Below are 141,828 nucleotides of genomic sequence, written 5' to 3' on the forward strand. Positions count from 1 at the left end.
AACATTAAGATTTACAAGATTTTAGACCTCAATTCATTAGCACATTGGCAACTTGGACAGCGATGACAAAGACGCCGACTGCATCTGTCTTATTGAGGTTCTTAGTTCAAATATTATCAATATTTCTCAATTGATTTATCAAAGATTGGATGTTTTATATGAAAATTGTGATTAAACTTTGATTAAAATCACGAGTTCATAAGATAAAAGCTATTTATACATTTCAACCGAAGCAGACCCGGTCCAACAGGTAAAACAAAGAAAAATTAGCCAGTTTACATAGAAATCTACTCCACGGAAACTGTGTTACTTTACTTGTTGAACAAAGCATTCTCCCGTCGTAATCATACCCAAAATATCCATCACAGCCAACCATGATTGTAGTAATCCTAGAAGTTGAAAGAAGAAATTTACAAATTTAGGAACCTGAACTAAGGAGACCATTCACAGAGACAGCTAATGCTTCTCAACACAACTTGAGCTTAACTGTAAGGCACGCATGGTGCATGTTATAGTGAGGTAATCTCTCGAAAGCATGCCATAAAACAGGATATTAGTATGTGAATACATCCAAATACAGAGGCTGCCAACATTTCCTAATTTATCACCCACACAAAAAAAAACAGAAGTTGGCGGATACGGTGATGAAATACGACATCTCCAGAGCAGAAGCCAAACGCGTCTCCAGAGCAGGAGATCTCAATCGCGCGAGGATCTTGTTTCTTCCATGGCAGAGGGAAACACGATGAAGCCCTGAAACCAAGAAAGTGAAGGACCAACTGCAAGTCTGTCAAGTGGAGTAGTTGCTGCTGCATACTGTTTTCCCACAGAAACGAGATGCTGAAAGACGAAGCAGAGTGGATGGAGGGTGGAGATACATACCGGTGCATATGATTGCTGTTAGGGGATGCCAATAACAGGATGTTAGTTTCTTGGTAAGTTTATAAATAGGGCTGCAGAGGTAAGTATATAGGTAAGACTTTGCATATTCTGATATATATAGTTCTATAGCTTTCCCCTCATTTCCTACCATGTGTTGTTTCTTCAATCCTCACACAACAAAACTTGAATTTTATTAAAAAGAAGACTAAGATTCAAAAAATGATGCATACTTAAAATTTATGGGGAATATCCAACACTAGGATACTCATGGTCTTCTTCTCTGGGCTGTTGAAATTGGAATAGTGATCGCAAAGACGAGGATGATAGGCTGCACGCACAGGATGGCAAACCCCGTTTAAAGATCCACTGATTTTCAACTAAGCAGCATCTGATCAAAGTGCTAAACGCCTAATTGTCCGAGCAGACATATCGCTATCACAACCCGAAAACAGAGATATATAGATGATGAATCGGAATCTATTATTCGATTTTCATAGTCATAAATGTAAGACCTGTCTTCATTAGGGATACAAGTGAAAGAAAACACAGGAGGATGAGTTACATCATGTAGATTTAGTATGGCTCATTTATAATTCTCTATGATTCTCATATATTAGCAATGAAGAAAAAGGTGCACAGCACAAAGAAACAAATTTATAGAAACATCTTTGTAACCGTGAAATTTACGCAAACTGTACCTATAACAACCAAAATCATATTATATCAATATTTCTAAATTGAGTCATCTAAGATTGGTTCTATCTTAAAAATTTTACAACTCATAGGGCAATCAATAATATCTAACGTACGTAATTTAGTGAGGTGTTTCAATGCATCCACAGAGGGCAGACGCTTCAATTCAGTGTGAGTGAGATAGTCATAATAGAGATGAAGAATAGTTCTATAGCATTCTCCTCATTTCCAACACTATTTGTTGTTCCTTCAATCATAATCAACCTTCATCCCTATCTCCTCTATGTGCTAAAATAAATCAAGAAAACTATGTTGATGTCTCTTTATCACAATTGCTTGCAAATAAAATGATTAAATTCATCATGCAATATTACTCCTCCAATGTAGTCATGTGTTTGATTCCGACAGGAATTTAAAGTACTACAATTGCATATTAATTTGACAGTAAGTATTCCAATGGATCCACAAATCAAAGTAAAATAAATACTCAATATTATCAAAGTTTTATGAAAGAAAACAGTGAAGAAAAAGGTGCACAACACAAACCAGCAGAGCTGGGTAACATTAGTATTTAGTAGAAGATTTCAGACCTCAATGATACAGATGACAATGACGACCCCATCTGTCTTACTCCTGAGTTCACATAAACTATACCTATAACAACAAAAATCATATATTATCAATATTTCTCAATTGATTTGTCCATGATTCATGATTGGATAGTTTTATACTAAAATATCCAAATTTAGTAGTTTTGGAAATAAATGTAAAATCGCCGGCTATATATAAAAAATAGAGAGAGATCCATTGCTTGGGTATATTCTTTTCCTAAACATGTATGAAAAACTGATAGTACTACTTACTAGCAACAAAATTCAAACATTGATTTTCAGATGGCCATGGTGGTCGCGCCACTCTGAATCAATCTGTAGTTCCGGGCAATCTTTAATATATAGCTCTTCTAATTTGGTGAGGTGCTTCAATGCATCCACAGAGGGAAGACGCTTCAACTTGTTGCAACTAAGTAGATATAACTTTTTTAGAGATGAGAGGTTCCCCAACCATTGGGGCAATTCTTCTACTCCTATATTCTCCAACTTTAACTCAACAAGAACAGTGAGATTTTGAATTGATTGGGGCAACCACTCCCAATGATTGGGGCAACCACTCAAATATAAGTAATCAAGTGAGTTGCAGCATCCTCGCAGCATCCATTCCACAGTCTCTGCAATGCCAACACTATCCTCTCTTGACCATTCCACACTCACATCTATGCTTAAACATTTCAAGCTGCTAAGATCCCAACTCTCAACACTACCACTACCAATACTAGCAGCCATCAATTTAGGAACACCTTTGATTGTCAATTCTTCGAGGCGAAGAGATGATTTAGCGAGGCAGTCAATTAGCATTGGTAGATTCTTTAGCCTCCTTAATCCCTCCAATCGAAGAAGCTCAACTGTAGGGGCCCACGACTCTAGCATTTGACATGGAAATTCCATCAGCTCTCCGCACTCTGCAATACTCAGCCAACAGAGGATCCCCTGTGATTGTCTTGCTCCGCCACTTGGATTCCCAATCGACATCAGATTTTCACAATCCCGAATATCCAACGCCATCAGAGAATTGAGGGTGTCCAAGCCATCTGGTAATTCTCTCAACACAAGACAATTTGATATATTCAAATATTGGAGATCCTGATTTTTATAGAATATCCATTCTGGCAGACAATCCAATCGATCTAACTCTTCTATTTCGAGTGATGTTAAATGATTGAACGAAGCATTTATGAGCCTCACCTTCTTCAATCCATTCAAAGAAAGAGACTTAAGATTAGGCAAGTGCTCCAGCGTTGGGATTTCCACAATTTCCGAACACCCAAAGAGTTTTATTTCAATCAAGTTATCAAGTGGTACCCAAGATCCTTGAGGCCCATCACGTATTGCCATCTTCTCAGTCCATGTTGGAAACCTTTTGCCTTTGAATCCTGAAATCATCAACTTTTTCAGATTTGAATGAGGTTGGAGGCCTTCCAATACACTCTCATCATTTGTTTCATCTTTTCTACCATCACTCCATGTAAACGCCAAATCAAATAAGTTTGGTTTCTGAAATATATCTGCTTTCAGAGCCTCTTCCTTATCACGCACATTTTGCAGATTACTAATCAGTAGTGATCCCTTGAGATTCTTCAAACATCCGAGCTCTTCAATATGGAAGCCCTTCTCTTTGCCTACTGTGAAGTAAGGCAGTGTTTGGAGTCTAGTTAATCTCCCAATCTCTGCCGGCAACTTTGTATTATAACTGATATAAAGATGTCTTAAGTTAAACATATACTTCAACGTAGTTGGCAGATTCTCAAACACCAAGCATGCTCTTAATGTTTGCAAGTGGTGGAGTTCACCAATCCATTTCGGCAAGTTTACAATTGTTGTATCATAAATATTCAGATTTCTCAAATGCACCAACTCGCTAATTGAATAGGGAAACTCTTTATAATCACCAGAAAGAGTCAGATTATGCAGACATTCAAAGTTTGAGAATATAGTACCAGAAGTTCCACCTTCCAAGAATAATGTACGCAAATGTCTGGCAACTTTTTTTGGAATAGAAATGGATTCTTCTTTGAGAAACATGTACCGAACTATGGTACTGTCATCTGCAATATTGGATGAGACTGAAGATGCAAGATCATGCACAAGATCATGCATCACACATGTCCTAACATCTCCATAATCATCTCTCAGTAAAACTTGCAACAAAGAGTTTTGTAGAAGCACATTAAAAAACATGTTACCCATAGACTCCATGTCATCTCTTCGGGTAGGTTGAACAAACCCTTCTGCCATCCATAGTTCAATCAACTCTTCCTTATAGATTTCCAAACCTTTGGGGAAAACCGAACAAAACGTGAAGCACTTCTTGAGCGACGGTGAGGACAGGTGATCAAAGCTCAATTTCAATATATTTGAGATATTTTCACCTCCTTCAGCATCTGAAAGCCAATTTTTATTGATGGAGCGCCACTCTTCTTCGGACTTACCACGAAGCACTCCCCCGACTATATTGGCAGCTAACGGCAAACCTTGACATCTTTTTGCAATCTTTCTTCCAATCATCTCAAATCCTGATGGAACTTCACCATTTTTATGAAAGGTTTTGGCCTTGATTATGGACCAACAATCTTCATCTGTTAAGCCATTCAAATGATGAATATGAAATGGGTTAACAATAGAAGCAACTTTTTCACTCCTGGTGGTGATGATAATGCCATTTCCGTTAGTGGAAGTAACTCCCAATATGGAGTTTATAAAGCCTTCCCATTTTGAAACATCATCATTCCATACATCATCAAGAACAAGGAGATAAGTTTTACCCTTTAGAGCTTCTTGAAGCTTTTCTAGGATATTATCTCTGCTCTCAACTCCATCACTAGCCTTGTTAGTCACCTTGTAGAGTATTTTGTTGAAAAGACTAATTGCATCAAAAGTCTGAGAAACATGAACCCAAATTCGTGATCCGAATCGAGCCTTTACCCTTTCATAATTAAAGATTTTTCTAGTCAACGTAGTTTTCCCCATACCCCCCATTCCCACTAGAGCAACAATGGAGAACACCCGTTTCTCTTCCACTGGTTGGGTCTGAGTGAGCATGTCAACTAGTTTAGGAACATCATCATCTCTTCCAATAAAGATTGGATCAAGACTGAACGAATCTGTCTCGATGGAAGTATGAGCAATAGCAGGTGCATTCACAACCATGCTTTGAAGGCCAAGATCTGTTGCCCTTTTGTTCATACACTCAAAAGTAGCATTGATTTGTTTGATTGTGTGAGCCATATTACGCCGATGTGAAATACCATTAAAGGATGAGAAGCATGAGAGTACCTTATCCTTGGATGATTTCATCTTGTGTGCTTTTTTGTGGAGAAGATGATAGCTGAGTTCATCCAAGACATTGTCGGCATCGAAAGCCACAGCTTCAAGCTCCCTCAGCCAGATCTTGACAGCATCTTGGGTGATGATTTCTTCTCAGCGTCATTCAAGTAGGCTTGAATCATCCCCAGAGTCCTCTGCAGCTGCTGGGCATCTTCATCGAGACCTCGAAGTAGAGAGTACTCATCCTTAAAAACGTTGATCAGGTTTTGGATAAGAACTTCGATGGCTGCTGAAGACACTCCTTCCATGGCTTTACAAAGTGAGATCTATAAAATGATTGTAAGAATGCTTGTAAACTTGTGGATGACATACAAACACTGCTTTCTAGTCTCTTCTGCATTATGACACCAATTTTGGCTTCACAATCATATTTGGGCTCACATATAAACAACTAAGGATTCATGCTTGTTAAAATCTAACGGTTGTATGGATTTATACTCAAATTCTTTAAATTTCATTTTTCTTAAATTATCTGTTTATTAATTTGTGAGCTTGGCGCAATTCTTGATAAGCAATAATCATAAGCATTTTGGGATGATATGAAATCTATATACACAACACATATATAAGATAGGGCAATCCATCAACGGAAATGGAAAATGAAATACTACTTACTTGCTGCAGGATTCAATCGTTTAGTAATGAAATTGCTCTCTCAATCTCTCTGATCAATTTCAAATATTGAGAAGTTGAATTTGAGGTAGCAAAACTGGATTATCTCAGCAGGGCATCAATTATTGAAAAGCTAAAGCTAGTGGCTAATTTAAAATTATATTGTTGACCAGTCTTTATTTAGTTTATAAGTTGAAGAATCTTGTTCGATGACAGCCCACAGTTCTGCCAACTACTAGTAGTGGTCATTTTTTTAGAAAAATAATTGTCCAATTGTATGATAACTTGCATTTTTTAAATAATTTGGGATATTGGCATCTAATATCACAAAACTTTTAAAAAGTTGGGTTTTTTCTACGAACTTTAAAATTGGCAAATAATATCACGAACTTTATCATGTGTTTGTTTTTTCCCACGAATGAAAAAATTCATGTTATTTTAATAGATTGAAGAACAATTTTGGAGGGTGTGCTTCAAGAAAAACTATCTTCAAAAATTGAAAAACTTGAAACTTTCAAAATTGTTGTCGAAAAATTACGAAAAAAAATCGGTATCATAATATTATTTGTGGGAATTTTTTCATTCGCGGGAAAAAACAAACATGGGATAAAGTTCGTGATATTATTTGCCAATTTTAAAGTTCGTGGGAAAAATTCAACTTTTTAAAAGTTTTGTGATATTAGATGCCAATATCCCTTTTTTAATTGAAGAAATATAGGAGAATTTGATGTGCAAGATCCTCTTTTCCAACTAGTACTACATAATAATCCACCATCCACGATACAAATCATGATTGTTAATTAAGACTTATAAATTAATGATTTATGAAAACAATTGAAAATTACATAATTAAAAAGTGATGTTGGAGTTTTTGTAAATTAAAACCGAGTTTTATGTACTTCATGTCCTAATGAAGATACCCATATTATTTTTGTGTGTACCAAACAAGGTGATTTATTTCTTACTATATTTACTTTATTTCATTTTGTTCCCTCTTCTTTTAACAAATAAAACTATATAAAATTCCTTGTCATCCAAAAAATTGTCATTTTACCTGCAAAGAAGAATATATGAGAGTATTAGTTATAGCCCATGGAGCAAACTACAACGTGAAAGCATCTTGGTAAAAAAACAAGAAGAATATATGAGAGTATTTAGTTGCTATTGGACCAGAATTAATATATTAACCAGTGTTTTCATCTATTAAACAAATATAAGTAAATTAACCGTGTTTTCATCTATTAAACCAGTTTATAGTTGTTCATAGGCCACATAGATATATTCTATTAAAAAACAAAAAACGATTGAATCAGAGCTCCATTTACTGAAAAGCTAAAGCTAGTGGCTAATTAAAAATTAATGACTTGTGGTTAAAAAAAAAAGTATGACATGTAAATTAGTTATTATTTTAGCTTCTTAGGTCTGTCCGAGACGGCCAAATTCGTCCCGCTTTAGCAGTCTCATTGACTTTTTTACCCTCTTTTTGTATAAATGATAAAAAATAGTTAAAGAGGAGAAATGTTAAATTAAGAGAGAATATAATATAGAGAATATTCTTATCTACATTATTGTCTCTCTTACTTTACCATTTCTCCACTTTTTAACTATTTTTTATTATTTTTTACAAAAAGATGGCAGAAAAGTCAATGGGACTGCTAAAGCGGGAAGGAGGGAGTATAATATGCACATACCTCAAATTGTTTTATTCACAAATTTCTTAAATTCATGCATCCATGCTGCAGGCTTCACCTTATCCTACAACTTTTTGGGCCTTTTTCACTTTAGCTTGGGCCTCGAATAAGTTTGGGCCTTTTTTAAAAAAAAAAATTTGTGCAAGTTTATTGATCTCATTTTGATTTTACTAATTTGCATAACTAAAGACTACGAGTTTAGTTCATTATAAAAGCGTTTTAATTCACAACACAAATTTGATTAAACATAATGCCAAACACCTAACTGTCCAATTAAACATATCGTTATCATGACCAAAAAACAGAAATATATGTATAGATGATGAATCAGAAACTTACACTGAAAGTGGAGTTTTTGTTCTAAATGATCCTTACTGTGGCCTTTACCCACTCTCCTCAACTGTGCATTGTACTCTCCTCAACTTCGTTATAACTTATGCTTTGTCTTCAACTGTGCAAAATACTACTACTTGAAAGCATCTTTGCTATAAAACCAAGATTTGGTCGGAAAATCCAATACCTGCTCCCCCAAATACGTGCTCTCAACAAAGTCGGTCAGTTTCGAGGCTACCTGTTATTTGAAGACAAAGCATAAGTTATAACGAAGTTGTTATACATAATGATATACAAGCATTACTTCTGTTGAAAATGAAGATTTGAATTGGAATGAAGAAATCTCCATTGAAGGAGGAAGAACAAACTGTGAGGAAGAAAACGTCGACTAAAGGAGAGAAAATGAGAGAAAAGGAGATATTCATTAATGACTACATTTTGACAAAAGTTAACTACAAATTACAATGAAATGCCTTATATATAGGCTAGAACTAACTAATAAAAGGTCTAATAAAATGCTAAACTAACTAATTAATAGCTAACTAATTACATTTTATTTTTCTATTTCAACAACTTCCACCCTCAAAACCTTTGATTGAAATAACGAGTTCCTACGATAAAAGCTATTTTACTCATGTCAACTGAAATCAAAGAAAATTTACACTCACATCCCATAACTTGCCAGTTTACATAGAAATCTACTCCACGGAAATTGTGTTAATTTACTTGTTGAACAAAGCATTCTCCCGTAATCATACCCAAAAAATCCATCACAGCCAACCATGATTGTAGTAATCCTAGAAGTTGAAAGAGGAAAATTACAAATTTAGGAACCTGAACTTCAACATGCAACTTATATGATAACAATACATTATATAAAAAGACCATGATGAGAAACTAAGGAGACCATTTATAGAGATTAGAGACAGCTTATGCTTCTCAACACAACTTGAGCTTAACTGTAAGGCACGCATGGTGCATGTTATAGTGAGGTAATCTCTCGAAAGCATGCCATAAAACAGGATATTAGTATGTGAATACCTCCAAATACAGAGGCTGCCAACATTTTCTAATTTATCACTCACACCAAAAATAAACAGCACATTAGACTCAAAATATCACATCATAATCAGGAAAGAAGCATTACCATACAATGCATCTCCTTTCTCCGCATGATCAATCTCTGAAAGCAGCTTCACTTTTCCGCCTCGTCTGTTCTGGAAATTGTTCAAAATTTACTGCGAAGATTACTTCATAGTTAAGATTACAATTAAGATTATCAAACACCTGGTATTCCACCAATTCCTAATAACTGCGCGAAATTGTTTTTAAACCAAAACAAAGCCTTAGCACCTTACGTAGCCAGTCCTTTGAGACCAACACTGTCTGTCTCTGTCAAATTAGCCGAACATTGCGTAATACACATACGAAACATTGTACTCAACGCTGCAATTCACCAAAAACCACACGTATCAAAAAGAGAGCAAAAATTCCTATAATTACAAACGAAATGAAAAATTAACAGAGGAAAATCTACTCGTACTTGATGAGTTTGTTGATGGCGGCATCACAGTCATCGGAGTACTTATGGAGAGTGAGAGAGGGTTGGGGGACGCAAGGCACAAGCAAGAGTTCCTTATTCCCCTTCTTTTATAGTATTAGAAGACTTTGCATATTGTGAATAAGTATAGTTCTATAGCATTCCCCTCATTTCCTACCCTGTGTTGTTCCTTCCAATTTCAATCATCACACAACAATACTGAATTTTATTAAAAAGAAGACTAGGATTCAAAAAATGATGTGTACGTAGTACAATTTATGGGAAATATCCAACACTAGGATGTTCATGGTCTTCTTCTCTGGGCAGTTGAAATTGGAATAGTAATAGCAACGCACAGGATGGCAAGCCCCGTATAAAGATCCACACATTTTCAATTAAGCAGTATCTGATCAAAGTGATAAACACCTAATTGTCAGAGCAAACATATTGTTTTACAACCAGAAAACAGAGATATATAGATGATGAATCGGAATCTATTATTCGAGTTTCATAGCCTGCCTTGAAAGAAAGCACAAGAGGATGGGTGATTTAGCACAGCCAACGCTACTTTTCCTGTTTTTAGTATGGCTCATTTATGATTCTCATATATTAGCAAAGTTTCATGAAAGAAAACAATGAAGAAAAAGAAGGTGCACAGCACAAAGAAAACAATTTACAGAAAAATCTTTGTAACCGTTGATAAAATAGGTTTTAGGGGAAATCGTTCCTCTCATTTTCTGTTATTCAGTATACAAATTTACACGCCTCTTTATAGGCCTTGGAGAATACAATTAAGGTAAGTCTATTACCCTAAACCTAATATCCTATACAAGGTAAATAACTTGCCAGTTTACATACGAATCTACTCCACGGAAATTGTGAGATATCTTACTAGCTGATCAAAGCATTCTCCAGTAAACATACCCAAAATCCATCACAGCCTACCATGGTCGTAGTAATGTTAGAAGTTGGACGAAGAATATTAAAAATTTAAGAATCTGGACTTCAATATGCAACTTATATTACAACAGCAACTTATATGATAATATCTAAGGATGACAAGAGACCATCAAAGAGACAATTTATAGGGAGCTAATCTCATGAAAGCATGCCATAAAACAGGATATTAGTAATACCTCCAAATACAGAACTGCCAACATGTCCTAATTTATCACCCATACCAAAAATAAACAGATGGTCAGAGACGAAATTTGGTCCCTGTTTAATGATATTAACATTTGGATTGACCTCAACTACAGTACCACAAGTCATTTTACCCATACACCAATAATATCTTTACATTAGACTCATAATATCGCATCATAATCAGGAAAGAAGTGTTACCATATAATGCATCTCCTCTCTCCGAATGATCAAACCCTGAAAGCGGCATCACAATCGATTGCAGCTTTAGTTTTCAGCCTCGTCTTTTCTGGAAATCTGTCAAAATTTACTACGAAGAATGCTTCATGATTGAGCTAACTGTGATTGCGATTAGTTAAGTGCTTTGGAACGAGAAAATATGTCGTAATTATTTCTTCAAATATCTATGTATTGAGTCTTGATCAATCTCCACAATCCAATCATCAAAATACAATTCAAACATTTAAAATCAATCCCTAAAAATAGAGGGTTAATAACCAAATAAGAACTTTTACAATCGAAACTACTATCTGCCCTTGTAAGACAACATATCATTCAAACTAGATTACGCCACACCTTCTTTTATAGTAGTTGCATAACCATATCAAATAGAACACTATCTTTACCTTCCCTCCGCAAAGGTTCACTTAACATCGAAATAGTGGTGGTGCCAAGTGTGCATTCCCCTCTTACAATCATCTCTTTCAAGAGAAGAGTCACATCGTCCATCTTGTTCTTTTTGAGAAGCGCTTGAACAAAAATATTGTAAGTCAAACCGTTGGGAAAACACCCCTTTTTCACCATTTGCACCATCAAATCCTTAGCTTCTCCTATCCGCCCTGCTTCGCAAAGGGCAGAAATAAGAATTGTATATATCACAACATTAGGCAAGCAACCTTTGTTTTCCATGTTATATAACATGGAAAATGCTTCATCAATACGATGTGCAGTGCACAAACCATGTAACAAGATTCCATAAGTTGCTGTATTAGGATAAACTTGTAGAGCTTCCATCTCTATTGAACAACTTCAAGCCCTCTTCACATCGGCCATCATTAAATAAAGCCTCCAGCATTATGTTATAAGAAATCACATCGCGCTCTAACCCATTGGCGTGAATCATTGTAAAAAGACGACAAACATCATCAATTCGTCCCATTTTACAGTACCCGTTCATCAAACTACTATAGCTTGTAACATCAGGCTTGATGCCGGATTTCACCGCTAGTTGGAAAATGTATCTAGCTTTATCCATTTCTCCTAGCAAACAATATCCATTTATCAATTCATTGTATGTAACAATATTCGGTTGAACATCAATTTGCTTCATAGTGACCAACATACGCTCAGCCTCTTCCATCCTTCTCTCTCGGCAAAGAGCATCAACAAAAATATTACAAGTAATCACATTTGGGAAGACTTTATGCGATATCATCTTCCTTAACATGTCTTCAGCCTCTTTTCCTCTACTATGGTTGCATAACCCCTCAATTATTGAATTATATGTCACAACATTGGGTGAAATCCCCTTCTCACCTAAGGTGGAGAAGAGGTGGAGAGCATCATCGACCTTTCTATCTTTGCACAAACCATCAATAACTATGCTATAAGCAAAAACATCGGGTTTGCAACTTCCTTTTTCCAATCGACTAAGCAATTCGAGTGCCTCAAGAGTACCTCCAGCTTTGCATAACCCATTAATCAAAGCACCATAGGTACGTTCATCGGGATTGCACAGTTGCTCCGCAGACAACCTCCAACACAGCTTTGCTGCCTCTGGGATCCTTCCGACCAACACAAGCCCTTTGATGAGAGTGGTAAAAGTGACCACATTAGGCTTGAAGCCACGCTTGAAGAAACTGCCTAAAATCGCAAACCCAAAATCAGGTCTTTTCAGTCGGCAGAAGCAATCGATCGCAATACTCAAGGTGTAGTGATCTACAGGAGCACCCCTTTGAAGCATTACGTCGAACAGGTGAAGTGCAAGTGAGTATTGCTTCATCTTGACCACGGCACTCAGTAACTTGGTGAAATCAATAACAGAAGGCATCGGATGCGTTCTCAACATATTCTGGAATTGATCGACGGCATCATTGGGCTCACGGATACAGCTGAAATCAAATCTGGGATAAGCGGAAAAGCATCGAATTTGGTGACTAGCATTGAGAAAAGAGTGATAATTTAGGAGTTTAAACCGACAATTTGACAGAAAACTTGAGAAGATCAAGGCTGACTTCGAAGACATGATTTTGATTATCGATCTGGAATTCGTGGGTTAATTTGGGTGGTTGAAATCAACTGGATTTCAATTCTCTGTTTGGGGATTTTATGATAAATATAGTGGAGTAATTGATATTTTTATTTAAAAAAACACATTAACTATGATTCAGTATAAAATAGAGTATGTTTTATTGAATGTTGTGTTTTAAGCATACTAGTGTTACCCACGTGCGATGCACGACAAAATATTTTTTTTATCACATATTTTTAAATTGTTAATTGATTAATTAAAGTATAAAAATATAACTATATAGAATTTAAAAATAGAAAAATATACATATAATAAAAATTCAATAAATATATGCTCCTCGATGCATTTTACACTTAATAACATAAACTTAAACATATTTGAAATGGAATCAAGGTAGACACAATTATTTGGACAACGATGAAGAGACTATATCAAGTGTTAGACACATTTAAAAAATATGTTTAAAACAATCCTTCATATTTCTCAACTAAAAATAATGTATATCACACTTTTAACGAAATAATAAATCGATAACTCATAATATTCAAAATATCAAAACTATGAACATAAAAAAATTCAAATGATAAACTATACAAAAAATATTACATTAATTGGTTGAATTAACACTATTATATTATTGAATAATGATAGCCCTTCAGAATGTTGGAACATTTATCTTTATTTATTGTACTTTTAAACGTGGCTTGTTAGAATATGAAAAATCTATATTATTTTTTATGCTACTTTACAATTCTCAATGCTGCAAATTTTCTTTTTATAAAATATATTTAATATAAGTATATATTTTACTTAGTTGATCACCTATATATAAGATAATTAGAATCTCTATAGAAAATCAGTTGTATCCCGGAACAATTAAGTGTCAAATCCTAATTTCAACAATAGTATTATTAGTAAATCAAAATTTGGTTGTAAACTATTTTATTTTGTTTGAACAACTAATTGTTTGATCAACTCTATTTTGAAAGGTTTAATTATCTCATTGCAAATATACATATTATGCACCACTTATTAATTCATCATAAGTCATAAAATATTATTTTTGAGACACCATATAATATAATTACAGCACAAGTTAGAATATAAATATATAAAATAATAAATTGTATAAAGATGAAGATAAACATTATGCTTGTTTGAGTTAAGGATGTTACAATTCTTCCATCTCTAAGAATTGTAAAAAATATTAGCATAGAATTCTCGATCCATATACACGCAGTACTCTAACTATTGCAATAAAAAAAATGAAATGGAAATTACAACGAAAATTATAAAATAAACCGAACTATAAGTCTAGTTGAGAAAAACCCTCTTTCCGCACGACAAAGTACATTACGGTTAGTACTTTCGAATTGACGTATTATCCCCAAAGATGAAACGTCTTCCTCCTAACGTGTATAACTTCTCAAACCCGCTGGCACCGATGAACTTGATAGAGTTCCAAAAATTGAGCAATACTCTAAAATATACAATAAAATGTTGAGAGCTTGAGAGAGAATGGTGAATGTGTAATTCATCTACAACTCTATGCTTTTTATAGGCACAAAATTAGAATATGAGAAATCATGAAATTAAAACATCATAAATTATAAAATTAAGAGAATAGAGGTTACAAAATTTGTTAAATGCTCATTATCCTATTTAAAGATTAGTCAAAGCATTAAAATATTTAAATAAATGTTCATGAGAGTTACATATTTTATAATAATTCAAATTCATCCCATAACTTTTAAATATATCAAATTACGGCCAAAACTCGCCTTTTATATATGTATAGATTAAACTATTTTGTAAAATGTGGAAGTAAAATAATGAATCATAGTAGAAATATTAATATGCCACAAAACGTATTATTTAATTGTAGAATCTAATTAGGACATTTAACTATTAAATATTACTAGTACTAAATTTTATTCCAACCATAATTCAGTAATTGATTTAGTTTTTCTTCACTATAATGATGAAAATTTGGTTTCATATTAAAGTATCACAGGACACAACTAAACAAACAAATCCCTTAAATTAAATTTAAATAGAAATTGTAAGCTCATTGCAAATTTGGCCCAATATCCCAATAAAGCCTGAAACTCATATGGGCCTGGTCCAACAATTGAAACTCATAATTCTTGCCCAGCATCCTTTAGTCAGTATGTATTTTATTGCAAAAAAAAACTAATAACATCAAAATCAGAACATCAGTGTGTACATTCAGCTATAAAATATTAAATTTAATAAATTATATTTGAATCATAACCTTTTATTAACTTCAATTTCATTCGTATGATTAGATTGATGTATGCCTAAATTAGTTTGATGACTAAAGTCCCTTTTTTTAGCTTAATATATGGCGATTTTACGATTTTAGTTCAGAATATTATCTTTTGAATTATTCGGTCCTAACACATTTGAAAACGGGCGGCAATCAGTTCATTTTGGATGGTGCTGTGTAAAACTAACGGTCAACGGCTGTTTAGCCGATTTGACCCCAAAGTCCTCTGCCGCTGTTGAGCATCTTCATCGGAACCTCGAAGCAGAGAGTACTCATCCTTGAAAAGGTTGATCATGTTTTGGACAAGAACTTCAATGGCTGCTGAAGACACTCCTTCCATGGTTTCGCAGAGAGAGAAAATGGTTGCAAGCTTATCTTTGAAGATGAAGAATGTGTGGAAACTTGTGGAAGGTATGCTAGTAATAATCATCTCTCTCCTGCACTATGATTGTGACTCATCAAATTATCAGTTATTCACACTACTTTTGATTTCTTTCTCTCTCAACCAGAAAGCAAAGCGATATAAAGTTAAAAAAAGTAAAAGGGGAACAAGTCACGTGTGTTTTTTTCAATACATTCTTCGTTCACAGTAATCTTTGGAGGAAGAATGGTTGTGATTCTTGTAATCACACTGTTAATTGAATGTATTGGAGTTAATCTTTGGGCTCGTTCTATTGTTTGGGCCTCAATTAAACTTATCTCAAATGAAAATAAAATTAGAAATATGAATATGGATCAAAATTAAGTGGTCCGGACATATTACTACGGGCTCTGCAAAATATTTATAATTACATTAAATTCAAAATCCTATACATACGACTCTTAACCCATTCAATTAGAGGTTTAATTGCCTTCTGCAACCCAGAAATGTTTTGCACCAATTTGTCAAACCCGGGCTCAGTAATCCACCTCTTCTTTCTGTATGAAGTTCCAGGTGATAACTTCCCCATCGAAAAACTTGCTGCTCCTTTTTCCTTCTCAAAGATATATGGTGGCAATGCATGACCTGAATTTCTTTCTACTCCAGCATTTTGATTTCCTTCTTCTATATCAAGCCGACGATAAGTAGACAAGTCCTGAAGGGAATAGGAGAGTCTTAGATTACTCCTTTTCTCAGGTTTGGGGAGACCATGAGGAGAAGCAGGTATTGGCAACCCGGGTGATTTGTTAGATGCTGATAAACGAATCAGTCCGGGTGAAAATAATTCTGAAATTTTGCTGAAGACCATCTTTGCAGGAGCAGAAGTAGCAATGCAGGCAGCTGCTAGGAACTAATGCAAAATGATAAAAGAAGTCCTGCAAAATCCACATGGTAAAATTTGTCGTGTCAATCGATGAAGATGAATCATTTATGGACTAAAAAACTACAGAACATATATACCAGTTTTTCCATGACTTAGAAAAGAATCTTAGAATGTAATCTGAATAAGAAATCAAATCAAATCATGCCTCATGTTCTCAATTCCTAGAATGAAATCCTAAATTTTCTTCAAGTGACCTATTAAATTCCAATGAGAACCATGTCTCCACTATTAAACTAGTTATAACTTGAATACACACATGTTGCAGTTCACTACATGAAATTGATACAAGAAAAGTTTCAAAAAAGCTCATCATCGACCCCATTCCATCCTGGTTGCAGAACGCTGTACAATGCAATGATTCGAATAAATCAGTCCTACAAAATTGAAAGATGGAATCTTGATATTAATCAGCAGCAGCTCGACTAATTTCTGATAAGCTGTTAGACCATTGGTAAATCCACTCTTTCCACAATGCTGAACTCTTTCGCAACTCATTCACTCAGAACTAGATTAGCATATCCTTAACCCGAGCAGTTCAATTCCCCATCAAATCACTCAGAGTTAAGATTCAAGCCAATTCTGATTCACTATAAGCTCTCACACTAGCTAATCCAACCCTCTTGATCCCAACACCAGCAACAATAATCATCAATTAGACCCAAACATTTTCACACTAGCTAACCAACTCTATGAATTTATGAGTAAATAATTTTTTAGCTTGGCGCCTAATGTTTTTAATAAACTCCAAGTTATATTAAACAACAATGAGATGTCTATCCAGGATTTTGAATTTAATGTAAAGATTGTAATATGTTTTATACTCAAGACTGATTGTGCAACAACTTAGGAGTAAATATAACATAATCAGTATGACGAGAGAAGTAATTTCTTCACCTTAACAGTACCATCAGAAACAATTGTAAACAGATGATCGACCCCCTCTCCACCCAAAGCTCATTACTGAATGCTTATGGCGAAAAGACAAAGTAAAATGAAGGATTTTATAGAACAACATTCCTCAAAATTCAACCAATATCCATCAAAACAGGATGAAAGAGATAGGAGTTAAAAGAGGCACCTCACCCTAACTAAAATCATGAATCTCTTTAATCAAAAATGCAATTGCTTGCCCCTATACTTGGAAGAGGAGTATAAATTGTGAACTTCCGATTCAAAGCATACCAGTCCGAATTCGAACACGAGCTGTTGGAGGTCTGTCTCTGACATGTCAATGAGCACGCTGGTTCCAGTTTCTTTTTGCTGACTGGAGGTACGGCTGCTTTAGCGGCGGTGTCCACAGGAAACTGCAGGCGCGCAAAATTGTACGAATCGAGCCATTGAGGAGTGGCGCAATGCGGCCAGTGGCCTCATTTTTAGGTAATGGATCATAAGTGTAAGGAGTTTCTAGATTAGCCTACACCTTCTATGGTAAAAGTTTCAGAACCAAATCAAATAAAACACCATCATTATCCTCCCTTCGCAGAGGTTCACTCAACATTGAAATAGTGGTGGTGCTAAGTGTACATCCCCCTCTTGCAATCATCTCTTTCAAGAGAAGAATCACATCATCCATCTTGTTCCTTTTGAGAAGAACTTGAACATAATTATTGTAAGTCACACTATCGGGCAAGCACCCCTTGATCACCATTTGCACCATCAAATCCCTAGCCTCTCCTATCTGCACTTCTTCGCAAAGGGCAGAAATAAGAATTGTATATATCACAACATCAGGCAAGCAACCTTTGTTTTCCATGGCATATAACATGGAAAATGCTTCACCAATACGATGAGCATTGCACAAACCATGTAACAAGATTCCACAAGTTTCTGTATTCGGATAAACATGTAGAGCACCCAGCTCTTTGAAGAGCTTTAAACCCTCTTCATGTCGTCCATCATGAAATAAGGCCTCTGGCATTATGTTATAAGAAACCACATTGCGCTCTAACCCTTTGGGGCGAAACATGGTAAAAAGATGCCAGATTTCACCGCTAGTTGGAAAATGTTTCTAGCCTTATCCATTTCTCCCCGTAAACAATATCCATTAATCAATTCATTGTATGTAACAATGTTGGGTTGAACATCAATTTGCATCATCTTGACCAGCATATGCTCGGCCTCTTCCATCCTTCCCTCTTGGCAAAGAGCATCAACAAAAATATTACAAGTAACCACATTTGGGCGAACCTTATTCGTTATCATCTTCTTTAACATGTCTTCAGCCCCCTTCCCTCTACTATGGTTGCATAACCCTTCAATTATTGAATTATATGTCACAACATTGGGTGAAATCCCCTTATCACCCAAGGTAGAGAAGAGTTGGAAAGCATCGTCGACCTTTCTGTCTTTGCACAAGCCATCAATAACTATGTTATAAGCATAAACATCAGGTTTGCATCTTCCTTTTTCCAATCGACTGAGCAGAACAAGCGCCTCAAGAGTACCTCCAGCTTTGCATACCACGTTAAGCATAGTATTATACGTATATTCGTTGGGATTGCACAGTTGCTCCGCAGACAATTTGAACATCAGCTTTGCTGCCTCTGGGATCCTTCTGACCAATAAAAGCCCTTTGATGAGAGTGGTAAAAGTTACCACATCAGGCTTGAAGCCATGTTTGAAGAATCTGCCTAAAATTGCAAATCCCAAATCAGGTCTTCTCAGTCGGCAGAAGCAATCGATCGCAATACTCAGGGTGTAGTGATTTACAGGAGCGTTCCTGTGAAGCATTTTTCCACAGTTCTGTTGGTGGAAAAATGGAGGTCTGCAGGGATGGAAAGACACTGATGAGGGCAGAAAGAAGGGGCAGCTTGTACTACTTGACTGCTTTTATTTGCAGTAGAAATATGGGTGAAGTCCATGCTGTGGAAACAAACACTCTGATTCAGTGGCATTCAAGACTTGGCCACCCTGCAGCAGGCAGTATAAAGGAGCTTGTGAAGAAAGGAGTCCTACAGTGTTCAGATGCTGAGGGAACAATCTCTTGTGATGATCGTGTGTTGGGAAAAGCCAAGAAGATGCCATATACTAAAGGTACTCATACTTCTACACAACCTTTAGATTAGGCACATAGTGACTTATAGAGTCCTGCTCAAGAAAAAATTGATTGGAGGAGGGAGATATTACATGAGCATAATTGATGATTATTCTAGGAGGATATGGCTGTATGTGTTGAAAGAAAAATCTGAAAATTTAAAGAATGGTGTGCAGAGGTAGAGGCTGAAAAGAGAATGAGTTTGAAGTGCCTTATGACTGATAACGGTCTTGAGTACTTATCAAAAGAGTTTGATGACTTTTGTAAGGTGAGGGGTATTGAACAACATAGGACTGTGCCCATGAATCCCCAACAAAATGGGGTAGCAGAGAGAGCTAATAGAACCATTTTAATGGGGTAGCAGAGAGTGAGATGTATGCTCCTAGCTGCTGCTGGAATGGAGAAGAGATTCTAAGCTGAAGCAGCATCTACTGCAGTCAAACTCATCCTCAAATGTCCCTCCTCTAGCATTAATGGTGATACTCCTGATTTCAGATGGTTTGGGAGTTATGGAGGTTACTCGGAGTTGAGAACTTTTGGATGCAAGACTTTTGCTCATGTGAAGCAAGGGAAGCTAGGGGCCAAGGCATTGAAATGTGTTATGTTGGGGTACCAGCCAGGAGTGAAAAGCTATAGGCTCTGGTGTGTGGAGCTTGGAAATGAGAAGATTATCATAAGTAGAGATGCGGTTTTCTGGAAGAATGAACTTCCTTTCAAAGAGGGTGTAAATGATGCAGATACAGTCAGGCTCACATCAACAATTGAGGTGGAGCCTGAAAGATCTGATGATGGCAGCCAAGTTGATGACATTCCTCCAGTGACAACTAATGCACCTGTTCAGCAAGTTAGGGCAGAGGATGGTCTGGGGAGTTGGAAGTTGGGACAGAACAAAAAGAACTGTGAAGCCATCAACAAAATATTCATATGCGGAGTTTCTGTTCTACGCTTTGCTAGTGGCTGAGGAAGTGGAATATTCTGAACCTTGTTCATATAATGAAGCAATGCAAAGTAAGAAATGGGAAAGGTGGATGCAAGCAATGATTGAAGAGATAGAGACATTACTGAAAAAAATGGAACATGGGTTTTGGTGGATAAACTAGATGGCAGAAGGGTTGTAAGCTACAAGTGGATCTTTAGGAAGAAAATTGAAGCTTCTGAGCCTGATGGTATAAGGTTCAAAGCCAGACTAGTGGCAAAAGGCTTCATACAAGAGCAAGGTTTAGATTCTGATGAAGTTTTCAGCCCTGTGGTGAAGCATGCCTCTATCAGAATTTTATTGGCTATTGTAGCAAGGAGGGATTGGGAACTTGAACAACTTGATGTTAAGACAGCCTTCTTGCATGGGGATCTCAAAGAAACAATTTATATGATGTTGCCAGAGGGCTTCATCAAACTAGAGGATAAAGGAAAGGTGTGCCTTTTGAAAAAGAGCATTTATGGCTTGAAACAAGCAAGTAGGCAGTGGCACAGAAAATTTGATGAACACATGATCAGCAGTGGTTTCACAAGTTCACAATATGATGAATGTGTATAGATTAAACATGAAGGTGGAGCTGTTGTGGCCTATCTTTTGCTCTATGTTGATGATATGCTGTTGGCGGGTGCTTGCAAGAATGAAGTCCAAGAAAGTCAAGGATGATCTCAGAGCAATGTTTGAAATGAAAGATCTGGAGCAGCAAAAAGAATTCTGGGGATGACAATAATCAGAGACAGAAAGGAGAAGAGGATTTGGCCGACTCAGGAGCAGATTATGTTTCAAGAATGCTAAAGAAGTTTGGGTTGGACAATTTCAAGAAGGTCTCAATTCCTATGGGGCAGCACTACAAATTATCAGTTGATCAAAAATCAAAGTCTGAAGTAGAAAAGAATGAGATGCAGCGGATTCCTTATGTTTGCATAGTTGGTAGCGTTATGTATGCTATAATCAGCATGAGGCCGGATATAGCTCAAGCAGTTTCTGTTACCAGCAGATTCACGGAAAGGATCATTGGTCGGCACCGAAATGGTTGATGAAATACATGAAGGGGGCCAGTGATATTGGGATTTTGTTTGATGGAGGAAAGCAAGTTTCTGGTGATGCTTTGATGGAGGATGACACGCATAAATAGAGAAATGGTCAGATTCTGATTTTGCAGGAAATATAGACACAAGGAGGTTTCAATCAGGCTATGTATTTACTCTATATGGAGCTGCTATAAGCTGGAAGAGTAGTCAGCAAGCAGTAGTTGCTCTATCCACAACCGAGGTTGAATTCATGGCCTTGACAACCGCAGTGAAAGAAAGCGATTGGCTAAGGGGAATTTTGGGAGACTTTGGTGTGATTCAAGAATCAGTGGCTGTTGGTTGTGGCAACAACAGTGCATTATGTTTGGCTAAACACCAAGTGTACCACGAGAGGAGTAAGCACATAGACGTGCGTCTTCACTTTATTCGGGAGAAGATAGATGAAGGCGATGTGAAGATTTTCAAGGTGGATACCAATGAGAATTCGGAGTTTCAGTAGCCGTTAGATTAGATTTTATTTTGACGATTAATATGAGCCGTTGGATCAAAAGTAACCGTTTATCCTTTAGGAGTTTAAATAGAGTTTGTTTTAGTTGTTGAAACGGAATTTTCTCCAATTTCGTTTTCTCTCTGTAATCAAGCTCACATCCGATTCATTTAGTAGAATTCTTCTCACTATCACATTTCATCTTCGTCTATCAATCTTTGTCTCAGGCACTATACAATCAACTCCAATTCAAACAGAGATGATATTATTTCAATTTTGGGTAAGGTTCCATTTTTAATATTAGGATAATCCAAAAAAAAAAAGATAACGCATTTTTAATCCAAAAAAAAAGATAACGCATTTTTAATGAAACAAAGGTAATACTTCCTCTGTTCCATAGTAGTAGAGTCATTTTGCCATTTTAGTACGTTTCATAGTAGTTGAGTCATTTCATTTTTTGGTAAAAGTCTAACACATTTCTTCTTACCTACTTTACTCTCTCTACGTCTCTTACCTTTTTTTCATTTCCTACTTTATTTTTCATTTACTTAACTCACCTAACACAACTTTTTCTTAATCTCCGCGCCGAAAAGAAATGCCTCAACTACTATGGAACGGAGGGAGTAGTATCTTTTAATCATCATTGCTTCTCTAAATTGAACTCAAAATAAATTTTATAAAAATCAAAATAAATTTGATAAAAATTTGAAAGATTAAATTTAAATTAATATTTTATATTATTGTGAAAGATATACTACTCTTACTAGATTATAAAAATGAATAAAGATTGGTAACCTTCTTGTGACACCTCCATTATAAGTTAACCTACTACTCTTGCGGAGAGAGCTCAGAGCTAACGATGCACGCACTGAAACGTCTCAAATCGGCCAATCGGTTCATCAATCTGTACTCCTCCGCCGCTAATTCGAGGCGGCTGCTTCCCCCTCCGGCAGCGGCAGCGAAAATCGGTCGGATTAAACGGCGGAAGAAGGTGCGGCAGCCGCTGAAGAATGTAGTGAGGCTCACGTGCGAGTCAGCCGCGGAAGGAGGCGTATGCGATGTATATGTCATCGGATCCGTTCACGATTGTCCGGTGAGTAATGTTTTAGTCATTGAAATTGCGGCATTGTTGAGATATGACCTTTTTAGTCACTCGTTCTCAGAGATCATGGGCGGAAGTCAAGGCTGTGATACAATTCGTGAAACCAGAGGTGCTTTACTTTGTTTTTTTATTTGATGGCGTACAATTTTATGATATTATTATACTCCTAGCATTAATCTGTCTTTGTCAGGCTGTTTTTTTGGAGCTGTGCACTAGTCGCCGTCATATTCTTACGCCTGATAAAAAGGTCGGTTGGTTTTTGTTTATGTAGAATCGATTGAATTTACAAGTGGTATTTGGTTTCTGTGGGTTTGAAACTTGAGAATTAACTGAGCCGATGAAGAGAATTAATGCACAAGAGGTGTTTGATGAAATATCTCAATCTGACCATTCACACCGCTGAAGAAAGATTAACTCAATGTACTCCCTCCGTTTCTTCATAGTTGAGGCGGAACTTTTCGGTAATAGATAAAAAAGTAAGAGAGATGAAAAGGTAAAGAGAATAAAGTATAAAATGAATAAAGTAGAGAGAATAAAGTAAGAGAGAGTAAAGTAAGAAAGAGAAAAAAATTACCATATATTGAAATGACTCAACTATGAAAAAACGGAGGGAGTATTTGATAAAAGACAGACAGAGAAAATAGCAAACACAAATAAGTGTCCAAATTGTTGATTTCTTAAAAGATGATAGTACCTACTAGAGCACTCCTAATCTCTGTCACAACACTAAAATAAATCTGATAAACAAATAGAGTAATAGTATGAACTGATCTTCGCACCACGCTGACTGAGCTGACTGACGACTGTGCTCGACGGTCCTCATATCACGCGGACTATCTTGTTGGCCACTTTTGTAAACTTTGCACAAACAACCTATCCCAACTAATGATCTTAACTTCCCTCGTCTATCTTTCTAATAAGCATTGTTTGCAGATCCCGACCTTGCAAGATATGGTGCATATGTGGAAGAAAAATGAAAGTATTTATTCTATTCTATTTAAGCGGACTACTGCCAAGGTATGATTCAGTTTTTCATCTACGCACTTAACAGAGAAACATCTTTTATCATACATATCCATAATCTGTCTTTTTCTAGCGTTTTCGTGAATATAATAATGTTGTGACCGCTGGAGATTTCCGTGCGGCATATAATGAAGCAACAAAATATGGTGCCAAGGTCATACTTGGTGATAGACCTATAGAGGTGAGCTATTTCTCTTCTTTTGTTATCCCTTTCCACTGCTTATAGCTAGAAAATCATCCGCACATCACTTCTTAGTTTCTACTTTTTTCTTTTGGTGATAGATTACACATTTGAGACATTGGGCCAACACGTCTATTTGGCCAATCTTCCTGCTATATACAATAGGAACAAACGTTTTTTTGCCGGAAGATCTCTCAAAGAAGGTATTCTTATTTACCTTATGCTCCCTCCATCGCCTGAAAATAGGGACCAACCTTATTAGTTGTGTTATGTGTGATGAAAATGTTTCCGAAAATTGAAAGAAGACTAAGTGTGTGGGACGAACTAAAATGGTAAAAGGAAGCTATTTCTTCACTATGGGATGAGTAAAATATTGAAAGATACTTTATCCATCACCTAAAATTAGACTTTGGGGACGACACGAGTTGTAATGCCAAACTGGTGAAGTATGAGAGAAAAGTAGTTGATGTAGTGTTACTGGACAATGGACCCACTTTATTAGTAGTGTAGTGTGATGAATTTTTTTCCAAATCAGAAACTGAACTAATTTTGAGGGACGGACCAAATGGCAAAAAACAGGTAAAATGAACTATTTTTTGGGGTTGGAGGGAGTCATAGACTATTATCTTGTAGAGGTGATGTTACTTTCTAATGTTAAAAGGCTCACTTTTGCTTAATGTAGGCGGCGGAGGCACAAAAGACTGGGAAGTTGGATGCTGACTTGGTGAAACAATTGATTTGTGAGGCGACCAAGCAAGATCCTATCGGTTCAAAAATTATAATCGATGAGCGGGACCAGTTTGTTTTTTAAACTCTTCATCTCATTGTAATATTGCATGTTTGATCATCCTCAATATATTGTGTACACTATACAGATATATGTCCTTCACATTACTTGAAGCCGCACGCCAGCATAAGTCAGTCGTTGCTGTTGTGGGGATGGCTCACGTACCAGGAATACAAAACTACTGGAAACAACATGTTGAGGTAAAAGATTCTGTGCCATTTGCAAATTACTTGGTCGTTTCAAATTCTCTGGCCTTTTGTACGTTGCAATTTTGAACGTCTCGTCTTGACATAACTTCATGGTTTTGAATGTCACAGGTGGAGCAGCTTCTCAACGTCCCACTTCGAAAGAAAATGCTTAGAATTGCAACAAGAGTTGCACAGGTTGCCTGTCTCTATGGCACTTATCTCTACTTCGATGAGTTGAGACAAGGATGGATACAATTTGTTGAGGCTCTTCCAAAATTTCCAAAAGATCGAGTGGATTGATTCGATTTGGATTCTCCCGTTTGAGTGTCTCAATTTTGCCATTGAAGCTAAGCCCATATACATCATTTGGGCCTGAATTCTGCAGCCCATAACATTTATTGGGTCAGCCCTATTTGATGCTCTATTTTTCTCCTTTGTTATAATTGGGCCATTTGCTAAAACCATCGATTAAATGGAGGGTTTTATAATATTCGTAGCTCATTATTTTTATTAGTATTATAGACTTATTTAGTTATAGTCATTTTATTTAGACGGAACATCTTTTTTAGTTCACGAGCTTTGTCAAAGTATCATATTAGGTTCGTGAACTATGGGTTAATATCAATCGAAGTACTTTTTTTACTATTTCCAAGTTTTTTCAGACGAAAATACCCTGAACCTCAAAACCTTTAAGGGTACACATTTTTTATAAACTTATCACATACTCATATTTTTATAATAAATCTCTTTACTATATATTTTGACAATTTTTCTAAATATAATTTGCCCTTTAATATTTTCACTAATTTTGTGACATGCAAGAAAAGTTCCTTCTCTAAATTTTTATAGTTAAAGAATTTAAAAATATTTTTAAGGTATGGATACTCGTAAAAATTAATGTCAAAGTTAATAGACGACACTTGAATATTGAAAAATATCTTTACTGTGACATTAATGTACGAGTATCCATACTTCAAAAATATTTTAAAATTCTTTAATTATAAAAGTAAAGATATTTATCAATATTCAAGTATCATGTATTGACTATGACATTAACTTTTACGAGTATCCATATCTCAAAAATATTTAAAAATTCTTTAATTATAAAAAATTTGTAGAAGTAACTTTTCTTGCATATCACAAATTTAAGTGATAATATTGAAGATCATATTATATTCAGAAAATTCGTCAAAAATATATAGTAAATATATTTATAAAAAGCATGAATATGTGATAAGTTTATTAAAAATATGTACCCTAAAAAGTATGGAGGGTTTTCGTCCAAAAAAACTTGGAAATAGTAAAAAAGTACTTCGATTGATATATACCCATAGTTGACGGACCTCGAATGATATTTTCAAAGTTCACGGACCTAAAATAATACTTTGACGAAGTTCGTGGACCGAAAAAGTTGTTCTCTTTTTTTATTTAATTGAATTTGTCTGAGATCATTAGACGACAATATTTATAATTAAAAAAAAGATAATATTACTCCATAAAACAAGCTAACCATAAAATAATTTTATTTTTACTAATTTTTTATATATTCATAAAAACGTGGTAGTTATTTTGCTGAACTATTCACTAAAGTTTTAGAGAAAATATTAAGTGGTCTAGACACACCACGTACCCGTTCATCAAAGTATTGTAGCTTGTAACATCAGGCTTGATGCCGGATTTCACCGCTAGTTGGAAAATGTTTCTAGCCTTATCCATTTCTCCCTGTAAACAATATCCATTAATCAATTCATTGTATCTAACAATGTCGGGATGAACATCAATTTGCCTCATCTTGACCAGCATATGCTCGGCCTCTTCCATCCTTCCCTCTCGGCAAAGAAAATCTACAAAAATATTACAAGTAACCACATTTGGGAAGACTTTATCCGATATCATCTTCCTTAACATGTCTTCAGCCTCTTTTCCTCTACTATGCTTGCATAACCCCTCAATTATTGAATTATAGGTCACAACATCAAGTGAAATCCCCTTCTCACCCAAGGTAGAGAAGAGTCGGAGAGCATCGTCGAGCTTTCTATCTTTGCACAAGCCATCAATAACTATGTTATAAGCATAAACATTAGGTTTGCATCTTCCTTTTTCCAATCAACTAATCAATTCAAGCGCCTCAAGGGTACCTCCAGCTTTGCATAACCCATTAATCATAACATTATACGTACGTTCATTGGTATTGCACAGTTGCTCCGACAACCTCCAACACAGCTTGGCTGCCTCTGGGATCCTTCCGACCAATAAAAGCCCTTTGATGAGAGTGGTAAAAGTGACAACATTAAGCTTATACCCACGCTTGAAGAAACTGCCTAAAATCGCAAACCCAAAATCAGGTCTTTTCAGTCGGCAGAAGCTATCGATCGCAATACTCAAGGTGTGGTGATTTACAGGAGCATTCCTCTGAAGCATTATGTCGAACATATGAAGGGCAAGTGTGTACTGTTGAAGCATTTATTTGTATATTACTGTAATTAATTACTCCGTCCGACCCACGTTACTTGAGGCGTTTCTTTTTGACACGGGATTTAAGAATGCTGTGTTTAGTGAATTAAATAAAAAAGAGAATAAAGTAAATTTGATGATGTTTTGTTTTTAGCCACAAAAGAGAACTGACTCAAGGAACTTGGGACAACCCAAAATGGAATATGACTCAAGTAACTTGGGATGGAGGGAGTATGATATATTCTCACCGTCCCAAAAGAATATGCGCCTTGGGTTCCGCATGGGTATGATGCAAAATTGGTAAAATAAGAGAGGTAGAGAAAAAATGTAAATAAAGTGTTGTCAGTGAAGAATAGGTCACACTTTATTAGAGATAAAAGGATTTCCAAAATTAGAAAGTACATATTCTTGTGGGACGACCTAAAAAGGAAAAGGTGTATATTGTAAACATGCAATATTGTAAACACAAAAATACAATATATATTTGTGAAGCTGTAGATGGATTTCTGCAAATTGCATTTTTGTTATACAATATAAAATTGCAAATTGCATTTTATATTGTTAAGTTTTGCATTTTAACATAAATTGGCTACAATACAAAATAAAATATACTATATAACTGCAATACGTCTATGTATAAAATGCAAACTAAACAGTCTATATCAAAAATGCAAAACTCAACAATAAAAAATGCAATCCTTCTATAACTAAAATGCAATATGCTTAAATCTATTTATAACTTCTGCAAATGTATATTGCATTTTAGTGTTTATAATATTGCATGTTTCGTGCCACGTGGCAGCACTGATTGGATGTCCATGGTAAATTTAAAATTAGTTAGCATATTAGTATATCCCTAATTGTATATCCTTAATTTGTCATGTGCTTAGAAATTATGGGTAATGTTCAAAACGGTGTGATATTAACATAAAATCAAAAACACTCAACTTCTTAGGCCATGCTTGGTACGAATGAAATGGGGGAATGGAATGACATTCCTACCTCCATTCCATTCCTTTGCTTGGTAAATTTTTTCCTTAGGAATCACCATTCCATTAGGAATGGTCATTCCATTCCATATGGGAATACTCATTCCATCCATTTAGCTAAGGAATGGTCATTCCATTCCATTTCATTTTCCTTTCTTCTTATTTTAAAATTTAACAAAATTACATAAATATTATATTTAAATTTAATATCATTTCAATTTTAGCATAAATTAAAATTTTAAAATTTTTAATATAACACACACACACACAGAGCCAAACACACACCCACACACACATACGCACACATGCCAAAAACACACACACACACCAAAAAACACACAGCACACCAAAAACACACGCACACACAACAACACATACACCACATATGCACACACTCATTTACATGTATAGTTCAACTTAATATGATCCAAAATATTTGACAAAAATATTTTTAAATAAATATATATATTTTTATAGAATCAACATATTAATTATTCACATTTCATTTCATTTCATTCTTATATTATTCGTAGTTACCAAGCTTAGGAATGAAATTAATCAAGGAATAACAATTCCATTCCATTTATAAACCTTACATTCACCAAGCACAAGAATGGAATGGAATTGTCATTCCATTCCCACCTTCATTCCATTCCCATCTCCATTCCATTCCCTCCTCATTCCATTCCATCATACCAAGCATGGCCTTAGTCATCAATAGTAGATGTACTTTATGATCATGGCACACTCCATGTCTTTACCAATATTAATTTTAATCTCTAATTCTTAGGGTAAAACTTTTAATCTTGCCATGGAGGATTGGGAGAGGGCATGTAAGAATTCGTGCTAGGCTCGTTCAACCAAGGCCATGTTGTGGATTGGAACAATGAGAGCTACGAATTTATTCAAACATCCTTCGAGCAACAATTCGCCGCTGGGAAGATTAATATGATAAAAAATTGAACTTGAGGTGAAATATCATCAAATAATAAATTAATAAAATTGAGTAATCGATAATTGGTGTTATGTTTTTTTAATTTTTTTTATGTCGACAACAATTTATGTAATGTTATCAAAATAAATCTGAAAAAAGTTGCTTACACTTGAGAACTACTCTCGTAAGATGCTCACATAGATCAATCTCCGCAATCCAACTATCAAAATAAGTATACAATTCAAGCATTTCATATCGATATCTAAACATAGAGATTTGTCAGACAAATAAGAACTTGTACACTCTATATAGCATCAATGGGGCAGTTCGGTTCCTAAAATAATCGCACAACTTAATCATAGATTATATCTTAGGTACTATTTTATCTATAGAACTAAACACCACCTATGAAAATAAAAATGAACATCATGAAAGACAATGCTCTTGTGCATACTCTTGTGAGGCGAAGGAAGCAGTATATACTCCCTTTGTCTGCGAATAGGAATCCCCCATTTTGATCCTTCCGAAAATAGGACTTGTGCATACTCTTGTGAGACTAAGGAAGCAGTATATGTTGAGAAATAGACTCCACCGACTTTAGAGAAGAACCCCAGGCGTCCTCCGTTATAGAAAAAGATTGGAATTTTTTGACGATTCCACGTTGATTACTGAAGACGTCGAGTTGAAGACGTCGAGTGGGATATTTCCATGACCGTTGAGGAGATTCGAGGAGATGACGTCATGACAAGCTAAAGAGAAGAAAGGAAGCTGGATATTAGAAATGGGCCACTCACCCCTTAAAAGGCCTCATAAGGGGGAGGGTTATCCACACTTATATAGATTCTATATAGATTGGATCATCACCAAGTCGATGTGAGACAGAATTGAGAGAATTTAACACGCCCCTCACGTGTGGAGGGTTATCCACACTTATATAGATTCTATATAGATTGGATCATCACCAAGTCGATGTGGGACAGAATTGAGAGAATTTAACACGCCCCTCACGTGTGGAGGGTTATCCACACTTATATAGATTCTATATAGATTGGATCATCACCAAGTCGATGTGGGACAGAATTGAGAGAATTTAACACGCCCCCTCACGTGTGGGCCGGAAAGGACATCGGTCTTCCATCACGTGGGTAGGCAATGCAAGAGATAAGAGAGAACCATCATCGATGTGGGTCGGAAAGGACATCGGTCTTCCACTTGTGAGGTAGATAAGAGATAAAGAGAGATCCATCATCGACTTGGGCCCGCTCTGATACCATATTAGAAATGGGCCACTCCACCCTTAAAAGGCCTCATAAGGAGGAGGGTTATCCACACTTATATAGATTAGATTGGATCATCACCAAGTTGATGTGGGACAGAATTGAGAGAATTTAACACTGGAGCTGCTAGAAATTGAAGAGGAGACCGACGAACAAGGTGTGAAGATTTTAGAAATGGAAGGAGATAATAAAGAAGATCAAGATTCGACGAAGCTGAAGCAACTAGAAAAGATTTTGGAGACTAGAAAAGAGTCGGAGAAGCAGACTCATCTAAAGAACTGTGTCAAGGTACGCATCCTGAAGAGCTCAGTGATTCAAAGTTACGGAAGCTACAAGAGCAATTAAATATACGGATAAGAAAGTCAATGTCGAGGGGGGAGTGTTGAGAAAGAAACTGCACCGACTTTAGAGAAGAATATAGAGGAGTTGAGATTATGTTAATTAGTAGGAGTAATTAAATATGATAATGTGTTGGAGGATTCGAGAAGATCAAAAGTTGCATGGCAACTTAAATTAGTAAATTAATTAAGGACTGGCTAGAATATTCTAGCTAGGGAATGTCGGCAAGTATAACCGACATAGTTAGCTATGAATAGGCAATAGCCATGAGCCCATGATGTATTATGTGTGCACAATTAGAGAGCTAAGTGTGAGTGGAGTGTGTAGGAGAGTTAGTGTGTGAGGTGTCTCCTCGAAGAGTTAGAGGCGTGTCTTCGGATGTCTTGTGAGGTGTGTCCTCCAAGAGTGTATTTTGAGTGTGTCCTCAAAAGTATTGTAGTGTTGTAATGGTGTGTATTGGTGTTTCATACAAGGTTGTCGAGTGAATAATAAAATTCCGTTTGTGTGTGTTTTATATTTGATCCTAGAGTATATACTCCTTCTGTTCGCAAATAGGTGTCTCGTTTTTCTAAGTTAGTCCGTCCGTGAATATGAGTCTCAGTTTATAATTATTATAAATGGTAAAGCGGCCTCACATTCCACTAACTCTTTCCACTCGCGTATCATTTAAAACTAATATATACAAATGAGACCCATATTTTCCATTAACATTTCTTAAAATTCGTGACGAAACAAATGAGATTCTTATTCGCAGACGGAAGGAATAGGAGTTTAAATAATCCTAATTCAACCATTTTTAATAATAAACAATACATTAACTATTTTTATCTCCATTTTTTTACTTTTTCAATTTTATTATATTAAACTCATATCGTCCACTTCTAAGACTATTTTTGGTGGATAAAGGTAGTATGAAACTTGAATATATACCGTCTTCATATTTAATTAATATTGTTAACATCTATTCTTACTTTTTAGAACTGATTTAATATAATTCTTCTAAAAGAAGTGCAAAAAAAAGCGCCTCGTTTATGGTGGGACGGAGGGAGTTATAAATAGTACTCCCTCCGTCTCGGAGTATTAGACTCACTTCTTTTGGGCACATGATTTAAGGAATTGATATTTAAATAGTTAAAGTGGAGAGAGTAAAGTATGAGAGAGGAAAAAAGTAGGGGAGAGAAGAGAGAAAAAAGTAGGTGGAGAATAAAATAAGATAGATGCTTTTTGCTAAAAAATGAAATGAGTCTAATATGTTGGGACATCCCAAAAGAGAAAGTTGGTCTAATAACTTGGGACGGAAGGAGTACTTATCTTGTCCTATTAAAAATGAAACATTTACTATTTTAGACTCATTAAAAAATAAACGTTTTCTAAAATAGAAGCAACATCACATCTACTTTTGCATCTCCCTTACTTTATTTTCTCGTCATTAATTCATAAAACAACGCTACATAAAATTATGTATCGTAAAATAAATATTTATTTTTAATGGGACAGAAGGAGTACTAGTAAATGAGTAATTTATTATTTCAAATAGCTTCATTATAACTATTTTATTAATTTCATCAAATCATTCAAATAAGTTCAATTTTCATTTGGTCTAAAGATACGGAGTACCTTTTTCTAACAATTCCCTTTCCTCACTTTCAATTTCACCTGCCGATTAAGGAAGATGAGCAGAAGGGCTGCTGTATCTTCAATCGATCTCATTCATGGAAAAAGATTTCTCAATCGATGGTCTCATAAATCGGGTATTGTCTCTCCTCCATTCTCTCTCTTCTCTTCCAAGGCTTTTCAACCTAAGCGGCGCCCAATAGATTTCAGAAGTGTTAAAGAATTAGATGATGCTATTAAATTGTTTGGGGAAATGAAGAGTATGCGGCCTGAGCCTTCTATTCGAGTGTACAACAATCTTATGAGTGTTAGTGTAAAGATTGAGCAGTATTCATTTGCCCTCAAGGTGTTCGATGAAATGCTTCAAATGGGTTTCCCTGTTGATATGTACACTATGAGTATTGCAATTAACTGTTGCTGTCACTTGAAAGATATAAACTCTGGTTTTGCTATAATGGCCTTCTTTTTTAAGAGTGGTTTCGAACCAAATGCTGTGATAATCAGCCATCTCATTAAAGGGTTGTTTTTAGAGGGTAAGGAGGCAGAAGCTGTGAAATTATTCCAAAAGGTTCTGGATTTAAAAGTTTGCGAACCTAATTGTGTTATGATTCTGCACTTGATAGATGGGTTATGCAAAACTGGACAGGTCATTGAGGCTTATGATTGGATTCATAGATTAGAAAGTTGTGGGTGGAGACCCAACGTTTGGGCTTATAGCACATTAATTGATGGGTTTTGTAAGGGTAGAAAGATGGATGACGCATTGCAACTTCTACCTAAGATGGTCAGCAAAGGTATTTTACCCAATGTTGTCACATATAATACCATGATTAAGGGACTGTGTGACAATGGTAGGCATGCCGATGTTGGAGACTTATTGAATGAAATGGCCAATTCAAAGATATCTTTGGATGTGCATACTTTCAATATATTGATCGATGCATATTGTAAGGAAGGGAAGATGGAAGAGGCTACAAATGTACTGAAAATTATGGCGCAACAAAACATTTGTCCCAATGTGGTCACGTATGGTACACTTATTGATGGATTTTGTATGAAAGGTGAAATAGATAGAGCAAAACGGTTACTTGATTTAATGGTAGAGATGGGCTTAAAGCCTAATATTGTTAGCTATAGCAGCTTGTTAAATGGATATTGCAAGAAGGGATGCGTGGATGAAGCTTGGCTTCTTTTTCTTGAAATTCCTAGTAAAGGTTTGGTGCATAATACGCATACTTATACCACCATGATACATGGATTATTTAGTAAATATAGATTTGCCGAGGGCTATAAACTATTCGAGGTTATGGAAGACCAACAAATGCGTCCTGATTTGCTAACTTACACTACATTGTTGGACGGGCTGTTTAGGAATAAGGAGATTAATGAGGCTGTTTCATTGTTGCGCCTGATTGAAGATAAAGGATTTACCCTTGACGCAGTCACGTATGGTGCTCTAATAAATGGATTGTGCAAAAATGGAAAACATGGCATTGCGAGACATCTTTTCAGTCAACTTCCTTCAAATGGTGTACAACCTAATGTTCATATATATAATATGATCATTGGTTCATATTTTCAGGAAGGGTCTTTGGAGGAGGTAAAACGTTTGCTGGTAGAGATGGAGGATCGCGGCTGTGGACCTAATCGTGTAACATACAATGTTATCATCGGGAGTCTGCTAAAGCAAAATGAGGTTGACAAGGCAAGATCATTTATGGAAGAAATGCGTGAAAAGGGATTCTCTGCGGATTCTGCAACTTCTTCGATGCCAAGTGGAGATGATTTTTTACTCAAATTGATGAAGGACCTTGAGCCCAAGGAAATTGTATGCTAGTCCATATTAAGTGGAGGTCAGTGACATTATCATCATTCTTTATGCATAATAATATTGTACTCCTCAATTATTGTCTATTTCATCTCGAGGCATCCAGGAAACATTTCAAGAGATTTTAATCTGATACTTGTATTTAAACTGTTTAATGTAGTTCGTGTTTCCATGCAGGCATCGCTGTTTCTAGTGCAGGGCGAGGATTGATGCAGCCTAAGCGCCAAAGGTTTATGTCTCGAAGCTTCAAGCTGTGTTCGATCTTTACACACCTATGATGTATGAGTTCCTTAATGCTGCTGTGTGATTCAATTGAACATGGGAATATTATGAAATTATATCTTCATCTGTATTTTGGTAACCTTTTTTTCATGAATATTATGAAATTATATCTGTATCTTTTTTTTGGTAACCTTTTTTTCATTCTCTTTTACTTAAAATCATTTATTGGGCCCACCATCCACTACACAATTTCACGTCATTTATAACGTGGACCTCACAATCCACTATCATTCATTAGGGTGAACTAGCGGCGGATCCAAAACTTTTACATTGCACGTACGAGTTTGAGTATACCAAGTTGTCCTGTGTTGAGAGAATTACCAGATGGCATTGACACCCTCAATTCTCTGACGCATTTGAGTATTAGGGATTGTGACAATCTGAAGTTGATTGGGAATCCATGTGGTGGAGAGCTGTGTTATAGGGTGTGGAGAGCTGATGGACCCTACAATTGAGTATCTCTTATTGGTAGAATTAAGGAGCCTAAAGAATCTACCAATGCAAATTGACTGCCCCACCAAATCATCTACTCGTCTCACAGAATTGAGAATCTTAGCAGCTTGATAACATTAGAGATAGATGCGAGTGTAGAATGGTCACGAGAGGATAGTGTTGGCATTGCAGAGACCGTGGAAGGGATGCTGCAACTAACTTAAATGGTTTGAAGTAAAAGGGGAACCTCTCCTCTCTAACAGAGTTATGTCTATATAGTTGAAGCGTCTACCCTTTGTGGATGCACTGAAGCACCTCACTGAATTAAAATACTTAGATATTAGAGATTGCCCGGAACTACGTATTGATTCTGAAAATCAAGGTCGATTGCCAAACAGCTTGAATGTTGTTGCAAGTAAGTTATCTCTACCGTCCTTGTCTATGAGTTTTCATGTGAATTGCAACGTATTGAAGCGTCTATTGTAGTGAATAATTTGTCTTTAACTTAAAGAATGGTTGTTAACATAGATGAGGAATTCAGTGCTTGATGAATGAAAACCATTACATGATCTTTATAGATTGGAATAACTTAAGTCTGCAACCACTCCACTCAAGAAACTTGCAGTTGGTCATTTACTATCCTGATTTGGGCGTTTGATTTCAGGCCTTCATCGTGTTTCCCTCTTCCATGGAAGAATCGAGATCCTCCTGCTCTGGAGACGTGTTTGGCTTCTGTTCAGATGGGTCCAACATTTGTGTTGCCGAACTGGAGCTCCCCCAAGCTGCCTGATGGAGAATACAACGACGATCTGGTGAACCTGTCGCCACGATCATCGTGCTGAAACTGGACTCATCGGATCCTTAGCCCTTCTATCTACTGCAAAACAATAACAAATTGGAGAGATAAGCATGCGTGTAGACGTGAATCCTATTTAGGTTGGCGTGTAGAAATCAAGGTCTATGGCCAGCCCGTGTCAATGTTGTAGGAAGTAAGTATCATCCTCTTTAACTTAGATAATGGTTTATACTAACAAATAGTATAAGGAATTCATCTAGTATTAATAGTATTTGATCATTGACTTTTTATTCTCACTGTAGATGAGCATTATCCTAATTTTGAGCTTGTTTTTGGTGTGGGTGATAAATTAGGAAATGTTGGCAGCCTCTGTATTTGAAGGTATTCACATACTAATGTTCTGTTTTATGGCATGCTTTTGTGAGGTTAGCTCAATAAAACATGAGTCTTACAGGTAACTATATAACTAATACCTTTGTACCAAAGTAATTATTTCTTCAAATATCAAAGTAATGAGTCTTGATCCATATCCACAATCCAAACATCAAAATACAATTCAAGCATTTAAACTCATTACCTAAACATAGTGGTTTGACAACCAGATATGAATGTAACACAACACATTCTCCAACTAGATTAGCCTATAACTTCTTTGGTAATAGTTTCTTAACCAAATCAAATAAAACACTATCTTTGCGTTCCCTTCGTAGAGGTTCAATCAGCATCGTAAAATTGGTAGCGCCAAGTGTGCATTCCCCCTCTTGCAGTCATCTCTTTCAAGACAAGAATCACATCGTCCATCTTGCTCCTTTTGAGAAGAGCTTGAACAAAAATATCGTGAGTCACACTGTTGGGCAAGCATCCCGTAATCACCATTTGCAAAATCAAATCCTTAGCCTCTTCAATCTGGCCTTCTTTGCAAATTGCACCAATAAGGCTTGTATATGTTATAACATCAGGCTGCAAATTTCTAGAAGGAAGCTCGTTAAACACCTCCTTTGCTTGTCTGAGTTTACCATCATTGCACAATCCTTCAATGAGGATGTTATAAGCAACTATGTCTGGAATAATGCCTTTGTTTTCCATGGTATGCAACAAGGAAAATGCTTCATCAATACGATGAGCATTGCACAAACCATGTAACAAGATTCCATAACTAATTCTATCAGGATAAACTTGTAGAGCTTCCATCTCTTTGAACAACTCCACGCCCTCCACATCGGCCATCATGAAATAAAGCCTCCAGCGTTACGTTATAAGAAATCACATCGTGCTCTAACTCATTGGCGTGAATCATGGCAAAAGGACTTCATCTACTCGTCCCATTTTACAGTAGCCGTTCATCAAACTAATGTACTCACTCTGTCAGCGAATAGGAGTCCCGTTTTTCCACTTTGGTCTGTCCGTGAATAGAAGTCCCGGATATTAATACTATAAATAATAAAGAGGCTCCACATTCCACTAACTCACTCAACTCACATTTCATTTAAAACTAATATATACAAGTGAGACTCATATTTAACTAACTTTCTTGCACCTACTTTTTTTTACCATTTCTCATAACTCGTGCCGAATAGGAAAGGGGCTCCTATTCGCGGAATGAGGGAGTAGCTTGTAACATTAAGCTTCATGCCGGATTTCACCACTAGTTGGAAAATGTGTTTGACCTTATCCATTTCTCCTAGCAAACAATATCCATTTATCAATTCATTGTATGTTACAATGTCGGGTTGAACATCAATGTGCCTCATCTTGACAAGCATATGCTCGACCTCTTCCATCCTTCCCTCTAGGCAAAGACCATCTACAAAAATACTACAAGTAACCACATTTGGGAAACCTTATTCGTTATCATCTTCTTTAACATGTCTTCAGCCTCCTTCCCTTTACTACAATTGCAAAACCCTTCAATTATTGAATTATATGTCACAACATTGAGTGAAATCCCCTTTTCACCCAAGGTAGAGAAGAGTTGGAGAGCCTTTCTATCTTTGCACAACCCAACAATAACTATGTTGTAAGCATAAACATCAAGTTTGTAGCTTCCTTTTCCCAATCGAGCTAGATTCCCTAGTTTTATGAAAATTCAAAAATACCCATCATGCATTGGGGCTTTTTTCAGTGAAAATAGGCCAAGTATTGAAAACTCAAATTTGATAGTTCAAATACTATAGTTCAGTACTCGTAGTTACTATTTTAATTAAATGTCAAATATCATTAATACTAAATTATACTCCCTCCGTTTCGCGGCAGTAGAGGTGTTTCATTCAGGCAGATTTAAGAAAAATTGTGTTAAGTGGGTTAAATAAAGGAAGAATAAAGTAAAAAGTGAAAAAGGTGGAGAGATGAAGAAAGAATAATTTAAGAGAAAGTAAAGTAAGAGATAAGAAATGTGTTGACATTTGTTATAAAAGGAAATGGCTCAACTACTATGGAACATACCGAAATGACAAAATGACTCAACTGTCGCGGAATGGAGGGAGTATTTAAAGTTAATGTACAATAATTAAAAAATGTTTTAAACTTAAATAAGTTATTTATTTAATCATTACTTACTACAAATGGGGCGAAATCAGTGGAAAATAAAGCACTAATAGTTTCAGTTGACTACCCACTATTTTTCTAAACAAACTGCGACATTTCGCTAAAGAGAAATCACAGTTTTACACGAACCTCCAATTCCTAACTGCAATTCGTTTCAAGAAACCGCATTTTACACAATCCATCAATCCATAACTGCCATTTTTAGTGTGGGTATTTTCAATAATCTTTAAATCCATCTGTATCATCACCATATCTCCAAAAAGTGTATTTCCCTCAAGGATTATTTCAACATGGCATTCAGCGCTTTGATTAGCATTTCTTCCCACTTTTGTTAACTTCCTTATCCATGATTAATTGGTTCCAATTTTGTTTTATACTCCCTCCGTCCCAAGATAAGTGACTTGTATTCCTTTTTGGAGTGTCCAACTATAAGTGACCTATTCCCATTTTTAGCAAAAAGTTATCTCTCTTACTTTATTCTCCACCTACTTTATTCTCTCTTCTCTCCTCTACTTTTCCCTCTCTCATACTTTACTCTCTCCACTTTAACTTATTTATATACAATTCCTTAAATCCCGTGCCCAAAAGAAGTAGGTGGGACGGAGGGAGTACTAAATCACTGCAATAATAAATTTTTAATAAAAATTAACACAAATTGATGCAACTTAGAGACAATGCAATCCTTCAATGCAAAGCTCGGTGTACATCCGATGGCTGGCCTCAGGCACGGCTGAGAAACTGGGCGCGGCGGGTCGCGAGCCGGCAAAAATGGGAATGTTGAAGAAGATCAAGAAGAAGCTGGGGCCATCGTATAGCGCAATAGGGATGCTTGGAGGGTGCATTGTGATGGCTATACTGATGGCAGGTCACACAGGGACGCAACATGTTGTGCGGTCGCCGATAGTGCATGTCAGCAAGACCAATAGGGGCTCCATGCCGGAGGTCGACAACCCGGACGCCTACATCCGAGCCGGCGACAACTTCATCAACAAATCCTTCTTCCGTAAGGTCGGCCACCTGCAGGAGACACAGTATGGCGACTCTGGAGCCGCCAATATATACACGCGGTGTGTACTGTTATGAATTTGAGAATATAAATAAATTACTTATACTAATCTTTTTTTTTTTTTTGGCAGCTCTCGTGAAAGTGATACTTTGAGCACAGTTGGAGTGGTTGCGAAACAGTGAACGGATGATGCGTGTGTGTTCTTCTTGTTAATCAAATAAATAAATCGACTAGAATTTTGATATATTGTACTCCCTCTGCTTCCTTGTTAATAAAGATATTTTTTTTTGGCACGGAGTTTAAGAATAGTGTGTTAAAAGTAATAGAGAATAAAGTAAGAGAGATGAAGAGAGAATAAAGTGAAAAGGAGAAATACTTTTTTCCAAACGTAGAAATGACTCAATTAACTTGGAAATTCCCAAAATAGAAAAATGACTCTATTAACATGGAACAGCGAAAGTAGTAGTTAAGTTGATTTATATAAGCTTGTCTTGTAAAGGTGCATTTGCACGAGAGATGTGCTTTACTTTACTTTGTTTCAGTATATAGTACTCCTAAGAGCATCCACAGTGGGGCGCTGCCCTATAGCTCGCCACGATAACATTTTATCCTTCTACCCATTCACTTGCAATGAGGTGCCCTATAGCCCGCTCTATATAATAAAATTGTAACACTACAGCATTTTAAAAAAAAAAACTTCATTTTATTGAATGTTGAAAGAGTGCAGTACGAAATACTTAAAAAAAATTACAATTTTCTAGTATAATAACCTCAATGAATGAATATTCTGTGCAATATATAAACTTACCTAGAGAGTAACGTCATGTTATTGGCATCACCTAACAACATTCCTCCGCTTCGTCTTTCCACGTCTCGTTTATGTGGGCAAACACCATGCAGCAGCAACCACTCCACTCAAGAGACCTGCAATCGGTTGTTCACTTTCTTTTGTCTCAGGGCTTCATCGCGTTTCCCTCTGCCATGGAAGAAATGAGATCCTCCCACGATTGGAATCTCCTACTCTGGAGACGTGTTTGGCTTCTGTTCGGGGCCAACATTATTTTGCCGAACTGGAGCTCCCCCAAACTGCCTGAAGAGTAGCTGTGCGCTACATGTGCTGATGGAGACATCTCTTTTTGCATCCCCAATAGGTATGCCAACAGTTTGGCCAGCTTTACACCTTCTTTGGTAATGGATCATAAGTGTAAGGAGTTTATAGATTAGCCTACACCTTCTTTGGTAGAAGTTTCAGAACCAAACCAAATCAAACTGTTCACCATAATTATCCTCCCTTCGCAGAGGTTCACTCAACATCGAAATAGTGGTGGTGCTAAGTGTGCATCCCCCTCTTGCAATCATCTCTTTCAAGAGAAGAATCACATCGTCCATCATGTTCCTTTGAGAAGAGCTTGAACATAAATATTGCAAGTCACACTGTTGGGCCAACACCGCTTGTTCACCATTTGCACCATCAAATCCTTAGCCTCTCCTATCCGCCCTTCTTCACAAAGGGCAAAAATAAGAATTGTATGTATCACAACATTAGACAAGCAACCTTTGCTTTCCATGGTATGCACAAATCATGTAACAAGATTCCATAAGTTGTTGTAGTAGGATAAACTTGTAGAGCTTCCATCTCTTTAAACAACTTCAAGCCCTCTTCACATTGACCATCATGAAATAAGGCCTCCAACATTATGTTGTAAGAAATGACATCGCGCTCTAACCCATTGGCGTGAATAATGGTAAAAAGACGTCACACTTCATCAACTCGTCCCATTTTACAGTACCCATTCATCAAACTATTGTAGCTTGTAACATCAGGCTTGATGCCGGATTTCACCGCTAGTTGGAAAATGTTTCTAGCCTTATCCATTTCTCCCTGTAAACAATATCCATTCATCAAAGCATTGTATGTAACAATGTCGGGTTGAACATCAATTTGCCTCATCTTGACCAGCATATGCTCAGCCTCTTCCATCCTTCCCTCTCGGCAAAGAGCATCTACATAATTATTGCAAGTAAACACATTTGGGTAGACATTATTCAACATCATTTTCCTCAACATGTCTTCTGCCTCATTCCGTCTACTATGATTGCATAAACCCCCCAATTATTGAAGTATATGTCACAACATCGGGGGAAATCCCCTTATCACCCAAGGTGGAGAAGAGTTGGAGAGCATCGTCAACCTTTCTATCTTTGCACTAGCCATCAATAACTATGTTGTAAGCATTAACATTAGGTTTGCATTTTTCTTTATCCTATCGACCAAGCAATTCAAGTGCCTTAAGAGTGCCTCCAGCCTTGCATAACCCATTAAGCATATTAGTATACGTATATTCATCGGGAGTGCACAGTTGCTCCGCAGACAACCTCCAACACATTTTTTGCCGACTACAGTTCTATTAAGCCTAATGTTATGACTACACCTTGAATATTATACGTACGTACTCCCAGTTATTATACGTATGTAATCTCAGTTACTGGTGTAGTCATAACATTAAGCATAACATTATATGTACGTTCATTTCCATTAAGCATAATATTAAGCATAATGGAACTGTACATATAATATTATATGTACGTATAATATTCAAGCTGGAGGTACTCTCTTACTGGGCGAGGTAGAGAAAGCTAGAAACATTTTCCAACTCTCAGTGAAATCTGGCATCAAGCCTAATGTTAGAAGCTTCAATAATTTGATGAATGGGTACTGCAAGTTGGGACAAATAGATGAAGTCAGTCGTATTTTTACCATGATTCCGCACCAAAGGGTTAGAGCGCGATGTGGTTTCTTATAGCATAATGCTAGAGGCCTTATTTGGTGAAGGCCGTTGTGAAGAGGGCTTGAAGTTGTTCAAAGAGATGGAAGCTCTACAAGTTTATCCTACTACAACAACTTATGGAATCTTGTTACATGGTTTGTGCAATGCTCATCGTATTGATGAAGCATTTTCCACGTTATATACCATGGAAAACAAAGGCATCATTCCTGACATAGTAACTTCTAATATCCTCATTGAAGGATTGTGCAATGATGGTAAACTCATACAAGCAAAGGATTGTGCAATGATGATTCAAATAGTGAACAAGGGGTGCTTGCCCAGCAGTGTGACTTGCAATATTTTTGTTCAAGCTTTTCTCAAAAGGAATAAGTTGGACGATGCGATTCTTGTCTTGAAAGAGATGATTGCAAGAGGGAATGCACACTTGGCTCCACCACTATTTTTATGTTGAGAGAACCTCTGCGAAGGGAAGATAATGATGGTGTTGTTGGGTTTCGGTGGCGCACACCCGAACTCCACATTAGTATAATATTGTCCGCTTTAGACAAAGCCCTCACGGTTTTGCTCTTGGGGTACTCCCCAAAAGGCCTCATACTAATGGAGTTGGGGTAGTCCATTTATACACTTGCAATTCTTGTTCATCCTCCAATGTCGGAATTGTTTGCCCTCACAGGTGTTCTATTTGATATGGTTGTTAAACTTTTACCAAAGGTGTAGGCTAATCTAGTTGGATGGTTTGTTGTCTTATATAGTACTGCCTTTTACTTTCTTAGATACTTTGGAGTGTACCAGTTACACATGCTGTGGGTTTCTAGGAATCGTTTTATGTCTTCTTATTGCCTTCTCTCTGCAAAAATTATCAAACTCGGAAGATAGATACTTCATGTCAGAAATTGATGATTTTTCGAGAAGGCTATGGGTCTACATACTTGTAGAACCTTCACATATTTATTTTGGAATTGATCGATGGAGGGAGTATAAAATAATTTCAGGTTTTTGAGTACTCAATTAATCGAGTTCGGGTACTCACATCGGGTATTTAGGGAACCCAAATTCACATAAGGGTCATGTATTAGTATGATATTTTAGAGATTTTGGATTTGGGTGCCCGTGTGTACTCGAATTTGCAATCCTAATTAAAACTCATGTCGTCCACCACTAAAATTATTTTTTATGGACACATCACACATGTAGTATTAAACTTGAATATACACCATTTTTCATACTCCCCCATCCCAATTAAGTTGAGACATAACTTTTGGTCAGGAGAATAAGAAATTGTGAAAGAAGAATAAAATATAGAAGATAAAGAGAGACCAAAGTAAATAGTGGAATAAAGTAAGAGTGATTGAATGTTTTGCTTTAAAAAAGGAAATGACTCAACTTGGGACATCCCAAAAAGGAATTCGATTCAACTAAATTGGGACGGAGAAATTATTTAATAAATGTTGTTGATATCCGTTCTTACTTTTCACAATTGATTTCCAAGTTTACAAATTCATAATAAATACTCCCTCCGTCCCACAAAAAAATGTCACACTTTTCTTTTTAGTTTATCCCACAAAAGATGTCACATTTCTATTTTTGGAAAAAGTTCTCTCTCACATTAATATAAAAATTATATTTTCTCTCTCCATTAAACACACAACACAAAACCTCCTAAAATCTCGTGTCATCCCACAAGTATGACATCTTTTGTGGGACGGAGGGAGTAGTAAATAAGTTATTATTTTTTCATTATAGCTATTTTATTAATATCTTTAAACCATTCAAATAAGTTCAATTTTCATTTGGTCTAAAGATTCCTTTTTTTTTTCTCGATATTTCAAACAATTTTTGTTAAATTAAATAAATCAATGTTCAATCGCACAGCCAATTGATTCCCTTTCCTCAGTTTCAATTTCACCTGCCGATTAAGGATGATGAGCAGAAGGGCTGCTGTATCTGCAATCGATCTCATTCATGGAAAAGGATTTCTCAATCGATGGTCTCATAAATCTGGTATTCTCTCTCCTCCATTCTCTCTCTTCTCTTCCAAGGCTTTTCAACCTAAGCGGCGACCAATAGATTTCAGTGCTGTTAAAGAATTAGATGATGCTATTAAATTGTTTGGGGAAATGAAGAGTATGCGTCCGGAGCTTTCTATTCGAGTGTGGAACCAATTTATGAGTGTTTGTGTGAAGATTGAGCAGTATGCTTTTGCCCTTAACATGTTCGATGAAATGCTTCAAATGGGTTTCCCTGTTGATATGTACACTATGAGTATTGCAATTAACTGTTGCTGTCACTTGAAAGATATAAACTCTGGTTTTGCTATAATGGCCTTCTTTTTTAAGAGTGGTTACCAACCAAATGCTGTGACAATCAACCCTCTCATTAAAGGGTTGTTTTTAGAGGGTAAGGAGGCAGAATCTGTGAAATTATTCCAAAAGGTTCTGGAATTAAAAGTTTGCGAGCCTAGTGGTGTTATGATTCTGCACTTGATTGATGGATTATGCAAAACTGGACAGGTCATTGAGGCTTACGATTGGGTTCATAGATTAGAAAGTTGTGGGTGGAGACCCAACATTAAGGCTTATAGCGCATTAATTGATGGGTTTTGTAAGGGTGGAAAGATGGATGACGCTTTGCGTCTTCTGACCGAGATGATCAGTAAAGGTATTCTACCTAATGTAGTCACATATAATACCATGATTAAAGGACTGTGTGACAATGGTAGGCATACAGATGCTATAGAGTTGTTGTATGAAATGATCAATTCCAAGATATCTTTTGATGTGTTTACTTTCAATATATTGATGGATGCATATTGTAAGGAAGGTAAGATGGAAGAGGCTACAAATGTACTGGAAATTATGACACAACAAAACATTTGTCCCAATGTGGTCACATACAATACACTTATTGATGGATTTTGTATGAAAGGTGAAATAGATAGAGCAAAACAGTTGCTTGATTCCATGGTGGACATGGGCTTAAAGCCTAATATTGTTAGTTATAGCAGCTTGTTAAATGCATATTGCAAGAATGGAAGCCTGGATGACGCTTGGCTTCTTTTTCTTGAAATTCCAAATAAAGGATTGGTGCGAAATAACCATACTTATAATACCATGATACACGGATTATTTAGTATGAGTAGATTTGCCGAGGGCTGTAAACTTTTCGAGGATATGGAAGACCAACAACTGCGTCCTGACTTGCATACTTACACTATGTTGTTGGATGGGCTGTGTAGGAATAGGGATATTAATGAGGCTATTTCATTGTTGCGCTTGATTGAAGATAAAGGATTTACCCCTAACGTAGTCACGTACGGTGCTCTCATAAATGGATTATGCAAAAATGGAAAACATGGCATTGCGAGAGTTCTTCTCAATCAACTTCAGTCAAATGGTGTTCAACCTAATGTTCAGATATATACTATGATCATTGGTTCATATTGTCAAGAAGGGTCTTTTGAGGAGGTAAAACGTTTGCTGGTAGAAATGGAGAATCGTGGCTGTGGACCTAATCAAGTAACATACAATGTCATCATCGGGAGTCTGCTAAAGCAAAATGAGGTTGACAAGGCAAGAGCATTCATGGAAGAAATGTGTGAAAAGGGATTCTCCGCCGATTCTGTAACTTCTTCGATGCCAAGTGGAGATGATTTTTTCCTCAAATTGGTGAAGGAAATAGTATGCTAATCCGAATTAAGTGGAGGTCAGTGACATTATCACCATTCTTTATGCATAATAATAGGCATCCAGGAAGTTAACATTTCAAGAGATTTTATTCTGATAATTGTATTTAAACTGTTTAATGTAGTTCATGGTGTGTTTGTTCCGATGCAGGCATTGTTGTTTCTAGTGCAGGGCGAGGATTGATGCAGCTTAAGTGCCAAAGGTTTATGTCTCGAAGCTTGAAGCTGTGTTGGATTCTTTATATGCTTGTGATATATGAGTTCCTTAATGAGAGTATATTTGTTTTCAGGACTTGTTATCTCTCAAATCTCTTCATTGACTCCCTCAAATTGTTGGCTCTCTGTATCGAGTCACATTGCCATGTGGTGTGTGTGCGGTGTGCCCAGTTAATCAGGAATGAAGAAATATTCTATTTTATAATTTTTTTTCATAAGTCCAAGTTATGTCAAACAACTATGAGTCGTGTATCTAGGATTATGATTAATAACCAATTTTTTTGCCTTCACTTATAGATTCATGCCCCTTTCTCTCATGGTTTTTTTAGGCTAGTTCTCTCAAATCTCTCCATTTACCCTCTTAAATTGATGGCTCTTTACATAGAGTAAAATTTATTGGTCCAGATTTATTGAAACGAAGTATAACAAGCCAAGCAGAATTGTAGAAATATTTTCTTTATTCATTTTTTTTTGCGATTGTGATTGACGAACTATGTGACAATATTTCTTTGTCACTTAATTTTTGTTCATATACATACCTTTTTTTTTTGAAATTTTTATTCACATAAAAATGAGGAAGTTTAATTGAAGCTCAGATAAAATCAGGCCCAAAGAAAAAAGGAAGATTAATAGGCCCAAAACATAGTTATCATATTTTCTTTTCCAACGAACTACTCCTTCCGTCCCCGAATAAGAGTTACTAATTTCCATTTTGGTCGTCCCCAATTAAGAGTAGCACTACATTTTTACTATAAATGGTAAGTAGATCCCACATTCCACTAACTCTCTTCACTCACATTTTATTATAAAACCAATATAAAAAAGTGGGTCCCACATTCCACTAACTTTTTCAATCAACTTTTCTTTACATTTCTTAAAACCCGTGTCCGGTCAAAGTGTTATTCCTAATGGGGGACGGAGGGAGTATATATTTATCTTGGAACGCTTGGTTGTGTGTAAGTTTATCAACTCTGGCGGAGATATTAATTTGTTTCAATCCTCTGTGGGTATAGTTATATTACTCCCTCCGTCCCGGCTAAGATGACACATTACTTAGCCGACACGGGGTTTTAGGAATTATTGGTTAAAGTGTTTAATTGGAGAGAGAGAAGGTGGGTGTAAGTATTAAAGTAGAGAGATAAAGAAAGATGAATATTTTAATAGGAGTGAGAAAAAGTGGTTGAGTGTATTAATTGGAGAGAGAAAGTTACCAAAAAAGGAAATGTGTCATCTTAGTTGGGACAAACTAAAAAGGAAAACGTGTAATCTTAAGCGGGACGGAGGGAGTATACTTTTGTTCCGATCCCACATGACTCTAGTTCTTGTCTATAAGTTCTCCTGTTGAATTGCTATGCATTGATGCATCTATAGTGAATACTTTGCCCCTTCCTTAATGTATTTTAACTTAGAGAATGGTTGATAAAAAATAGTATAAGGGATTCATCTAGTATTAGTAATATTTGATCATCGACTTTTTATTCTCACTTGATGTTAGGATATTTGATATGGACTTAGATTATATGTTTAGCTTATCTTTTGTCTAAATTTTGGTTTTGAGAACTATATCATGCTGTAGTTAATTTCTGATTGGAGTAAAATTTGGGTGTAAATGACTTGTTGCTTTTTTCCTGATTGTGATGGGATATTTTGAGTCTAATGCAAAGATATAATTTGTGGAGGGGTAAAATGACTTGTGCTGTAGATGAGCATTGCCCTAATTTAAGCACTAATCCAAATGTTTATTTTTGGCAGCCTCTGTATTTGAAGGTATTCACATACTAATATTCTGTTTTATGGCATGCTTTTGTGAGGCTAGCTCAATATAACGTGAGTCTTACAGTTAACTATAACTAACACCCTTATATCAAAGTAATTATTTCTTCAAATATCAAAGTAATGAGTCTTGATCCATATCCACAATCCAACCATCAAAATACAATTCAAGCATTTAAACTCATTACCTAAACTCATTTATCACAACACATCGTCTAACTAGATTAGACTATAACTTCTTTGGTAATAGTTTCTTAACCAAATCAAATAAAACACTATCTTTGCCTTCCCTTCGTAGAGGTTCAATCAGCATCTCAAAAGTGGTAGCGCCAAGTGTGCATCCCCCTCTTGCAGTCATCTCTTTCAAGACAAGAATCACATCGTCCATCTTGCTCCTTTTGAGAGGAGCTTGAACATAAATATTGTAAGTCACACTATCTAGCAAGCACCGCTTGTTCACCATTTGCACCATCAAATCCTTAGCCTCTCCTATCCGCCCTTCTTCACAAAGGGCAGAAATAAGAATTGTATATGTCACGACATTAGGAAAACAACCTTTGTTTTCCATGGTATATAACATGGATAATGCTTCATCAATACGATGAGCATTGCACAAACCATGTAACAAGATTCCATAAGTTGTTGTAGTAGGATTAACTTGTAGAGCTTCCATCTCTTTGAACAACTTCAAGCCCTCTTCACATCGACCATCACCAAATAAAGCCTCCAGCATTATGCTATAAGAAACCACATCACGCTCTAACCCTTTGGCAGAAATCATAGTAAAAAGACGACAAACTTCATCCACACGTCCCATTTTGCAGTACCCATTCATCAAACTAGTGTAGCTTGTAACATCAGGCTTGATGCCGGATTTCATTGCTAGTTGGAAAATGTTTCTAGCCTTATCCATTTCACCCTGTAAACAATATCCATTAATCAATCCAGTGTATGTTACAATGTCGGGTTGAACATCAATTTCCCTCATCTTGACCAGCATATGCTCGGCCTCTTCCATCCTTCCCTCTTGGCAAAGGGCATCAACAAAAATATTACAAGTAACCACATCTGGGAAGACTTTATTCGATATCATCTTCCTTAACATGTCTTCTGCCTCTTTTCCTCTACTATGGTTGCATAACCCCTCAATTATTGAATTATATGTCACAACATTGGGTGAAATCCCCTTCTCACCCAAGCTAGAGAAGAGTTGGAGAGCATCGTCGACCTTTCTATCTTTGCACAAGCCATCAATAACTATGCTATAAGCATAAACATCAAGTTTGCAGTTTCCTTTTTCCAATCGACTAAGCAATTCGAGCGCCTGAAAAGTACCTCCTGCTTTGCATAACCCATTAATCATAACATTATACGTACGTTCATCGGGAGTGCACAGTTGCTCCGCAGACAACCTCCAACACAGCTTTGCTGCCTCTGGGATCCTTCCGACCAATAAAAGCCCTTTGATGAGAGTGGTAAAAGTGACCACATTAGGCTTGAAGCCTCGCTTGAAGAAACTGCCTAAAATCGCAAACCCAAAATCAGGTCTTTCCAGTCGGCAGAAGCAATCGATCGCAATACTCAGGGTGTAGTGATTTACAGGAGCATTCCTCTGAAGCATTTTGTCGAACATCTGAAGGGCAAGTTTGTACTGTTGCATCTTGACCACAGCACTCAACAACTTGGTGAAATCAATAACAGAAGGGGGCGGATGCATTCTTAACATATTTCGGAACTCATCGATGGCATCATCAGGCTCAACTATACGACTAAAATCAAATCTAGGATTAGCCGAAAAGCATCGAATTTGGTGATAATGCAAGCAACAATTTGTCAGAAATCTTGGGAAGATGAGGGCAGACTTCAAAGACATGATTTTGAATGCCGATCTGGAATTCTTGGGTTAATTTGGGAAGTTTTCTGGATGTTTATTGAAATCTTGGGAGAGTTTTATATGTAGAAATAAAATCTTAGGTTCAGTATAAGAAAACTGGAAAATGAAATGTGCCGTTCACTAAAATCTTGCTTTTATGTCAACTAAATAATTTTCAATATTTTAATTATCAATTTAGTATATTACTGTAATTAATTATGATATACTCTCTCCTTCCCAAATGAATATCCATTTTAGGTTCACCACGGGTATAATGCAAAATTAGTAAAGTAAGAGAAGTAGAGGAAAAAAATTAAATAAAGTATTGTTAGTGAAAAAAATGAGTCCCGCCTTATTAGAGAAAGAAGAGTTTCCAAAACTAGAAAGTGCATATTTTTGAGGGGCAGACTAAAAAAAAAGATGCATATTTGTGGACGGAAGGAGTACATTATAACTAAGAGCATCCGCAATGGTTGATAGGCCAGCCATAGGCCAGCCATTCTCTCCCCTGCCACGTCAAGCAACACTCAAAAATCCACCTGCACACATCAGATTTAGGCCACCCATAGGCACCGCAATAAAAATAATTCAAAATATACTACATTTACGGAATTAAAATTACTAAAATACGGAATTAAATTTACGACACATATACGGGAAAAATAATCCATTCCATTAAAAAAAAGTACAAATATTTTAAAAAAAATACGTGATTCTTTTCTAAAAAAAGGGCTTCAACACACGGGCCCCGGTTTTGACTCTCTACTCCTCGTCGCTAGTCTCGTCGCCGTCGCCGCCCCCGCTGCCGCTGCCGCCACCCGTGGTATCTGAGCCCATGTCGGAACCCGCAAGCCGTGCCCTCGCGGCGGCTAAATCGGCACGCATGCTCTCGAGCATCTCCCGAAGAAACATCTTCTCCGTGGGTCTGTGGCGGCCCTCCACTCTTGTAAGACCTTGTACATCTGATCCCGCGTATGGTTACGCGAATGGAGAGTGTACTTGAGTGGGGGGGCGGGTGGGAGGGCGGGCCCTGGACCTCGCGGGGCGATAGGGGGCACGGCCTGGATTCGATTGGCTAACCCGGCCACCCCGGCGGCTGCGCGCCTTGCCGGAACCACCGAGTCCTTCGGCCAACAAGAAGCACTCCCCCGGAAGGTGAACTCACTTATACTTCCCCTCCACGGGAAACTGACTCGCGGCTATCCTCCGGGTGTCCTCCTCGTTCTGCCCACTCTTGAGCTGACGGACGGAGGGCGTTGGCGTACAAATTCGCAAAAGCAGCCCACAGCGGCCACAGTGCGCTCCGCCCCTTAGGACCTCTGGATTGCGAAGTCCTTCCCCTGCTGGACGTGCCTCCACTATAGGCAGCTACGATCTTCGCCCACATGTTGACGACCCGCTGGTTGTTCGCCAACCGGCGGATCGTCGCACACCTCCAACCACCCCCTAGCCACCCCGACGTACTCCATCCTTCGTCCACTTAAAACTCGAGGTCGGGAGTGTGGTCAAGCGGCGGGCTCTGCGATGACTGCGCCAGACCGCCTTCGCCTCCCCCAAAGCTAGAGAGAGAGAGAACTCGTTAAAACAAGTGGTGCAAATGAAAATGAAACGAAAATCGCGTTTATATAGGTTTTAGAAAAAAAAAATTCGAAAAATGCCGCTGGCCGATCGAGCCTCTGCAATGGCGGCTAGCCGATCGGCCAGCGCATCGGCTAGCGACGAGCGATCGGCTAGCCCACGCCGATGCGCTCGCCGATTTGCCGCTGGCCGATTGCAATGGTTCGGCTAGCCGATCGGCTAGCGCGACGAATCGGCTAGCCGGTCGCTAGCCGACCATTGCGGATGCTCTAAGAGAAGACATAAAAAATGAGAAAAATAGGTGAGATTTATAAAGTGTATTATGTATAATTGTAGTATATCCTTAATTTTTCAAGTGCTTAAAAATTATGGGTATTGTTCAAAACTGTGTGACATTAACATAAAGTCATAAACACTTAACTTCTTAGTACTCAATAGTGTAGATGTCCTTTATGAATCATGGCACACTCCATGTCTTTACCAATATTAATTTTAATCTCAAATTCTTAGGGTAAAACTTTTACTAGCCAGGGAATGAAGTTTAGACATAATGGAATAAAAACATTGTTTGGTGATATAGTTCCCAAGTCTCGTAGAAGTAATAATTCTTTAACCTGGGGCCATGATCTTTAATAAAGTCAAGCTAAAACGAAGGAGGCCCAAAGGTTAAGAGGGTTTAAAGTTGTTCAAAGAGATGGAAGCTCTACGAGTTTCTCCTACTACAACATCTTATGGAATCTTGTTACATGGTTTGTGTAGTGCTCATCGTATTGATGAAGCATTTTCCATGTTGCATACCATGGAAAACAAAGGCATCATTCAAACATAGTAATTTATGATATCCTCATTGAAGGGTTGTGCAAGGATGGTAAACTCAGACAAGCAAAGGATGTGTTTAACGAGCTTCCTTCCCGAAATTTGCAGCCTAGTGTTACATATACAAGCCTTATTGGTGCACTTTGCAAAGAAGGGCAGATAGAAGAGGCTAAGGATTTGATGGTACAAATGGTGAACAAGGGGTGCTTGCCCGATACAGTGACATACAACATTTTTGTTCAAGGTCTTCTCAAATGGAATAAGTTGGACGATGCGATTCTTGTCTTGAAAGAGATGACTGCAAGAGGGGGATGCACACTTGGTGCACACTCTGCGAAGGGAAGATAATGATGGTGTTCTATTTGATATGGTTGTTAAACTTTTACCAAAGAAGGTGTAGGCTAATCTAGTTTGGATGGTATGTGTGACATGGTACTCCTTATTACTACTATTTTAACAGATACTTTAGAGCGCACAAGTTCTAATTTGGCCGTTGAATCTCGCATTTTATATATTGATATTAAATGCTTGAATCATATTTTGATGGCTTGATGTGATACATGGAGATTTTGTTCTTCTAACTGGTGATACTATGAGCGACATGCCACTAACCGATGTTCTTAAAGACGTCTCTATTAACACAGCAATCTCATCTTGGAACAGAGGAGCTGTTTATGGCAATTGATCCTGATACCAAAGAGCTCTTATATTATGATACTGATACGACTCACTCTGGACAGGACTATGTTGGATGATATTAGAACATGCTTGACCTAACCCATTTTTTCTCTAGCCGGAATGGTTTGACAGATCCAGAGAGTCATGTAAAAGCACAAAATGAAATTGAATTCTCAGTTACCAAAATACATAAATGTAGATTGAATCCTCAACAACTAACCATTTAGCTCATCCAAATATAACAAGTTTTGAAAACAAATATACTCTGACAATATTAGCATGTTCAATTGCATCACATTCACGCAGCAGCATTAAGGAACTCATACATCACAAGCATACAAAAAATTCAATCCGGCTTGAAGCTCCGAGACATAAACCTCTTGGGCTGCATCGATCCTCACCCTGCACTAGAAACAACGAAGCATGCGTGCAAATAAACATAACATACTAAAATCAGCAGTTTCAATATAAGTTTCAGATTAAAATCTCTTGAAAAAGACAATAACTGAATGGCAAAAACTAAGTTCGAAATCGTACAGTGTTAGTATGCATAAAGAATAGTGATAATGTCACTAACCTCCACTTGATACGGACTAGGATACAATTTCCTGGGATGCAAGGTCGTTTATAAATTTGACAAGACCTCCACTTGGCACCGAAGAAGTTGCAGAATCAGTAGAGGATCCCTTTCCACGCATTTCTTCCATGAATGATCTTGCCTTGTGAGCCTTGTATTGCTTTTTTAGCAGACTCCTGATGATGACATTGTATGTTGCACGATTAGGTCCACAGCCGCGATCCTCCATCTCTACCAGCAAACGTTTTACCTCCTCGAAAGACCCTTCTTTACAAAATGAACCAATGATTATCGTATATATCTGAACATTAGGTTGTACACCATATGATTGAAGTTGATTGAAAAGATATCTCGCAAGGCCATGTTTTCCATTGTTGCATAATCCATATATGAGAGTACCGTACGTGACTACGTCAGGGGTAAATCCTTTATCTTCAATCAGGCGCAATAATGAAACAGCCTTATCCATCTCTCCATTGCTACACAGTACATCCAGCAATATAGTATAAGTATGCAAGTCAGGAAAACACACTTGTTGAGCTTCCATATCCTCAACAAGTTTCCAGCCCTCGCCAAATTTATTTGCACTAAATAATCCGTGTATCATGGTATTATAAGTAAACCCATTATGCAGCAAACCTTTACAGGAAATTTCATGAAAAACAAGCCGAGCTTCATCCACACGCCCCTTCTTACAGTATCCATTTAATAAACTGCTATAACTTACAATATTAGGTTTCAAGTCCATCTCTACCATGGAATCTAATAACTGTTTTGCTTTATCTACTTCACCTTTCAAACAAAATCCATCAATAAGTGCATTATATGTGACCACATTGGGTAAAATACCCTTGCTGGTCATCTCAAGTAGAAGTGGCAAAGCGCCATCCACATTTCCCACCTTGCAGAACCCATCAATTAATGCGCTATAAGCCCAAACGTCGGGCCTCAGCCCACAACTTTCTAATCTACGAACCCAATCGTAAGCTGCAATGACCTGTCCAGTTTTGCATAGCCCATCTATCAAGTGCAGAATCATAACACTATTAGGCTCGCAAACTTTTAAATCCAGAACCTTTTGGAATAAGTTCACAGCTTCTGCCTCCTTACCCTCTAAAAACAACCCTTTAATGAGAGGGCTGATTGTCACGGCATCTGGTTCGTAACCACTCTTAAAAAAGAAGGCCATTATAGCAAAACCAGAGTTTATATCTTTCAAGTGACAGCAACAGTTAATTGCAATGTTCATAGTGTAACAATTAACAGGGAAACCCATTTGACGCATTTCATCAAACACCTTAAGGGCAAATGAATACTGCTCAATCTTTACACTGACACTCATAAGATTGTTGTACACTCGAATAGAAGGCTCAGGCCGCATACTCTTCATTTCTCCAAGCAATTTAATAGCATCATCTAATTCTTTAACACTACTGAAATCTATTGGGCGCCGCCGCTTAGGTTGAAAAGCCATGGAAGAGAAGAGAGAGAACGGAGGAGAGAGAATACCCAATTTATGATTGAGAAATCCTCTTCCATGAACGAGATCGATTGCAGATACAGCAGCCCTTCTGCTCATCTTCGGTGAGATTGAAAGTTAGGAAGGGAAACAATTGGGAAAGAGACTTTTCGAAGCTAAAAACACAATTTGAGAGTTTATTTCGATTAATTGAATTTATTTGAATGGTTTAATGAAATTAATACATGTTGTAAATACTCATTTGGGTTTAGGGCCTAAACCCTAAACCCCCTATTAATTTTACCAATCCTCTACATTTTCTTGCATAGCTGAATTCATTTATTTGTCTAAATAAAAAATAAATCCGACTTTAAATTTTATGATATATAGTTATATTTCATTGACTCAATTAAGTTTTGTTGGCAATCATCATTGTTGCAAACGGTCAATTGCGGCCATAACAAGATTAACATAAATTCTAAGCTCATTGTTCCAAAACTCGGAACCCCACCTGAATTCTGAGCTTGAATATTCTTTATAAATCATCTCATTTTTTTTAGATTACTATATTTCTGTCTCATGTGCAAAGGTTGAGACTGAAGTTAAGAACATAACTCGTACAGAGTCGGATAGGAAGATTGAAATTCAATCCGAGACCTTTGTGATCTGCAAGGAAGGAGGAAGACGGGAAAACTTCAGAAGATCTGCACCAAATTCTGAACGTGCCATGATCATCACATCGGGGCTCGATGTGAGAAATAAAGTTAATTACTACTTGTTCTCATTCCGGTTCTGACGAAAATCGCCCCCTAGCACCTCAACTAGGGTTATATCTTTCTTTTGTTTCGCTATAAACGTGTGTGCTCTAATTTGATAGAACGAGGTTCTATCACTCGAGCACTCCATGATTTCACTGGTTTTGACCAAATATTTTGCATTTGACTTTTTATCACATAATCCTTTAAGAAAGTCGTGTTTAGTTAGTTAAGTGGGGAAATACATAGAAGAAGTAACAGAGAGAATGAAGTGCAGATTTTTACCAAAAAAAATGAAATGACTCTCTGACTTTGCAGTGTATTAAAGAGAAATGCGAATCACTTAAAGACGGAGTACATATACTTGTATGATAACAAAGAATACTAAAACGTCTGGGCATAACAGAGATGACTGTTAGGTATTGATCAGCCAAAGGCTTGATATAATCCAAGTATATCTATAACAAATCCTGAGGAGATCAACCCTCAGGATCTGATAGCTGCAAACACGATTATCTAACATGAAACACTAAGTAAACGGTTAATAATTTCAACAACAATAGAATGCAATAGAATAGCAAAACAGAATCGAAAGATTGAGAAGAAAATAAAGTTTTGATGTGGCTCAAGTTGCACCACGTACAACTATACAGATCTATATATCCGGCCCTCAATTATCCAGCCATCTCCGATTTGCACCAAGGGAGAACACAGATTGACCGCAGTCAATCAAGACAAGTCACACCGGAACCCTAGATCCACCACCGCACATCCAACACTCAAACAAACCAATTCACACCAAAACTCAACTCTCGGAGGAGCCTCTTCAACTCAGAAACCAACCACCCGTCCAAGAAACAAGACTAGAAACCAGAGATTTCCACAAGCAGCCTAACACTAGAGATGAAGGAAGAGAAGAGAACTCTCAAGATTACACAGAGAGAAGGCAGAAACAATCTCAGGGAAAAACCCTAGATTAGCAGAGAAGAAGCAAAGGCACCGAGAGAGATGAGAGAGAGTCAAAAGTGAGTTGGTTTAGTTTTAGGATGAAATATAAAAGAGAGAGAGAACACCCGCTCACACACTGACACGTAGCTAGGGTTACAAGCTGGGCCAGAAGAAACTGAGCAGTGGATGTTGGGCCCGGGACTCATTCTTGGGCCTCCTGCATAAGGGCCACAATCTCACAGTGACCAACCGAATGAATCTCTGAGTGTAATAACCTAACAACATTCATATGCACCTTTATGGATCTCCACCCTCCATCCTCTCTCCTGCTCTCGAGACGCGTTTGGCTTCTGTTCACTTTTGTTAGCAATCAGTCACACAGAAATGAAACACGGAATCCTGATATCGATTCAACAGCAGCTCACCTAATTCTGATAAACTGTTGTATCATTGGACAAATCCACGATACTGAACCCTTTCACAACTCGATTCCTCATCAAATAACTCATAGTTTAAGATTCCAATAATAACAATAGTTATCATCAATTCGACCTCTGTATTTACATACTAATATCCTGTTTGATGAGTGCCTTCATTTAAGCTCGATTTGTGATAAGAAGCATTAGTTGTCTCTATGTGTGGTCTCTTCTCATCCTTAAATTATTTTCCTTAATTTCTCACCTCTTCTTCTTTCTGTTATCTCTGGGGATGATTCAAGCCTACTTGAATGACGCTGAGAAGAAATCCATCACCCAAGATTCTGTCAGGAACTTGTTGAGGGAGCTTGAAGCCGTGGCTTTCGATGCTGACAATGTCTTGGATGAACTCAGCTATTATCTTCTCCACAAAAAGATACAAAAGATGAAATCATCCAAGTACAAGGTACTAGCATGCTTCTCATCCTTTGATGGCATTTCACGTCGGCGTAGTATGGCTCTCACAATCAAACAAATTAATACTCCCTCCGTCCCAGAGAAGTTGGCATACTTTGAAAATGGCACGAGATTTTAGGAGGTTTTGTTTTGTGTGTTAAATGGAGAGAGAAAATATAATTTTTATATTCATATGAGAGAGAACTTTTTCCAAAAAGGGAAATGTGACATCTTTTGTGGGACAAACTAAAAAGGAAAGTGTGCCAACTTCTCTGGGACGGAGGGAGTACTACTTTTGAGTGTATGAACAAAAGTGCAACAGATCTTGGCCTTCAAAGCATGGTTGTTAATGCACCTGTTGCTGTTGCTCATATCTCCATTCAGACGGATTCGTTCAGTCTTGATCTAATCTTTATTGGAAGAGATGACGATCTGCGTAAACTAGTTCACATGCTTACTCAGCCACCCAATGTAAGAGAAACGGGTGTTCTCCATTGTTGCTCTTGTGGGAATGGGGGGTATGGGGAAAACTACGTTGACTAGAAAAGTATTTAATCATGAAAGGGTAAAGACTCGATTCGGATCACTAATTTGGATTCATGTTTCTCAAACTTTTGATGCAATTAGTCTTTTCAACAAAATACTTTATAAGGTGACTAAAACGGCTAGTGATGGAGTTGAGAATAGAGATGATATTATGGAAAAGCATAAAGTAGCACTCAAGGGTAAAACTTATCTTCTTGTTATTAATGATGTATGGAATGATGATGTTTCGAAATGGGAAGACTTCATAAACTCCATAATAGGAGTTACATCTACTAACGGAAATGGCATTATCATCACCACTAGGAATGAAAAAGTTGCTTCTGTTGTTAACCCATTTTATATTCATCATTTGAATGGCTTATCAGATGAAGATTGTTGGTCGATAATCAAAGCCAAAACATTCGTTGGAAATGGAGAAGTTCCATTGGGTTTCAAGATGATTGGAAGAAAGATTGCTAAAAGATGTCAGGGTTTGCCCTTAGCTGCCAATATAGTCGGGGGAGTGCTTCGCGGTAAGTCTGAATAAGAGTGGCGCTTCATCAATGAAAATTGGCTTTCGCTTTCAGATGGTGAAGGAGGTGAAAATATCTCAAAAATATTGAAATTGAGCTATGATCAACTGTCTTCACCTTCACTCAAAAAGTGCTTCACGTTTTGTTCGGTTTTCCCCAAAGGTGAGGGATTCGAGAAGGAAGAGTTGATTGAACTATGGATGGCAGAAGGATTTCTTCAACCAAGCCGAAGAGATGACATGGAGTTTGTAGGAAACATGTTTTTTAATGTGCTTCTACAAAACTCTTTGTTGCAAGTCGCTTATAGATATAATTATAAAAATGTTTGGATGTGTGTGATGCATGATCTTGTGCATGATCTTGCATCTTCGGTCCTATCCAATAATGCAGATGGCAGTATTGTAGTTCGATACAAGTTTTTGAAAGAAGAATCAAACCATATTCCAAAAGATGTGGCCAAGCATTTGCGTACATTATTCGTGGAAGGTGGAATTCCTAGTACTATATTCTCAAATTTTAAGTGTCTGCATAATCTGACTCTTTCTGGTGATTATGAAAAGTTGCCCAATTCAATTAGGGAGATGGTACATTTGAGAAATCTGAATGTTTATGACACAGAAATTGTAAACTTGAGAAATGGATCTCTCTCTATTTTTAATATATTGCCTGTGGATTTACATTTATTTCCGAAATTACTAAATTTGAAAATTTTAGTAGTATAAAACTATCCAATCAAGAATCATAGATAAATCAATTGAGAAATATTGATAAAATATGATTTTTTGTTGTTATAGGTATAGTTTATGCAAACTCAGGACTTCAGTAAGACAGATGGGGTCGTCGTCGTCGTCGTCCGTGTCCCAGTCACCAAGGTGCTAAGGAATATTGAGGTCTGAAATCTTCTACAATGTTAATGTTACCCAGCTCTGCTGGTTTGTGTTGTGCACCTTTTTCTTCATTGTTTTCTTTCATAAAACTTTGATAATATAGAGTTTTTTTTTACTTTGATTTGTGGATCCATTGGAGTACTTTACTGTCAAATTAATATGCAATTGTAGTACTTTAAACTCTTGACAGAATTGGCTGCCAAGTCGTCCTTGTCTATAGTCCTTGTGTATGAGTTTTCATGTTGAATTGTTAGGTATTGATGCATCTATTATAGTGAATAATTTGTCCTTTATCAAAAGTCTCTTTAACTTAGAGAATTGTTGATAACATAGATGAGGAATTCATGAATGGATGACTAGTGATACTTGATCATAGACTTTCTATGCTCAATAATTGAAATGAAATTAGATTGTGTGTTTAGAATCTAGATATTCTTTTTTCTGAATTTTGTTAAGTACTATGTTCAATGATATGTATGATTTCAGAAAATACTAAAATATCTTAGTTAAACATAGCTGAATCTATGAGTATAATAAATAACCTGAATGAATGAAAATAACAACAATTAAATTCAACGTCTCGGTTCCATGGGAAGAGAGCATGCAGCACCAACTACTCCACTCAAGAGACTTGCAGTTGGTCGTCTCGGTTAATCAGTATCATGAACTACAACATATCATCCAAACTAGATAAACCTACACCTTTGGTAAAAGTTTCATAACCAAATCAAACAGAACACCATCATCATCTTTCCTTTGTAGAGGTTCAATCAGCATCGAAAAAGTGGTAGCGCCAAGTGTGCATCTCCCTGTTGCAGTCATCTCTTTCAAGACAAGAATCGCATCGTCCATCATGTTCCTTTTGAGAAGAGCTTGAACAAAAATATTGTAAGTCGCATTGTTGGGCAAAACCCCCTTTTTCACCATTTGCACCATCAAATCCTTAGCCTCTTCTATCTGCCCTTCTTTGCACATTGCACCAATAAGGCTTGTATATGCTATAAAACCAGGCTGCACATTTTTGGAAGGAAGCTCATCAAACACATTCTTTGCTTGTCTGAGTTTACCATCTTTGCACAATCCTTCAATGACGATGTTATAAGAAACTAGGTCTAGAATGATGCCTTTGTTTTCCATGGTATGCAACATGGAAAATGCTTCATCAATACGACGAGCACTGCACAAACCATGTAACAAGATTCCATAACTAATTTTATCAGGATAAACTTGTAGAGCTTCTATCTCTTTGAACAACTTCAAGCCCTCTTCACATCGACCATCATGAAATAAAGTCTCAAGCATTACGTTATAAGAAATCACATCGCGCTCTAACCCATTGGCGTTAATCATGGTAAAAAGACAACAAACTTCATCAATTCGTCCCATTTTACTGTACCCGTTCATCAAGCTAGTGTAGCTTCTTACATCAGGCTTGATGCCGGATTTCACCGCTAGTTGGAAAATGTTTCTAGCTTTATCCATTTCTCCCAGCAAACAATATCCATTAATCAATTCATTGTATGTAGCAATATTCAGTTGAACATCAATTTGCCTCATCTTGACCAGCATATGCTCGGCCTTTTCCATCCTTCCCTGTCGGCGAAAAGCATCCACAAAAATACTACAAGTAACCCCATCTGGGCGGACTTTATTCGATATCATCTTCCTTAACATGTCTTCAGCCTTCTTCCCTCTACTATTATTGCATAACCCTTCAATTATTGAATTATAGATACCAACATCAGGCGAAATCCCCTTATCACCCAAGGTGGAGAAGAGGTGGAGGGCTTCGTCGACCTTTCTATCTTTGCATAGACCATCAATAACTATGCCGTAAGCATAAACACCAGGTTTGAAAGTTTCTCTTTCCAATCGAATAAGGAATACGAACGCCTCAAGAGTAGCTCCAGCTTTGCATAACCCGTTAAGCAACGCACCATAGGTACGTTCATTGGGATTGCACAGTTGCTTCGCACACAACTTCCAACACAGCTTTGCTGCCTCTGGCCTCCTTCCTACCAACACAAGCCCTTTGATGAGAGTGTTAAAAGTTGCCACATCAGGTTCATACCCACGTTTGAAGAAACTGCCTAAAATTGCAAACCCAAAATCAGGCATTTTCAGTTGGCAGAAGCAATCGATCGCAATATTCAAGGTGTAGTCATCTACCGAAGCACCCCTTTGAAGCATTTTGTCGAACAGGTGAAGTGCAGGCGAGTATTTCTTCATCTTGACTACAGCAGCCAATAACTTGGTGAAATCAATAACAGAAGGGGGCGGATGCATTCTCAACATATTCCGGAATTGATCGACGTTATCATCGGGCTCACGTGTACAGCTGAAATCAAATCTGGGATAAGTGGAAAAGCATCGAAATTGGTGACTAGCATTTACAAAAGAGTGATAATTTAGGGATTTGAACCAACAATTTGACATAAAACTGCGGAAAATCAAGGCAGAGTTCAAAGACATGATTTTGATTATCGATCTGGAGTTCTTGGGTTAATTTGGTCAGTTTTCTGATGTGTATTGAAATCTTTGGAGATGTATTTAATTGAAATCTTTAGGTCACAGAAATGTGAATATTAAATTTAATTCATAATTTAAATGTTCAATAATTAAAACTCCATTTTTACTTTCACTATATTAAGCAAAAATGAAAAATTGATTGATTCCCTATTAAATTCTCACTTGACTTGACTAAATTCCATTTTAAAGTTGTTTCATTATCACTATAATTCCCTCACATTTAATTCAACACTCATTTGAAATTTGGCCCAACATGCAAACCCTCAAATTTAATTCAACAATCATTTGAAATTATTTGGCTCAATATCCAAATAAAGCCCGAATTCCTAGTTTCAGTAACTAATATGGGCCTAGTGGAACGAGTCCTTAAATTTGTTTTTGCAACTCGTAGTTTTTCCTCAGCATGCTTTTATCAAGGGAAATTGGTCTCTAAAACTATGAACTTTGCCCAAAATTTAGTATTTCCCCTGAACTTTGAAATTGGTATATAATATCACGAACTTTGTATTTTGTTTGGTATTTTCCAAATTCACTCAAATAAGATATTTTCATCAAAATCTTATTTAACATAGGCAACCGTAATATGTTTTATAATATTTGAAACCATTTTTTAAGTTCATAACATTTAGCATAAAAAGTCACGTTGAAAACCACGTTGATTAATTGTGTCAAGTGTGATAAAAGCCTCGTAAGTTAGTCAAATATAGTAATAAACATGCCATGAGAAATACCAAACAAAATGCAAAGTTCGTGATATTATATACCAATTTCAAAGTTCATGGGAAATACCAAATTTTGAGTAAAGTTCGTGGTTTTAGAGACCAATTTCCCTTTTATCAATGTATACATTTAGCATCGAAGTTAGAAAATTAATTAGGACATTCAATAATGAAACAAATTTAATTCCACGCATAATAATTCTGAACCCTAAAAAATCTAAAACTCCCACCTAATATCCAAACCACGTATGAATTCGGGTATCCTAATAGCAAAGGCGAGTATTTGAAATAATTTTCTTCTATTTATATAAATAATATTATCATGTAATATTATTTGTTATGACTGGATTCTCGTAACTTTATATTAGTTTGAAATAATTATCATTTAAATCGTGACCTTTTTGTTAACTACTAGTTAATGCTTTAAACTAGTATGGAATTAATACAAAATTCTAATACTACATATATTTTACAAATGTTACATGATAGGTAAAGTCGAAATTCATAATTAATGATAATATTAAATACTCCCTTGTCCCATAAAAATATGTGCATTTCAATTTTTATGAGATAAAGGGAGTATGATACAAGAAGTATCCATATTAGTTTAAATTATTAGAGTTAATTGTCTGTAAAGTCATGAACTTTCAACATAGTTTGGTTTTTTCAATGAACTTAAAATGTTGCATGAAAAGTCATGAACTTTACCGGATTGTGTAAATTTCTCATCCGACCCGACCCGATAGATTTCCGACACAATTACTTATCATACTGTTAGAGTTTGTATACTAGAAATCACGTTTCGAGTGATTGAATACTGTAAAACTCTTATTTTATTTTCCAATGAATAAAACAGATTATTTTTGTCATAATGTTGTTATGTTTTACATTTAATGGATGATAATGCATGTTTAAATGTATAAGTTAACTTAACAAAGTCTAAGTCTTTGTTTTAGTAGACCGGTTGTGGGCGTCGTCCACTTTAAGGTAATACGGTCAGTTCTAAACAAAGAAAAATATGAATTTCACAACCTAGATGGAATTAGACTACCCATCGAGAAAGGTTGCAATGTCAATCCGCATATTTCTAAGCCTTATTGAAATAAGATGACATTGGTGTGGTATAGCACCTGAACGGATCTAACAGCAAGACTTGCCTTAGACTATCTACTGAAAGGCGAGGTCTTGATAAATATTTATTTCTTAATCAATGTAGGTTAGCATTGAGCATACGGTATTGATTATGCATTGCTTTGACTTATCAAATGGTGCGGGTTTTTCGTAACCCAATTATCCTTGATATATTGGGCGTGGTGATCGATATCTAGCGGTGCTAGGATTGCTATTATATTGAATCGTGCACGAGGTGAGTCTCGTTTGATAATGTCCTCAAGAGGAGCGCGAAACGAGGTTTTATTATTCGGAACCTAGCTAGTTGGAGTATGATTACTCTATGAATAATAAATAAGTGTTTCATGCTAAGTCCACTCTTGGAATTAATAAGAAGTTAATTAATTAAGTCAATAGCAGACATTAATTAATTAATGGACATATTAATCTTAAGCACGGGAAATGAAAGATAAACGGAAACCCGGATTACTTATAATTTCGGATTTGGATGGGGAGAGTTCAATATTACTTCTGTAGTGGCTGCTCGTAATATTCCAATTATAACTTATATTAAATTGTGGGTTCAATTTAATTAGTAAAAAGTAAATTGGATGAGCCCATATCCAAAGCCTTCCATAGATCCCTGTCTGGGCCCAAAAGGAACTTAATATAAATAGGAGAATAAAGGAGACAGAAAACACAATTTCTCATCATTGTAATTTTCGAAAATCCCTCTCCCAAGCTGAGGAGAATTTCAAATTTCAGTCCTATTCCAAAAAGGATTTCTTCTGTCTTCTTTATTTAAGTCCTAGTATTCTAGTAAGATCAGCCCACACTGATATTGGAGTACAGTTCGGGAACCAGAGAGAAGATTTGTGGTTTAGTACTCAAAGCATCACGTGGAGAAGAAGCTAGCCATCTTCAATTCTTTGGAGAATTAATTAGGTATTTTTCTGCTCCGTAGAAAAGCATGTTTTAGGTTTTCAATATTCTTAAAGCATGATTAATTCAAGTTATGAGCATGATACATGTGATAATTACGCGAATAGACTTTGTCTAAATAATACTAAATAGATCTGATTATTATGTGATTTATTCTGCATGCGCTTCCGCTGCCAGCACCTTCAATTCATACATGGCGCACCGGAAGCGTGACTTGGCAAAACTCCTGTAATTCTGATTGTTTCTCTTCTATCTTTGCAATCTCTAACCTTGGACTTATCATAAATATACCAGTAGCACAAATGAAAACATACAAATCGAAGTCAACATACAAATCGACATAAACATACAAATCGAATTCCACAAGTCGAATTTAGCATAAAAGTAGCATTAATTCGAATTGAACCCTAAATTTGTCATTTGCCAAGCCACGCACCCGGCGCGCCACGTAGGATAAATTTGTTTTGGAAATCTATCGGATCGGGTCGGATGAAAAATTTATAAGATCCGATAAAGTTCATAACTTTTTATGCAACATTTAAAGTTTACAGAAAAAACCAAACATTGTTGAAAATTCATGACTTTACAAGCGATTAGCCCTAATTATAATAATCTCCTTCGTAACAATTCCATGAGTACATATTTTACTGTATTCATTTATAAAAAAAATGTTAATGATTGTGCAAAATTTCGTTCATCTACAAAAAAATAATTTTATTTAATTTGTTATTATAGTTTATCCATCAAAGTAATCTAAGTATTTTACTTTTTTAAAATTTTCTACTACTATTATTTATCAATTTCACTAATAACGTGACTCCAATCATCTGTTACCCTTCCCTCTAAATTTATACGTATGATAATGGGAGAGATGAAATATGTAATAATATTTTAATTTAATTTCTTCTTGTTGTCATTATAAGTTTATAACAGTATATTATTTGTAGATGAAATATGTAATAATATTTTAATTTAATTTCTTCTTGTTGTCATTATAACAGTATATTAATTTCTACATGTTATAATCATTTTATTAGCTAGTAATCATGAATCTTGTGATACAGAGAGCCCACACGTCTGCACATAATTTTTTTCAATGATCAAAATTCAACATTTAAGAACACAAACATTACTCTATATATCATCAAATCTGTTCAATTAATAACACACTAGTATATAATATAATAATAATATAACATAAACCTAATTCAAAGAAAAGGAACAATAAATCAAGAATTCAACACATAATCCTTAAACATACTCCCCTCTTCCACTAAACCATAGTAATAGTAGTACTACTATAATAATATGCAGGAAAAAAAAAAATTTAATCCCTCCAAATCTCATGCATGATGCAACTTACCTCATAAAATAAATTACAAACACACAATACTATACTATATATATTTTATATATTCTCTCATAATCATATAATCTCCCTTCATCTCTCATCTCCCAAAACCCTCTATATTTGCATGCAATCTCAAAACCCTAAATTTCTCAGATACTATCGAAGAGAAACGGATCACCATAGTCCCAAATGCTCGTCTCCGGATACTCGTCCTCGCCCGGAATCAACGGCCACGACGGCGAGCTCACGTATCCGTTCATCACCGCCGTCGGATCCGATATCGCCGAGGCCGAGCCGGCCTCGGCGATCGACATCAGCGAGCCGATCTCATCGAATCCACCTCCACCTTGCAAAATGTTCGTATTCTGAATCTGAATTTGATCTTGAGCTTGAATTTGATTCGGATTATGATTTTGCTGCAGAATTTGGCAATTTTGAGTGTTAGGGTTTGGATTAGCCCTAATTTGAGAATCCGATTCAGAAACCCCCAAATCCGGTGAAATTTGGGGGAAAATGTTAGGGTATTGTACGTTGGGGTACAACCCGTACTGCGCGGCGTAATTTGCAATCCGCGGCGGAGGAGGAGGAGGAGGAGCCGCCATGAGGCCGAATCCCGACGGCCGCGGCAGGAGAGGGCGGAGCGTCTGCGCCGCCGTCGTGGTAGCGGAGGACGACGACGAGCTGCTCCTCGACGTCGATTGCGAATTTGAGCCTCCGCCGCTGCAATTTCCTCCGCCGCCGCCGAGGTTGAGCTGCGCGCGGGAGCCGTAGAGGATGACGGCGGCGCGGTCGTAGGCGCGGGCGGCGTCCTCGGCGGTGGCGAACGTGCCGAGCCAGCGGCGCGTCCGCTTCCGCGGCTCGCGGATCTCCGCCACCCACTTCCCCCAGCTCCGCTGCCGCACGCCGCGGTAGCGGAACTTGGCGTTGTCCGGTCCCCCCTTGCCCTTCCCCTTCTTTCCACCGCCGCGATTTTCCTCGGGGGAGGGGCGATTGGGGTCTGAGACTGCAGCGCCGCTCATGGTGAGTGGTCGCGGAGAGCGGTGGGGAAATGGAATCGAATAAATTTTTTTTTTTTTTTAGAGAGAGAGAGAGGGGTTTGGTTTGGTTGATTTGAATTTGCCTCGTGGTGTGTTTACCCAATGAAGAAGACTGTGAGTGTGAATGCTGCTGTTGAAAGGGTTTCTACTGTAAATGGTGGAAGAGGGCGGTGGAGAAAATGGAATACGTGTATTTTTGTGTGTGTATTCATTTATACGGTATTTATACGACAGTGGTGGGGACAGACTACAGAGGGTTTGCTCATTTACGAAGGCACTCCCTCCGTTCCCTCGTAGTTGAGGCGAAATTTTTCAGCGCGAAGTTTAAGAAATGAATTTTGAGTGTGCTAAATAAATAGATAAAAAAGTAAGAAAGAGAAAAAGGTAGAAAGAATAAAATAAAAAGTGAATAAAGTAAGAGAGAGGAAAAAAATTACTATATATGGAAATGATTTAACTATGAGGGAACTTCTCAAAATAGAAAAATGACTCAACTATGAAGGAATGGAAAGGGAGTATCACAAGAGTATTGGAATATTGGGACATGCATGTAGTACACAATATTGGAATATTGGGACATGCAAAAATTATGATTTTCTTCAATTGGAATAAATGTATGGGGTGAAGTGAAGAAATTTTACTGGAAATGTCGTTTGAGATTTGAGAAGTAAATACTTTGACTATGTATAATAATTTTTGGTCCAAATTCTTGGGTGAATTTTGAAGAATATGTTTAAAAATCCAGTATAGTAGTGGTAAATTGAGAATTCAAATGAAGTATAGGATGAAACAACATTTAGCAAATTTGAGAATGGGTAGGAAGAAATGGTTCGATCCTTTTATTCTAAATCCTCATGAAACATAAAATAGATTTATATTATTATATATACATAAAATAGATTTATATATATGAATCGGGATGCTGATGCATATAGATAAATTGTCCAATGACCGCAAGATTTTACATGAACATAATTTGGATCATTTTAATTTTGAATATAAAAGCCATTTTCATATAGTAGTATTTCATTAATTATGAATTTGAAACACATTTTGGATTTGTCATGTTTTAGTTTATAATACAGTTAATTGTAGAATATTATAAGGATAGTTATCATAAAAAAACACTAAGTTTTAATTTTTTTTTTCAATTATCTCATAATTATCAAAATCAAAACAAATGTAACACAAAATCATGTTGTTGCAATTTAATCTGTATAGTTTTCATAAAAATACAAAATATAATGACAACATTTTTTCAAAAATCACACTGTTTTGTCTAAATTAAACGTCGTCATTTGTAGTCCCTTCATATTTAATTTATTTTTTTTATAGACAATTGCAAACAAATAAAAAATAGTACTCCTGTTATATTTCAAAAAATTGTGGATCGACCAAATGTAACAATGTTATACTGTACTAGTAAATTTTATTTGACAATTATACATTTATTATACTATGCTACGCAAGTTATTTATGTTGAGTCTTAATACAATTTCATAGAAATTTTAAGTTTTTTTAATAAGTATTATGGTAATTCTCTAGGGGTCCCTTATTTATATTAACTAGGGTCTCCACTCTCCACTACTTATCACAAATAAAACAAAACCCCACTAATTTAGATATAGTGGTGAAAATCTATGAGTCATTCTAGAATCTTGTGCCAACATGAAAATTATACTACTGTTAACATATTTTAGTCGGAGGAGAATTGTTCTTTAGATATGCATGAACTTATTTAATTAAAGTAGTATATCACTGTATATGTAGACAGAAAAGTGCTGCACGTATCTAGGGGGTGTTATATTGCTAACTTATAACTAAATAATAATCATTAGATATTCAAATTAAGGGCTTAGATCATTAATACCTAAATGTCAATACAATCAACGAAAAACGTCAATAAGGCTATAGGATTAATTCAAAAAATATCAATAGAGGTATTAATGTCAATTAACTACATGTTTAGTTATAACTAACTTTTAAAAGAAATCCCAAAACTTTAAACTCATATAACATATATCAAATTAAAGATAATTTCATAAGGATTCTAACGATATCCTACATGCATATGTTCCGACGTCAAAACTTGAAAAAATTTCAAAAAATTTTCATTTTTCCGTACAAGCAGAAATGTCAACATACTATATAAAATATGTCAATATAATACATGTAGAATGCCAATATAAGCAATGGGTTAACATTCTTAAAGTATTGTATTGACATTCTCAAAGCATTGTGTTGATATTTTCGAAACACTATATTGACATTTTCACCCAAAACCCTAATTTGGAGTTTTTTTTTATCTTTTTTTATTTTACTAATAAAAACGAAAATTACACGTGGCAAATTGTAGACCACACATTTTTTTTAAAACTCTATGGCCTTAAATTAATTGTATTAGCAATTAAATGATTAGTTAGCAATTGATCATTCCCTTGTTAATGTATTGGTTTAAGGGGCTAAATGTCTCAAACTTGATTTTATTATGCGACGATTAATATAAAATTTAGTATTGCAATCACTAAGATAAAATAAATAAAACAAATAAATGACGTGCCCTAATAATTTTAACCAACATTTAATGGTAAATTTAGTTACAAATTGATTGTAGTTGGTGTGTATTATTGAATTGCATTTACATGTGTTGTCCTTGACATAAGATCTGTTATAATATACGATCAGTATCTCTGACTAATGTTGTTACATTTATATATACTTCAATTAATTATTTATCTGTTGTCTGACTTAATAATTTGCTTGTTGTGTGCTTCCTTAAATTTCAAGATAAGTATTCTTGTAACACTGTTTGATATAAATAAATATATTTAATAAGTATTGTCACAATATCACTGTGCACCGGAGTCGATCGGATTTATTCTTCATTTTTTTTGGCCTCTAAATTTTTTATTTGATCATAGGAAAGGAACATATATAATATCTTTAAATAAGATTTAACAAGGATATTCTTCGAGTATGATGAAAGAGTGGCTGATTGTAACAGAACTTGTCTACCACTATCACACATATCTCTAATGTTCCTTGTTAATATTGATATTTTAATTTTTCTATTTGAAAATTAAAAATAATGTGTTAAATAAATAATAAATAAAATAAAAAGTAATAAAGTAAAAGTAGCAAAGAGAGATAAAATAAGAGAAATAATTTTTTTACCAAAAATAAAAATGAGTCATTTAACTTAAAACTTTCTAAAATTAAAAAAAAATGATTTAATTAACATGACACGGAGGGAGTATCATCAGAAGTCAGAAGTGCATATATATTTATGTTTGACTTTTTTAAAACTACCAATGTTAATTTGTCATTTACATAACGAATATTTGATTTATTGTCTTCAATTATTTATAAGTTATTTTAAAAAAATCTTATTTAAAATATATTGTCGTTGGTTCTCCATCCCGTCACATAAAAATATGCAACAAAAACCATTTGACTACGTACCCATGAAAAGAATATAAAAAAAAATGCTAGAAACTAAAATAATTATTTTGATCAGATTTCGGATTTTAATTTGGCTTTTTTAACAAATTTAATTATAAATTCACAAATAAGATTAAATTACTCGTAGATCTGCTCCGGGCCTTTTAGTTAAAATCAGGATTGGGCCGACGAAACAGACATATGGGCTTCGGATCAATGCAGGCCCATTACATATGATCATTTTAGGAGAGCCCATTAATTTTACATGAATTTTCATAATTTAAAATTAACTTCCTTTTATTCCATTTTCTAAAACGTTCATGTTTTAAATTGATTCTCATTTTAAATCTCTAATTTTATTTCAGATTAAAATTATGTGGACCATATCACGTTCTTACAAGTTATAAGTATAAAACTACTCATGTGGTGTAATGCTTCTTAGACTATCCATAGTTTACTTGTCTATTAGTCTTAATAGCTTGTTCGTTTTTTAGATAGATCGTATATTATTTTAACCTCGTTACTTATTTTAAAAAATAATATCTAGAATTATCTATCCTTCAGAGCGAGTAATTTTTATTTTTATTTTATTCACACATATAGACAAGACAAGACATACACAAAAAATTCAACACTTTTATTATCACATTAATGATGTATTTTAATTTTAGATATTTTATGATAGCATATTAAAAATTAAACTCTTTTTTTTAATAAAAAACAATACTCCTATGAAAACAATTTATCATTCAATTAGTATGAGATATAGCAGGATTAAAAACTTAATCATTTACTATACAAATTTTCATATGTAGGTGAATATTCTTCATGGAACATATTGATGGCACACCAAAGTAAATATTCTATAATTACAGTATTGAAGGTCACATCATTTATTTATTTTTTTCTTATTTTTAATTAATTATATTAAAATTGTGATTTATTTCATATGCAAAAGCAAAATAAAGACAAAAATGCGAAAACATCAAAAGAAAACGAAAATGAGCTTCCAAATAAATGAAATCATCACAAACATATATAGAATATATAAAAAGTTCAAAACTCTCATCATCTATAGAAATAACCCAATACTTATTATTCATTAATATTTTTCACAAAAGAAAGGTATTGGTCCAACGCAGTAACTGGGACCCCCAAGTTGACTTTGACCGCATTTTCCACGCCATGAACCGGCAAAAATGTGCAAAATCTCCCGCTGCAAACCGGGGAAACCTGAACCGGCCGGCCCAACCCAAAGTCGACCATTTCCAGCCCCAGCCTTGACCACTGCGTCAGAATCAGCGTCCCCACAAACTCAACCTGCTCCCACTTCGAACTCACCGATTCCACCACCTCCCTCACCCTCTCCTCCCCCACCCCCTCCTTCGCCCGCGCCACCAGCCCCGCCGCGAACCCCAGCCCGTTCCCCGCCAGCTCCCCCGCGCTCGCCTCCGCGCACACGTGCACCACCCCGTTCCCGTAGAACCCGGTCGGCAAACCCGGCCTCATCCGCTCCCTCACATTTATACCGAAAAACACCCGGACCCGCTGCTCGGGCGCCAGCCCGAGCGCCCTCGCCCAGCTCCGCCACACGTGGCCCGCCAGCACCTCGAACGACGTGTGGCGCCTCGGCTTCAGGAGATCCTTCATCTCCCCGAGCCTGTCCGCGTCGAAAAACGTGGAAGTAGCCGCGAACTCCTCCGTCGCGAACCGGGCCTCGAATCCCGAGACGTCCGGGACGACCTTACACTCCGGGAGAGTCACCGGGTCGACTCCCCCGGGCCGGGCCGGGTCCAGCAAGTGACGGGCCCAAACGGGCCTCGGGCCTGGCCCGGGCCCAAACGGGCCCAGGGCGATCCCTGCGACCGAGTTGAGAAAGTGGGTAGTAGGGCACGAGGGCCCGGGACAGGGCCGTCTTCACATTTTCTGTGATTGCGGCTTGATCTGCTCCGTGGCGGGGTTCGTAGACGAACATATAGTCGGTGACGAAACGTGCGAAGAGCTTCGAATCGAGAGCGGAGAGACGGAGAACGTGGTTCGGAGTTGGTTCGGAAGGAGTGATGATGATTGTTTCGGTTACATTCACATTGCTTGCCATTGTTTATTTATTTGTGTCTCTTAACAAAAACATTTATATTTATAGGCGGGGTTAGGTGGAGAGGGCGTATTTTGAGAGTGATAATATTGCGAGAATATTTGAATAGTACTTAAAATACAGTTTAAATTTATAAAAATTATAATGGAAAATTGAAGATAAGATTAACTTATTTACCATATAAGAAAATATTGCGATGAATATTTGAACACTAGAAAATACAGTTTAAAATTTATAAAATTAACATGGAAATAAAAGACGAGAGTGCATGATTTACCATACAAGAAAATATTGAGATGAATATTTGAATACTAGAAAATACAGTTTAAAATTTATAAAATTAAAATGGAAAATAAATACATTTCGATAAATTTTACTAAAACATGTTTGGAAGGGACGATGTAGATTGCTTCAGTTACATTTTAATTAATTTTTTATCGTAAACTTGTTCATCTACAGTAATATTTTGTGGCAAAGTATCTTTTTTTCCATTAAATAAAGTTTGAAGATGGGTGCTTACTAATTTCCACCTTTTTCCGAATTTTGAATATGGATAAATTTTTAATTGTAGGTCTTAAAATGCAACTCTATCCGTAATAATTTAAATATCAATATAATTATCTCAATTACATTATCATGTCATTGCTGAATGGATTTGTATAATTGTCGAGTTAATGAGAGTTTAAGTACATACCTAATAAGATCTGTATATTAAATCAGCATTTTATGGAGTTAAGGAGCGTTTAAGTTCATACCTAATAAGGTCTGTATTTTGAATCAGCATTTTATGTCGATACGGAAATTTGAAACTGTATAAAGATTCTTGATTAATAGTAAGTAATTTTAGAATAGCCCTATTCACTTACTTTTTATAATTTTCTCAATAATACAATTTTTTATATAAACTACACATTATATATACTTTTTGTTATATAGTAAATACGTTCTTATCATTAATTATTTTGTTAATTTATTTACCTAGTCTCAATTTCTTTCCTTTTCCTATCTCATTTTATTTATACTATTATACATCCCAAATTATTTAATTAAATTGATAAATTTACAAAAAAGGCACATGTGTTCTTATTTAAGACATCAATTAGTTTATTAAAGTTAAATTAATACTATAACCTAAATACATAATAAAATTAAGAAAGCCTAGCAGATAAATCAACGATAATAAGAATAAATCTAAATCGGCAAAAATACCAATGATGTGCAGCTTAGTTAATAAAACGTTTTTCCTTCATATTCGGGTTAGCAGTCGAATCATCAAGAGGATAAATGGAAAACAATTAATGATCCGCAAAATGACCCGATGAAAATAAAAAAGACTCTAACTAGCTAGAACAACTAACTAACTAACAAAATCATACTAAGATAATTTATGTAATTAGTTAAACCAATAGACTAGAAAGTGAAGTCTCTTTGAATATTTTGGTGAGAATCTCATAAGCAGCTTGAGTTGGATGAATAGAGTCCCAAAATAAATATTGCGATGCATTTGTGCAAACTCGAGCATACTTACTACAAAAAGGCCCTAGCTCCCACGAGCCACTTCCACAACATCCCTCGAGTGTGTGCTCGAATCCTGAAATTATTTCACAAAAATTGTAGCGAGTTATTTCTTCTGGACACGAGAATTAAAATAATGTTCAGTGAGTTATACTGAAGAAATGATAAAGGTTTAATTTTTCAAGAAAAGAAAATGCATCATTTATCTTACGACGTCCAAATAAATTATTCGAATCATTTACATGACGACGAAAAAAATAAATTAGTGAGGAATGGAAGTATTGGCTGACCATATCTGCTAGGGTTGTTGATCATATCCATCATAGGATTATAGATATCAACATAAGCAATTTTCAGTTGTGGCATTTCAGTCACAAATTGATTGATGTATTGCTGAAGCCTATCGTTGAATTGCGTTGCATCTGCGTTATGCTGACTCACACACTCACGTTTGAACCCGAATTTGGTTGAGATGTCGAGCGGTAAGCATCCCACCGGTGGCATCCCCAGAACTCCTACTCTTCTTGCACCCCTCTTGTACAATTTCTACATATAAGAAAAATTATAAAAGCTATAATTTTCGTTAGAACGTGGAAATTAAGGTTAGAACGATTAAAAAATTTGTTCACCATTAACTGTCACATTTAGGATCTACGAAACTTTTAAGAAATGTGAAAAAAATGGATGTACAAAGTTATTCGAATGAAAATCTCACTATTAGTACCAAAACGAGACATTTTAGCGTACATGCATGCCAAAATGAAATATGACACTTTTAATTGTGAAGAAACTAATATTTGGATTTTCTGAATTTTTCATTAAAACAGACAATGTGAACCTGAATTTTTGAAGGAAGCAAATTCCAATCCAAACCAAAAAAGAACAAACTGAATCTAATATTTTGGTTTTGTATATTACTCACTCCTATTCCACTAATTCGTTTTCACCATATGATTAAGAATTCTCATCCAACCATATATTTCATGCAAAAAATTACTACTATATGAAAAAATAGAATATATCAAAATCACCTTGACAAAATCTTTAAGATTTCCGAGCAAGAACTCATGATAGGCAGACACAGAATACATCAATCTTCTGATCGGAATGGCGTAATAGTTATCCAACATGTCATTAGTTCCACCGGAGATCAAATACACAGCGTTCTTAAGTACGTCGTCCGTGGGACCATCGCCAATGTCTAGCCTCATGGTCTCCCCTGCCGCCTCGAAGTTCCTGTTGTTGTAATGACGATCATAAGATTGGTGATTCAAGGAAAAAAATCAAGGCTATAATCAGAGCTTATTCAAATATAAAATTGTTACTCTTGTTGTTAAACTCAGAATACAACTATATATAAAGAGATGATTGTAACTATGTAATGTCCATTTGCCGAGGTAGTTATCTGACCTAAAATGTGTATTCTTATCATATTTTGTCTTATCTCATCGCCCCCATCAAATGGCCCCTAATAGAATTGATTATCCAAGCATAACACAATGTATAGTCCTAATGATTTTTAGTACTTATGTTCCACAATACTACTCCATCCGTCTGCTATTTAATGTTTCATTTTTCTTTTTTCACCTTTTCGCCAATAAATACTCATTCCGTCCCCCAGAATTCGTCAATGTGGGGTCCACTACCAAAAATGGTAAAAGTGAAAGTAACAAACTTTTAGGGACAGATGAAAAAGGAAATAAGTGACAAATTTTCAGAGACAGAGGGAGTATATCATTTCACTTTCACTGTAGTTGGCAAGTGGACCCCACATTCCACAAACTCGCTCTACTCATAAAATTAGTATCTAAAAATATGGCTCACATTCCAGTAACTTTTTTTTACAAAGTCAAATAATTTCTTAAAATCCGAACGAGTAAAAAAGCGGGACATTTATTGGGGGACGAATGGAGTACTTTTTATCACCTGTACTGCGCCGTCATGGTGAGCACCCCGACCTCATCGGCCGTGAGGTCGTCGAGGCCCGAGCACGTGGAGGCGAAGCTGACGCCGGTCTGCAGGGCGTCGCGCGGGGCGGTTTGCATGTTGAGATACGGGTGCATGAGGGGCTTGAGGCCGAGGTCGTGGACGAGGATGTCGGCCGGGAGCTTGCCGTTGGAGAATCTGCCGAAGGAGATGGTGTCGCGGAGCTCGGCCGCGTAGGGCGGGTGGTCCGCGCGGCAGATGGTGCGGAGGCCGTTGTTGTTGCCGGTGTCGAATATGGCGTCGCCGAAGGCGTACACGGCGGTTGTGTTTATTAGTGCAGCGGCTGTGGAACGGAGGAGGGATGTGATTGAGATGAGAATGAAGAGGAGATGTGTGGTGTGATTCATTTTGAGGGTTTAAGTGTGGAGTAGAATGTAGTGATGTGTATATATGTGTGTGGAGAGAGAGTGTTTGAAGTGTTAAAGATTCACATTAAGGGGTTTTGGTTTATTTTGTTGAATAGGTATGCATGTGGAATGTTTCAAAGAGATGGTGTTTATTTGTTTCGGTAGAGACTATATATTTTAAATTTTCAGTTCAAATTTTTAAGTATCTTTATTTTTGTCATGACAAAGAGACTTTTGCACAACGATTCATACAAAATACTTAAATTCGACAACATTATACACATGAAAAGTTTCATACAAGTGATGTATGTTTATAATCAGCTTCCGGTCATCAAGGGTAAAGAGCTATATATTCGAAATTCGAGTTCGGAATTTCGAAACAGTATATAATTTCCTATTCTTCTTGATTGCATGACAAAATACAAAAAATTCGACAATGTTATACTATTAAAAAAATTACCCTTGAAAATTCACACAACTATTTATGTAAGGAAATGCATAAGTTTTGATGAATATTTGATCAGTTCATATAAAAAATTATTTACCACTTTATTAAATATATTTTCATTGTGATTAAGTCAAGAATTCTCAGGCCCATTGGATATTCCCTCGAAACCAACATGGATCCGGCCCGATAGAATTACCGGGCCGGACCAAAAAGCCCATTTATGATGTAGCCCATTGCAACTGGATGAACAAAGCTAGCTCTATAAGACTATAAATAACGATGCTCATAATTATAATATCAAACCCTACAATATAAGATTCCACACAATTGAGAAAGCCGCAGCTTCTGCCTCTATAGATTCGGTATGATTTTTTTTAGATTATTTGTTTTATTTATCTATTTTTGCTATCGCTTTTCTATGTTATAATTCAGTTTTTGTACTCCAATTCAATTTGATAGTGTCAGATACCAAATAAAATTTTAATTTTTTGCCAATTCCAGATTTGAATTTGAATATTTGAGTGCTGTGGCTGAGATGAAGCAATACTCTGTTTCCATTCATCTGTTCGGGCAAATGCCTCAAAGAAATGTTCCCGTAGATCTGTACACTCTGAGTGTGGCGATTGATTGCTTTTGCCGACTGGAAGAACTGATTTGGATGTTGCAACCTTTGACAGTTTTCGTAAGCGTAGGCGTGAGCCTCGGCCGAGAAACTGTGTGAACCTAATGAAATTGGCCTGTAGTACTTGTTCTATATCAACTTGATGAACGGGTACTGCAAAAAGGCATTAGTAGATGTTGGTGTAATGAAAACGTAAGTGGTCAAATAGTTTTATGTGTTTTTTATATTTTTATTGTATTTACTGATTATATACTGATGTGTGGTTTGTACTTTTTGATATGCAGTTTGTACAACTTCAAAGACTTGTCCAACATCTATATAAAATTCTTTTCAATGAATGCATTAGTGCATATTGGAAAGAATTTGAGGTAATTGTGCATTTTACCTTTCTTAGTTAGATTCTTAATTTACAATCCCATATAACTATCTCTTGCTCTTTGGTGGGTTCGTTGTAGTCATATTACGATATTTGAATTTTTGGGTCAGCTATTTGTGGATTGATTGACTGGCATTGTATTCGGCAATTTGTGCGATTATAGATTAAGATGTTATAAGCTGTCCTTAAATAAGAGCATTACGGTTGGCGATAAGTGTGTACATTTTCACTTCTTTCTTATGCTGTTCCTAGCATTAGCCTGCATTGTCTGAATACCAGTCTGCGATTGTTAGCTTCTTTGTCAAAGTTGTGATTTTTAATGCATTTTGTTAGCATACATGATCTGGAATTACAATTGATGCATTTGTTGGCTGAGTATGTATTGTTTAGGCTGTAAGCAATGGGGTCAACGGTAATTGCACTGGCTACACTTTGGATTAACTATGCGGTCATTGTGTTTTTTTTAGAAAGATGCAAACGCATAATCGTCGTTATAATCATAACGACGATTGCGACGAGCATAAGAGAGGGTGACGCACGACGCAGGAGTGGAGGTGGGTGTGCCGTGCCTTATTCCTACCAAGGGCGAAAGATCACTTCCCTTTTTCGGACCCCATAAACACATACATCAACCGGGCCTTGTTTCGTCAAGAAGCTTGAAGAGACACACTTGAACTTGCTGCTGGTGTTAATGTGTTAACAATAACTCAGCCAGTTTCGTAGGAGTTCATTCTTACTAATTGCGTCATTTGTGTAATGTAGACACTTCCCAAAATGTGGTGGGACACCTACGTTCGCAAGCCCCCCGGAACATATGACTTCAAGTTCCAAATGGGGAACTTCACATGGGATGTGGTTGTGAAGTGCACGAAAACGCGCGTGCGGGTCTCGCGAGGTTTCCCCGAATTTGTCACAGCGAATAACATCGGTGTTGGAAGCATCCTCAAGTTCGAGCTGGTTAGAGGCCGGCGTACCCTTTTCTACATTACTATGTATTAAGAGCGTCGAATATGGTCGCGTGGCACTGATTTTCCAAAGGCGGTGGCTCGCGACGGTGGGGTAATCTTGATGCAGCGTGTGTAGTACGAACTGCATCTCAAATGCCTTTCGGTGTTTATTGTAGTATCTTTTCAGTTTATGTGTGTAGTGGGCAACGTGTATGGACGGTGGTATGATGCCGTTGGTAGTGCTAAGACTATTTTGTGTGCGAAGGCTGATGATTTACACGCTTTGTAGCTAGGACTCGGTCCCTTTATGATCATAGCCGTTTCTGGGTGTTTATGTAACTCCGTAGCACTAAAGTAACGCCTAATGAATATGTTTTAATCTTCAATTAGTTGGACCAATACACATACAACAACAATCTAATTACGAGGGGGGATTGTTGAAGGAAATTGTCCCCTTCTGCAAGAGTGACCCTCTGCCAACAGAGGAAATAACAACAGCATTTTTGGAAGTCCAGTAATCACTCAGAATACATAAACCCGAGGTCCATAAACAAAACATCATCAAGCACCGGATTCAAACATAAATGAGGCAGACAACAATTCTAACAAGAAAGTCAGGCAACATAAAGGCAAAATAAATGGAACATAAAGGGAACATGGGGAAGTTGTTCATTTTGGTGCCGTCACAGCTTCACAACTTCGTCTACATCTGCTGCCACATAAAGTCAGCTAGGTCTTGGCGCTTTTGGTTCCAAGCTGGAGTAGATTCGATCGTGTCCACGTAGTCGGGTTCGTCGTGCTCATTCCCGCCCGCCTGCGGCCCCCCTTCTCCCTCCAAGTCCAGTCCTTGCTCGACGGGGTCTTCGCGCATCTCGCCTCCGATGAAATTGTGCAGAAGAAAGCATGCCATGATGAGCCGTGTCTGAGTTTGAATGGGATAGAAGCTGGCACTTCGCAGTATAACCTAGCGCATCTTCAACACTGCAAATGCACGCTCGATCACGTTCCGTGCCATCGTGTGTCGCATGTTGTAGAGTTCACGGGGACTAGACGACCGCTGATTTTGGGGCCCCCATTCCTTGAGATGATACCTCACGCCTTTGAAAGGGGTTAGGAATCCCTCACTATTGGCATAACCATTATCGCACAAGTAATAGCAGCCTGCATTCGAATTCAAGCACAATGCAAAGGATTACACAACTTAACACAGTCACTAATGTATTTGATTATTTCCAACGAAAATGGTGTTCGTAAAAGACCCTTCTTTGTAATATACTCCCTCCGTCCCAGTTTTATAGTCATATTTTGCCATAAAAGTCCGTCCCACATTTATAGTCACATTTAGAATTTTCCATATTTGGACATAAAATTTTACCCCATTATTCACTAAAATTACACCCAAATGTCATTATCAACACAAAAATAAACCAAAACAAAAATAAAAAACCAAAAAGTCAACAAGGGACCCACCTTCAACTAACTCACTTAATTTATTACACACTTCTACATCTCACTTCATTTATTATACATTCCACCATCTCACTCTTCCATCTCACTTTATTTATTACACACTGCACCATCTCACTTCATTAATTACACACTCCACCAATTCTTTAAAACCCGTGCCCTAACTAAATGTGACTATAAATGTGGGACGGAGGGAGTATATTGTACTTTGAGTAGATATTTGGTATGGGATGTATATGTGCTTATAGCTACTATAGGGTAACGGGCGGCACAAATTTGAATGTAAAGATGGTAAAGCATGAGATACAGCATATATAAAAAATGGTTAAAGTTTTTTTAATGAAAAGTGGAGCTCACCTCATTATATTTTTTTACAAAAATATTTAAAGTCTAATTTTTATTGATCGTCCAAAACGCAAAAAATATGTAATTTTTGTTGACGGGGTGGTAAAAATAAACTCATTAAGATGTAGTCTTAATAAGTTTAAATTAAAAATGGTTGAGATATTTTATTTATATTTTCAAAATAAAAATAAAAAATAAATAAATAACCTGAAAAAAAGATCAACATGCATAATAAGAGTCATATTTAGTTTCGGCACATATGTTTTAAGGAATGTAAAGAAAATTAGATTGAATAAGCGAGTGAAATGAGTCTCACTTATATATAGTATTAGTTTTATACTAAAATTTGAGTGAAATAAGTTGGTGGAATGTGAAACTTATTTACCATATATGGTAAAAAGTGAAATAGTACTCATAATAGGGGACGAGCGGAAATGGAAAAATAGGCCTCTTAATATGGAACAGAGAGAATATCTAAAAATTATTACTCCGTATTAATTTGAAACAAATTAGTTTTTCACATGCAAAATTATCTTCCATCTCCAAATTCCAACCAAAATGCATTGCATGCCGTATTAATCATTATTCGTCCAAAATAAACAATTAATTACTTAATTTTCGAAACTTCCAAAAAGTGCTTAGTTATAAATTTTGAAATACCAATAATTCTCAAGAACAGCATAACATACATACATATTAGTATAACTTGGGAACATGACAATAAATTCCATAATTTTGATTCGTTGTTGTTCAAAAGCCACTTCTTATATCATAATTGAGACTGAATATCGGTTCTTGATGTGAACTTTAGGCAGACATCTATGGAATTTGGGTTATGCTAAAGTATGTTTCATTATTATGCTGAAATCGATTTCATTTTGTGCTTAAAATTTCAATTGTTTCTCTTTTACAAAATATCTCAAAACTTTAAATAATTATAAATCTTTTTATTTAAATCATTTTTACACACGCATCTCAAATCAAAGATAATTTTTATAAATTTTCATATTGTAATTGTAATTATTGTATCATATGATCCAGATTTAGTCTTGATTACAATATAAGAGGGTGTTATCAACCTATATATATATAAGTAACAATTACAATTACCTTACCTTAATATTTTACTTATAACAAAACAAAAATCCTAAATTCCGGAGACAAAGATCTGCACATTGCTCAAATTCTTTAATACCCTCACATCCCCCAACACAAAGATTCACACACTTTCTTGATTAATTTTACCTGTCCAATTCAGATGAGAACAATTAATCTGTACACTAAAATACTTATTTTTTTCAATCTCTGCATACAATTCAAGAATCAAGAAACAAACAAACTTCTTGAAAAAAAATCTCACTCAGAAAATTGTCCCATTCACAAACTCAGATCTAAACAAGCCACCTCATCCCGATCCTTCCTCGCAATCACCTCCTTCGAGGGCGAAAACAGCGAGAGCGACAAGCTGCTGTCGACCTCCTCATGGTCATCCGTTGCCTTCGCCTTCTTCACATTCGTCTTTAGGGAGAGAGTGAGGTCGAGATCGAGGTGCTTTCGTTTCGATGTGGCTTGTTCGAGCCCTCTTTCGTGGTGGAAATTTGTTGTTGGAGTTTGATGAGTTTGCCAGAATCTTTGATTGATCATCAAGTGTTTTTGATCAAGAAATTTCCATGAATTTCTTGATAAGTATGGATTTGGTGATGGCTCATATAGTCCATTTCTGGCCATGTGTGGGGCTGCCCAGCTAGTGGTTATTGAGCTGCCCGGGTTGCCCGGACTGCCCGGGATGACATCTCTATATCTGCAAAATTGCTGGAATTAGGGTTTGGAAATTACTGAATTAATTTAGTTTTTTTTTTTAATTCTTACATACCTCAAGCTCTGATTATTGAAGGTTTGAAGCATTGGAAGCTGGCTGAGGTTATAGATATGTCTATCTCCAGCATCAATTAGAGATCTTTGCTGTGAAATCACTGCAATTTCATCAAATCAGTTAGGAAATTTATATCAACACAAACCCTAATTTCTAAAAAAACACTACATATGTTGGTTAAAATTAAATACCTTCATAGGGATCATCAATCTTCTTGCTCCTATACATCTAAATCATCAAAAAACTTAGTTAATTAAATTGAAAATCTTCAAAAAAAAATAGTAATTTTTTTTAAAAAAGACATCTTTCTTCAAAAATTATTCACATGATTTTATACCTGAAGGTGGCTCTTGACATGAGCAATGCTTAGCCCTTTAACATTCATTAACTGCAGCACCAATTTCGGCGTCGCTTCTGCAAAAATTGATAAAAAAAAAAAGTTACACTTTTTTTCTTTCAAAAATTGAAGAAAAATAATAAATTTATGGACTTAGAGGGCTCACTTTCTTCTCCACCAAGCCTCTCCACCGCGTGGGCGAAGCAGAGGTGGAGGTCCGGGGTCCACCGGAGACGTGGAGTCTTCGATCGGACATACTGCCTCACAGATCCAGAGCTAGCCTTCTTCCCATTGTTCTCTTCAACTGTGCTGTTGCTTGAGCTGTTTCCATTCATCACCTTGCTGTTGCTTCCGTCCTCGTCTTCGTCTCTCTCGTTTTCTTGATCATCAATCTGATTCTGGCTCTTTGAGCCCTCCATGTCTTCAATCTCTGAGCTTTTCATGTTGAGATAGATGATCAAGATTTGATTTTTATCTCAATTCAATTGAGATCTTTCTTGTTTTGGGAGTTTTTTTTTGTTTATGTGAGGGTAGATGGAGGAGTAGGGGAAGTTGTTAGAATTGGGAATGAAAAATCTTTGTTGGGGAATATAAAGAAGAATTCCTTCCTCTCTCTCTTCTTCTCCTTCTCTAGTTTTACTTTTTTTAGATGCATGTTGTCATTTATGTGTCTCTGTCAACCACCTAGGCGTTGATGATCATGTTGCCGTCAAAACTATTTTTTTTCGTGCGAACGTGATAACACTGCATTAATTAAACGTATAAAGTCATTGTATTCGCAGTGAAATTATTGTGTTAAAAAATTTATATTTTTTCTATTTGTGAGATTCGAACCTAAGTAACATAAATCTTAACGAGTTAAAGACTGAAAATGGTTCTCCGTTCTCACAATATTTAAGGGATTTGCATTTGGAACAATATATTTTTACGATGGTTAATTTCAGAACTCTTCTTAAAGTGAAAATACATAATCATACATGAGATGGTTCATGTAGGATATAGTACTAAATGAAAAATAAATTTTATGGTTAAATAAAGGAGTAGGAATTTGTATAAATTGACTCGAATATAATCGTTGATTGAGAATGTAGACGACCGTTAAGTCAAAATTTGGATCACCCTACCGAAACTACTCAGCAATATCAGCACACTACTTGTGTATATTCTTGTATGTTAATTAATTTGGCTGTCAAAATCCATTGTTAATCTAATCCAATTTTATAAGGTTTCACGCATCATATTTTCAAATTATGTAATTAACCATTTATTGCATGTAAATTGTAAATCATTTACTCATACATCAGTATAATAATCATTTTGTATTTTCTAAGATGCTACTAGCATATATGATTAAATAATATTATGAAAAGTTATGCATTAGTTATATAGTTGAGTGCGTGCATACTAATTTGAGAATTCGATATTAGGGCCAAATTAATTAATTTTTATGCATGTGCAAAATGGGTCCATGCACATATATGAGTAGGAGTAACAGAGAGGATGAGGACTGAAATTATTAAATTAATTAATTTATATATTTATATAAATCAGACAAAACTTGTTCAGACAAGAATCAAGTAAACTGTCTTGAGCTAGACTTATAGCAGTGCTTGTTGTCAACAAGTAATAAAGAAATCTGGATTTTGGATTCTACATATAAACAAGAAATCCTACAACCATTGGTGAAAGCATAAAACGAAACTCGTGGATCGGACACAGGGTTGGTCAACCCCGACCTCACACGGATCCGCCATTGGCTGCAACTTGAATCTTACCTAATTATTTGATTAATACCCTTTTTCTTTCTTTTTTAATAAAAATTCTTATGGAATGTTTGTACAAAAAAATTAGGGTTGCTTCCTTGCTTCAATTAGATGCTTCTGGTTAAGTAATTGGGTATTTAATTATAGAATGGTATGATGCAAAAATTAAGCATGTTGTAAGTGAAATACAGGATTAATTAATTAATTTTCTATTGTTGTCTTTTTGTTTTATTTGAAAGGGCCATATGTTGCTGTGATTTTGTGGGCGGGCATCTAGCTAATGCTGTCAGCTAAGTCAACTATTTCATGTCTCCTTATGCAAGATATTATTTCTTACAAGTTTTTGTTTAAAGATTATCTTGTTTCCCATTTTAATCACAAGAATTGAATGATAATATAGTTATTTACATCTCAGTGAATAAATATATATGTTTAATATTATATTAAGAAATTTCAGATATAACTATTCTTAAACATAAAAATATATCAGACTTTCTAAGAATATGTGCACTCTTAATATGGGTACATATAGTACAATATTCTTTATGTACATATGTTAAGTACTACTATTAATTAATGATATACATACTCAGCTACACAGTGTGTTGTCCCCAATAATTTTAAGAATTTCTAGTGATATTTTAGTAATTTTATACCCATAAAATTAAAATCTAATTTTTTTTTTGAAAATAAGGAATTTGTTCTATAAAGAAGCTATAAATAGGATTTTTTTTTTTATAGATTTGTTAAATTCATATAAGTTTGAGATTAATTTTTGTTTAAATTTCAAATGAAATCATATTAATTAATAAAAGTTGTGAAATGCCTTCTTGAATCTTTCATCATTGAAATGTCTGATTTCGCCACTACAATGTTTTACAGATCGAAGTTAATAATTATCTTCAATTTCTTTTTTTAAGAAAAATAGCAATAAATCGACCAAAAACATATATGCTGTCAATGTTGTAGCATTGATGAGATTCATGTGGCCTATCTTTTGTGGCAGGAAATTAGAGCTCAATATTCTACGCTCGTGTGTATTTATTGGACTGTGAAGGGCAGCATAAAAGTAGTTTATTTTCAACTAATTCTAAACAAAAGACTATCTTTTTCTCATTATTGATCACAAGCATCTTGCCCTCAATTCTCAACTCTAAAAAGCCAACTCAATAACTTAATTGGCCCTTTTCACTTGTGACATTGAGGGAAATTTTTTGCATGTCCATTTCAACACTATGCGGCCGCCCAAGATCGCGTGTGTATGATGTAAAGTGGTGTTTTATCTCGTACGAGTATATAATTTTATCTTTATAGTATATTGTTTTACAAATTAAATATACTTGTTTAGGCGAAATCTCGAACTGAAAATTCTATGTATTCTACGTTTTGGTGCTCTATCGGTCGTATCTCACTATCATTTGTTTCTTCATACTTCATTTTTAATATTAAATTTTTTTCAAGTAATAGTTAGTTATTGCAATTGATTATTTCATAATTAGATATATAATTATTTTAAATATTCAAATATGAGAGATAAATTTTGAACTAAGAATTGATTTTATAATGAAGTTTATAATGTGACATGGTCATGAATATATTGAGACAGATTGGAGCTTATTTTCCTTCACTACAAAAACGGAATTCACGAAATCGATATGTTGATAGACAATGAAATAATTATACTATATAGGAAGCTAAGTGAGTCATCATAGCCGGATTATATAAAGTTTAAGTAGTAGGAACTTGAAGTCCATAAATAATAAGATCAAGATTATTCGGAAAAAATGCTTCAGATTTATTTCTAATAGAAAAAAATATAATTGCACCTAATAATTTGTCTCATATGACAAGAAAAATAAGAATAATTAGGTGGTAGTGGTGCTTGTGAGTTGTCTCTTTAATATTAAACATCCAAGAATATTATACTAATTATATATACACATATAATTGTTACGCTACCGATCATCATCCGTAAGCACTGCTAGTGTTTAAATCACGTTTAGCTTTATTTGTTTTGTTTTACAATTAATTTGTTTCTAATTCCTTAAAAATGGTTATTAACCTCATTAATTTTATAAATTATAAAAAATTAAAGTTCAATTTTTTTTTATTCATTTATTTAAAATTATAGGAAAAATGAACATATCGGGCTGTGATTTTTATTCATTCGTAGAATTAATGGCATTAGTAAATTTTTTAAGTATTTTAGAATAAAAATAAACATATACTCCCTCCATCCCCAAAGAGTACGAATATTTGGTTCAACATGAGTTTTAATGCATAATTGAAAAGTTAAGAGACAGATAGAAAGAATTTTTTTTTTTTTTTTTAAGTATTGTTAGTAGAGAATGAGCCTCACCTCATTAGAGAGAAATGAGTTTCCAAAATCAGAAAGTTCATACTCTTAAGGGACGAATTAAAAATGAAATGGTTCATACATTTTTAGGAATGGAGGGAGTATAACAAAATAAATAATATTAATATAGATTAAATGAGATCAATGCTCACATATAAATGATGCTCACATAATTTATGTATGGTGCTCGTATATATAATTTACTCCATTTATGTGTAATGTTCATGTAAGGTATCCATCCCACGAAAAACAAAAGAAAAGAAAGAAATGAAAAGGATGGTTTGAGCAGGATTCATTTGGAAGCACATAAGCTGTAAAGTCCACCCCCAACAACACATGTATTTTCTTTTCCAATGGAAAATGTTGCAATCTTTAAATTTTATTTAAATGCTATTTTTATTCTAATAATAAGAGAGTTAACATAAATTATCGACTCATATATACTTTTGATGGGGAGTGGTCAATTCTAACTATTGAAGTTGCTAATTCTGCTAACTCATCAATGCAATATATTAAAAATTTAACACGATGACATTAAAATGTAACACTAAATTTTGTTGAACTTCAATATATTGTGTTGATATTATGTGTTGACATTTTTAATGTTACCGTTTTGACATTAATGAATTAACAGAGTTAGCAATTTAAATAGTTAGCAATATAACGCACCCTAAATAGTTAGCAATATAACAGAGTTAGCAATTTAAATAGTTACCGTTTTGACATTAATGTTTATAGTTTGCTTGAATTCCCAACCCATTTCGGTAAGAATATAGTCGCAACCACCATAATTAAGAAATAAATTGTAATATTCCCCACTAATTCTAAGTGTTACGTCTTGTGACAAAAAATATGCTTAAGGTCACTAATCAAGATTATGGATCGTTGATTAGAAATGGGGTTTGTTGAAAATGGAGGGTTTGGATCAAAGTGCATGAGACCTAATTATACTTGCATGCATAATACATTGCGTACAATTAAGTAACAAAAATATTATTTGTTGAAACCTAATCCCATGTATACGTATGAAGGTTTGGAAGAAGAATAATAATTATTTGTCTTTCACTCAATAATTGTAATACAAAGGTATTTTTCGTCTCTTTGTCACATGTCTCTTTGTCCCACGTGAGTGACATCTCACCATCCTATATATCCTATCCCACATCTCTAATATTTTATTATTATTATTATTGTTATTATTATTATTATTATTATTAAATTGTTATTATTATTATTATTATTATTATTATTTCTTGTCTATTAGATTTAATTTGCTTAAATCTCTCTCTATAGCATTTGAATTAATGTAGTACTGTATTAATTTAAGGTATGTACGTAGTTCGAGGATAAAATTATACATTCATTTAGGGATACGAATAACTAGTGTGCATATATTATTCAATACAAATTTATCAATTATTCACATGCATCCTTTGCTAGGAAGAACATTAATATAGAGCTTGTTTGATGATCCAATTCTTCGAATTATTTTTATTATAGTTTCTTGATATTAAAATTGAAACTAAAATAGTGAAATGAATTAATTGAGGATGTTACGCAAAATTGAATAATTCGAGTTCAATTTTTATTTTGATTTTAAAATTGACTAATATACATGGAAGATGTGAAATGTTTCATTGAGTTGTCTTGCTCGAACTTATCACAATGGATTATAATATACACAATATCATTTTAAGCTCATTTTGTTATTTAAAATTATCAATCAAAATACTACTTTTGTGCTCATGAATTGCATGACATGTACACGAGGGAATCACGGAATTCATGTGTGACCAAATTTTTTGGAAATTCTAAACAATTTTATCTTATCTTTACTTACAACAATATGTATATTTGATTAATTGTGAAAATGTAGTTCGATAGTACTTTTTATTTATTACAAATCGATGGTCGATACAAGAAATTGACCATTCCAAGACTACCCTTTCAACAAAGATATTCATAGATTTGGTATTAAGACCAAGTAATAGTTGGACCTAAAAAATTGGCATAAACAATTGGACTTCCACTTGGAAAATATTTGATAAATTATTGCATTCCATGCATCCCTCTTTAAGCAAACAAGAGATTCCAATATGGGCCATGGTTAGGTCATTATAATGTTTTCTCTCTCATGAATCATTTTTTTTTCTTTTTTTGTGTGCTTATTTAAAAAATATATTTTTCATTTATTCTCTTATATGAAATCACTAGTCCAATCTCACTGACTTGTTTGTCGTATTTTAATTTTATTGAAATATGTTGTATAGTTAATCGATTATTGATTTGGATATGATCTACTTTCATTTGGGAATTGGTATTTGGTACTCTATATTTTATTCCCAATTCGCCCCCAAAAAATTATTTGAGCTAATTTATATTAGGGGAAAAGCCAAAAATACAATTACTGCTTAATTTTAGTACTCTCTACATCTCAAATTAATTAAGACAATTCTGATCAACAAAAGATTTAAGAAAATAGAATTTACCAATTTAAGTGGAGACATAATATAGTTCGACACAAGATTTTTAAAAAAATATTACGAACTTAAGTGGAGACATAATATAATAAGAGAGAAAATAAAGTAGATCATTTAAAAATAATAAATAAGAGTATTGTGTTAATTTTTTTATTAAAAGTGGAAATAGCTCATTTACCTTGAGACATCCCAAAAAAAATTACTACTAATCAATTAACTACAAGATCTGAATGTACAACAGTATGTTGGTAAAGAAAAGAAATGTGAGTAGCATTCATATTTTCATGAAAACAAAGATGGAAGTAAAATACAAAATCAATTACTCCATATTCTTAAAATCTTAAACGATTCAACAATAAAAGCAAAGAGAAATTCAAGATTCCTTGAATGATCAAAAAAAGTAATGCAGCTTCATCTTATTCTAAATCAACAATTAAATGTTTTTTCCATGGTCAAGACTCAAGAAAAGGTCTAATTGAATCTAATTTAGCTGCATCAAGAAACTGTTTCAGAGCTGTCTATTGTTGGGCATGAAGAAGACAAATTTACTCAAATTCAAAATCTGCAGAGCCGCCGCCACTTACCAAAACACGAAATCAATTTGGAGACGAGAAGCAAAACTGTACACCGGTCTTTCCTTTGTCGTGCTCTTGTTTCTTCAGGATATAGCAGTAGTTTACCTGTTTCGATAAGAGAGATAATGAACATCAACACTGATTTTCATCTTTATGTAACACTAAGTTCTGTTTTCCTCCATCGCTCTAACTAGATACGAGGGAGCTCTTTTCCCCGATATTATAGGAAAACGTTATAATGAAAATCCTCCGAATAATGAAAACCCTAGCTAGAACTTTGGGGACGGGAATGGTGATTGCAAATGGAATGACGATTCATGCAAAAATATCGAACCAAGCAAAGCATGTCTTTATTCCTTAACAAAATCAGCACAGGAGAGGAAAATCGGAAAAAAAAGAGAAATTCATGAATGAGAAACGTAGAAGCAGAATAGCTGTTTACCTCCATGCGGAATAGCTGAGTGGGCACGACAAGTCCAGCTCCCACAGAGCTTCGGAAAGAATCCTTAAATTTCTGAACAGAAAATTCCTTGTATGAATTCTCACTCAATTTATTCAGGCTGCCAGTGCAAGCAAAGACGTGGCCATGGATGCCGGCATTCCTAAGAACGCTCAGAGGTAGATCAAACGAAAGGTCTGCAAAGGCAGTGAGAGCAAGATCTCCGCCAACATTATCGATTCCAGAATCATCGGGGCTCCCATCATTTGGGTTATCTCTGGTAACTCGTCTAGGTTCAGCGAGACCCAATCCTCTCGACTTGAAACCTAAAATTGATGTCGGTCCTATCAAGGAGCAGACTGGTGAGGTGTTGCCTCCCATGAAGAACCTCTCAGGCAGATACGTGGGACTACTCAAAGATCCCCTCCCCCATGGAAGCAAAACGCCACCGGATATCCCAAAGTTCAATGCAGCCCGATAGAATCCAAGGGGGATAGCATAACGAAGATCAAACTCCTGTTCAGCAAAGAGATAATGTCAGATGAAATATAACTTAAACTCATCAGTGACCGTAGTACCCTCCAAAATACGACAATTGCTCACAAACTCTACAGCTAAGACAACATGTGTTCAATTCAGAAATGACAGAACGAATAATAGGATAGATTTTAGTAAAACTTAAATAAGTATTTTAACTCGGGAACATTATTAGAGGCATATTTGCAATTGATTAAAAAGTATGTAAGAACTGAAGTACTATTCCAACTATATGAGAAGTGATACTTTAAAAGGGGAGCAAAAACCTGACGGAAAAAGCGCAAGCTCCGTAAATCAGGAAAAAGGCCACCAATTTGAGTAGTGGAAACAAAAGCATGCCCTCTAGTTGGCCTCATTGGTGAATCTCTGTAGTCAACTTTAAATGCATACTTCAACGCTGACACCAGATTATGTCCGAGCTGCCTCCTCACTGTGTAGGAAGACATTTGAGATGGATCTGTTAAAGTCCGCCAAGAGAGATTGTAAGATATGTCATGGTTCCCCGTTGACAACAGACTCAGTGAGAGCCCAAGCGCTCGTTCTTTGTAGGAAGAGAACTTCAACCAATCCTGGGAAAGCAGAGATATCCTCCCAGATACTGGAGTAGGAATCGATTTGAATCTGGGCAAAGCCACCCCTGAGCTGACTTCCAACGACTGACCCCAACCGTAAGCCAGTGAACCATCCCACAAATCTCCATACCCCAACAGATTTTTCAGTCTCGCTGCAGCTTCTAGAGACCACGATCTAGCCTACGGAAGCACTTTAGCATATCAAAAAATTAAGATAGAAAACCATCATTTCATCCATACAACGATACAACTGCTGAAGCAAACGAAGACGAAACCACTCCATTGTCACAAAAACTGATTCCAACACACGCGAAATCAAGATTTATCCTACAGGAAGTACTAAAAACTCAAGCACGAAATCAATATGAGTCAACAATAGGATTTCAAGCCGTTTTTTCATGCTTTTTTCGGAGGTCCAGAAAAAGCTACAATCAATAGGATTTCCCTAATCCTCCCTTCCCGAAACGAAAAGCACATCAACTCATCCAGATTCCAGAAAACTGCAGAAGTAAAAAGCATTCCTTTGCACAAAAATTCAATCCACCATACTTGGAAAAATGACTAATCTTGAAGTCGTAAAACACCCAAACCAAAGTAATAGTTATGAATCCAATCTCCCATTTGCTTTACAATACTATTCTTTAATTTGTATGCTAAATAACTACTGAAATTATCAATCAAATCCACATTCTGCCTTTTAAATTCACTGGTTTCTTTGCTATTAGCCAATTCATCACAATTTTATAGCTAACCATTATATGCTATAAGATTATAACATCATAAACCCTAACACCAAATCCCAATTCCTAAATTTCGTGACCACATAACAAAATCCCCAATTCCAAACATCAAATAATTTCAAAATTAACACCATCAATCCAACAAAAAACTACCTCAGGCTTGGAATAAACGCCGAAATCCCCAGAGAGCAAGCTCCCCTCGGAGACATCAATGACGACATTCGCCGTCCCGGGCAGCTCCGGCGGGCCGGCGTCGAGCGTAATGCTAACCGAATCGAAGATCCCGAGACGCTGCAGCTGCAATTTCGCGATGCCGGCGGCGCGCAGCAGCTGCTGGAAGGTGTTGGCGTCCCTGAACAGATGCTCCACCTCCGCCTCGATCACGGAGTCCTTCGTCTTCTTGTTCCCCTTGACGACTATGTCGTGGACCCGAACGGGTACCCGCTCCGACGAGAGGCGCCTGAAGAGGGAGTCCATGTCGGCGCGGTCTCTCCGCATCCGGGCATCCGGAGACATCGATTTGTCGTCGTCTTCTTCCAGCTCCGAGTCGTCCTCGTCGGCTTCATCGTCTTCGATTTCTTCGTAGTCCGGATTGGGGGTTTTCGGGTCGGATTCGGGGTGGGCTTCCATGGAAGGAGCGGCGGCGGCTCGAGGGAGTGGAATGTGGAGTGGAGAAAGGGAAATGAGCGGCGGCGATTAGCGGCGGCGGGGCGGCATTTCTAGTTCTAGGGAAATGAAGGCTGAAACGACGTCGTAGTTAGCGGAATCAATAGAAAGCTTTAATTTTTGATTAATTTATTTTCGCCTATTAATTGTTGGTTAATTTAATCTTATTAATTGTTGAAATAAATTATGATCAATTTTATTCCAATTTCTTCAACCGTAATTTTTATAGTAATTTGTTTATTTTCAAAGTTTCACTAATGGAATGGAGATAAAATATTAATAACCTAGTACTATTATTTTTCTTTAATTAATAAAATAATATTTTAATTTTTAAAAATAATGAAAATGATTGGTTATTTTAATACTATAAATGATAAAGATTGAGATACAGTGATCATTCGAAAAAAAAAGATAATATTAATACAACCATAGATTAGGAATAAAATTGATAAATATATAAAATAATGAGATATTGACCTCTAATATCGTGAAACTTTCAAAAAGTTGAGTTTTTCCCACAAACTTTAAAATTGGTAAATAATATCACGAAATATATTCGTGTTTGTTTTTTTCCCCACAAATGAAAAAATTCAAGTTATTTAAATAGATTGAAAAACAATTTTGGAGGGTGTTGCTTCAAGAAAAAACTATGTTCAAAGATTGAAAAACTTGAAGCGCTCAAAATTGTTGTCGATAAATTATGAAAATAAATCCGTATCATAATATTATTTGTGGGAATTTTTTCATTCGTGGAAAAAACAAATGTGGTAAAGTTTGTGATATTATTTGTCAATTTTAAAATTTCCGAGAAAAATCCAAATTTTTGAAAGTTTAATGATATTAGACGCTAATATTCCAAAAATAATTAATGAAATTACTAAAATTATGCTATTGGTAGAATTGAACCGCTCGAACGAATTCAAAATTTGTATACTTCAAAAACCCCCAAATTTCTGCAAAATCTGTATTGCGCCAATTCAAATCCACCAAGCAAGAAGATGCCGGAGACGAGCAGCGCAAAATTTCCTTCCGATAATCTCTTCCCGTCGCTGATCTCCGACATCAAAGCCTACAATGGGGCGGATCCTCTGCTCCCATGGCTTCGGTAACATTCTCACTTTATCACCACTCCACATTTCCTCCATTTGCTGTACTTGCATTTGCATCAATTTGATTGTGATTCACGTTAATTGATCTGAGCAGCGGGATAAAGAAGCTCAAGGAGGTGCTGCCGCCTCAGCTCCTGAAAGAGAAACTGCCTCGATTTCTCCAGAAATGCGCCGAGACTTTCATGAACGACCGCCGTTACTCCAACGATATGCGATACCTCCGCGTTTGGCTGCAATTGGTACCTATTTGTTTATCTGATGTTGCTGGTTAATGTTTAGTGTGATTTTGTGTTTGGGGAGCTTTGAGCTCATTGGTTAATTTAGGGTTTTGGAAACCCTCAGTGCTAATAGTGGTGATTGATTGGATTTAGATTGATTAGATTTGGGGATTTTTTGCTTTTTTATGATTTTTTGTATGTCTTGTGGTGTAGATGGATTTTGTGGAGGAACCGAGAGCGGTGTTGAAAACAATGGAGGCGAATCGGATTGGGCTGAAAAAGTCGGTTTTTTACCAAGCGTATGCTCTCTATTATGAGAAGCTGAAGAAGTTTGATGCAGCTGAGAAGATTTATCATCTCGGAGTGCAGAAGTAAGAAGCTTTTTTAGTTAGTAGTGTTATAGCAACTTTCATGGAGAAATCTCTTGTTCTGAGCTCTCTAATAGACCGTTTATTCATGTTGATTTAGTTTGCTTTTGGAATTTTGATTGAGTTTTAAAACAATGTGATGGTTGTGCTTATGATCTCAAATTCCAGCTTAGATTTAGCAGGATTTGTGTGTTGCTTTTAAAACATAATGAATGATGCAGAAGTGTGGTTTGCGTTTTTTTTTTTGCTTTGCTGAAGTTTTAAATCATCTATGTTTGTAGCCTTGCAGAGCCTGCTGATGAGTTGCACAAGTCATACGAGCAATTTCTCCATCGGCTGGAGCGAGCAAAGAATAAGAGAGTTCAGGTTTTTCTGTTCATCGCGTTTTGTGTAGCTACTTTTCCATCATTGTTCAGGTTCGTATATTTAACCACGCCTGCTCATAGTGCAGCTACAGGGAGGGAAAACAAGCAAGGGAAGATTGAACCACAATGAGGCTAGAAGTTGCAAAGAGAAATTGCACGTGAAAGAATCAAATCATACCAGTAATAGTGGAGGACTTGATGAAGAACTTTATAGAAAGGTAGTTCTAAGTGACTCCAGAGTTGAGGGACAAGATGAAAACAAAAAGCTCTGTAGTGATGACACGGTTGTGGTTAGGTTTGTAGACACTGCGATTGTTGGGAAATCCAACGCAGAAGATGCACGCCATCATGGTCTTGTTGAACCTACAATTAATACAAAAGAGGCCATGAATGCCATTAATAGCATGTTCCGGGAGCCGTTAGAACCATCAATCTCAGGCAGGTCAAGAAGAAACAAGTCTAGTATTGGTAACAATGCTGAGAATGGATTTAGTGTTTACAGTGATGAAAGCTTAGAGTCGAAGCAGAACTCTCCAGAGGTTCCATCGCTGCCCCAACTCACACCACCTGACACTAATCAGCCTCTGGGCGAATCATTTGAAATATACGTGGATGGCGAGGAAACTGGTGATGTTAAAGAGATGGCAAATGGGAAAGGTATACCAGCTCGAGATACTAATCCTGTTGACATATCTATTAGCCATGCTACTGTGTTTGCTAGACCAAATGATCACCCTTCAGCATTAAAGGACCCGAATTATAGGAGGCCAATCCGGGAGGATACAGCAGTTTATAGATTTGTAGGTTCAACCATTTCTGATGAACCGGAGGTAGAGAATGCTTGGCACCATGGCCTTGTAGACCCCACCATTAATCTGAAGGAGGCTATGCAAGATATCAATAGCATGTTTGGAAAGCCAATTGAATTTACAAGGAAAAGAAGGCCAAGGAAACACGTCGAATCACCTGAAGTGAAAGACCATAGTGGAGGGTTTCTCATACTTCCTGATGATGATGATGAACCAGAAGATACAAAGCCTAATCCTGCTAGCGGTTTCTTTGGAAAACCTATGGCTTCGAAATGTAACCGTGATCAGAGCCGAAACAAAATGCCAGAAGATATGAACAATCATTCTGGGTTTCTAATCCTTCCTGATGATGAAGAAGATATCCAACAAGAGAGCTCCTTGCCAAGTTCGTCTACAAGAAACAACAGTGATTTGTTTGAACAAACTGTGTGCACCAAAGAGGCAATGGATGAAATCAACAAATTGTTTGCAATGCCAATGGATTTTTAAAAGCCGGTAAGTGAGATTTTAAGTCCCCTTTCTCACATTCTGATAATTTGTTATAGTTTACTTCATATACATGTGACTTAGTTCCTCTCATGTGTTCCGATACTCCTTAAAAAGGTGTGGGGAAGTTGTTAAATGATTCAAAAATCAAGAAGCTGCTTATTATACTTCATCAATAATTTAGCTTACATATAGAATGTTTTCAATGATTGATAAACAACATAGGGAAAAATGGAAATTGAGCTTAATCAGGGCTTGGGGGATCTAATAATTAACATCGGGTTCCTCCTTTTGAACACAATTATTCGGGCGGAAGGCCAGTGGACCGGCAGCGTATACCACTGCCTCGTAGTTACTTCCAACGAGCCTCTTGTCTTCATAGCGAAGTGGAGCGCCGTTGAGTCCATAATTGACATTAGTGAGAAGGTTGCAGGTTTTGAGAGGGGAAGACACCAGTTTTACTTTGCATGAATGCAGGGGATGATCCAAGAAAGAGTGGCCCATCTTGAATCCCTTAAGCTCCGCATAGAAGTAACCATTTTTATCCGTATTAAACGCCTTGTAGTAGCTTATTCGGTTTCTGTGATCCTTGCAGATGACGCTGATGATGGCCCCTTTAATAGGCTTAGCTCTGTTCAGGTGCCACGACCCGTAGTTCTCACAGCTTTGGCAGTAGACGAGGCCTTCCACCCCCACTTCAGTCACCTTCGCTGCTGGCTTTGGGGTCGTCTCGTAGGCGTTCGTCAAGAGGGGGAGCAGGGCGAGGAAGAGGAGAGGGAGCAGGGCGAGGAGTCGACGGCTTGCCATCGTTGAGACGATACGAGGTAGGAGGACTGTTCTTAAGAATTTGTGCTGTGAAATGCTGAGATTGTTTCTGGTATTTATAGTTGGGTTGTGGGGTTTGAATTTGAGCAAACGTGGTAGCAACTAAAACGATTTATTTGGATGGTTTGGGGTTCGCATTATTGACAACGTGATAGCCACCTTCATATATAATATGTGTGTTCAGTTTATCTGACTTCGTTTTGTTTGGTACACCCTCCGTCCCCGATTAAGAGTCACACTTGCATTTCTGCACTCGTTTTGAAAAAATGATAATAAATAGTTAAAGTGAAAAAATGGTAAAGTAAGAGCGAATAAGGCAGAGAAGAGTCTTCTTTACATTATTCTCTCTCTTAATTTACCATTTTTCTACTTTAACTATTTATTATCATTTTTACAAAACGAGTGCAAAAATACAAGTGTGACTCTTAATCGGGGACGGAGGGAGTATTTGATATCATAACATTGAGTAATCAAAACATTCTGCTAGGAACTTTCATTACAGATATTATCCAAATTTTAGGCCTTGTTGCAAATTATATCTAATGTAATCTTGTTGTTGGTAGAAAATTTGTACCTCATTGAGAGCTTAGATTTAGATAATTATTTGAAGTTGGTACTTATAATTAATTGAGAGCTTTTAAACCTCAATGTGTGATTGTTTTGTCAATTTTGTGGTTGAACTTAGGATTCAATTAACAATCACCCCTAAGATTAGTCAAACAATTGAATATACCTAACAATAATTGAAATCAGAAGCTATAAACAATAGAGAAAATCAATGGTTTACATTTTCAAGCTAGTTAAATTCTCATTTCGTCTTACAATAAATGTCTCTGTTACAATATGTTTTGCTATTACATGTTCCATTTACTTTTTACACTGAATTTCACGTTCTAATAACATATTTTATTTTTATTTTATTATAAAATGAGATATTGGCATCTAATATCACGAAACTTTCAAAAAGTTAGATTTTTCTCGCGAACTTTAAAATTGGCAAATAATATCACGAACTTTACCCCGGGTTTATTAATCACTTTAAAATTGGCAAATAATAACACATTCTTCACATTTTATTAAGTCTCAGGGTCTCACCAATATAGCCAAGACAATAAATATAGCAATAAATAAAGGTAAAATAAAAAAGTAAATTATTTTATAAATAGTATTCCCTCCGTCCCATTTTAGGAGTTTCGGTTGACCATTTTTGGATGTCCCACTTTAGGAGTTCCGGTTGTAGCAGTCCATATATGGTAATAGTCCCCACATTTCACTAATATTTTTCCACTCATATTTTATTATAAAACTGTGGACCCACATTTCCAGTATCTCTTTTAATCACTTTTCTTTATACTCCCTCCGTCCCACATTTGGAGTCACTTATTGTTATGGCTCGGATTTTAATAAAGAGTTGAAGTGTGTAATAAATGAAGTGAGATGTTGGAGTGTGTAATAAATGAAGTGAGATAGTGGAGTTGGTTGAAGGTGGGTCCCTTTTGACTTTTGATTTTTGTTTTGATTTATTTTAATGTAGATAATGACATTTTATGTAATTTTGATAAAGAATGAGATAAAATTGTATGACCAAATATGAAAAATTCTAAAAGTGACTCTTAAACTGCGACGGACTTTTATGCCAAAAAGTGACTCTTAATCTGGGACGGAGTGAGTATTTCTTAAATTCCATACTAAAACTCAAATGAGACTCCAAAAGCGGAAATGGAGTGTAATATACTTTTTTGATATGTCAAAATTTGGAAGTGGACTTAAATTGATTAGACATGAGTACAAACGAGATCAAAGTAACTTAATTTCTTATTATCATAATTTAATAGCTATGCAAACCTCAGTTCACACCTTTCACCAAAAAATTTAAAAAACCACATATTTATATATAATACTTATATTAACCACCTTACTACATAGCACTTGAATTTACACCAAGAGAAAGCAAGAAGCTTCCCTCAACAGGCAATAAACATAACAAACAATGCCTCTCTCAATTCCATCTCCCACCTTAGTTGGCCTCAGTCGACAGAATCTCAAGCTCCGCCCACCAGAGCGGCGACAGTTTCGGGACGGCCCCATCCGGCCCTATCCCGGTGATCACTCTCAGCCTCGTGCACACCTCTTTCATCGACGGCCTCTCATCCGCGCACCACCTGATCACCTCACCGATCTCTTCGACCTGATCTTCCCGATACGTTCCCAGAGTCGGGTCGACTATCTCCCTCAGCGGTTGCGTTCCCCTGAGGTAGTCGGACGCCCAGTCTTCGAGAGTGTCGCTACCCGCGGTGTACGGGAGCCTGCCCGTGATCATCTCGAACAGTATCACGCCAAAGCTGTAGACGTTGCTCTGTGGATCCATTTGCCTCTCTGCTGCTGCAGCGCCCTCGTCCCAGAAGGCGATGTCCGACACTTTGGCAGCGTAGTCTTCGGTTAGATAGATGCACGAGGAGGTCAGGCTTTTGTGAGCTAACGGAGGTGTTAATTGGTGCATGTGCTCGAGGCAGTACGCGATTCCCATCGCGATTCTCAGTCGCGTTGTCCAGTCCAAGTGTTCGGCTTCTTTTACTGCAATGTAGGTGGAAGAATGACTATTAGATTCAACACATAGAGATATGAAGCAAGAGGAGTCGAGCGCTTACTGTGAATGTGCTCGAACAGAGTCCCGTTGGGAGCATACTCGAAAACCATCATTCTCGTGAAGGGCGCCTGCTCCTCACAGAAACCGAGTAGGCTGACGAAGTTCTTGTGATTCACTTTCGATAGCGAGTCAATCTGTAACGCAGACGAGAAGGGTTATGGCGCCAAGAAAAACCATCAACGATAAAATCTCATAACTCTAAAATCGAAATAAAACGCACTACCTTCTTCCTGAACTGGCTTTCGAGATTGCTAGACCAGTCCTTTGCAGATGACATGGCAACGGAAGCGACTGCTATCTCAACTCCACTCGACAACGTGCCCTTGTAGAAAGTACAAATCGAAGCTGAACCAATCACGTTGCTAAAGTCTTCACAAGCAGCTTCAAGTTCGGATCTCTTGAGCTTTGGAACACCTGAGACACCAAGAATGGATAATTTAGTGACTCGACTCGAACCTCCATGCCTTGTTACGCAAAGCAATAAAACGTAAATTTAAAAGAGATTCATAGCGTAGAGGTAAGAAGAGGTACCGGTTACAAATGCTCTCTGCAGCTGTCCACTTAACCCCGTTGCCCATGGCTTGACTGTCGAAACCTTACCATATTGATAGAAGACGACGCCAATAACTACAAGCAAAAGCAACAGAGAACCACCAATTGATCCAACCAATACAAGTGTGTGATTCCTTCCACCACTTTTAGCTGGTGCTGCTGGGCTCGTTCGATTCTCTGCTTCTGGAAATATTGTTCGAGAGTTATTGTTAGCGGGAGGGGAAGAGGAAGAGGAAGGCGGTGATTGCACAGGCGGGGGAGACTGGGGCACGGAAGGAGCAGGTATAGGAGTCAGAGGATCAGGAGCCGGAGTTGAAATTGGTGGCGGAGCTAAATCTGGATCCGGAGTTGGTGGTGGTAGAACCTCTCGGGCAGGGGTTGGTGGAATAATGAACCTGAAGGGCTCTCGTCTCTTAGTCGGGTTTTCTTGTAACAATTTTCGCTCTCCAACGTCTCGTTTTTCCCAGGAAGTCCTGTGGAGGTAATGAATTTTATCAACTTGAAAAGGAAGGATAAAAACAAGACTACATACACAACCATAAATAACGGGAGAGTCTAACGCATTAACCTCAACGACTCATCAGAAACATAGACGAACGAACAACCTACCATTCAAGAATCATGCTTATTCGAGATCTAAACAGATTATGCATACCATGACGTAAGTAAGCTTTCACAAGCTGCCTCGTTGGATCTCGACAGCAAGCCCTCCTCCACTTGAGATTCGGACAGCTTCTGAAGCTCGTAAACCTCAGGACTTATGTCACTAATACGCTCATTATTGTCGAGCAAACTGCATCACAACAAGATTTCAATTCATCAGACACAGAAAAACGCATTCTACCAAAGGAATCGAGCATGCTTCGGTTCAGTCCAACGTACAGAAGTGTCATCGAGAAATTGTTGCCTAGACTACCAGGAAGCTTCCCACTGAAGTTGTTATATCCAACATCCAACACCTCCAATCCTTTTATGTGTGTGATTTCTTCAGGGATCACACCCGAAAACGAGTTGTTTCGCAGAATTCTTCAAACAAACAACTCAAAGTAAATCAAACTGCAAACAAGCTACAAAATTGGGAATGAATTTGAACTGTTTCAACACAATCTTACAGAGATTTCAAGTGAATTAGGATCCCAATATGAGGAGACAAAGTACCTCTCAAACAAAGATCTTTGAGGTTCCTGCAAGTAAACTAAACATCAAAAATTCCCAAAATCCAACTAAACCAAACAACAAATTAATCAATTTTGACCATAAAATCACTCACAAATCAACAACATATCCCTTTGAGCAGCCAACACCAGACCAAGAACAAGGATTCTCCAATCCAATCTCATCAATCCAATTTGACAAAGCTCCATGTGGATCACTCACAATTTCTTCTTTAAATTTCAGCAAAGCCACACCTATTCAAGCAAGAGGGTTTCTCCACTTCAATTTTCCTCTTCCAAAATTCCATTTCAAACCATAAAAAACCAAAAAAAAACATACCTTCATGATTGAGAGAGCAGCAAAAACTGAAATTGAGGAGGAAAAGGCAGCACAAAGCAAATGCTGCCAAGAACCGATTTTTAGATCTCCAAAACACTTTCATTTCATCAGAAACCAATTCTCTCAGCCAAGAAAGGCAATCAAATGAAAAACCCAAGCCCCAAAATGGGAATAGAATCAGCTTCTTGAGAATAGTTCAACCACCTAACCTGGTTGACTCAGTCGAGCAGACAAATACAAAAACAAGCAACTTGAAAAAACAATTGGTAGAGAGAGAGAGAGAGAGAGAGAGAGAAGTGAATTAGAAGCAAAAAGGGATAAGGGTCTGCAAAAGAGTACTCGAATGTGACTGTGTAGTAAAGAAATACCCAAAGATGAAAACGCGTAATCAAGCTGCCTTAATTTAACAGCAAAAAACTGATCAAGAAAGGACCTTTTTTATGGTTTGACTCTTAAAACAGAATTTTTAAACAAAGAATCTCAAAAAAGGGGGCTTTTTTATGGGGAGATTTATCATTTATGCATGAAAATGCTCTGATTTTGCAAAGTGAGAAGAGAGGACTTTTCTCAGGTGAGGTGCCGGCGGTGACTTTTCAAATAAGCATTCTTTTACTAAGTATTATTATCAATTTAATAATTTAATATGCTTACTAACTTACATTCTTAATTTATCATAATTTACAATTTTATATTTCGGCACCGCTTGGTTTTGTTTGTTTATTCCTCCATTTCTTGAGTTGGACGCATTGATTTATGTTCATAAAATAATGTTAGGGAGCCAAATCAAACATTTTAATAATGTGCTTATTTCTTAGTAATTTATAAAATTTGAATTGGTATGTTTTTATTAGTTAGCCAAATCAAACATCCTCCTTCATCCGTCCGCCACTAGGAGTCTCATTTGAGTTCAACACAAATTTTTAAAAATATAAAAAAGATAGATGAGAAAAAATAATAGAATGTAGAGCCCATTTTTATATATTAGTTTTATAATAGAATGAGAGTAAAATGAGTTAATAGAAAGTGAGGTGTACCTATCATAGTACCATATACTATAAAAGTGAACCAAGACTCTTAATGACAGATGGACTAAAATGATAAACCGGGACTCCTAATGGCGGACGGATAATAAATACTCCCTCCGTCCTGCTTTAGCAGTCTCATTGTCTTTTCTGTCCTCTTTTTGTAAAAATAATAAAAAATGGTTAAAGAATGGTAAAATAAGAGAGACAATAATGTAGGGAGCTTCTCTATATTATTTTCCCTCTTAATTTACCATTTCTCCACTTGAACTATTTTTTATCATTTTTACAAAAAGATTACAGAAAAGTCAATGGGATTGCTAAAGACGGAGGAAGTAATAATGTCAATACTTCTTATATTTTAAATTTTGAATTGGTATGTTAAGGAAAATTTCATTAGGTAACTTAGCTTATTTAAATCTGAACTTCAATTGATATATTATTCAAACTTGAATATTCGTGTGACATTTCGACGTCAATAAATACAATTGCACGATAATTTTCGACCTACATTGTTTTTCCTTTCCCCCCTCTTTCCGATATCGTATTTCTTAAAACGACATATATAAAACGACATTGTATAATTTTGTCACATAATTCAATTTATAATAATGACGAAAAAACAGCTGTCAACTGAATTCCACACTTGAATTTTATACTATTATCATTAATCAAAATTTGATCTAAAATTGACATTAATAGTGCAATAACGTCGAAAATTTGACCTCTTGTTATATTTGAGCTTTATTCTCAACTTATCACATGTTTTTGTGTGGGGAGAAATTTAGAAAAATATCCCCTACGTATTTATCAAGTTAGATGAATAAATTATGTTAGGTAGCAAAAACTTGTAATTCTAGGATGTGTGGCTGGCTATGATGGTGTAGCATGTGATGGAATATTATTTTGAATAATCAAAGTAAGAGTGACGTGGATTGAATTGATGAAATATTTCAAATAAAATTGATGTGTGATGGTTTACTAGTAAGAAACAAGAAAGCATGGACAAGTCTATGCTATAGTGGTGGGGACATTATTGTGAGGTTGAGAGCCCATCCATTTACAACTAGTATTAATGGTTTTGGGCCAACTAGTATTAATTGGTTTGGGCCAACTATAACTCCTCTTTTAATATCTCCTCCATATAACCCTTTTATGGAAAGTGAATTCAAATATTTTTTGATTTACTAAAAAGGTACTCCCTTCATTCAAGTATACTAGTATCACTTAAGTCATTTTTTCTATGTTAGAAAATTTCAATAATTGAATTATTTTTATTTTTGGTAAAAACTCTCTTATTTTATTTTGTCTTCGTCAGTCTCACTTTATTTTCTACTCCCTTCATCCCACTTTAAGAGTGCCGGTCACTTTTTCACACTTATTTTATAAAAATCATAATAAATAGTTAAAATGGATAAATGGTAAAATAAGAGAAAGAATAATATTGAAAAGGCTCTTCTCAACATTATTCTCTATATTATTTTACTATTTCTTCACTTTAACTATTTATTATGATTTTTATAAAACGATTGTGCAAAAGTAACCGAGACTCCTATAGTGGGACGGGGGGAAATATTACTTAATTTACTATCCATTTAACGCACTATTTTTAATCTTTATATCGAAAAGAAGTGTCTTTATTAATTAAAAACGGAGGGAGTATAGAGTTAGATTCATCCCACTTTATGTAATGTTGTTTTGACTTAAACAAAAAGAAAATAAAATAAAAGAGCAATAAAGATAATATTGATATTATTTTTTTTAAAAAAAATGTGTTACTTTTAGTTAACAAATATAAGAAAAATATTTCATAGAAAAGAAATTACCTAAATTTGTATAATAGTGGCTAATTTGACAAATTGAAGAGTTACATAAACATGATTAAAGCTACTCCCTCCGTCCTGCTTTAGCAGTCCCATTGACTTTTCTGCCATCTTTTTATAAAAATAATAAAAAATAGTTAAAGTGGAGAAATGGTAAAGTAAGAGACACAATAATGTAGATAAGACTATTCTCTATATTATTTTCTCTCTTAATTTACCATTTCACAACTTTAACTATTTTTTATCATTTTTACAAATAGAAGGCAGAAAAGTCAATGGGACTGCTAAAACGGGACGGAGGGAGTATAATTTTGGCAACATAAACAAACCCTTGTCTTATGTTAGATTTTGAATTAGCTTAAATATAATATCAAATAATTGGAAAATCCAAATATAATGTATTACTATCTTATCAAAACTCAAAAAACATTTTACTCTTTACAATTTATTAATATTGAAACAAAGGATATACAATCAAATCAAACTAAGAATTGTTGCCCAATTCTAAAGTCCTTCCATACTAAATCACCCAAATACGCTGCACATTCTCATGATTGCACACATAATTGTAGTTCGAAGACATAAATTCTTGCTATCTCCATATTAAGTGACGAACAAATACCTTACAAAATAGGAGTATTTTGCATTGACCAAGAAAAAGAAAAGATTAAGATCCAACTTTCTATGTACTCATATAGTCACCACCACCACAAGACATCTCTCCTTGATTATTCATAAATCCCTCATAGCACTATATGGATAACTCATAACTATCTCTCCCGACATCGGTAATAAAATTAAAACCAGTTCCTAAATTCTTTTATCTTATGTGTAAAATATCGAAGCAGATCACCTATTCCGAAACATTGATCCATTTCTTACTCCACACTTTCGACAAAATAAAATAATCTTATAAACATGAGTAATTTTAATAAGTGATGGTGGGTCCATTTTATTTTGTTGCAAGTGTAGAGTAGGAAATGAATTGATGTTTTGAAATAGGTGATCCGCTCCGGTGAAATATCTATCTGTTTTTATTTTACTAATCAAAAAAATTGAAAAACTAAATAAGCTAACGAATACTCCCTCCGTCCGCGAATAAGAGTCTCGTTTTTCTATTTTAGTACGTTTGCGAATAAGAGTCCTGGTTCACTTTTACCATAAATTGTTATAGGGTCTCACTAACTCATTTCACTCACATTTCATTTAAAACTAATATATACAATTGCGACTCATATTCTATTAACTTTTTTTCACCCAATTTTCTTAACATTTCTAAAATTCGTGTCTAAATGAAATGAAACTCTTATTCATGGACGGAGAGAGTAGTACTCTTCAACCCTTATCATTTTACTAACAAAGAAAGATCGAAAAACAAAATAACGAAAGAACAAAACATCTATTGTAATATCTCCAAGCCAAAAAGACAATTTTTTTATAAAACTTCTTAATCCATTTTCATCAAAACACATGCTACTACAAATAACTAAACCAAAATCTTAACCACAAAATTCATACATCTCTCTCTCTCTCAATATCAATAAAGCTACTTATCTCTTAACATTACTAGTAAAACCAATTCATGTAGTTATCAAACCAAAGACAGTTTTTTGAAAACTTTTTAATCCATTTTCATCAAACACATGCTACTACAAACAACTAAACCAAAATCTTAACCACAAAATTCAAATTAGCCTCTAACAAATCAATCCAACTGAAAGTATACTTACCTGCACTCTCCAACCAAAAAAAAATGAGAATTCATCATCTTCTTCTTCTTCGTCAATGGAGAAACTCGTCCAGCTCTCCGACCACGAAATCCTCATCGACTTCTCCCCCAACACCAAATGCCGCACCACAATCCGCCTCCAATCCCTCCTCCCCTCCGCCCCCTTAGCCTTCAAGCTCCAGACCTCCTCCCCCCACAAATTCCTCGTCAATCCCCCCTCCGGCCTCGTCCCCCCCTCTCCTCCGCCTCCTTCCAGATCGTCCTCAAACCCCTCCCCCACCCTCCCCCCTCCTTCCCCCGCTCCCCCTCCGACCGCTTCCTCCTCAGAATCTCCCCACTAATCGACTCGCCCGAGTCGACTCGCCCCGAACTCGCCAACCGCTGGTTCGACCGAGTCGACTCGGTCCCGATCCAGATCTACGATTTCAAGCTGAAGGTCTACTTCGTCGGCAAATTCCTCCTCTCTCAAGCCGTATCGAGTGGAGATCTGGAGGCGGTGAGGGGGATAATCAAGCGGCAGCGCTCGATCGTCCCCGATCTGTCGGATCGGGAGGCGGAGGCGCTGTACCGGGCGGCGGCGCGGCACGGCGCCGTCGCGGCGGTGCTGGTGGACGCCGGGATCAGGATCGGGGGGGATCGGGCGGGGATGCACGCGGCGGCGGCGTTGGATCGGGCGGGGGAGATCGAGGAGAGGGCGGGGGCGGGGGAGGGGGTGGAGGGGCGGGATCGGGAGGGGCGGACGCCGCTGATTGTGGCGGCGGGGAAGGGGAATCTGAGGAGCGTGGAGGCGCTGGTGCGGGTGGGGGCGAATGTGGACGCGAGGAGTAGGGATGGGAGGACGGCGGTGTACAGGGCGGCGGCGAATGGGGATCTGGCGGTGGTGGAGGCGCTGGTGGCGGCGGGAGCGGATCCGACGATTGGGGATGTGGAGCATTGCCGGTCGGCGATTGGCGTCGCGAGGGATAAGGGGCATGTAAGTAATTTCACGTTTAATCAGCTCAATTTTTGTTTTTTTTGTTTATAATCTTTGTGATTTTGATGATAGAGTTAATAAAGTGATTATAATTTGATTGCAATAAGCTAGCTTTGGTTTGAGTGGAAATTAGTGATTATTAGTTTGATACACTTAATAATAGTAATGAGATAGTTGCATGAGTGTAAATGATATTGTTGAGAAGTGGAGTAGTTGGTGTATTATGAGTTAAGAATCAGAGTGTTAATTAATGACTAATAAAATATTAAACAAAGTGATAGTACCGGTAAGGATCACCTACAACTTTTTTTACAACATCTCCTACTTCACCCCTCACACACATAAAATATGATGGTGGGATCCACTACTTATATTTGTGAATGTGGAATAGGAGATGTTGTAGAAAAAGTTGTAGGTGTGATCCTCACTGTCATAGTACTAAGTATAAAGGGACAGGGCAGTAATTTCAATGATAATCTACTCAATTTTGTTTGTTTTATGATGTTCAAATTTAATAAATAGACTTTAAAAATTATAATAATTTTGGTTTATGTTAGTTGCTTATTGTGTTTGAGTGGAAATAAGTGATTGTGGATTTGATACTAATGGCATGTTGTATGAGTTTTATAAAAAATTGCATTAATAATGATGAATAAATATGCTATGAGCGAAGTAAGTTGATGAGTTATATAGTAAAAAGAGTAAATATATTTTTAAATAGAGTATAGTATATCGTGCATAAAATCAAAATTACAAATTAGTAGTACTACTATTTTTAGGAGATTGATGGAGTAATTACTACTACTACTATATTAGATTGAATTAATTAAGTTTGAAATTTTGGAAATTTATCTTCAATTAGAACTTAGATCCATCATCCATTGATAAATTCTCCTTTTTTGGTAATCGTCGTTGCTCAAAGATTAATGTCCAAAACTTGCAATTAAAGTAGGAGTTTTCAAGATTTGTTAAAGTCGTGGTAAATTTAAGTTTAATTTATGTTTTGGTTTTAATAGAAACTTAATTGAAGAAATTGTGAAATGTCTTCTTAGACAATAAGCAAGCTTTTGATTTATGTGAGTTGCTTCATGCTTTTTTAGTATGTTAAGTTTAATTGCTTCATGCTTATTAAAATATACCGAGTTTAATTGCTTCATGCTTAATAAAAGTGGTTGAAAATTGATTGACATAAATGGTCTCACCTTATGGATAGTGTTACTGCTAATAATGATTCTTAATTTATGGAGATTTTAGTGAGTCATACAATAGAAAGAGTTATCAAATTAGTGAAATAAAATACTACCCTCCGTCCGTCCCAGAAAAGATGTCACACTTGGGAAATGACACGAGATTTTAGGAGATGTTATTTTGTGTGTTAAGTGGTGAGAGAAAATATAATTTTATAATTGATGTGAGAAGGAACTTTTTCCAAAAGAGGAAATGTGACATCTTTTGTGGACAAACTGAAAAGGAAAGTGTGACATCTTTTGTGGGACGGGGGGATTAGTAAAAATAATGAACTTGAACTAATATTTATGCTTTCCAAACTCTAATCTCATGACATTTTTGTGTAGATGGAGATAGTTAAAGTACTAGAGCAAGGAGAAGCAGTGCTTCGCGCAGCTAGGCGTGGGGAGCTCGACACCCTCGAAGCCCTGCTGGAGAAGGGAGCGAACGCGGGCTTCTGCGATCAATACGGCTTGACAGCGCTCCATGTGGCCGCCATCAAAGGGAACAAGGACGTGGTGATGATGCTCGTCGAGTTTGGTGCGGGCGTGGAGTGGCAGGACGCGGAAGGCCACACTCCGCTGCATCTGGCTGTAGAAGGCGGGAGCGTGGAGACCGTTGAGGTTCTCATTTGCAGAGGAGCTAATGTGAATGCCACGACCGCCAAAGGCGCGACGCCACTCCATGTTTCAAAGCTGATGGAGTACGAGGACATAACGAAGCTTCTCCTCGACAAAGGAGCTGCTTCCGTTGCGCCCTCTGAGGTTTGATATGGGGTCACGGTTGCGCGATTGCGACCCTTGTGGTTGGACTATGAGCCTGGACATAGCAGTAGATTTGGTCTGGGAAAAAAAGAAGTGTAGTTATCTTAGAGAAAAGGTTTGTAAATGTTTAGGTATTTGAATAAAAATTGTAGTTGTATCTATGAATTTTACTTCTCCTTAGCCATTAATTATGGGATCGGGTGAGTTTTAAGACATGTGAATGAATACGAATTGAAAATCATAGGTGGACGTCATCGTTGGTGACTTTAATGATGTCATCTATTCATATATGAATAGAAAATTATGACGCTTGATTGAAAAACATCAACAATATATAACATGTAGACGACTGAAAATTGTGGACAAATCTAAATTTTATGGTTTTTGACCTTTCACGGCAGATTTTTTTATTTGCGTCACAGCCCAGAATTTGAAGATAATTTTTTTTGAAAATTCAATTTTTAAATAATAATTCAGACTAAAAGATATAATGAAAACTTATTATATACTCCTACTATAATTTTATATGATAGTACAGAAAGCCCAAAGTTTGTTAGTACTATTATCCAAAAACTGAATATTCTAAATTGGGTTCTTGATATTTTTTATAATATATATTTCACTAAAATAATGATAGTACATATATTAACTATACCATCAATTTTAGCATGCTGATTGCTGACAAACTTTTGACTAATATTATTATTCTAACAGACTAAGATATTGTTACACATGAAAACAAGACATTCATCATTTTTTTAAAAACAAGACATTCATCATTTTTTAAAGTATTTGATTAGTACTAAAAGTTAAATTACAGTTACACCCTTCATATTACTAAGATTCCAAACAATATAAAAAACAAACACAGTTCTGAATGTAAGATTTTTGACAGATCAAGAATCTATAGTCGACAATAATTCCACCATATGGCATAATGACATTGGGACCAAAAATCAGAAAAAATAACATTTTCTAAAAGAAATACAATTATAAAAGTTGCAACTTTTAGATTGGTTATCAATCTCCAAAAAATTTGAATGCCCCACACAAATGAATTATTGAAATCAATTTTTAATTCTAAAATAAACTAAATTAAATGGTGAGATTGTTGCTTGTTGTAACCACAAAAAAAGGTTCAATTGTACTCCATGCCTCCCTAAGTCAATAGGCATGTTTTTCATTTTGGATGGTACAATTTTCTATATTTTTTTGAAATTCTCTTATTTTTAGTAAGGTAAGTAATTTTCAACTGAAGATATTTTAATTATTTTTTTTTCTTTCTCCCACTTTATCAATTTTATATTGCAATTTGTGTTGTCTAATGTCTACTATTAACACCATCGATAATTGACTGAGGGAGTATAATATAATGCAGATTCAAATATGTGAGGTTGACCAAATTCTTAAATAGGTGCGTATCTGATAGTATATTTGTAATGTTTTGATGTTTTGAATTTGATAATATCGAAATCGTATGAAACTCTGACTGTATGGCAAACCGTGACTCTGTTACAATTTGACGTAAGACTTCCCTTATATATGTGCACCAGAGTTTGTGTAGTGTATCCCTTAGTTGAAAGCAATGCATCTTGTGTTATCACTATGTGTCACACACACACAATCACATTATATGTATATACATAATTTGTAATGGCTTTTAGAAAATAAATAATTCACATATATCACTATAGGAAAAGAAATCGATAAGCCGAGTCACATACATTGGGGACCAATATAATATATTGTCCTTTCAATTTTGGAGAATATTTTGGCACATGATGGTTAGTATAGGTTATCACCTCATATTCATATGTGAGATGAAAATTCGGAGAAACATCCATTCCAAAACTATTGTCACATTTTGCTCCATCAAAATAAAAATGTTAGTGTTAGAGTGATGCTACTGCCTACTTGGGTTGGCTATGATATGATTTACTTATTTGCAATAATTTTGGTTCAGATAAGTCGAATCATTTATCAGTAGTTTAGTAAAATATTTATTCACCTAAACATATTTTACTTATGACTTATATAATTCAGTTGATCAAAGTATCACAACTCTCTTTAAATAGGCAAAACAATAATAATACAAAGATGTATGAGTACATAACTAAGCTGATTAGTATATTATTCTCTACTGAAATTCATTAAAATGTCATTTTATGACTAGTCATAATGTCCATGCCTGACTTTATCATAGTCTTTATCGAAAAATTTATCCTATCGATGATACTGGGACATGAAATTAAATAGTTTTGATAGCTATGCATTAAAACAATGGTCTATGTTCTTACATAATGCAAAAGTTTTGGGTTTGAAAAATGAGGTTTTAGTAGATCTCATAAATTGTTTTCACACTCCAGTATTGAAAAAGTCAATAAGTTTGTTTACAGTTGTTTACATCTAGGAAACTAATTATCTGTTTTAATGTAAATCAATCATTAAATTTTATAGAACTTTAACATTATTTTGAATTTTGCAATATTCTTGTTGAAATTTAATGATACCACTCTTGGCCTTTCGATTGATTGTAACAATCTTTAACGTTACTTGACTGTGATGCCTTCAGAGTCTCCTCCTCTGGATACTTCTCAAAACATTCGCTTTCGTCGTTTTGTATCTTTACGAAAATTGTTTAGTACGTTTAAGGAACTTCTACATGCTACGAGGAGGTTGTTACGTAAACACAATGTGTCTTTGCATAAATGAATTTTCATCGACTCATGTTACATTTAGTTTGTTTTATTATATTCATTCTGATTTCCATTCTAACTCATATGATTTGTTTCCTTCAATTGTAACAGATAGAGTACTACTACGCATTAGTGTCAAGATTTTCTCCATAACCTTCATTAATAATGTAAAGATATTTGAGATTTCTCTAGTTTCATCAATACCAAGATTTTGGATGTCACTATTTCTCTATTGTTACGTGGCATAGAAATCAGAAATTGATTCTACCGTTGTCTACTTTGAAATGAAAAAGGTCATTTCAAAAGAAGGTTTATCAAACACTTTTAGCTCAATAATCTACAATTGATAATAAATAAAATATCAATTACTTTTGAATAATTATCGCACCAATTAAATCACGTGTACGTTAATACATGTACAAAATGATGATGATGATCTTCACATCCAGCTAATCAATATACTCCATGTTGGATTTTGTAAATCACTGTGGATATGAAAAAAAATCATTATGAAATATCTTTCTCTATTAAAGACACAGACAGTAAAGTTGCAATTTTTTAATGGCCAACAAGATTCAGATCCAACTAATTATTTAATGAATCACTTTATCCAAAAGGGCAATATCAATTTTATTATTATTTTAATCTGCATATAGACCATGGAACAATGACAAGTGGTGATTTTCGTTTACATTTACCCAACAGTCTATAATAGCAGTAAGAGCATCTCCAATGGTGCGGATGTCTCACTGCTCTTTTCGACGGATTTTTCAAAACCACCTCCTGCCACGTCATAAAGACCTCCTACAGCAGTGTCACGTCATAAAGACATCCCACTGCGTAGTGGTGGACATCCCGACGGACTTCCACAATAATAATAATTAACAAATTCACAAATATACAATTTATTACGGAATAAAAATTTCGACACGAAAACGGATAAAATTCAACGAGCCGTATATATAGAGTTTCAAAAAAAAAAAAAAATCGGGACGCCCGCGCGGAACGTCTGTCGTGGCACCGCAACGGCGGATGTCAAGAAGGATGTCCCGACGGACGTCGTGGGAAAGCCGCGAATGTGCGGTGTCCGCAACTAACATCCGCATCCGCCCCACCCACGCCTAATGGCGGATGTTCCGCGCGGACTTCCCGACTCCTCGCCGACATCCGCCAGAACATCCTCCATTGCGGATGCTCTTAAGTTTGGAATTAACTAAGTAAAAATCGATCATTATAACATTTCTATTCTAACTATTGCTAATGACTAAATATTTATTCCTTACAAACTTGATTCTTAACAATGCATTCCCAATTCATTTGACTAATCTAATCTAAAATAAATTCTATATACCTGTTTATATTATATCGCAGTATTATCTTATCTAACTTATACAGAATATCACCGAAACGTATAGTATTTATCATAAAAATCGCACATTATTTGATTATATTCTTCATTCCAACACTATTTTTGGATCATTGCACTTTTACATGTGAATTAAATTCACTACATAAAATAATTGTACCAATAATTCCAAAAGAAATACAGACAAAACACAATATACACAACCAAGTAATATGCGACTTTTCCCTTCACAACGAGCTGCTCATCCTCGTCCACTCCACATCTTCCCCAAAAAATCACAACGAGCTCTTCATTTTTGGTGCGTTGCTAATGCCCTTATTTCCCTAACAAAATTCAAATCCCTTATACAAATTCATTTAAATATCTCCCACAGTCAAAAGAAGAAGAAAAAAAATACTCTTAACTATACTAGAATTATTATATGAAGTCATAAACCTCTTCAATTTCCCAACAACAGAAAAATGAAGACAAAAATGCATCCATCTCTCCTCCTCCTCATCCTCCTCCCCATCTCCGCCGCCTCCCCGGCGCCGTTCCAGCGCTACCCCCTCCCCTCGGCCCGCCGCTCCACCAGCCCGCCGCAAACGCAAATCGAAGTCACCCGCCCCCTCCCCTTCGACGCCCTCACCCCGGCCTGCTCCCTCCCCCTCTTCAACCACACCTTCGCCCACACCTCCGGCCTCCCCCCCCCGCCGCCAACTACTCCGCCCCCCTCAACTGCACCTGGTCCAACGCCGTCCTCCGCTTCTCCGCCTCCGCCAACGGCACCCAATCCGACCGCATCGCCGCCGTCTGGCTCGCCGGCGCCGAGCTCCTCCGCACCAGCACCCCCGAATCCACCCCCGACGGCGTCTCCTGGTCCTTCACCAAGGACGTCACCCGCTTCTCCGCCCTCCTCCGCCGCAAAACCCTCCCCCTCTTCGTCATGCTGGAAAACACCGTCGACGAATCCCTCACCGGCGCATTCTACGTCAACATCACCTTCCTCTTCTACAACGTCCGAAATTCCTCAATCCGCACGCGCCGCTCGCTCAATTCGATCCCGAGAAAAATCATAAAACGCAATCAACGCCGTCAATCAGCCGCGATCAATGCCTCACTCGAGCTAGACCAAATCCCCGCCGATCTGATCATCCCGGTCTCCGCAGCCGGAGATGAAGGTTACTGGTTCAAAATCCAGACCGGAAACGACGCCGTTTACCAGGGGATCCAGATCCCCAACAACACCTACAGAGCGGTGATCGAGGTCTTCGTCTCCGCCCACGGCGACGACGAATTCTGGTACACGAACCCCCCGGATTTCTACATCGAGAGCAACGGACTGAACACCACGCGCGGCCACGGCGTCTATCGAGAAGTCCTCGTCACGCTCGACGAAAACGTCGTCGGATCGGTCCTCCCCTTCCCTGTGATCTACGCCGGCGGCATAAACCCCCTGTTTTGGGATCCAATCGTCGCAATCGGCGCCTTCAACCTACCTTCCTACGAAATCGAGCTCACTCCTTTCCTCGGCATTCTCCTCGACGACAAAAAGCACTACTTCGGATTCGGCGTCGCCGACGCCATCTCCTTCTGGCTCGTCGACGCGAATCTGCACCTCTGGCTCGACGACGGTCCGGTGAAGGTCCAAGCCGGTCCGATCAAGTACAAAAACCCTAACAATTGCGTCGAGCGCGAATCCAGCTTCGCGCAGCTCAACGGCAAATTCGAGACCGAAGGAGAGAGAAAAACAGAATTCTCCGGCTGGGTGTACTCCAGCGCCGGAAACCTAACCACAAGCGTCACAACGAAGCTCGAATTCGACAACGAGATCAGCTACAAGAGCAACGGAACGATCGTGAAGGTCGAGCACGAGGTGACCGTGAATAAGCAGATCCAGATCTCGATCCCGTCCTCCGGCACGGTGGCGAGCTTCAGCGTGGAATCGAAGTACCCGCTGGAGCTGAAAACGACGTCGGTCGCCGGATCTGGACCGGATAACTACCTCGTGTCGACGGAGCTGGAGGTGTCGTACCAGGAGGAGAAGAAGATCGACCGCTTCCAGAGCAAATTGAAGAACAAGCAGGAGTGCAGCGGCTGGATGTTCGTCCACGGCGAGGACGTGATCTCCGGCGCCGGAGCGACGTCGCAGACTTACACGGTGCAGGATAGCCTCGGATGCTACTCTCGGAAGGTTTCCGCCGACGAAGGCGCCGTCGTCACAGACAACGAGAATTTCCTCTGCTCCGCCGGAGTTGTTTCTGGATCATCTGCTTAGAATTTTTGTGATTTCTCTGTGTTTTTGAGTTTATTTTTGCATTTGTTTTTTCGATTAGGGTTTGGGTTAGTGTATGATTATGATTGAATAAATTTTATGATATGAGATTTTATGTGATTACTCTTTTGATTATGGATTAATGAGATACTGTTTTGAGTTAATTTCTTTTCTGGCAATTTCTTAGTTTAGGGTACATCCATCTAGCTCGTGTCAACTCGAAGATCTGATTTCGGTTTAGTGTTTCTTTATGGTCTAAAGACTGATCAATAATGATTATCGTTTACTTTTATCAGTGGTGATTTTAGCTTTTGATTTGAAGTATTTTACCAACTAAGTTGTGAGATTACTAATCGATTGTTAATTATTCCTTTCGTCCGCCATTAGAAGTTTCATTCGTAGGTGACACAGGTTTTAAGAAATATTAAGAAAAGTAGATGAAAAAAAGTTAGTGGAACAGAGGTCCTAAAATGATAAAATGGGACTCATATTCGCGGATAGAGGAAGTAGTTGATTAAGATTTAGTATCTCCCAAAAGAAGAGCTTAAGAGCACTCCCAGTGGTTTGGGGATAAACTCCCTTATTTCTCCCTTATTTCTGCCACATCAGCGCCACATCAGCACCAAAATTTATCCCTGCAGCTTTTAGCCAACTTTTAGCCAACTGCTCCAATGGTTTCTCCCTTATTTCTCCCTTATTTCTCCCTAACTCAACATTTCATTTTTACATCATCATTTTTAATAATATTTAATTTTCTCTACAAATGTGTTTAATAAATAGATTTATAATGAACAATTCATCGTCGTATTAATCATTGGAAAATATAATACAACGATAAAAAAAAAAACTACAAATAAAAAACCATAAAAAACAAGGATTTAAAAAACTAAGAGGGAGGAGCGTCCGGCGGGAGGCCCATCATGATCTTCATATTTTGGATGGTCGACCAGAGGGACTGCTTCTCTTCTGGGGTTCCGTCGCCGGTGAAGTACAACGTGTACATCTGCGCCAGAGTGGCGGCATTGGAAGAGAACGTGGCTTGTTGTAAGGACGGGAATTCCGATTGGGTCTCCGACGATGCGCCCTTCCCCTTCCGCCTCCCCTTCGCCTTCTTCGCTCCCACAGGGCGCTCGTGCGGACCATCCTCAGACAAGTCGATGGGGATCGCGCTTCCCTCACTCTCCCCACCGCTAAGTTGCGTGCGCACCGATTTCCCGTGCAGCGCGCTGTGCATCTCCGTCCGGAATTTGGGGAGATCCTTCAACCTATCATAGATATTCCAATACTTGAAGCCCTTCGACAAGAACTGGCCACTATACATCCGGATGGCCTCATCTCGGACCATGTGCTCGTTCTGGCCACTCGTCATGTGAGTCATCAAGTTAGAATATATACCGTTGAAATGGGCGCAGTCCCTCATGAGGCGCTCCCAATGCCGGCGGATCGCCTCCCTGCCATGGTCCTTCATCGAGGCAGTCTTGTTGGTCGTGTACTTCTCCGTAACCTCCGCCCAGAACATGATCTCCGTCCGGTAGTTGCTGCGCACCGCGTCCTGCGTCGTGTCCGCCCAGCCAGTTGGCTATCGCTCGGACTCGTCGAGAGTGTAAGTAGTCCTTGTCCGCTTCGGCCTCTCATCGGAACCCGTATCAGTCGCAGCCGTCGACGCCGGCGCCTTCCCCCGCCCGCTCCTGGAAGGCGGCTCGGCGGGCGTTTCTTCCACCTCGTAGTCGTCCGTGCTGAGTGTCGGATCCGTTGTGTACGTCGCGGCCTGAGATTCTTCGTCGCCTGGGGTTGATCCAGGGGTGTCGAACAACGATGCGACTATCTGGGCGATACACATCGTCGGCCGGAGAGGGCATGCTGATGGCAGACTGGAAGTACGGAGAAAGTCTGCGTGGCGTAGGAGTCTGCAATGGGGACGGACCCGCATATGGATATTGGCCGGGAGGAGACCCCATCGACAACAACGAGCTCATCCACTGCTCATTTGCTTCATCAGTGTTGGGAAGTTGCGAACTCGACTCTTTGCCCTTACCCTTACTTTTTCGAGAATTTTTCCTACTAGAGCTCATAATTTTGAAGATTGAAGATTGGAGATTGAGAAAGAGATTGAAAAATTGAGAGAATTGTGTGTGATGAATGGAGGAGGAAGAGGAAGTATTTATAGTGGTGGGTTTTAGGGGTTTTAGCCGTTTAAAAAAAAAAAAAAACGCCGAAAAATCGCCGAATCGCGCCCACAGTGGGCGGCGATGATTCGGCGATGATTCGGCGATTTTTCGCCGGTTGGCGTTAAATCGGGAGAAAAAACGCCGAAAAAACGCCGAATTCGCCACATTGGTCGGCGAAAACTCGGCGATTTTCGGCGAAAAATCGCCGAGTTTTCGCCGACCGCCATTGGGAGTGCTCTAAATGAGTGGATGAAGAGGGGAATAGCTATAGTTTATTCTTTGCTATGTGAATTTCATTCACGTCTGATTTCGGTCTAGTGTTTCTTTTTGGTCTAAAGATTGATCAATATGATTAACGGTTATTTGTGGCGGTAATGATTTTAGTTTTTGATTTAAAGTATTTTACCAACTAAGTTGCGAGATTATTAATCAATTTTTAATTAGTTGATGGAGATCTAGTATTTCCCAAAAGGAGCTTAATTGAGTGGATGAAGAGGGGAATAAATATAGTTTGTTCTTTGCTACACAATATTGTTATGCATGTGAAGAAGAGAGATATTGTTTAGTCCTTTCCATGATAAGATATGAACGGATTGTAACGATTTTGGGTGGAATTAGTGGGTCCATTCAACTTTTGAATGTCTCAACTTTAACATTTTGTAATTATTCAATTAAAATCAAATGTGCATTATTGAAATGGACGAAATACTATAGCTTATCATGTGATTTTCGTGTGTATGTATCACTCAAGTACCACACACTGTACCAGTGTACCTGCATGCTTCCCAATCAATGACCAAAACTAATTAATACTCTCTACATCTTCCCAATCAATGACCAAAACTAATTAATACTCTCTACATCTTCTATAATTTATCACCATTTGATCCGACACTAATTTTAAAAAATATAACAAAAAATGGGTTGAAAAGGTTGGTGCAATATGGATCCTACTTTTATATATTAGTTTTATAATAAAATGTGTGAGAATGAGTTAGTAGAATATGAGATTCACTACTAAAAATGATAAAAGTGAAAGGTGACAAACTTTTAGGGATGGACGAAAAAGAAAATATGCGACAAATTTTTAGTGACATAGAGTAATTTTAAATCCTAATCAATCAGACAATCACTAGCTAACTACTGTTAATCAGTAATTATTGAAAAGATAATAATGTATCTATTTCATTTTTCCACATATTTTTTATTTCCATTTTAAATAATACTCCCTCCGTCCACGAATAAGAGTCCCGTTTTTCCATTTTTGTCCGTCCACGAATAAGAGTCCCGGTTCATAATTACCATAAATGGTAAAGAGACCCCACATTCCACTAACTCATTCTACTCACATATCATTTAAAACTAATATATACAAGTGGGACCCCTATTCCACTAACTTTCTTCCACCCACTTTTCTTAATATTTCTTAAAACCCGTGCCATTTAGAAATGAGACTCTTAATCATGGACGGAGGGAGTAGTATTCATTTCTTCCCAACAAAACATCTATCAACAAATTAGTCTGCTATTTTTAAATCTTATTAACATGACACTGTCTATGGGGTAGGTTCGTGTTAACATGATAACACATCTAAAAGTGACACTGTGACACCACGTATCGAGTAATATTATAAACGCTACACAGTAATAGTATAAATGCTAGACAACAATCTATAGATTGTTGTCTAGCGTATTGAATATTGCTGGCCGAGAAAAAATTGTTGTCTAGCACATTGGATATTGCTGGCCGAGAAAATTTATTCTTGAACATTTTTTTATAATTGCCACATAGCAGCTGATTATTTGTCCATGTATACAAATGATTGGCTATAAATAATGGTACGGTGTTAGTTTAAAAAGTGTTGTCATTTTAATGCACCTCGTAACTCATAACACCAATTGATACTACTTCAATTCTATTTCCTTTTTCTTTCTTCTACTTTACTAATATCATTCGAGATTTAGAATTGTGGACAAAAATGGAATTCAACTATCGATGTGCATTGAAGAAAATTAAAAGAAACCACTAAATCCAGGTTGAAAATTTTGGGAAGAGAAATTCTCTGAGGTCGATTTCACCCATCACCTCAAGTTCATATAAGGTCATAATATTTACTATATTATAAAAATAAAGAATTTGAAAATAACACGAGTTTTAATGCAAAATTGATAAATTATAAAAATACACAAAAAGTTTAGATTATTAATAATAGAGAATGAAGCATTACATAAAATGAAATACTTACAAAATATAAAAATGGGCTAATTTAAAAAAAAAATCAGAAAAATAAAAGTGGACTGCATTTAAAAAAATATATCAGAATAATAAAAGTGGACTGCATTATTTTTTCAAGAGGCTGAGGTGGTACTATGTTAGTCCTTTAGCATATCATATATGTAGAATTGATAACTACTCTTCTCAACATCTTACTCTCATTTGACCATGTGTACCTATATGCATTAGGATCTCAATTCATGAATTTCTCATCGGTTCGAGAAATCAAGACAAGTGTATCGAACTATTTTCTCAACAAAATGAGACTATAAATGACGGACGGTAGAGTTTGTCATAAACCCTCTCAACAACAGAAAAAGAAACTAAAATGCATCCATCTCTACTCCTACTCTCAGTCCTCCTCCTCATTCTCCCCCGCTCCGACGCCTCCCGGGCGCCGTTCCAGCGCTACCGCATCCCCACAACCCGCCTCTCCGCCTCCACGTCACTCGAGAGACAAATCGAAGTCACCCGCCCCCTCCCCTTCGACTCCCTAACCCCGGCATGCACTCTCCCCCTCATCAACCTCACCTTCGGCAACACCTACAACCTCCCCCCCTCGGCCGCCAACTACTCCGCCCCCCTCAACTGCACCTGGTCCAACGCGGTCCTCCAATTCTCCGGCGCCGCCAACGGCACCCAATCCGACCGAATCGCCGCCGTCTGGCTTGCCGGCGCCGAGCTCCTCCGCACCAGCACCCCCCAATCCACCCCCGACGGCGTCTCCTGGTCATTTTCCAAGGACGTCACCCGCTTCTCCGCCCTCCTCCGCCGGAAAAGCCTCTCCCTCTCCGTCATGTTAGAGAACACCGTCGATGAATTCCACACCTGCGCATTCAACGTCAACATCACTTTCCTCTTCTACAACGTCCGAAATTCCCCAATCCACAGCCGCCGCTCGCTCAATTCGAGCCCTAGAAAAATCATAAAACGCAGCCGCCGCCGGCAGTCAGCCGCGCTCAATGCTTCACTCGAGCTAGACAAAATCCCTGCCGATTCGATCATTCCGGTCTCCGCTGCCGGAGAGGAAGGGTACTGGTTTAAAATCCAGAACGGAAACGACGCCGTTTACCAAGGGATTCAAATCCCTAACAACACCTACAGAGCGGTAATCGAGGTCTTCGTCTCCGCTCACGGCGACGACGAATTGTGGTACACGAATCCACCGGATTTCTACATCGAGAGCAACGGACTGAACATCACGCGCGGCCACGGCGTCTACCGCGAGGTCCTCGTGACGCTCGACGGAAACGTCGTCGGATCGGTGCTCCCCTTCCCCGTGATCTACGCCGGCGGCATAAACCCCTTTTTTTGGAGTCCAATCGTCGCAATCGGCGCCTTCAACCTACCTTCCTACGAAATCGAGCTCACTCCGTTTCTCGGCATTCTACTCGACGACAAAAAGCACTACTTCGGATTCGGCGTCGCCGACGCCATCTCCTTCTGGCTCGTCGACGCGAATCTACACCTCTGGCTCGACGACGGTCCAGTGAAAGTCCAAGCCGGTCCGATCAAGTACAAAAACCCTAACAATTGCGTCAAGCGCGAATCGAGCTTCGCAGAGCTCAACGGCAAATTCGAAACCGAAGGAGAGAGAAAAACAGAATTCTCCGGCTGGGTGTACTCCAGCGCCGGAAACCTAACCACAAGCGTCACAACGAAGCTCGAATTCGACAACGAGATCAACTACAAGAGCAACGGCTCGATCGTGAAGGTCGAGCACGATGTGACGGTGGAGAAGCAGATCGAGATCTCGATCCCGTCCTCCGGCACGATTGCGAGCTACAGCGTGGAGTCGGAATACGAGCTGGAGCTGAAAACGACGTCGATCGCCGGAGCTGGACCGGAGAACTACCTGGTGTCGACGGATCTGGAGATTTCGTACGAGGAGGAGAAGGAGATCGGCGATTTCGAGAGCGAATTGGAGATCAAGCAGGAGTGCAGCGGGTGGATGTTCGTGCACGGCGACGACGTGCTCTCAGGCGCCGGAGCCACGTCGCAGAGTTACGAGGAGGAGGATAGTCACGGCTGCTATACGCGGAAGATATCGGCCGATCAAGGCGCCGTCGTCGCCGATTCACAGAATTTCCTCTGCGCCCTAGGCCGTGTTTCTGGTTCATCTGCTTAGAATTCGGATTTCTTGTGCAAATGCTTTTTCGCGTAGTGTATGATATAATTAAATAAAATTTAATTTAGGAGATCTGTGTGATTATGATTTCGAGCAAGAGTTAATGCTATGAGTTTTCGTTTAATCCCTCTTTTTTTGGGCAATTTTCTTAGCTTGTTTTTCCAAAAGAGGGTTACCAAATATTGTACTCCGCAGTCAAAGAAACGGTGCAGGAGGCACTAAGAGCATCCGTAGCACGGCTCGCCATCGGCTCGGTCTCGTCCCGGCGAGACCGTGTTGCAAAGAGCATCTCGTCCAGACGAGACGGGACGTCCCGTCGCGCGCGGAAGGAGCCGGCCTCGAGTTGTCTCGCCATGCGCGCGCTGGCGCTAGGCGTGACGCCCACTTGCCGGCCCGCGAGTGGACGTCGTAATTATGACGTCATAACTTTTTTTTTAAAATTCGAAATTTCAAAAATATAAAATAAAATTTTCAAACGGTCGAATTTTTAAAAAAAAATTTAATTTTTCTTTTAATATTCTATAAATACTCCATTTCTCTTCCATTCTCCATTCTACACACAAACACTACACTCATCTATTCTTCTCTCAAATATCTTATCTCTTTTCTCTCCAATTTTTGGAAAAATGTCCGGCGATGGAAACTCCGGCCACGGCTCCGGGTTCGACTTGAACTCGTTTGGTGATTGGGCGAACATGTACAACGTTTTGGGTACTCCCGGTTCATCGTCGGGCACCCAAGGCTCTCGACGACTCCGTCGGCGTACCAAACACCACATTTTGATGTGGATGCATACTATCGTCCCTCCCCACAGAGGTACAGGAAATCGCCGGGCCCATGAATAGTTAAGGGATGAGATGGTTAGAGATGAATAAGAGATATGGATGCGGATGGTCTAAGATAATTAAATTATCACGAGCTTTAATGGGCTTCTTAGTATGATGGAGTGAAATGAGGAAGAAATGGAATGAAGATGAGAAAGTAAAGAATACAAATAGAATGAAATTGCTATTCCTTATTGATTATATTCCTATACATGGTAACACATACTTGGTAACACAAATAATTAAGAGTATAAATTTTAATAAGGATCAAGATGATGATTTAATTGGTGTTATTATATGAATTTATATAATATCATGTTTTAATGTTTTTTAATTAATTACTATGTTAGCTTTAAAATGGCCATTTTACAGTCGGTTGTATTAGCATGAATTTATGCATAAATTATGTTTTTAATTAACTATTTCTAAGGTGCTTGATAGCCTAAATTAATTACGGATAAAATATAAAATGGCATTTTTGTTTTTGTGCAATATAAGAATGTTTTTTTAATCTTATTTTGATTATGATTAAATGATCAAATTAATTAATTAAGCAGAGTTGAGGGATGATGCAATCCAAATAGGGTCGCACTTCACTATGGAATGCTTTTTCACATGGGCAAAGCGGGCCGAGTTTATTTAAACTGGGTATCACTTTTTGATAACTTAGTTATCCACTTCTTCACCTACTTTTGTTATCAATTTCTTTAAAAGAGTATTCGGTTTACAAGATTGTATCCCGAGATTGAATTAGTAGTGTGTTTTTAGTCCCCCAACTTAATCCTAGATGGATAATCATGAGACTATTAGTCATAGCTAACCCCCTATGACTAAAATAATCTCACAACTCAATCATAGATTATATCTTGGTATTATTTTATCGAGAAAACCGAACACCACCTAAAAAAAGTAAGAGCAAGGAACTACTTAAAAGAGCGTTGGATTTATTTAGCATTTAACCAACAATACCCATGTAAACAAAGCACCACACGCAAAGCAACGAAGTATATTGGGATTCAGAATTGTGGACAAAATTTAAATTCAGGTATAGATGTGCATTGAAGAGAATTAAAAAGAAACCATTGAATCAAGGTTGGAAAATTGGGGAAGAGAGAAACTAACAAAAATGTAGACAAATTCCAAGATTTGAAAGGGCAAAAGAGGGGGGAGGGTAGGGTAAAGTTACTCTGTAATAGCCATTCCTGAATTCTCGAGGTCTATTTCACCCATCCCAGTATCTTCTTCTTCTTCACTGTCTTCATCACCACTGACATCCTCATTTTGCTGTCCTAGCTTAGCCATATGTTCTGCGAGTAGCTTATCCTCCCGTTCGCTCACCTGAACACAAAATCATACTCGTTAATTACATATATGTATGTTGATAGGTGTGTTGAAATTAAGCGTAAAGTTGCTTACCGCTCTTGGTGGTTCCTTAACAGTAAGTTTTCCTTTTTGGCGTTCAATCTCTTCAGTGCACGCTTGAATTGCCTTGGTAAGCACTGTGATTCCTTGCTCCTAACATTATACAATAAAAACGAGCATTTAGAACCGTACAAAATCCATTTTTAGTTCACAACACTCTTAGATATATACATAAGTGATTACCTTGTCAAGAGTCTGGGTGGTAAGGACATAAGCTGGAGCAGCAACAAGTTTCATTTTAACCGGACAATCGTCATTGCCAACAGCTTCAGCTTTACGCATTGCTTCCTGTGAACATCACCAATAAATCAGTACTTGCTAAAGAAGTTTTGCTTTGAGTAAGATGCATAATAATGAAGAAAAAAGATCAAATGAATAAGTGAAGGATGAAGACCTTTATGTGCAGAACACCGTCAAATTGAAAACATTTCATTTCAATATCTGCGCGAATCTTCAAAGGTTGAGGCGTCATTCTTCTCCTAATATTTTTCACTAAAGCATCTTTGACTTCCTCTGATATTGCAGGAACAACTTTCTTCACCTAAAAGAATAACCGCGTGTAAACAGCATGTAAAACTGATGGAAGACTGAAGATAAATGCTAGTCTTAACGTGAATGAACACTACCTCTTGTCCATCAGGACCAACTTCTGTGATTTCGCGAGTGAGGGTATCAAGAACTGAGTTGGGATCGTTAACCATCACTTTAAATGCCTGTATTTTAAAAAATATATATGACTAGAAGGATAGTAATAATTCTACTTGAGGCAGGAATTCTAAACAATTTTTCTTTATATATAGTATACTAAGTCTCACCTCAAATGCATGCCCATATTTCTTGTACAACGGCCAGCCAACATGAATATACAGATCCTACCACAATATACATGCCATTAGTGAAAAATGCATGTTAAGATATATCACGGAATGGGATGGATATATCTTTGCGTCACTGAGTGTCGACAAAACATAGAAAGTAGCAAAAGAAACTTAAATAACCATAGGTACTCTTTCCAGCTATTTGGAGATGAAACTAATTCAAGATTTACCAAACCATACAGTTCATCTAACAGAGAACACACTACATATCTTACAAGCAAATGAAGTTAATAGCACCAATATACAGCCAAATATGCTGACAATCATACCATGAGTTAAATAGGCACGAACCAACTAAATAATACACCTGAAAAATATCATTCTACAGATAATAATACATCCTACTTTCACAAATACACCATCATTCCAACACACTCCGAATTAACATGTGAAACTAATGAGCTCTGTTAATTGTAATACTATCATGACCATGAGGTGAGGCTGGTAAAGAGTTTATGAGTGTACACTATCAATTCAAACATTATAAAATACTGGAATTATAAATAGATACAAACACTACTAAGCTTGAAGACTGGTTAAGTTTCAATTAATATAAACAAAATCAGACAAAGAAATGGGGCAGGGGACTGATGCATGCTCTACTGAGAGGGGACGTGTGTGCATGCATCCTAGAGTAATTGAGCACGTGAAGAATAAGCAAGAAATAAAGGCACATGTGATATCCGAGTCAGCATGAAGGGTGACGGAGGAAAGTGACGGTGTGATCTGTTATTGACGTCGTGCATATGAGGTTAACGGCATATGCGATTATATAAGGAGGAAGGGGGGGACCGCTAGAATCATGTTGATTGTGTGATGATCTGTGGCCTATGGATCAGTGATGCATGCTCTACTGAGAGGGGACGTGTGTGCATGCATCCTAGAGTAATTGAGCACGTGAAGAATAAGCAAGAAATAAAGGCACATGTGATATCCGAGTCAGCATGAAGGGTGACGGAGGAAAGTGACGGTGTGATCTGTTATTGACGTCGTGCATATGAGGTTAACGGCATATGCGATTATATAAGGAGGAAGGGGGGGACCGCTAGAATCATGTTGATTGTGTGATGATCTGTGGCCTATGGATCAGTGATCCTTAGGAGTTGTTATTCACTTTATCGTTCTGTAATTCCTGCAATTCTCTCATTGTAGTTCCAGTTCTTATTATCAATATATCAACGATTCCCCTGTTTCATTCTCGAGTGATATCTTTTCCTTGCGAGTGTGTGGCTGCGTGGTGTTTTGCTGCTCAGTTTCAGGTCAATATTGGTGCGAACGTATCAAGTGGTATCTAGAGCTGTCGATTTCCGGACATGTCGACGCCGGCGCCGAATACGAGGTTGTCGGAGGCGGAGAGGAAGATTTTGGAGGCGGTGGACAAGCGGGTGAACGATGCGATGGAGAAACTGGCGGATAGGCAGGGAGCATTGGAGAATCAAATCGCAGAGATGATGCAAGCGATCAAGGCGATCAAACCGTCTGGGGAGAAAACACTGATTAAAGGGGAGGAGGAGGATTCCACGGAGACGACGGTCAAAATCCAAGGCGATCAATCGGAGGATTGGAGTAGACCGACTCGCTATGAGTTTCCGAAGTTCGACGGCGACGGATTTGAGGGATGGATGATGCGATCCGAATTCTTCTTTGAACTTGCTAAGGTACCACCGCGAAATCGAGTTAAGGTGGCGGCAATTCACTTGGAGGGCAAGGCCCTGCAGTGGCACCGTGGCTTTATCAGTTTGCAAGGAGAGGTGGCGCTCGATGACTGGGACGGCTATGTCATAGCTATGGGAGCTAGATTTGGCACGCAAGCATATTCTGATCCACTTGCAGAGCTGAGAAATCTCCGGCAAACCGGATCACTTCAGGATTACATGGATACTTTTGATGAGATTTATCCACGCACCGGAATCCGTGAAGACCAGGCACTCAGCATGTTTTTATCAGGGCTAATCGATGAGTTGCAGATGCCCGTTCGTATGTTCAAACCCAAAGGGCTAGCGGAGGCAGTAGCCTTAGCGAAGTTGCAGGAGATAACGCTGCGAGCTCTGGGGGGTAAGGCGAAAGGAAGTTCTGGGGGGGGGAGTTCTGGAAGTGCAGGGTACTCGTACTCCAAATCCCTGACGGTGACAACGGCACCTCCAAAACCCACTGGATTTTCGGGTAATACTGCTGCAAAGGAGACAAAGCCAGCGGGGGGAAGGCCGCGATTAACTCCAGGGGAGATGGATGGAAGGAGGAAAAAGGGGCTGTGCTATTGGTGTCCGGAGAAATTTACACCGGCTCATGTGTGCTCAAGACATAAGGCTTTTGTGATGAAATTGGTGGGAGAGGAGGAGATGAACGAAGGGCCAGAAATTGAGGAGGAACAGGTCTTCGAGGAGGAAGGAGGGGTGGAGACCAACGAACTGCAGTTATCACTTCACGCGATGTGGGGAATGCGTGGGCCTCAGATTATGCGTATCAAGGGGAAGAGTCAGGGTAAGTCACTGCGTGTATTGGTAGACACCGGGAGCACTCATAACTTCCTCAGCCTGCGGATGATCAAATACCTTCAGTGTGAATTGACAGAGGTGCCATTTAAGGCGGTAGAGGTAGCCAATGGCCAGATGCTTCAATGTACTAAGAAGTGTGCGAATTTCGCGTGGTCAATGCAGGGGACGACTTTCTCTACCGAGGTCTTCTTGATTGGTCTGGAAACATATGATTTAATTCTGGGGGTTCAATGGCTGTCAACATTAGGCCGAATTGCATGGGACTTTGGGGAGATGAGTATGGAGTTTGTACTAGAAGGGCATAGGGTTCGTTTAGTCGGAGATAAAGGGGAATCAGCGAAGGGCCAACTACACTGTCTATATGCGTGGGATGAACCTTTTGTAGGGGATGAAGAGGTTAAGCTTAGTGAGGCAATGGCTATAGGGAACACTGAACCCCTGCTCTGTTGGGGAATGAGCCAAGAATCTGTGTGGCCGGAGTTGGAGGCGGTTCTGCATGAGTTTAAGGACGTTTTTGAAGAGCCTCGTGGGCTACCCCCACAACGTGATCATGATCACCGCATCAATCTTAAACCAGGGGCAGAGGCTGTGAATGTTAGACCTTATCGATACGCTCACCACCAAAAAGATGCAATCGAAGCTATGATAACAGAAATGTTGGAGTCAGGAGTTATTCGCCCAAGCCAGAGCCCCTTTGCGAGCCCAATAGTCTTGGTGAAGAAGAAGGACGCAACATGGCGGATGTGTATTGATTATAGGGCCCTCAATGCGATCACTATTAAGGATAAATATCCTATTCCTATAATTGAGGAGCTTTTAGATGAGCTTGGGGGTGCGGCATGGTTCTCAAAAATAGACTTGCGCTCGGGCTATTGGCAAGTAAGGATGGCGCCTGAGGATGTGTTCAAAACCGCGTTTAAATCACACGCCGGTCACTATGAGTTTATGGTTATGCCATTTGGATTGACCAATGCGCCGGCAACGTTTCAAAATTTAATGAACACTGTCTTTCGTCAATTCTTAAGGAGGTTCGTCTTGGTCTTCTTTGATGATATACTCATTTATAGCGCCAGCAAGGAGGACCATGTGGAACATATGCAGCAGGTTCTAGACATTATGAAGCGCCATAAACTATTGGCAAAGAGGTCAAAGTGTGCTTTTGGGTGTGAGGAGGTGGAATATTTAGGCCATGTGATTTCTAAAGAAGGAGTGGCTACTGACAAGGGAAAAATTGAAGCCATTTTAACTTGGCCTCAACCGAGAACTGTGAAGCACGTCCGAAGTTTCATCGGGCTGACTGGGTACTACCGACGCTTTGTAAAAGATTATGGTATTACAGTTCGGCCTCTGATAGATGTTATTAAAGGAGCAGCGTTTCAGTGGACTCCAACTGCCCAAGCAGCCTTCGAGCAGCTCAAATTGGCCATGACCTCTGCCCCGGTCTTAGCATTGCCGGATTTCTCACGCGATTTTGTGGTGGAGACCGATGCCTCTGGAGTAGGAATTGGGGCAGTGTTGATGCAAGATAGGCACCCAATCGCCTACATTAGTAAGATCTTGTCTCCAAAGTATCAGGCGCTTTCGGTGTACGAGAAGGAACTTCTTGCCATATTGTTGGCTGTTAAAAAGTGGTGTCACTACTTACAATGCCGGAAGTTTGTGATTTTGACGGATCATCAGAGCTTAAAATACCTACTGGAGCAGCGTCTCACGACTCCTACGCAGCAGGCCTGGATGACAAAATTAATGCAATTTGATTATGAGATCCGTTACAAGAAGGGAGTGGAGAATTCGGTAGCGGATGCCTTGTCACGAGTTCCTGAAGTGATGGTGTATGCACTCACCTCTTATGTAATTCCTTTGGAGCTGATCGCAAAAATCAAATCTTCTTGGGCGAAGGATACTCATATTCAACAGATTATTAAGGCTAAAGATAGTAGTTCTGAGGTTCATCCTAAATTCAGTTGGAGGAAGGGGGAGCTGCGGCGTAATGGGCGTTTAGTAGTGGGGAATGATCTGGCCTTGCGAGCCCAAATCTTGGCTTTATTTCATGAGTCTGCCATTGGGGGACATTCAGGTGCATTAGCGACTTATAAAAGGCTTGCGGCTCTGTTTTTCTGGCCTAAAATGCTCAAGGAAGTGAGGGAGTTTGTGCGGGTGTGTGTGGTGTGTCAGCAGTTTAAGGCCGATCACTCGCCCCCTGCTGGGTTACTTCAACCCCTGCCGGTACCCACGGCTATATTCACTGATCTTACTATGGATTTCATCGAAGCGTTACCCACTTCGCGAGGAAAGAATGCTATCTTAGTAGTTGTTGACCGTATGAGCAAATTTGCTCACTTCATGGCAATGGCTCATCCTTTTACTGCCAAGGATGTGGCTATGGTCTTCTTGGACTCTGTTTTTAAGCTCCATGGGATGCCGGTCCGCATTGTTAGTGATCGGGGGGCTGTATTCGTGGGTGCCTTCTGGAGAGACTTCTTTGGTTTGTTGGGAATTGAGTTACTTTACTCCACAGCCTACCATCCGGAAACTGATGGACAATCTGAGGTCGTGAATCGGTGTTTGCAATGTTATCTTCGCTGCATGGTTGGGGAGAAGCCGAACTCGTGGTTACAATGGTTGAGTCTGGCAGAATATTGGTACAACACTTCATATCATTCATCTATTAGGACAACACCTTTTGAGGCACTCTATGGGTTCGCACCTCCTATGCACGTTCCCTATTTGCCAGGAGATTCTCGTGTTGAAGCAGTGGATGTGGTTATGAGAGATAGAGAGGAGGTGATAGAGTCACTCAAAAGAAATTTACAGAGGGCCGCCGATCGTATGAAGAAGCATGCTGACAAGCATAGACTTGACAAAAATTATGAGGTGGGGGAGTGGGTTTGGCTTAAGCTACGCACGTACCGGCAGAAGTCGATCAAGGGTAACCATCAGAAGTTCGAACCAAAGTACTATGGGCCGTATCAAATTCTGGACAAGATAGGGAAAGTGGCCTATAAACTACAGTTGCCAGCCACGGCTACTATACATAATGTCTTCCATGTTTCCCTCTTGAGGCCAGCCGCACCGCCCGTGGTTCCGAGTACGGATTTACCCCCAGTGTCCCATATACAAGACGCGATTCCACAAGCAATACTGGATCGGAAGATGGTGAAGCGGCGTAACCAAGCTGCCACGCAGTGGTTGATTCACTGGGCCGGTCGTTCTCCAGCGGATGCGTCATGGGAATTTGCGGAGGAGATTAAGGCTCGTTTTCCTTGGTTCCTTGAGGACAAGGAACCTTGAGAGGGAGGTATTGATGCATGCTCTACTGAGAGGGGACGTGTGTGCATGCATCCTAGAGTAATTGAGCACGTGAAGAATAAGCAAGAAATAAAGGCACATGTGATATCCGAGTCAGCATGAAGGGTGACGGAGGAAAGTGACGGTGTGATCTGTTATTGACGTCGTGCATATGAGGTTAACGGCATATGCGATTATATAAGGAGGAAGGGGGGGACCGCTAGAATCATGTTGATTGTGTGATGATCTGTGGCCTATGGATCAGTGATCCTTAGGAGTTGTTATTCACTTTATCGTTCTGTAATTCCTGCAATTCTCTCATTGTAGTTCCAGTTCTTATTATCAATATATCAACGATTCCCCTGTTTCATTCTCGAGTGATATCTTTTCCTTGCGAGTGTGTGGCTGCGTGGTGTTTTGCTGCTCAGTTTCAGGTCAATATTGGTGCGAACGTATCAGGGACACTACGTGACGCAGCAAACTAAACAGTTCTACAGCTTCATCCACTTTTTCCATCATAAACTTCCAACAATTTCTGTTTATCCAATTCTCTACCTACTTTGTTATCAACTTCTTTAAAAACAATATGAAAGATCACAGAACTACTTCAGTTACTGTACGATCAGCAATCTTGTTTTCACTCAAGCAACAAGCCATAATATCTTGAGATATTCAATTCTAATCAAACCATCAAAACAGCATATTAGTATCAGCAGATAATTTACTGAACAATGAGCCAGAGATCTAGCTACCTAAGTCAGTATATAAAACCTTGAGTTATTTCATTAAATACTAATCAAACATTAAATCATTATGATCAAATATGGAATATTGAATTTGTCTTGTACCATAAATAATTCCTTTTGATGAGTCATCAAAACAAACTAAAGCTCAATTTGAATGCTAAACTAGAATACAACATGGTTAATTCAATAACACAATTTCTTTAACTAAACCTACCAAATAATTATACATTCAAAGCTACTATTCTACAGAAAATTTGAAAGCACCAGTTTACTAACCTCTTCGTAATCACTTAATTCACTCAATTTCACAATAGCAACGCAATCAATTAGGTTTTCCAATCCAAACACACAAATTTTCAACTAAACCTACCAAATAATTACACATTCAAAGCTACAATTCTACAGAACATTTGCAAGCCTCTTCGAATTCCACACAAATTCAACAGAAGACAAAGGAGAACCACGCGAAATCACTTAATTCACTCAATTTCACAACAGCAACGCAAGCAATTAGGTTTTTCCAATCCAAACACACAATTTTTCAACACAAATCAATCCAAAACAAAAAACAAACCTCAAGATCAACGCTCATGGTCTCAGCAACATGCCTCATGATCGAATGCACAAGCTTGCTCTTATTGAACCTCTCCTCGCAGCCCTGGATGTCCTCCTCGGAGACGCGGCGCTTGCTGAGATCGATATAGCCCTTCTCCTTGTCGACGCGGAGCACCATGACGGGCTCGATGCGGCCGACCTTGATGAGGCTGCTGATGCTCCGAATGCGGCGGCGGGAGAGCTCGGAGAAGAGAATCATGCCCTCGATGTTGTTGTACTCGAGGAGCGAGACGTAGGCGCCGCTGTCGGCCATGCTCTTGACCTGGATCATCACCGCCTGGTCGACCTCCGGGTACCGCGCCTCGTACATCCGGCACTCCAGATTCGGCCCGTTCGTCGCCATTGAAACGGGTCGGATCCTGCCTGCGGAATTAGGGTTTTGGAGAGAAAGCAGCAAGAGGAAATGTTTGTAGTGAGAGAAAATGGGGATTTTAGCGGAGAGAGAAATCAATTAATAACAAAAAAAAAGTTAAATTATTGTGATGAAATTTAGAAAAAGATCTTTTAGTATATTTTGCTTTTTCTCTAAATAAACATAATGTTACTATTATCTTAAGAAAATATTGATATAAGTGCTAAAAATTGGAAAGTCACACTTGACGATTATTTGATTTTAATTTTTTTTTATTGAAATAGGTCAATAGATTATTTTAGTGTGGTTCAAATTATATCAATATAGTAGTAATACGCTATTTGCGTAATTAGGGAAAAAGATTTTTGTTGTGACATTTATTTGAAAAAATCACATGCTATCTAATAAATAAATATAAATTGTTTTGGTTGAGCTTTATTGGTCTAACAATTTCATTTACGGTTCAGTGAAACGTGAGATCAATATTTACTCTCTTTTTAACATACATCATTTTCTGTGAAATTTGGTCTAAAAAAGTTGAGGGGTAGAGTATTTTAAATTGTGCTTCATGTTATATCAATATAATACACTATTTACATGAAAATTGAAGAATTATAAGGCTTTTGATGTAGTAATATATTGCTCAAAATAAATACTTCCCCCGTCCAAAAAAAAAAAAATACTATTATTACGTGGGTAGATTCAATTTTCCATATGTTTTAAGATAATTATATATTTTTTTTGTAAGGGCATCCTTAACCCCATCCCGGATTTGGGTGCAACCTCCACGTCATCATTCCCCCCAAATTAGGGGTTCCAGGCCACAACTCCATTAACTTCGCAGGCCACAACTATTAATTTGCACTATTCACAACTACAACCTATCTTACTTGTAAAATAGACTAGGTTGAACAATTAAAACCGGAAAAAATTTATTGTTCAGTCGAAAAATAAAAAATTACAAATCCTAGAAAAAAATTTACAAATCCTAAAAAAAAATTATTAAGACCTAGAAAAGAAAAATTTCAATTCCTAGAAAAATTATTGAAATAATTTAGAGGATAGAAATGGAGAAATTAGTGGAAGAATATTGAAGAAATGGGTATAAATATATAAAAAAAAAACAAAATAAAATTTGGGGGTTTGCGGCCCGTCAGGTAGCAAATAACCCTAGGCTAGGCTGGACCCCGGGAGCGGTCCAGGGACGCAACTGTGGCCCCGGGACCGGCCCAGGCCGTGACTCACCATGCTCCAACGCTGAAATCGGGCCGAGACTCGCGAGTTGCGGCCCTGCCCAGTAGCATTAAGGATGCTCTAATAGTCCCTGCATAATACCCCGAAATTGATAATTTTCTAATTCATGAATTTAATAAAATAACTGTCAAATGATTATTTTCTGCTCAATTATAATTTATACTATTTCTTTCTTTTGGGTTGAATCTGTTCAAGTAAATTACTCCCTTAATAACTGTCTAATTCACGATTACCAATATAATAAATTTTGCTTAAGAAGTGATTAAATGTGAACAAAAAAATAACTTAAAAAACAAAGTAGTTTATTCTAGCTTTATTCTTCTAGTTCTTTATTTATTATATTTATTTTATTGAATCATAATTATATATACTGTAGAAGAAAATAATTGTTGAGAAATTAGAAAATTCGAGGAATATAACTCGCACCTTCATTTTTAGTTACAGTATTTATTTAATTTTCTGTTAATTAAAAAGTTCGAGAGAGAGATAGTGAGAGTCCATCACTCACAAGCTGTTGCCTCTTTTGTTTGTTTCTCTGATTCGTTGGAAAACGAGAATTCCATTCCCGAATTCGATCTTACTTTGCGGAGCCACAGGATGGGCAATCAATTCCAACTTTCCAGTGATCTGATGGTAATGGAAGAATCTCCTTTCGCGCGATTATTTTTGTGCTTTTTTTTTGTCGAATCTCTCTGCATCCGTGCGTTTCTTATTTATGGTTGTGAGATTTGTGATTTTGAGTTTCAGTTTTTGCTGTCGCATTTGGCTGGTTCAGTGATCTCTGATGTGAAAGTGTTTGGGTGTAATTGATGATTGTTGTTGCTGGTGTTGGGATCTAGAGGGTTGGATTAGCTAGTGTGGAGCTTATAGTGAATTAGGATTGGCTTGAATCTTAGACTGTGAGTGATTTGATGGGGAATTTTAGTTCGGGTTTAGATATGCTGATCTAGTTCTGGGTGAATGAGTTGTGAAAGGGCTCAGCATTGTGGATTTACCAATGATCTAACAGTTTATTAGACATAGTATTTGACGAGCTGCTGTTGATTGATGTCAAGATTCCATCTTTTATTTCTGTAGGACTGATTTATTGAAATCATTGCATTGTATAGCGTGTTGCAACCAGGATGGATTGGGGTCGATGATGAGCTTTATTGAAACTTTTCTTGTATCAATTTCTTGTAGTGAACAGAAACGTGTTTGTTGAGTTGTGTTGCGCTAAGTTGAAGCTCTAGGGGTTGGTTATTACGAACTGACTTTCAATTTCAAGTTTTGGAATTGAATGATTTGGAGTCTAAAACAAGTTGACTTACTGACGATCTAGACTTGCTAGGGTTGCATTAGATCCTCAGGTTCACTGAGGAGAGGCGAGCTGTGTTTATTATTCAAGGTATTTGGTTAGGTTCTTGGATTTGGTTGGAGATATAACTAGATTAATTGTGGAGACATGGTTTTCATTGGAATTTAATAGATCACTCGAAGAAGATTTGGGATTTATTTCTAGGAACATGATATAATTTGATATCCAGATTAGATTCTAAGATTCTTTTATAAGTCATGGAAAAACTGGTATTTTGTTCTGTAGTTTTGTCATAATATCATTCATTCATCGATTGACATGAAAAATTTTTACCATGTTGATTTTGGGACTTTTTTTATCATTTTATTTTTCCCAGCATTTAATGTGCAGATTTAATGTTTCGTTATTTTCAACTTTTTCAGGGGGGAGCAGCTGCCTGCATTGCTACTTTTGCTCCGCAAAGAGGGTTTTGCAAATTTCAGAATTATTTTCCCCCGACTGTTTCCTTTTTATGGGCATCTAACAAACCACCTGGGTCGCCTTTTACCTGCTTCACCTAGTGGCCCCCAAACCTGGAAAAGGGGTAATTAAGATCTCCTTTCCCCTTTAGGATTTGCTACTTATCGCCGGCTTGATATGAAGAAGGAAATAAAAATGCTGGGAGAAAGAAATTCAGGTCATGCATTGCCACCAAAATCTTTGAGAAGGAAAAAGGGGCAGCAAGTTTTTCAAGGAGAAGTTATCAAGGGAATTCATCCAGAAAGAAGAGGTGGATTACAGTAGTCTGTATTCTCATTGGCTTATTTCTTGTTTCATGTCTGTCATTTGGTCTCCAAAATCTTTTCACAAACTGGTCTAGAGGAACTAACAGATTCTATGTTGTCGTAGACTGTGGTAGCACTGGAACATTTCTTTTGATATCAGGCTTCTATTAGCACGAAAAGGACAACAATCTTCCTATATATTAAAGTCTCTGCCTGAAGATTCCTCTGCGAACTCTGTTTCCCAAGTGGGGGGGCTTACAACAGAATGGAGACTGAGCCCGGGGTTTGACAAATTGGTGCATAACATTTCTGGGTTGCAGAAGGAATTTAAAACCCCTGATTGAATGGGCTGAGAACCAAATTCCAAAAAAATCACATAAAATACCTCTTTTTTTCATGCTACAGCGGGGGCGAGGCTACCAGTTCAGATTTGAATGGCTGCTTGAGAATGCTTGGCGATCCTGAAGAGGTCGCCCCCTTTTGCAAAAAAGGGAATGGGTTAAGACTATCACAGGTGTGGAGGAAGCCTATTATGGAGGGATAGCATTAAATTATCACACTAAGGTGTTGGGGTCCTTCCCAAAAAAACTTTGGTACTTGTTTTGGGGTGGCTCATCACTTCAGGTTATTTTTGAAGGTAAACAAGGTGACCTTGATGAAACGAGTTAAAAATTTGGGGTTGGCCCTGTTAACCATCATCTGAGCCCATTCTTTGGCCGGGTTGGGCTCAATGACGCATTTGATAAATCTGTTGGCCATCTTCTCAAAGGGCTTCCTCATATTAGTAATGCCAATCTGACAAGTGGAAAAGTTAAAATTAATCATCCCTGTTTGCAATATGGTTAAAAGAAAGTATATGTGTAGACACTGTTCACTCTTAGAAGGTGGGAATTCTGGAGTTCCAGTTCGCTTGTGGGATTTCCTAATTGGGCCAAATGTAGCTTGCTCGCCAAAGCTGTTCAATAGATCTGAATGGTCAAACGGGCATAGGAATCGACTGTGGGCTTCATCCAGGGCTCTGAGAAAATATCCCCGTCCTCGTGGCCAGTTTTTGCTATGTCGGTTTCTAGCGTGTACCGGTTCTTCAACCTGACTCCTGAAGCTCCCCTTTGATGACGTTCGGGAGAAAGGCCGCAGATATTGTGACAAATCTTGGCTTACTAAGAAGAGCGTCGTTCCTCACCCTTTTCATTGAACAATACTGCTTCCGAGCTCCAATGTGGTGCTCCTCTTGAGAGAAGGACTGCACTTTCCTGATAGCCACGTGACAGTTGGTTCGGGAAGCACCTTTGACCCTTGGGGTTCTCTGTTTGGCTGGAAAGGCATTTCCGTTTTCTGGTAAACCCGGTATGATATATTTCAAGGAGGATAAACCCACTGTTTGTTTTAGCTTTCTTTTAGCTGTGCTGTTTTTCTTGGTCTTTTCCGTCATGTGTTGGCAAATCATCGATATATCGGGAGGCGATATCCCCCCTTTTTTCAACCACACAAATATGTCATCGGCATCCGTTCTCAATACCCCTTTCCCCCCAATTCAAACACGGGAGCCGCCCGGGTCCAATAGGTAAAAATCCTCTATTTCACAACCTAAATGCGATTGATTCACATATGCACGCATGTTTATCTAATCTCTCCACTTTGTTGTTGTTTTACAGTAGATGGAAGGGCTAAGGATCCATGAGTCCAGTTCCAGGTACTCAGCTTCGGGGGACGATGATGGTGGCGACAAGTTCACCAGATCACACGAGCGCACAGCTACTCATCAGGGTTGGGGGGGCTCCAGTTCGGGAAAAACTAATGTTGGCCCCGCCTGACCCTCCGAACAGAAGCCAAACGCGCTCCAGAGTAGGAGATCCCAATCGGGAGGATCTCATTTTTTCCATGGCAGAGGGAAACGCGGGAAAACCCTGAGACCAAAGAAAGTGAACAAACAACTGCAGGTCTCTTGAGCGGGGTGGGTTTTGCTAGGGTTTTCCCCACAGAAACGGGGCATGGAAAAAAGGGAGGGATGGAGTTTGGAGATACATAAAAGGTAAATATGAATGTTGTTAGGTAATGCCAATAAATGATGATCTCTAGCTAAGTTTATATATTCATTCATTGAGGTTATTATACTCATAGATTTATGGGGTTTACCTCTATTTGAACTAAGACATTTACTTTAGTATTCTTTGAAATCATACAAAAATAAAACTTCCTCCATTCGTTGTTCCTTGTTAAGTAATTCATACTTAAACAATCCAAGGAAGGAGGCATTTTTTTTTTGGCAAAATCAAACACTTTATTTGTCTCATACTATTATCTCTCCATTTAAGTAATACTACCACTTTCTTAAATCTCATTTTCTTAAATCTCATGTTGAATTACCATTTAGGGTAGCAAAGTGCTTATAAGTTATTATTTTGCCCGTTTTTGTTAAATCTCATTTTAATTCCACAGCGGGAAAAAGGCTTTAAGTTAGATGAATTCCCCGGGCCCTCCGGTTCATTCGGGGGGATCCCAAAAAAGGCCTCATCTTGGAATTGGGGTACCCCTTTATATATTTTTGAAATTTTGATCTTCTATGTGGGATATGGTTTGCCCCCTTTTCTTAAGATCTGATGAGATAAAGTTTGTTCTCATCAAAAGAGTATGGTTTTTTAGATAAGTTTGTAATTACATAAATAAAGTAATGAACACAAAAAATTTATGAAAATTTTCGAATGGGCCTCGATCAAACTTAGCCCAAAAATGTGGGCGAAAGGTGGGCTGCCACTGCACTAGCTAGGATGTAAATTTTATTGTGTTTTTTTTTTTCATTAATCTTTAATTAAATTTTATTGATCCCATTTAGATTTGTAATCATCGAATTGCATTAAGTAGGATTACCATAGTTTGTTATTTAAAATTAATTAATTTTCAAATTTTCATAAATTTTTTTTTTATTTTACAAATATCATAATTTAAATAAAAATAATAGTATAAAAAAAAATTATGAAATTAAATAATATGGTTGTGGCTCAATAACAAGTACTCCTCTATGTCCATTAAACATGAAATTTTTTCCCTTTTTTGGCCTGTAAATGGAACTTTCCCCTAAAATGAAAATAACATTATCTCAACCCTTTCTTCTCTTACTTTACTATTTTTTCATTAACACACAAAAAAATTTTCCAAAAATTAGGCCGAAAAAAAACGTTTATGGGGAACATGAATTTTTAAAAAATAATTTGAGTTTTTAAAAAAACATGGCCCCAAAGCTAAAGAATTATTACTTCACCAATTGGGAACTAGATCACCATAATTGATTTTTTCCCATTATATTCAAACTTTAGCAAAATTTTTCCCAAAGAATTTGAGATTAAAATTAATATTGGTAAAGACATGGAGTGTGCCATGATATGGACATCCACACTATTGAGGACAAAGGTTGAGTGTTTTGATTTTAGGTTAATATCAAATTTTTGAACACCCCTAATTTCATACAATTATACATAATACACTTTGTAAACCCACCTAATTTTCTCATTTTTTATTTCTTTTTTTATTATACTATACTCTTCATGTCCACAAAAATATGCACCTTTGTTTTTTTTTGTCAATCAATAACACTTTCAATTTTTAAAATTTTTTTTTTTTTAATAAAGTTAGCTATTTTCCGGTTATATTGTATTTATTTTTTCTTTCTACTTCTCTTATTTTCCAATATTGTTTTCCCCCGGTTTAACTCAAAGTATTCTTTGGGGACAGGCGATATCATAATTAATTATAGTAAAATACAAATAAATAAAAAATTGATAATTTTATTAAAATATTGGAAATTATTTATTGACAAAAAAAAGCAAGATTTTAATAAACCCGCACATTTCATTTTCCTGTTTTCTTCTAATGCCCCCAAGTTTTTAAACTACCATATAAACTCTCCCAAGATTTCAATAAACATCCCAAATCAACTCAAGAATTCCAGATCGGAAACAAAATCATTCTTTGAAGTCAGCCCCATTTTCCCAAGATTTCTGTCAAATTGTTGTTGATTATCCCCAAAATTATGCTTTTCGGCTTATCCTAGATTTGATTTTGGCCGTATTGTTGACCCTGATGACCATTGATGATTTCCCGTATGTTGAGAAGCATCCGCCCCCTTCTGTTTTTGATTTCACCAAGTTTTAGGTTTGGGGTTTAAAATGCAAAAGTAAAATTGCCCTTCACATGTTTGACAAAATGCTTCAAAGGAATGTCCCGTAAATATACACCCTGAGTATTGCGATGATTGCTTCTGCCGACTGGAAAGACCTGATTTTGGGTTTGCGATTTTAGGCAGTTTCTTCAACGTGGCTTCAAGCCAATGTGGTCACTTTTACCCTCTCATCAAAAGGGTTTTTTGGTCAGAAGGATCCCGAGGCAAAACTGTGTTGGAGGTTGTCTGCGGAGCAACTGTGCAATCCCAATGAACGTACGTATAGTGTTATGCTTAATGGGTTATGCAAAGCCGGAGGTAGAGGTACCCCTTTAGGGCTTTTAAATTTCTTAGTAATTGGAAAAAAAACTACAAACTTGATGTTTATGCTTACAACATAGTTATTGATGGCTTTTGCAAAGATAGAAAATCGACGATGTCTCCAACCTTTCTAGCTTGGGTGAGAAGGGGATTTTACCCAAGTTGTGCATATAATTCAATAATTGAGGGGTTATGCAATCATAGTAGAGGAAAAGAGGCTGAAGACATGTTAAGGAAGATGATATCGGATGAAGTCTTCCCAAATGTGGTTACTTGTAATATTTTTGAAGATGCTCTTTTCCGAGAGGGGAAAGGGTGGAAGAGGGGAGCATATGCTGGTCAAGATGAGGCAAATTGATGTTCAACCCACCATTTTATACATGCGTTGATGAATGGGTATTTTTAAGGAGAAATGGTAAGGCTAGAAACATCTTCCAACAGCGGTGAAATCAGGCATCAAGCCCGTGTTACAACACAATAGTTTAATGAACGGGGACTGTAAAATGGGACGAATTTATGAAGTTTGTCATCTTTTTACCATGATTCGGGCCAAAGGGGTTTAAGG

General features: G+C 37.3%; 16 protein-coding genes, 1 long non-coding RNA gene and 7 pseudogenes across 26 annotated transcripts; 10 read left to right on the forward strand and 14 right to left on the reverse strand.

Moving 5' to 3' along the window:
• Positions 1–651: 651 nt before the first annotated feature.
• On the reverse strand, positions 652–6,264 carry LOC125222427 (putative disease resistance protein RGA1). 6 transcript variants are annotated; one of them, XR_007176560.1, is made up of 5 exons: positions 2,439–5,798; positions 2,166–2,229; positions 1,113–1,210; positions 883–897; positions 652–753 (listed from the first exon to the last, which is right to left on the reverse strand). XR_007176560.1 is itself a non-coding variant. In XM_048125027.1 (3 exons), exon 2 carries the CDS (start codon positions 5,481–5,483, stop codon positions 2,451–2,453), a length of 3,033 nt encoding a protein of 1,010 aa, XP_047980984.1. In that variant the 5' UTR covers positions 5,484–5,779; positions 6,129–6,264; the 3' UTR covers positions 1,987–2,229; positions 2,439–2,450. The 6 variants fall into 6 exon arrangements, 1 of the variants encoding a protein (XP_047980984.1); XR_007176561.1 differs by adding an exon at positions 6,129–6,264 and having other exon boundaries at positions 652–897; positions 1,113–2,229; positions 5,463–5,779; XR_007176557.1 differs by having other exon boundaries at positions 652–897.
• A 1,818-nt stretch (positions 6,265–8,082) lies between these two features.
• On the reverse strand, positions 8,083–13,120 carry LOC125222438 (annotated as a pseudogene).
• Positions 13,121–18,100: 4,980 nt separating this feature from the next.
• LOC125222494 lies at positions 18,101–27,964 on the reverse strand (annotated as a pseudogene).
• Positions 23,023–25,996, forward strand: LOC125222486 (traB domain-containing protein-like). Its single transcript, XM_048125130.1, has 9 exons — positions 23,023–23,295; positions 23,366–23,413; positions 23,495–23,551; positions 24,238–24,321; positions 24,401–24,508; positions 24,610–24,711; positions 25,191–25,306; positions 25,384–25,495; positions 25,613–25,996. The coding sequence occupies exons 1-9, from the start codon at positions 23,062–23,064 to the stop codon at positions 25,781–25,783; spliced, it is 1,032 nt and encodes a 343-aa protein (XP_047981087.1). The 5' UTR covers positions 23,023–23,061; the 3' UTR covers positions 25,784–25,996.
• A 5,162-nt stretch (positions 27,965–33,126) lies between the features above and the next one.
• LOC125201737 (pentatricopeptide repeat-containing protein At1g62670, mitochondrial-like) lies at positions 33,127–36,609 on the forward strand. 4 transcript variants are annotated; one of them, XR_007172961.1, is made up of 4 exons: positions 33,127–34,943; positions 35,096–35,197; positions 35,568–36,047; positions 36,297–36,609. XR_007172961.1 is itself a non-coding variant. In XM_048099977.1 (2 exons), the coding sequence occupies exon 1, from the start codon at positions 33,149–33,151 to the stop codon at positions 34,925–34,927; it is 1,779 nt and encodes a 592-aa protein (XP_047955934.1). In that variant the 5' UTR covers positions 33,127–33,148; the 3' UTR covers positions 34,928–34,943; positions 35,096–35,302. The 4 variants fall into 4 exon arrangements, 1 of the variants encoding a protein (XP_047955934.1); XR_007172962.1 differs by lacking the exon at positions 35,568–36,047; XR_007172963.1 differs by lacking the exons at positions 35,568–36,047; positions 36,297–36,609 and adding an exon at positions 35,439–35,538.
• A 445-nt stretch (positions 36,610–37,054) lies between these two features.
• On the reverse strand, positions 37,055–42,365 carry LOC125211486 (annotated as a pseudogene).
• On the forward strand, positions 39,540–40,246 carry LOC125201739. The gene is made up of 2 exons (XM_048099978.1): positions 39,540–40,039; positions 40,109–40,246. The coding sequence occupies exons 1-2, from the start codon at positions 39,660–39,662 to the stop codon at positions 40,158–40,160; spliced, it is 432 nt and encodes a 143-aa protein (XP_047955935.1). The 5' UTR covers positions 39,540–39,659; the 3' UTR covers positions 40,161–40,246.
• A 2,308-nt stretch (positions 42,366–44,673) lies between the features above and the next one.
• On the forward strand, positions 44,674–46,916 carry LOC125201738 (annotated as a pseudogene).
• Positions 46,917–48,585: 1,669 nt separating this feature from the next.
• On the reverse strand, positions 48,586–55,539 carry LOC125201736 (pentatricopeptide repeat-containing protein At1g63330-like). The gene is made up of 2 exons (XM_048099976.1): positions 54,549–55,539; positions 48,586–49,674 (listed from the first exon to the last, which is right to left on the reverse strand). The coding sequence occupies exons 1-2, from the start codon at positions 55,537–55,539 to the stop codon at positions 48,668–48,670; spliced, it is 1,998 nt and encodes a 665-aa protein (XP_047955933.1). The 3' UTR covers positions 48,586–48,667.
• Positions 55,540–60,452: 4,913 nt separating this feature from the next.
• LOC125217800 (putative pentatricopeptide repeat-containing protein At1g12700, mitochondrial) lies at positions 60,453–62,436 on the reverse strand. Its single transcript, XM_048119342.1, has one exon. The coding sequence runs from the start codon at positions 62,409–62,411 to the stop codon at positions 60,636–60,638; it is 1,776 nt and encodes a 591-aa protein (XP_047975299.1). The 5' UTR covers positions 62,412–62,436; the 3' UTR covers positions 60,453–60,635.
• Positions 62,437–66,471: 4,035 nt separating this feature from the next.
• Positions 66,472–67,782, reverse strand: LOC125201745 (ethylene-responsive transcription factor ABI4-like). Its single transcript, XM_048099985.1, has one exon. It carries the CDS (start codon positions 67,607–67,609, stop codon positions 66,740–66,742), a length of 870 nt encoding a protein of 289 aa, XP_047955942.1. The 5' UTR covers positions 67,610–67,782; the 3' UTR covers positions 66,472–66,739.
• A 4,381-nt stretch (positions 67,783–72,163) lies between these two features.
• Positions 72,164–73,166, reverse strand: LOC125211653 (alcohol acyltransferase 9-like). The gene is made up of 2 exons (XM_048111546.1): positions 72,817–73,166; positions 72,164–72,728 (listed from the first exon to the last, which is right to left on the reverse strand). The coding sequence occupies exons 1-2, from the start codon at positions 73,164–73,166 to the stop codon at positions 72,164–72,166; spliced, it is 915 nt and encodes a 304-aa protein (XP_047967503.1).
• A 1,203-nt stretch (positions 73,167–74,369) lies between these two features.
• On the reverse strand, positions 74,370–77,011 carry LOC125211671 (GDSL esterase/lipase At2g40250-like). Its single transcript, XM_048111568.1, has 4 exons — positions 76,605–77,011; positions 75,710–75,914; positions 74,969–75,224; positions 74,370–74,754 (listed from the first exon to the last, which is right to left on the reverse strand). Exons 1-4 carry the CDS (start codon positions 77,009–77,011, stop codon positions 74,561–74,563), a joined length of 1,062 nt encoding a protein of 353 aa, XP_047967525.1. The 3' UTR covers positions 74,370–74,560.
• Positions 77,012–77,763: 752 nt separating this feature from the next.
• LOC125207772 lies at positions 77,764–79,790 on the forward strand. The gene is made up of 4 exons (XR_007174018.1): positions 77,764–77,821; positions 77,961–78,273; positions 78,366–78,449; positions 78,925–79,790. It is a non-coding gene; the product is annotated as an uncharacterized LOC125207772 (long non-coding RNA).
• Positions 79,791–82,269: 2,479 nt separating this feature from the next.
• LOC125201975 (myb family transcription factor MPH1-like) lies at positions 82,270–84,001 on the reverse strand. The gene is made up of 5 exons (XM_048100284.1): positions 83,593–84,001; positions 83,427–83,503; positions 83,281–83,317; positions 83,090–83,189; positions 82,270–83,017 (listed from the first exon to the last, which is right to left on the reverse strand). The coding sequence occupies exons 1-5, from the start codon at positions 83,867–83,869 to the stop codon at positions 82,594–82,596; spliced, it is 915 nt and encodes a 304-aa protein (XP_047956241.1). The 5' UTR covers positions 83,870–84,001; the 3' UTR covers positions 82,270–82,593.
• Positions 84,002–90,413: 6,412 nt separating this feature from the next.
• LOC125201916 (SAM50-like protein gop-3) lies at positions 90,414–93,632 on the reverse strand. The gene is made up of 4 exons (XM_048100213.1): positions 93,042–93,632; positions 91,843–92,328; positions 91,043–91,555; positions 90,414–90,705 (listed from the first exon to the last, which is right to left on the reverse strand). Exons 1-4 carry the CDS (start codon positions 93,516–93,518, stop codon positions 90,622–90,624), a joined length of 1,560 nt encoding a protein of 519 aa, XP_047956170.1. The 5' UTR covers positions 93,519–93,632; the 3' UTR covers positions 90,414–90,621.
• Positions 93,633–94,522: 890 nt separating this feature from the next.
• On the forward strand, positions 94,523–97,631 carry LOC125215687. Of its 2 annotated transcripts, none has more exons than XM_048117188.1 (6): positions 94,523–94,659; positions 94,758–94,902; positions 95,095–95,252; positions 95,531–95,615; positions 95,701–96,918; positions 97,505–97,631. In XM_048117188.1, the coding sequence occupies exons 1-5, from the start codon at positions 94,553–94,555 to the stop codon at positions 96,910–96,912; spliced, it is 1,707 nt and encodes a 568-aa protein (XP_047973145.1). In that variant the 5' UTR covers positions 94,523–94,552; the 3' UTR covers positions 96,913–96,918; positions 97,505–97,631. The 2 variants fall into 2 exon arrangements, with proteins under 2 accessions (XP_047973145.1, XP_047973154.1); XM_048117197.1 differs by having other exon boundaries at positions 95,707–96,918.
• On the reverse strand, positions 97,049–97,716 carry LOC125215699 (non-classical arabinogalactan protein 30). Its single transcript, XM_048117208.1, has one exon. It carries the CDS (start codon positions 97,714–97,716, stop codon positions 97,174–97,176), a length of 543 nt encoding a protein of 180 aa, XP_047973165.1. The 3' UTR covers positions 97,049–97,173.
• Positions 97,717–99,531: 1,815 nt separating this feature from the next.
• Positions 99,532–102,828, reverse strand: LOC125201141 (probable inactive receptor-like protein kinase At3g56050). The gene is made up of 9 exons (XM_048099092.1): positions 102,428–102,828; positions 102,204–102,342; positions 102,046–102,117; positions 101,816–101,959; positions 101,589–101,726; positions 100,913–101,406; positions 100,605–100,795; positions 100,383–100,515; positions 99,532–100,308 (listed from the first exon to the last, which is right to left on the reverse strand). Exons 1-9 carry the CDS (start codon positions 102,528–102,530, stop codon positions 99,752–99,754), a joined length of 1,971 nt encoding a protein of 656 aa, XP_047955049.1. The 5' UTR covers positions 102,531–102,828; the 3' UTR covers positions 99,532–99,751.
• Positions 102,829–106,722: 3,894 nt separating this feature from the next.
• Positions 106,723–110,180, forward strand: LOC125211715 (annotated as a pseudogene).
• A 4,099-nt stretch (positions 110,181–114,279) lies between these two features.
• Positions 114,280–116,445, forward strand: LOC125200988 (annotated as a pseudogene).
• A 4,606-nt stretch (positions 116,446–121,051) lies between these two features.
• Positions 121,052–122,851, forward strand: LOC125211807 (peptide-N4-(N-acetyl-beta-glucosaminyl)asparagine amidase A-like). The gene has a single exon (XM_048111746.1). The coding sequence runs from the start codon at positions 121,052–121,054 to the stop codon at positions 122,849–122,851; it is 1,800 nt and encodes a 599-aa protein (XP_047967703.1).
• Positions 122,852–124,697: 1,846 nt separating this feature from the next.
• Positions 124,698–133,552, reverse strand: LOC125220482 (eukaryotic translation initiation factor 2 subunit alpha homolog). The gene is made up of 7 exons (XM_048122654.1): positions 133,079–133,552; positions 125,913–125,969; positions 125,724–125,810; positions 125,492–125,638; positions 125,281–125,385; positions 125,092–125,190; positions 124,698–125,013 (listed from the first exon to the last, which is right to left on the reverse strand). Exons 1-7 carry the CDS (start codon positions 133,460–133,462, stop codon positions 124,858–124,860), a joined length of 1,035 nt encoding a protein of 344 aa, XP_047978611.1. The 5' UTR covers positions 133,463–133,552; the 3' UTR covers positions 124,698–124,857.
• Positions 133,553–135,322: 1,770 nt separating this feature from the next.
• On the forward strand, positions 135,323–141,621 carry LOC125211827 (annotated as a pseudogene).
• The last annotated feature ends 207 nt before the right edge of the window (positions 141,622–141,828 follow it).

Source organism: Salvia hispanica, chromosome 1, assembly GCF_023119035.1.
Source record: "Salvia hispanica cultivar TCC Black 2014 chromosome 1, UniMelb_Shisp_WGS_1.0, whole genome shotgun sequence".
NCBI classification, from domain to species: domain Eukaryota; kingdom Viridiplantae; phylum Streptophyta; class Magnoliopsida; order Lamiales; family Lamiaceae; genus Salvia; species Salvia hispanica.

Excerpts from the sequence above, each read along its gene's own strand:
- LOC125222427 (XM_048125027.1), bottom strand. The coding sequence starts at position 5,483 with ATGAAATCATCCAAGGATAAGGTACTCTCATGCTTCTCATCCTTTAAT.
- LOC125222486 (XM_048125130.1), top strand. The coding sequence starts at position 23,062 with ATGCACGCACTGAAACGTCTCAAATCGGCCAATCGGTTCATCAATCTG. Across the intron at positions 24,509-24,609 it reads TTGGTGATAGACCTATAGAG|ATTACACATTTGAGACATTG; the intron begins GTGAGCTATTTC and ends TTTTGGTGATAG. Across the intron at positions 24,712-25,190 it reads CGGAAGATCTCTCAAAGAAG|GCGGCGGAGGCACAAAAGAC; the intron begins GTATTCTTATTT and ends TGCTTAATGTAG.
- LOC125201737 (XM_048099977.1), top strand. The coding sequence starts at position 33,149 with ATGAGCAGAAGGGCTGCTGTATCTTCAATCGATCTCATTCATGGAAAA.
- LOC125201739 (XM_048099978.1), top strand. The coding sequence starts at position 39,660 with ATGCAAAGCTCGGTGTACATCCGATGGCTGGCCTCAGGCACGGCTGAG. Across the intron at positions 40,040-40,108 it reads GCCGCCAATATATACACGCG|CTCTCGTGAAAGTGATACTT; the intron begins GTGTGTACTGTT and ends TTTTTTTGGCAG.
- LOC125201736 (XM_048099976.1), bottom strand. The coding sequence starts at position 55,539 with ATGAGCAGAAGGGCTGCTGTATCTGCAATCGATCTCGTTCATGGAAGA. Across the intron at positions 49,675-54,548 it reads CATGATACACGGATTATTTA|ATAGAAAGGTCGACGATGCT; the intron begins GTGCAAATAAAT and ends GCTTGTGCAAAG.
- LOC125217800 (XM_048119342.1), bottom strand. The coding sequence starts at position 62,411 with ATGTCTTTGAACTCTGCCTTGATTTTCCGCAGTTTTATGTCAAATTGT.
- LOC125201745 (XM_048099985.1), bottom strand. The coding sequence starts at position 67,609 with ATGAGCGGCGCTGCAGTCTCAGACCCCAATCGCCCCTCCCCCGAGGAA.
- LOC125211653 (XM_048111546.1), bottom strand. The coding sequence starts at position 73,166 with ATGGCAAGCAATGTGAATGTAACCGAAACAATCATCATCACTCCTTCC. Across the intron at positions 72,729-72,816 it reads CCCGGTGACTCTCCCGGAGT|GCTCGGGGAGATGAAGGATC; the intron begins GTAAGGTCGTCC and ends CGACGCGGACAG.
- LOC125211671 (XM_048111568.1), bottom strand. The coding sequence starts at position 77,011 with ATGAATCACACCACACATCTCCTCTTCATTCTCATCTCAATCACATCC. Across the intron at positions 75,915-76,604 it reads ACCATGACGGCGCAGTACAG|GAACTTCGAGGCGGCAGGGG; the intron begins GTGATAAAAAGT and ends TTACAACAACAG. Across the intron at positions 75,225-75,709 it reads ATCTTAAAGATTTTGTCAAG|AAATTGTACAAGAGGGGTGC; the intron begins GTGATTTTGATA and ends TCTTATATGTAG.
- LOC125201975 (XM_048100284.1), bottom strand. The coding sequence starts at position 83,869 with ATGAAAAGCTCAGAGATTGAAGACATGGAGGGCTCAAAGAGCCAGAAT. Across the intron at positions 83,504-83,592 it reads GAGGCTTGGTGGAGAAGAAA|AAGCGACGCCGAAATTGGTG; the intron begins GTGAGCCCTCTA and ends CAATTTTTGCAG. Across the intron at positions 83,018-83,089 it reads TTCAATAATCAGAGCTTGAG|ATATAGAGATGTCATCCCGG; the intron begins GTATGTAAGAAT and ends GCAATTTTGCAG.
- LOC125201916 (XM_048100213.1), bottom strand. The coding sequence starts at position 93,518 with ATGGAAGCCCACCCCGAATCCGACCCGAAAACCCCCAATCCGGACTAC. Across the intron at positions 92,329-93,041 it reads GCGTTTATTCCAAGCCTGAG|GCTAGATCGTGGTCTCTAGA; the intron begins GTAGTTTTTTGT and ends GTGCTTCCGTAG. Across the intron at positions 90,706-91,042 it reads CTCAGCTATTCCGCATGGAG|GTAAACTACTGCTATATCCT; the intron begins GTAAACAGCTAT and ends TTATCGAAACAG.
- LOC125215687 (XM_048117188.1), top strand. The coding sequence starts at position 94,553 with ATGCCGGAGACGAGCAGCGCAAAATTTCCTTCCGATAATCTCTTCCCG. Across the intron at positions 94,660-94,757 it reads CCTCTGCTCCCATGGCTTCG|CGGGATAAAGAAGCTCAAGG; the intron begins GTAACATTCTCA and ends TGATCTGAGCAG. Across the intron at positions 95,616-95,700 it reads CAAAGAATAAGAGAGTTCAG|CTACAGGGAGGGAAAACAAG; the intron begins GTTTTTCTGTTC and ends CTCATAGTGCAG.
- LOC125215699 (XM_048117208.1), bottom strand. The coding sequence starts at position 97,716 with ATGGCAAGCCGTCGACTCCTCGCCCTGCTCCCTCTCCTCTTCCTCGCC.
- LOC125201141 (XM_048099092.1), bottom strand. The coding sequence starts at position 102,530 with ATGAAAGTGTTTTGGAGATCTAAAAATCGGTTCTTGGCAGCATTTGCT. Across the intron at positions 101,960-102,045 it reads CTAATTCACTTGAAATCTCT|AATTCTGCGAAACAACTCGT; the intron begins GTAAGATTGTGT and ends GTTTGTTTGAAG. Across the intron at positions 100,516-100,604 it reads AAAGCCAGTTCAGGAAGAAG|ATTGACTCGCTATCGAAAGT; the intron begins GTAGTGCGTTTT and ends TCTGCGTTACAG.
- LOC125211807 (XM_048111746.1), top strand. The coding sequence starts at position 121,052 with ATGCATCCATCTCTACTCCTACTCTCAGTCCTCCTCCTCATTCTCCCC.
- LOC125220482 (XM_048122654.1), bottom strand. The coding sequence starts at position 133,462 with ATGGCGACGAACGGGCCGAATCTGGAGTGCCGGATGTACGAGGCGCGG. Across the intron at positions 125,970-133,078 it reads CCATGAGCGTTGATCTTGAG|GATCTGTATATTCATGTTGG; the intron begins GTTTGTTTTTTG and ends ATATTGTGGTAG. Across the intron at positions 125,639-125,723 it reads TTGGTCCTGATGGACAAGAG|GTGAAGAAAGTTGTTCCTGC; the intron begins GTAGTGTTCATT and ends TTATTCTTTTAG.